General features: G+C 42.8%; 3 protein-coding genes across 3 annotated transcripts; 2 read left to right on the top strand and 1 right to left on the bottom strand.

The window, feature by feature from the left end:
- Positions 1-9,103: 9,103 nt before the first annotated feature.
- Positions 9,104-87,604, top strand: LOC106599720 (tensin-3). Its single transcript, XM_014191019.2, has 26 exons — positions 9,104-9,518; positions 27,320-27,490; positions 27,904-27,954; positions 29,314-29,436; positions 32,287-32,351; positions 38,315-38,398; positions 38,995-39,107; positions 40,114-40,174; positions 41,751-41,826; positions 42,017-42,146; positions 42,367-42,432; positions 42,959-43,060; positions 51,732-52,982; positions 63,926-64,083; positions 64,290-64,419; positions 64,552-64,635; positions 73,095-73,236; positions 74,714-75,282; positions 77,130-77,216; positions 77,408-77,539; positions 80,737-80,829; positions 81,064-81,141; positions 81,555-81,635; positions 82,120-82,288; positions 84,735-84,803; positions 84,932-87,604. Exons 2-26 carry the CDS (start codon positions 27,341-27,343, stop codon positions 85,104-85,106), a joined length of 4,239 nt encoding a protein of 1,412 aa, XP_014046494.2. The 5' UTR covers positions 9,104-9,518; positions 27,320-27,340; the 3' UTR covers positions 85,107-87,604.
- A 17,191-nt stretch (positions 87,605-104,795) lies between these two features.
- On the top strand, positions 104,796-116,438 carry igfbp-3b2 (insulin-like growth factor binding protein 3 paralog B2). The gene is given in 5 exon segments (NM_001279170.1): positions 104,796-105,159; positions 106,628-106,732; positions 106,734-106,885; positions 108,250-108,369; positions 116,313-116,438. Coding segments are annotated over 5 exon segments (867 nt in total).
- A 7,367-nt stretch (positions 116,439-123,805) lies between these two features.
- igfbp-1b2 (insulin-like growth factor binding protein 1 paralog B2) lies at positions 123,806-125,672 on the bottom strand. Its single transcript, NM_001279165.1, is given in 4 exon segments — positions 123,806-123,931; positions 124,159-124,287; positions 124,840-124,979; positions 125,324-125,672. Coding segments are annotated over 4 exon segments (744 nt in total).
- Positions 125,673-129,376: the final 3,704 nt, after the last annotated feature.

Here is a 129,376-nt window from a genome sequence, read left to right on the forward strand (position 1 = left end):
TTAAAGAAAGGTGAAATAAAATAAATACAAATAAAAATGTTGTGCACAACATTTTAGTGAATGGTAGGAGAACATTTCAAGGATATTTAATTTAAAACATTTCTGAATGTAGACATGTTATCATCCTAATGTTAGATAAAACCCTAACTATAACTTAATGGCAATCTTAGCTAGAGATGTTAGAGTATGTGTGTGTGTCATTGTACATGTGTATAAACAGAAAAATAGTGTATCTGCGCGAAAACACAACCTCACACAGATGCAGTTTTGCCAAATGGTGTAGGTTTGTGATTTCTCTCATGACCCACATGACCCACCTACCCATCTCTGGAAGTGTACTTCCCATCTCGTTCATGTCACCTCTCTCCCTTAGACCCAGCACTGTACTTGTCCTCTTCACTTTGGCCCTCATTGTTCTCCAGTGAGACGAGGTGGCGATACTGGGGAGCTGCCCTTGGTCTCATTGGACAAACAGACTGCAAGCACTTCTCATTGGCCAGACAGACTTCAAATACATCCCGCTGCCGGAAGTCATCCGGAGGCTCCCCTTCAGAGAAACACTGAGTGTGAGAGACTGGGGAGAGAGGGGTGGAGAAAGAGGGGAAGGCAAAGGGGATAGATGGGAAAGAGTGAAAATTGACATGATTTTATCAGTAAGGTATACCAGTATCAATACAGGTATTCCGGCTGGAAATGGGGTGCTTGTCGAGGCAAATAATGCATTACTAAACCTTTTAAAAAGAGATTGATTGAGGAGCTGATACTCACATGTACATGAAAAGGCTGAAATCATACATTAGGTGGACTCCTTGTTGAACATTCATTGATATTCCAGCGATTCGACGGACAGCGAGAGAGACATGCGAATGGTGATTAGTGAGTGTGCTTCTCCTGGGGTGTATTTCTTAATGCACACTGTGGCAAACAGATGCAATTAGGCACAAAGCGCTTTGCAACGGAAATGTTTACCAACTAAATTGAATTTCTATTAGACAAATGCAGGTACTGTAGGTTCCTCCCCATTTGTTTACGTTGACTTCCGTTTGGTTTCTAGCGAATACACCCTTGGTGTGTGTCTCACCGTGTGTGTTAACTTACCTGTGATGGTTGACATGGTGTGGGTGATGGGGATGTACACCAACATGCTGTCACACTCTGATCTGTTTCACCTGTCTTTGTGATTATCTCCACCCCCCTCCAGGTGTCGACCAATCTTCTCCAGTATCCCCTGTGTATTTATACCTGTGTTCTCTGTTGGTCTGTTGCCAGTTCGTCTTATTTGTCAAGTCACCAGCGTTTTTGTGTCTCAGTTCCTGCTTTTCCCAGTCTCTCTTTTTCTCGCCCTCCTGTTTTTGACCTTTGCCTGTCCTGACTCTGAGCCCGCCTGCCTGACCACTCTGCCTGACCCTGAGCTTGCCTGCCGACCTGTACCTTTGCCCCACCTCTGGATTATTGACCTCTGCCTACCCTGACCCTGAATCTGCCTGCCGTCTGGTAGCGTTGCCCCACCTCTGGTTTACTGACCATTTGCCTGCCTTGACCTGTCTATTCCCTGCCCCTGTTGGATTATTAAACCATTGTTTATTTGATGTTGTCTGCATCTGGGTCTTACCTTCATACCTGATAGAACGAACTGGCCATGACTGACCCAGCAGACCTGGGCCAGATGCGCAACGCCATCTCCTCCCAAGGAGCCTCCATTGGTAGGCACGAGGAATTGCTTCGGGGTCTTATGGAGGGGGTCCAAACGTTGTCACCGAAGATGGCCGAGGCATTGTTTCCTGAGCCTATGCAACTAGGCAGAGCTGGGCTGTCGCCAACGGAATGGCAACACAGGATCAACACAAGGAGCTGTCTGTATTGCAATACTTTTGGTCATTTTGTGTCCTCTTGCCCGGTAAAAGACCAGGCTCACCGGTAGGAGCGAGTACTCTGGTGGGCCATATGGAGAACTTTTCTGCTTCCCTGACTCGCACCACTTTTCATGTCATTCTGCTGTGGGGAAATCAGTCCAAATCTCTCCGGGTCCTCATTGACTCTGGGGCCGATGAGAGCTTTTTGGACAACACACTGGCTTCCGAGCTGAACATCCCCACTCAGCCCCTCTCCATTCCCATGGATATTAGAGCACTGGAAGGGCACTCTATAGATCGGGTCACCCATAACACCACTCCCATCAACCTACGTGTGTCAGGGAATCACAGCGACAACATTCAATTCCTGCTCATTAAGTCCCCCCAGATTCCCGTGGTTTTGGGATTCTCCTGGCTCCAACGACACAATCCCCTCATCAACTGGCCTACGGGTGCTATCATGGGCTGGAGTCCGTTCTGCATTTGCCCATTGTCAGAAGTCGGCGCAACCTGCCCCGGGACGTCTTCCTGGGGACTCGGAAGTTGCTCCGGACCTCTCTGCCATTCCCGCCATTCCCGCCATTCCCGAGTACCAGGACCTCTGGGAGGTGTTCAGAATGTCCCGGGCCACTTCCCTTCCGCTCCACCGCCCCTATGACTGCGGGATTTACATTCTTCCTAGCACCACGCCACCCCGGGGATGTCTGTACTCTCTGCTGGGACCAGAGACGAAGGCTATGGAGACCTACGTTGGGGACTCCCTAGCTACAGGATTTATCCGTCCCGCTTCCTCTCCCGCTGGCGCAGGTTTCTTCTTCATAGAGAAAAAGGACAAGACCCTGCGCCCGTGCATTGACTACCGAGGACTCAATGACGTTACTGTGAAGAACCGTTATCTGCTACCACTAATTTCCTCGGCCTTCAAGACACTCCAGGGGGCCACTGTTTTCTCCAAGCTGGATCTACAACACACCTACCACCTGGTGTGGTTACGAGAGGGGGACGAGTGGAAGACCGCCTTCAACACGGCCAACAGCCACTACGAATATCTGGTCATGCCCTTTGGCCTCACCAACGCCCCTGCCATGTTCCAGGGTCTGGTGAATGATGTTCTCCGCGACATGCTGAACCGGTTTGTCTTCATCTACATTGATGACATCCTCATCTTCTCCCGCTCCCCCCAAGAACACGTGCACCACGCCCACAGGTTCTTCAGCGCCTTCTGGAGAACCAGTTGTTTGTTAAGGTGGAAAAGTGCGAGTTCCATCGCTCCACCATTCCCTTTCTGTGCTACATCATCTCTGCTGGGAGTGTCCAGATGGATCCCGAGAAGGTGAAAGCGGTGGTGGATTGGCCTCAACCTACATCCAGGAAGCAGCTGCAACGCTTCCTGGGGTTTGCCAACTTTTATCGCCGCTTTATCCGGGGTTACAGCACCCTGGCCTCCCCCTGTCTGTAGCTAGATATTATGCAAATCAAGGCCTCTTAGAAATAGAAAGTCAACTCAGGTGCCTGGTTACAGCTAACGTTAACGTAAGACAACATGCTAGGATTCTTACCAGCTGAATGTCTCTCTGGTTGATAATGTTGGCTAAGTAGGTCAAAGCAATGTATAGCAAGGTACGTCCAAAAAATTGCTAAATAACTGGCTAGCTAGCTAATGTTTCAACCCTTAATGTTAGCTAATGTTCAGTTAGTTAACGTTCGGTGACGTGCTAGCAGGAAGAAGTGAGGCTAACTAGCAAGCCTACAGTTGTTAATGATGTCCATGTTACGTCAATCTAACGTAGCAGGCGTAAAATAAATGCCTGAAGCTACCTGAACCACATCCTGGTCATGACGAGAAAAAAATAAACTGTCAGGGGAGGTTCTCTTCTGCACTATTCAACCACTTCAGTAAATGTGAAGGAGGAGTTAAGACGGAGGGTCGCCTTGTTAATATGCGGATGGAAACTTCAGACAGCAAGCTTGCAAATGTGCCATAGCTAACTGCTATATGTTTCACTGTAAACATCGAGAGACCCTGTCGTTCACAGGGTCTCTTCCTTTTCCCCTGAAAACCAGCTTTTGCCGATGGCTCTGAGGGTGGTGTTATGTTGACCGATACGTCACCACCATCTTTGCCGAAGGTCACAAGGATGTGTAGCTAGCTAGCCAGCTAACTAGCTAGCTAGCTTACTAATGGTACAGTGTCCACTACATATACCAAGTTAAGGTAGCTACAACATTACACAATAGATGAAAGGGAAATACACCCAGGGTCCTCATTGCGCTTTGCTGATTGCTCTTATTGTGGGCTGTTATCTGTGGAAAGTCTGTCTCACTCCCACATACTGTACGTAAAGAACATACATAACACTGTAAACAGTTGTCAGTTTATATTCTATCGCAGTAAAATGGGTGCCACAATTACACTGTCGTTCCTGTTATCACAGCTTCCCTGGTAATTAATTTTAAACTACATTTTAAGTGAAAGATTTAGTTTATGTCTGAAGCCGAAAAAGACAAGAAATTCCAAAACTAATTTGACCTAGGTTTTTCAGCATACGCAGCTTCACAACTTGTTAGTGCATAGGTCAAATTATCTTTTGAATTTCCTGTCTTTTTCTGCTTCAGACAAAGCTAAATATTTCAGGTGACATACACTAAACAGAAAACAACTACCTACAAAAACCCAGGAAGAAAAACCCCTACTTAAATATGATCACCAATCAGAGGCAACGAGGATCAGCTGCCTCCAATTGGAGATCAACCCAAACAACCCCAACATAGAAATAGAAAAACTAGAACTAAAACATAGAAATAGAAAACATAGATAAACCCAAAACACCCCCTGTCACGCCCTGACCTACTCTACTATAGAAAATGACATCTTACTAGGGTCAGGACGTGACATTGTGTCTGTTGGAAAGCAGACTGAACCAGATTTTCCTGTAGGATTTTGCCTGCGCTTAGCTCTATTCCGTTTATTTTTATCCCCCAAAAAACTCCTGACTCTTTGCCAATGACAAGCATACCCATAACATGATGCAGCCACCACCTTGTTGAAAATATGAAGAGTGGTACTCAGTGATGTGTTGTGTTGGTTTTTCCCCAAGCATAACATTTTTTATTTAGGACATAAAGTAAAAAAAAATGCCACATTTTTTGCAGTTTTACTTTAGTGCCTTATTGCAAACAGGATGAAGGTTTTGGTATATTTTTTATTGTACACAGGCATCCTTTTTTTCACTCTGTCATTTAGGTTAGCATTGTGGAGTAACTACAATGGTGTTGTTCCGTCCTCAATGTTCTCCAATCACAGCCATTAATCTCAGGCCATGCAACTTATTATGTGACTTATTAAAAAAAAATCTAAAAACATAATTCAACTTTTTATTTACTTATTTATTTCACCTTTATTTATCCAGGTAGGCCAGTTGAGAACAAGTTCTCATTTACAACTGCGACCTGGCCAAGATAAATGTAAGGCTTGGGCGTAGTGGAGGAGGAATCAGACGCAGGAAGCAGCAATAAGGGTTATAGCTTTTAATGCTCGACAAGCAAAACACCAGCCAACCCAAAATGCGAACTGAGCGCACACAAAAATCAAAGTGCCCCAAACACAGGGGACAAAACACAGTGAGCGCAAAACCATGCACTAGCACAAATTAATTACAGCGCGTACCAAAGCAACACACAGAGAAACAATCCCGCACAAAGAGCAGGCGGGCCAACTAGCTAATATAGCCCCACTAATCAACCCAACTAAGGACAGGTGCAAACAATAACAGAAAGGGGGGAAAACAAAAGGAATCAGTGGCAGCTAGTAGGCCGGTGACGACGACCGCCGAGCGCCACCCGAGCAGGAGGGGGCGCCACCTTCAGTGGGAGTCGTGACAATAAAGCAAAGCAGTGCGACAAAAACAACAACACAGAGTTACACATGGGATAGACAAACGTACAGTCAATAACACAATGGAAAAATCTATATACAGTGTGTGCAAATGGAGTACGATTAGGGAAGTAAGGCAATAAATAGGCTATAGTGGCAAAATAATTACAATTTAGCATTAACACGGGAGTGATAGATGTGCAGATGATGATGTGCGAGTAGAGATACTGGTGTGCATTAGAGCAACAACAAAAAATAACAGTATGGGGATGAGGTAGTTTGGTGGGCTATTTACAGATGGGCTGTGTACAGGAGCAGTGATCGCTAAGCTGCTCTGACAGTTGATGCTTATAGTTAGTGAGGGAGATATAAGTCTCCAGCTTCAGTGACTTTTGCAATTTGTTCCAGTCATTGGCAGCAGAGAACTGGAAGGAAAGGCGGCCAAAGGAGGTGTTGGCTTTCGGGATTACCAGGGAAATGTACCTGCTGGAGCGCATGCTATGGTGACCAGTGAGCTGATATAAGGCGGGGCTTTACCTAGCAAAGACTTATAGATGACCTGGAGCCAGTGGGTTTGGGACGGATATGTAGCGAGGGCCAGCCAACGAGAGCATATAGGTCGCAGAGGTGGCACTTTGACATTCGGGCTGTAACACAACAAATGTGGAAAAAGTAAAGGGGTGTGAGTACTTTCTGAAGCCACTGTATACATACGTATTATGTTCATTACGCACATGCCACATTGTGGTAGTGGATACATTACAAAACATGGCTATACAAAAACCCTTATAAGCATATTCAATAATCAGAGAGGTACATGTAGGCATCAAGGATTAAATTCATATATACAAATCGGGCCAGATTGGATCCTAGACAACAGTAAGAGAATATTACGTTGAAAACTGTTACAATAGCTGGCCCCCAGGTTTAAACCATATAAAAAATTGCCCTCTCTCTCTCTCTCTCTCTCTCTCTGGTTAATATATATTTTTAAATGTTTAGTATAATGTGCTTCCCTGTTCCTTGCCCCCTCCACCCATCCCCCTCTATAACTGTGTGTGTTTGTGTCCACTTGCCAGGTCTGACAAAAACTGAAGCAGACATGGAGCCAGCATGAGAATGTGTGTGTGTGTGTGTGTGTGTATATCAGTGGCGTAAAGTACTACTTATGTAGTTTTTTAGGTATCTGTACTTTACTTTACTGTTTTATATTTTTGCCAACTTTTACATTTACTTCACTACATTCCGAAATAAAATTATGTACTTTTTACTCCATACATTTTCCCTGACACCCAAAAGTACTCTTTACATTTTGACAGGAAAATGGTCAAATTCACACACTTATCAAGAGAATATCACTGGTCATCCCTACTGCCTCTGGTATGGCAGACTCACTAAACACAAATGCTTTGTTTCTAAATTATGTCTGGCCCCTGGCTATGCTTAAAAAAAACAACTAAAAAAACAATTGTTTTGTCTGTCTGGTTTGCTTAATATAAGGAATTTGAAATTGTTTAGACTTTTACTTTTGATACTTAAGTACATTTGAGCAATTCCATTTACTTTTGATACTTAAGTACACTAGAGGTCAAAAGTTTTAGAACACCTACTCATTCAAGGGTTTTTCTTTATTTTTAATATTTTCTACATTGTAGAATAATAGTGAAGACATCAACACCATGAAATAACACATATAGAATCATGTAGTAACCAAAAAAGTGTTAAACAAATCAAAATATGTTTGATATTCTTCAAAAAGCCACCCCTTGCCTGGATGACAGCTTTGCACACTCTTGGCATTCTCTCAACCAGCTTCACCTGGAATGCTTTTCAACAGTCTTGAAGGAGTTCCCACATATGCTGAGCACTCGTTGGCTACTTTTCCTTCACTCTGCAGTCTGACTCATCCCAAACCATCTCAATTTGGTTGAGGTCGGGGGATTGTGGAGGCCAGGTCATCTGATGCAGCACTCCATCACTCTCCTTCACTGTCCTGTTGAAAAACAAATTATAGTCCCACTAAGCCAAAACCAGATGGGATGGTGTATTGCTGCAGAATGCTGTCGTAGCCATGCTGGTTTAGTGTGAATTGAATTCTAAATAAATCACACACAGTGTCACCAGCAAAGCACCCCCACACCATCACACCTTCTCCTCCATGCTTTACAGTTGGAAATACACATTTGGAGATCATCCGTTCACCCACACCGTGTCTCACAAAGAGAGGGAGTTTGAACCAAAAATCTCAAATTTGTCAAAAATGTCAATTGCTCGTGTTTCTTGGCCTAAGCAAGTCTCTTCTTTGCAGCAATTCGACCATGACAGCCTGATTCACACAGTCTCCTCTGAACAGTTGATGTTGAGATGTGTCTGTTACTTGAACTCTGTGAAGCATTTATTTGGGCTGCAATTTCTGAGGCTGGTAACTCCAATGAACATATCCTCTGCTGCAGAGGTAACTCTAGGTCTTCCTTTCCTGTGGCGGTCCTCATGAGAACAAATTTCATTATAGCGCTTGAAGAAACTTTTAAAGTTCTTGTAATTTCCCGCATTGACTGACCTTCATGTCTTTAAGTAATGATGGACTGTCATTTCTCTTTGCTTATTTGAGCTGTTCTTGCCGTAATATGGACTTGGTGAAATGGATTTTTACCAAATAGGGCTATCTTCTGTATACCGCCCTACCTTGTCACAACACAACTGATTGGCTCAAACGCATTAAGAAGGAAAGAAATTCCACAAATTAACTTTTAAGAAGGTACACCTGTTAATTGAAATGCATTCCAGGTGACTATCTCATGAAGCTGATTGAGAGAATGCCAAGAGTGTGCAAACCTGTCATGAAGGCAAGGGTGGCTATTTGAAGAATCTCAAATATAAAATGTGTTTTGATTGTTGAACACTTGATTCCATATATGTTATTTCACAGTTTTGATGTCTTCAATATTATTTTACAATGTAGAAACTAGTCAAAATAAAGAAAAACCCTTGAATGAGTAGGTGTTCTAAAAAGTTTTTTGTTGTTGTTGATAAAAACAAATACTTTTAGACTTTTACTCAAGTAGTATTTTACTTGGTGACTTTCACTTTTACTTCAGTCATTTTCTATTAAGGTATCTTTACTTTTACTAAAGTATGACTATTTAGTACTTTTTCCACCACTGGTGTATATGTCTGTCTGTGTGTCTGTGTGTGTGTGTGTGTGTGTGTGTGTGTGTGTGTGTGTGTGTGTGTGTGTGTGTGTGTGTGTGTGTGTGTGTGTGTGTGTGTGTGTGTGTGTGTGTGTGTGTGTGTGTGTGGAAAGGGAGGCGGGAGGGAAAGTGGAGGAGGGAGGGATCAGGGAGGGAGGCAGCAACACAGTGGGAGGACTATCCCATGCCAGAACTTGTGGCGGCTGCAGCGGCTAGCAGCCTCGACTGACTGGAGGAAGTGTGTTGAGGGTTGATGGGAGCAGAGCAGCAGTTCAGGCACTGAGCAGAGCTTCCATTTTAACACGGCCAGCAGCAGCCAACAGCCAGTAGTAGGAGCCAGCAGCAACAGCCTGGGAGGGAGCAGCAGTGGGGGCAGCAGAGCCGGAACAAAGTGAGCTCACAGAAGAAGTGCCTCTAATCACCGCATTCCAGCAGCGGAGAGCCAGTCAACTTCCTCTAAGCCTGTGTGACGGGCTGAGAGCTATTTTACTCGTCTTCACCTGGACTGGACTTTACCCACCTCTCCCTAGCAGTGTCTGACTGACGAAGGATTTTAAAGAAAGAAGGAAAATAAAACTAACTTTCTTTGGTTTTAAAACGGTAAGGTTTGGTGTTTTGAAGTTGTTTGTAGTGCTATACTTGCAGGGGAGCTGGTTTTAGTGTTGTGCTAGTACATCAAAGTAGTTCTGGAGTAGTTTCATGGAGTCTGGGGAAGTTTTAACCTGTGGTTCAGGCACATTTCGTTTAGGGGAATTGATTCAAAATACCAGGCGGAATTCAGAATAGAGAGAAGTGGGTCATTACCGGTGTCATTCAAACTACAAGCAGTGTGGTTGTGATTTGTTTGAATTCGACAGTGAGTGTCGTTCATTAAAAACCATGATCTCCTCATCAAGCTTTGGCTGCAGCTTTTCACACAGTGAGAGAATTGCACAACTGTAAATGTCCAATTTGTTGAGCCGTCTTTTGCATTGGTTTGGGTCTCCATGCTTTTTGGGGCTTTGCTGTGCCGGAGACCTTTATAATGTGAAACATTAGGTAGCATAGTCCTCACATAGCTCTATGAGTCTTGCATTTAAAAACACCTTTTTTTTAACCTCTTTTGTTGAATGGCTGGTCTGCTGGGGAAAGAAAAATATGGAGAGAGACAGAGAGAGAGTGAAAGAGAGAAAAAAAACTACTTAAACTCTTCAAGCCACAGCTGCTGCTTGGTATTCGTGGCCTCAGGCCCATTGTTGATGACATGTACAAGAGTCCCTCTTACCTCACATAGGCTACACCCTCCCTCCTTACCGGTGTCTAGATCCCTCCCCTTTATCTCCTTAAAGTCTGGATCCAGACACACACACACCTGCATTTACACCTTCGTCTCTATAAAACAATCAGAAGAAAAGCTCTAATTCATCATGAACACACATTAGAACACACACATCAAGATGATTTTCGACTATCAGGTGTGAAATGAGAAACGAGTGTAGAAGGAAGTCAGAAAACACAGGAGTTCTCTTATCTTCTCTGTCTCTCTCTCCTTTGATAAAAAGGCGGCAATTACAAAAACGGATTAGTAGGACCACGTGGTTTGGACAGGTGGGTTGGCAAAGGGCTGGTGTGTGTGTGTGTACAGCAAGCTAAGCAGAACAAGGCATTCTGTTCTTCTCACGGCCCAGACTGACTGTAGGTCTGAGGGCTGCTGGGGCAGTATAGTGTGTCACAGAAATGAAAGCTATCTCTTTTGTAGCCACACAGCACACATATGTAAGCCATTAGCTAGAGTGAAGAGAAGGAGAGAGAGAAAGAGAGAAAGTAAGTGAAAGAGAGGGATAGAGAGAGAGAGAGAAATAGAGGGAGGAGAGATAAAGTGGGAGTGTAATTCATTTTGGAACGCATTCCTCTATGGCCTTGGAAACGAAGGCGGTAATTAGGTGGTGCTTTAGGTGCCTGGTGGGTGCTGCTGTCACACACAGATTCACCCAGAGGCAGGGAAGCAACTCGCTTTTATTTCCCTTCAAAAAATCCTGTGAAGTTGAGAGACAACTACAGTATATGTTTAATTCCAGAGTCACAAAAGAAACAGTCTAAAAATATCGTCTCTTCTCCGGTCCCCCCTCCCACAGCTTTTTCCCCAACAGATTCTACCGAATTATTTATTTAGGTTCGTCTGTGTTTTTTTTCATATATATATTTTTTTATTGTTATGTTAATTAACCCCTATCTTAAATGGGTTTTTTTTGTTGCTTTTTTGCTACATATACATACTCTTTTAGCATATAGATTTTACATAGTCTTTTAGCATATACATTTTACATTTACATTACATTTTAGTCATTTAGCAAACGCTCTTATCCAGAGCGACTTACAGTAGTGAATGCATACATTTCATACATTTCCCCCCCCCCCCCCCCCATACATGATACTGTTATATATAACAATAATACATTACCAAACAAAATCTTTAATCCCAACCCTCAGCCACTCTCAGCCCATCCCACCTATCACCATAGACCACCCTTGTTTGGTTTCCATGTGCCATATATTTTTCAATTGTGCTGTGATGTTTTACAACATTTTTGAATCTTTCTAATCGCATACTATCCACAGATTGTGAGCTAAAGAAGAAAACCTTTTCTACGAGTATTATTATATTATTTATTGACTGACTATGGCTTTCCAAATCGCCCAACACTGCTATTTGGAAGGTTAATTTTAAGTGCATGTTGTGATTTTTTAACCATTCCTGAACCTGTGACCAGAAACAAGCTACATAGGGGCAATACCAGAATAAATAACCTATTGATTCTGTCTCTTCACAGCAAAACCTACAGAGCTGAGATTGTTGTATGCTCCATATGTATATAGCATTCTGTTGGTGGCAAGAATTGTATATCATAATTTATATTGAAAAACTCTAATTGTTGAGTCAAGTGTAGGTTTTTGTACCAGTTCATAAACCATGTGCAATGGAATTGGTACATCAAAAATCTCATCCAATTTACTTTGCAACTTGTATGGCGTAGCTGTCAACATTTTTGTCCTCAGATGAAACTGGTATATTTTTCTATTTATGCCAGTTCCTTTCAGACAATTTGTCTTTAATCTTTAATATATGGCAGGATAACAAGTTCCCTACCTTCTCCCTTTTCTACTTGCCTCCTCCATTTTTGTGGTAGTGCTGCAATCAGTTGATTGTAAATTTGGATTGAGCAGATATTCCCATATATTTTCCATAACTGCATATGTGACGTAACTGCTCCATTTCTATTCATAATGTCATTAATAAATATAATACAATTTTTTAACGTTTTTTCCATAAAGATTTTTTTTAAATTAATCAATATATTTGAGTTTAACCATAACATTTGTTGTAATATTTGTTCTATCTTTTCTTTTCTGGTTCTTCTGTGTTGAATGAGGGTCAAAGCCACAGTGCAGCTTTTTTTGCAACAGATTCCTCGGTTTTGTTTATTTCGGTTCTTCGGTGTTGAATGGGCATCAAAGCCACAATGTAAACCTATCGAGCGAGACAGGAAACGGGCAGAACAAACTGTGGCCTATTCTCTTCTCCCCAAAGCTACTTCATCCACCCAGCCTGTCATGTCATGGTGGGAGATGTTATCCCTTCTACTGTTTGAAGCGTGCTGCTGCTTTCTATCCATGCCAAGTTGTCTGAGTGACTGATGGGAATCAGAGTGGGTTATTAGATGGCGTCCAGATTTGAATGCTAAATACCTTCAGGAGCCCACAGTCTCTGCAAACTAGCCGAAGGAAGGATAATTGATATATTGCACCACAAGCAAAGAACATGCAGTGCTGAGTTGAAAAGCTGAACTACTGAACCCCCCCCCCACACACACAACACACACACACACACACACACACACACACACACACACACACCTACACACCTACACACCTTAACAATATCCCGGTAGGCAGCTAGACTTCCTGAAGCGTTTACGACACGTTTGGTGTGGCTGATGGTCGAAGACAAACAGCTTAGAAGATCATTCATGTGTACCTGGCTGCCGGGCCAAGCTCACTGACTCCCAGAGAGACAGTAGGCTCCGTGTGGCTGGTTTATGCATTGGTCCACAACATGGCCAAGTCCTCCCATGCTGAGCTGTACTGAGTCATATCCCCCCTGCAGAAATATCACATTAGTTTCCTTATTTATTTTTTAAATAAAACTATGGCATGTTTGACTCATTCATTATATACTAACCTTAGGCCATGGTGGAAAGGCTGACTTTGTACTTTATTGACTATAGATTTGGCTTTTGTCAATGTTTGGTTAAGAGAGAACTGGGAGGTTTCTTTTTTGGAGTGTTGCTTACATTGACTGCTCTCCTTTTCACCACTGGAACATATTTTTGGTTTAATGTGACCTTGCATTGCCACAAACTACCCTTACAAAAAATATTGCAGTCAGAGTGCAGTATAACTGCAGTTCAACTGCAGTACACTGCAGTTATTTTGCAAATTTTGCATTCAAAATAACACCGTTTTTTTTACTGCAGTTATTCTGCAATTACTGCATCCGAAATACCACAGTCGACTGCAGCTACTGCACTTTTACTGCAGTTTCAAAACTGCAATATTTTTTTGTTAGGGTGTCAATCATGAACCAAGACCATCCAATAAGAACAATTCTCAGTTTGATGTTTTGAGTCAAGGAAAGGGGGGAAGTTGTTGGCCATCACGTTGCCAGGGCGGACTGGGACAAGAATTCAGCCCTGGCATTTTATCCACACCAGCCCACATCGCAGCGTGCCGCCAACTCACACACACCCAATACACCCTACACAGGCAGTAGCACTGACACATAACATTGGCAGTACAGTACACCATTTCTGAACCATTTCTGTACCAGTGACTGGTGAGTCATGGTCCTCCTCTTTTTTTAACCAGCTGATATTTAAAACAAATACAATAAATAAAAACACCACTGGAGATACAACTCACCACTATAACTGTTCCTCTGGAGACACAACTCACCACTATAACTGTTCCTCTGTCTGGAGATACAACTCACCACTTTAACTGTTCCTCTGTCTGGAGATACAACTCACCACTATAACTGTTCCTCTGTCTGGAGATACAACTCACCACTGTAACTGTTCCTCTGTCTGGAGATACAACTCACCACTATAACTGTTCCTGTGTCTGGAGATACAACTCACCACTATAACTGTTCCTCTGGAGATACAACTCACCACTGTAACTGTTCCTCTGTCTGGAGATACAACTCACCACTATGACTGTTCCTCTGTCTGGAGATACAACTCACCACTATAACTGTTCCTCTGTCTGGAGATACAACTCACCACTATAACTGTTCCTCTGGAGATACAACTCACCACTGTAACTGTTCCTCTGTCTGGAGATACAACTCACCACTGTAACTGTTCCTCTGGAGATACAACTCACCACTATAACTGTTCCTCTGGAGACACAACTCACCACTATAACTGTTCCTCTGTCTGGAGATACAACTCACCACTATAACTGTTCCTCTGTCTGGAGATACAACTCACCACTATAACTGTTCCTCTGGAGATACAACTCACCACTGTAACTGTTCCTCTGTCTGGAGATACAACTCACCATTATAACTGTTCCTCTGTCTGGAGATACAACTCACCACTGTAACTGTTCCTCTGTCTGGAGATACAACTCACCACTATAACTGTTCCTCTGTCTGGAGATACAACTCACCACAATAACTGTTCCTCTGGAGATACAACTCACCACTATATCTGTTCCTCTGTCTGGAGATACAACTCACCACTGTAACTGTTCCTCTGGAGATACAACTCACCACTATAACTGTTCCTCTGGAGATACAACTCACCACTATAACTGTTCCTCTGGAGATACAACTCACCACTATAACTGTTCCTCTGTCTGGAGATACAACTCACCACTATAACTGTTCCTCTGTCTGGAGATACAACTCACCACTTTAACTGTTCCTCTGTCTGGAGATACAACTCACCACTGTAACTGTTCCTCTGGAGATACAACTCACCACTGTAACTGTTCCTCTGTCTGGAGATACAACTCACCACTATAACTGTTCCTCTGTCTGGAGATACAACTCACCACTGTAACTGTTCCTCTGTCTGGAGATACAACTCACCACTATAACTGTTCCTCTGTCTGGAGATACAACTCACCACTGTAACTGTTCCTCTGTCTGGAGATACAACTCACCACTATAACTGTTCCTCTGTCTGGAGATACAACTCACCACTATAACTGTTCCTCTGTCTGGAGATACAACTCACCACTATAACTGTTCCTCTGTCTGGAGATACAACTCACCACTATAACTGTTCCTCTTCTGGAGATACAACTCACCACTATAACTGTTCCTCGTCTGGAGATACAACTCACCACTATAACTGTTCCTCTGTCTGGAGATACAACTCACCACTATAACTGTTCCTCTGTCTGGAGATACAACTCACCACTATAACTGTTCCTCTGTCTGGAGATACAACTCACCACTGTAACTGTTCCTCTGTCTGGAGATACAACTCACCACTGTAACTGTTCCTCTGTCTGGAGATACAACTCACCACTATAACTGTTCCTCTGTCTGGAGATACAACTCACCACTGTAACTGTTCCTCTGTCTGGATGTACAACTCACCACTATAACTGTTCCTCTGTCTGGAGATACAACTCACCACTATAACTGTTCCTCTGTCTGGAGATACAACTCACCACTATAACTGTTCCTCTGGAGATACAACTCACCACTATAACTGTTCCTCTGTCTGGAGATACAACTCACCACTGTAACTGTACCTCTGGAGATACAACTCACCACTATAACTGTTCCTCTGGAGATACAACTCACCACTATAACTGTTCCTCTGGAGATACAACTCACCACTATAACTGTTCCTCTGTCTGGAGATACAACTCACCACTATAACTGTTCCTCTGTCTGGAGATACAACTCACCACTTTAACTGTTCCTCTGTCTGGAGATACAACTCACCACTGTAACTGTTCCTCTGGAGATACAACTCACCACTGTAACTGTTCCTCTGTCTGGAGATACAACTCACCACTATAACTGTTCCTCTGTCTGGAGATACAACTCACCACTGTAACTGTTCCTCTGTCTGGAGATACAACTCACCACTATAACTGTTCCTCTGTCTGGAGATACAACTCACCACTGTAACTGTTCCTCTGTCTGGAGATACAACTCACCACTATAACTGTTCCTCTGTCTGGAGATACAACTCACCACTATAACTGTTCCTCTGTCTGGAGATACAACTCACCACTATAACTGTTCCTCTGGAGATACAACTCACCACTATAACTGTTCCTCTGTCTGGAGATACAACTCACCACTGTAACTGTTCCTCTGGAGATACAACTCACCACTATAACTGTTCCTCTGGAGATACAACTCACCACTATAACTGTTCCTCTGGAGATACAACTCACCACTATAACTGTTCCTCTGTCTGGAGATACAACTCACCACTATAACTGTTCCTCTGTCTGGAGATACAACTCACCACTTTAACTGTTCCTCTGTCTGGAGATACAACTCACCACTGTAACTGTTCCTCTGGAGATACAACTCACCACTGTAACTGTTCCTCTGTCTGGAGATACAACTCACCACTATAACTGTTCCTCTGTCTGGAGATACAACTCACCACTGTAACTGTTCCTCTGTCTGGAGATACAACTCACCACTATAACTGTTCCTCTGTCTGGAGATACAACTCACCACTGTAACTGTTCCTCTGTCTGGAGATACAACTCACCACTATAACTGTTCCTCTGTCTGGAGATACAACTCACCACTATAACTGTTCCTCTGTCTGGAGATACAACTCACCACTATAACTGTTCCTCTGGAGATACAACTCACCACTATAACTGTTCCTCTGTCTGGAGATACAACTCACCACTGTAACTGTTCCTCTGGAGATACAACTCACCACTATAACTGTTCCTCTGTCTGGAGATACAACTCACCACTTTAACTGTTCCTTCTGGAGATACAACTCACCACTATAACTGTTCCCTGTCTGGAGATACAACTCACCACTGTAACTGTTCCTCTGTCTGGAGATACAACTCACCACTATAACTGTTCCTCTGTCTGGAGATACAACTCACCACTGTAACTGTTCCTCTGTCTGGAGATACAACTCACCACTGTAACTGTTCCTCTGTCTGGAGATACAACTCACCACTGTAACTGTTCCTCTGTCTGGAGATACAACTCACCACTGTAACTGTTCCTCTGTCTGGAGATACAACTCACCACTATAACTGTTCCTCTGTCTGGAGATACAACTCACCACTGTAACTGTACCTCTGTCTGGAGATAAAACTCACCACTATAACTGTTCCTCTGTCTGGAGATACAACTCACCACTATAACTGTTCCTCTGTCTGGAGATATAACTCACCACTATAACTGTTCCTCTGGAGATACAACTCACCACTATAACTGTTCCTCTGTCTGGAGATACAACTCACCACTATAACTGTTCCTCTGTCTGGAGATACAACTCACCACTATAACTGTTCCTCTGTCTGGAGATACAACTCACCACTTTAACTGTTGCTCTGTCTGGAGATACAACTCACCACTACAACTGTTCGTCTGTCTGGAGATACAACTCACCACTTCCTCTGTCTGGAGATACAACTCACCACTATAACTGTTCCTCTGTCTGGAAATACAACTCACCACTATAACTGTTCCTCTGTCTGGAGATACAACTCACCACTTTAACTGTTCCTCTGCTCTAGCCATTTTGTTTCCCTCCCTGTTGTGCTGTCTATCTGTCTCAGCATCTTCTCTGCTGTCACTCTGTGCTTCTTTTTTTCCCTGTTTAGCTGTTATTATAAAAGTCAAGCTAATGACGTAGGCTATATTGCATATGTGTTCCCCTGCATCAACAGCTAACCTAAGTATTATTAATATTACATAGCTCCAGATGAACATTTTCCCCTGGTGTCACTGGTGCCAATAACCTTTACACCAGCCCATGATTTTCCTCTAACACGTCCAAGCAGGAATGCAAGATTCAATATATTTTGATGTGCAACCTAATCCAGTGATTATCAGGAATTGTGGGTTGACAATAAGACGATACAGTAGTTGCTATATTTTACTGTCAAAATAGAACTCCAGAATTTCCAGATTGTTTTGGTTCAATAGAGATGAATTACATACAGTTCATCTTTACGCACACTAACGTGGGGTTCAACGCCTGAGGAAGTGGAAACTCAAAGCAGATCGCTAACTCTACATATAATACCTACTGCTAGCAGCCATGTATTTATCCAACAGTAAAGGTAATGTCCTAAAAAAAACATTGCTATTTTAGGTTACTACCCATGAGCCCTATAGGCCTGTTTCCTCACAATGGCAGGTGTGCATCAAACATCCTCTCTTCGACAGGGACAAGAGGACAAAGCTACCAAAGCTGTGTTTTTCCCGCAATTGCATTTTGAAATGTTATATGATCACAATGCATTTTTCTCTCGAGTGCATGGGGGAGAAGAGAGTAGCTCACTTATCACAGTGGCAGGCTCCAGTGAGTGCACAAGCACAGGGACAGGGCTGACACCTTCATATAGGAATCATGAGCATAATGCACATTACTATTTGACCAAATCATGGTTTTAACCGTCTAATGGAATGCTTTGAAGTGAAGTGACAATGTAGAGTGTGCTCACAAAAATGTGTGTGTCAATTTCGACCAACCCACCCAACAAAAAAATGATCCAGCCCATCTGGCATTTACCAGAATTGGCAGATAGTCAATCCGCCCCTGCATGTGGCCAATATAACCTAATAAATGAATGTTGGGCGACCCCGGTGCAGTCAAATTATTTAGTAGAACGGGGCCTATTTGATGCCAACTACTTTCCCAGTGATCTTTGAATCATGTACTTTGTTCACTACATTCCCTCCAAGTATCAAACTTTCCCCTATCTATTAACTGATCTACTGATTCATTGAAATCTGCCTCAATGCATGACATGGACTATTATGGCAGTTATTGTAATGGTTTCTGGCCAGACAGTGCTGTTGAAATGGTGCTTGCTTGGTAAGTCAGGATATATGACATTAACCAATAAAAATATTATTAGAACTTCTAAAGATGGTTATCTGTGGAAGTAAAGACATGAGTTTATGGCTGCATAGTGAGTTAAATCCCCTCTGTGTGGTTTTAGACACTGGCTTTAAAGGATTATACTGCTTCTCTCACCTTAAGCTGTTTCATGTGCTGCTCATTTTCCCTCTAAACACAGGACTCCCTCTCTTTTTCCCTTCCCTTTACCATTCATATTTCTTGCTTGTTTCACTTCTCTTGAGTTTTATCCACATCTCAGCTTCTCGTCTATTTCTATCCATATATATCTTGTTTTTAAATGTATCTCTCCTACTGTCAAAAATACGCACAAACATAAATCTCCATCACGATCACCACAATGTGTTCTTTATGGAAAATGCAACCAAATAATATACAAACAAAATGTGGACATCGTAATTGGACTCAGTTGCTGTGGTCCAACCCTCCAATACGATTAGGGAACCTTCGAAAGCACTCGAGGTGTCATAAAAAAAATGCACACCCCCCTCCACAACATAAAAAATATTTTCACATGACCGTCCCCACTCATTAAATTAACTCAAAATAATGATTACGACCACAAATAACAATATCTGTAGCGACCCAAAAATCTAAGTTAAAGAATAGGACTAAATTCAAACTTTATTTTAATGGTATTTTCTGTTTCTTAGATTTTTGGGTGAGATGGAGATGTGAATCCAACATATCAATTATTAATTTGTAGACCAGCTGGAATTAAAGCCAGACTAAGTCAGTGGCACAGATTAAACTACCCAAGCAGTAGATACATCACATTTAAATATTGATATTTGGTTGCAGTGTCAACCAAACACAATTCAATATTACACTACCGTTCAAAAGCTTGGGGTCACTTTTTGAAAGAAAAGTACATTTTTTGTCCATTAAAATAACATGAAATGGATCAGAAATACAGTGTATAGACATTGTTAATGTTGTAAATGACTATTGTAGCTAAAAATGGCAGATTTTTTTATGGAATATCTACATAGGCGTACAGAGGCCCATTATCAGCAACCATCACTCCTGTGTTCCAATGGCACGTTGTGTTAGCTAATCCAAGTTTATAATTTTAAAAGGCTAATTGGTCATTAGAAAACCCTTTTACAATTATGTTAGCACAACTGGAAACTGTTGTCCTGGTTAAAGAAGCAATAAAACTGGCCTTTTTTAGACAAGTTGAGTATCTGGAGCATCAAAATTTGTGGGTTTGATTACAGGCTCAAAATTGCCAGAAACAAAGAACTTTCTTCTGAAACTCGTCAGGGTATTCTTGTTCTGAGAAATTAAGGCTATTCCATGCGAGAAATTGCCAAGAAACCGAAGATCTTGTACAACGCTGTGTACGACTCCCTTCACAGAACAGAGCAAACTGGCTCTAACCAGAATAGAAAGAGGAGTGGGAGGCCCCGGTGCACAACTGAGCAAGAGGACAAGTACATGAGAGTGTCTAGTTTGAGAAACAGACACCTCACAAGTCCTCAACTGGCAGCTTCATTAAATAGTACCCGCAAAACACCAGTCTCAACGTCAACAGTGAAGAGGCGACTCTGGGATGCTGGTGTTCTAGGCAGAGTTCCCCTGTCCAGTGTCTGTGTTCTTTTGCCCATCTTAATCTTTTCATTTTATTGGCCATTCTGAGATATGGCTTTTTCTTTGCAACTCTGCCTAGAAGAGCGAGCGAAACAGAGCCCCTCTATCTTAGTATGTGTAGCCCATGTATCTGATGCTGTCTGGACATGTCATATTATTTTTGGCCCGACAGCATCAGATACATGGGCTACAAATACTAAGACAGAGTGCCACTGTTTGCCTTGCCCGGATGCTTTCTTTGGTGAAATAGATTCAATTACGAAACATGGATAGACATGAATGAGAAATTATTTTAGAAGTTTGTTTCTTTTGTGTTATTGTATATATTTTTTAAGGAATACACACCACTTTGTAGGCTGAATGTCATTACACTTAGGGTGTTTGTAATAGATGTCCCTTTCCATTCAAATTGCGGGTGCACAGTACACTGTCCATAAAGCCAGCCATACAAATAGCCTTCCCTTCCAAGGGCCAGATGTCCCTATGGTCTTAAAGTCAGCCCTTTCATACCGCTAAACTGCATTTGCCTTTTAGTAGAGATTGGAATGATTTTAGTAGCCTAGTGGTTAAGCACATTGGGCCAGTAACCGAACGGTCACTGGTTCAAAACCATAGGTGAAACATTTGTTGATGTGCCCTTGAGCAATGCACTTAACTGTAAGTCGCTCTGGATAAGAGTGTATGCTAAATGACTAAAATGTATTTTAAATTGTTGGTGTTAAGCTAGCCTGCCCTATCCAATTGATGTCCCTGAAGCAAACACTGTAACAAGACTTTTGGAATTGATTGATGATTTATTTGAACAGGGAAATATACCAAACCTAAGCTGAAGCATTTAATATGTTGAACCATCATAATTCTATTGAAAAAAATACACCTTCCAACGATTAAGGTTCAAAATGTTATGGCCCCCCTAAACTGGGTCTGTGCCCCACCTTGGCCACCCCATTCAAAATGTTCTGTACACGCCACTGGTGGTGTGCCCAAGTGGGAGATCTCTCTTTCCATTAATCAAATGGGGGGTGTACAGTGCCCTGTTGGAATTGCAGTATATTAGTGGATAAACTAATAGGTAGCCTACAGGAGACTTTTGAAGTAGCCTATATCCAGATTAAAACATTGTGACTTGCTGTGTTCATGCCACACATAAAATGTAATACACTTTAAAATTAAAAGTGAAATGACAAATATTAAGGCTATATTGAAGAATTAGGTTCTAGGTGCACGAGGGAAAGCCGCTCAGATCAAATAGGAGGCAGAGAGCGTGTTAAGGTTTCCTGAATAACTGGCCCTGCTGGGAGCATATGTGGCCATTATTATAGGACAATTTAGGAGATTGATGATCCACTAAAGAATGCATCTAGCCTAGGCAACCATTTGTATCAGTTGTGGGTCTACTGTCAACAGTTTATAAGGTCTAGGAAGGCACAGTAGCCAGCGTTTCTGGATGTATTGTTACTTCTGATAATGAGATGTGCTTTCTTTAGTGGATTTTCTTTTGAACCTTTATTTAACTAGGCAAGTCAGTTAAGAACAAATTCTTATTTTCAATGACAGCCTAGGAACAGTGGGTTAACTGCCTTGTTCAGGGGCAGAATGACAGATTTTTACCTTGTCAGCTCGGGGATTCAATCTTGCAACCTTTTGCAACCTTACAGTACCAGTCAAAAGTTTGGACACACCTACTCATTCAAGGGTAGATTTTAGATTCTTCAAAGTAGCCAACCTTTGCCTTGATGACAGCTTTGCACACTTTTGGCATTCTCTCAACCAGCTTCACCTGGAATACTTTTACAACAGTCTTGAAGAAGTTTCCACATATGCTGAGCACTTGTTGGCTGCTTTTCCTTCACTCTGCGGTCCAACTCATCCCAAACCATCTCAATTGGGTTAAGGTTGGGTGATTGTGGAGGCCACGTCATCTGATGCAGCACACCATCACTCTCCTTCTTTGTCAAATAGCCCTTACACAGCCTAGAGATGTGTTGGGCCATTGTCCCATTGAAAAACAAATGATAGTCCCATAAAGCGCAAACCAGATGGGATTGTGTATCGCTGCAGAATGATGTGGTAGCCATGCTGGTTAAGTGTGCCTTGAATTCTAAATAAATCACCGACAGTGTCACCAGCAAAGCCCCCCCCCCCACACCATCACACCTCCTCCTCCATGCTTCACTGTGGGAACCACACATGCGGACATAATCCGTTCACCTACTCCGCGTCTCACAAAGACACTGCGGTTGGAACCAAAAATAAAAAATTTGGACTCATCAGGCCAAAGGACAGATTTCCACCAGTCTAATATCGGTTGCTCATGTTTCTTGGCCCAAGCAAGTCCCTTCTTCTTATTGGTGTCCTTTAGTAGTGGTTTCTTTGCAACAATTATACCATAAAGGCCTGATTCACTCAGTCTCCTTTGAACAGTTGATGTTGATATGTGTCTGTTACTTGAACTCTGTGAAGTGTTGATTTGGGCTGAAATCTGAGGTGCAGTTAATTGCCAATTTCTGAGGCTGGTAACTCTAATGAACGTATCCTCTGCAGCAGAGGTAACTCGTTGTCTTCCTTTCCTGTGGCGGTCCTCATGAGAGTCAGTTTCATCCTAGTGCTTGATGGTTTTAGCGACTGAACTTGAAGAAACTTTCAAAGTTCTTGAAATTTCCTGCATTGACTGACCTTCATGTCTTAAAGTAATGATGGACTGTCCTTTTTCTTTGCTTATTTGAGCTGTTCTTACCATAATATGGACTTGGTCTTTTACCAAATAGGGCTATCTTCTGAATACCAAACCTACCTTGTCACAACACAACTAATTGGCTCAAATGCAATTATAAGAAAATAAATCCCACAAATGTACTTTTAACAAGGCACACCTGTTAATTGAAATGCATTCCAGGTGACTGCGTCATGAAGCTGGTTGAGAGAATGCCAAGAGTGTGCAAGCTGTCATTAAGGCAAAGAGTCGCTACTTTGAAGAATCTCAAATGTAAAATATATTTTGATTTGTTTAACACTTTATTGGTTACTACATTATTCTATATGTGTTATTTCATAGCTTTGATGTCTTCACTGTTGTTCTACAATGTAGAAAATAGAAAAAAATTAAGAAAAACCCTTGAATGAGTAAGTGTGTCCAAACTTTTGACTGGTACTGTATATTGAACATGTTGGTGCAGCTTTGAATGATTTGATGTGTGGTATGATTGCTAGTTAGCCTATTGCAGATCTGGACAAACAATCCACTTACCACTATTTTCACTATGAATGGTGAATAGAGGGCAGGATAGACAGTAAGACTGGTAGACTATATTGACTTGTGGTATAGTTAGCTCGCGGAAAAGCGTAGTGCGTAAGGGAAGCACCAAAACACCTTGATTAGGGAGGCACATGCAAGCAGATGAGGAAATGTGACTAGGATGGAAGAAATTAGGCCTATATAGTAAAACCTGCAAAATACTGAATGTAAACCTTGGGTAAATGCACTACCCTCCCCTGTGCCCAATAAAAAAGACATACAACCCTCCCCAAAGCAAAATAAAAAGTTACACCCACTCTTCTATTTTGGACCCCACCCCCCCAAGTAATTTTTGAACAGTCCCTTAGATTACTTTATTATTTGTGACGGTCCAGAATGCTGGGTTTTTGGCAAACGTTGTCACCACAATGTGATCAAAAATGTAAACAACCATTATATCAATGTTCACATGATTGGACCATGCTTCAATTCTCAGAGGCTGACCGACATTGATTACCAGTGGGTGGATTTTATCCCAAGCTTGTCAACAGCGCTCAGTGTTTCTTCTGTTGCCTCCTCTGCAGTTTGTGATGGGAGATTCCATGCCGTGTCAGCTACAACCTGGTGAGGGGTGTGGTTCCCAGGAGAGATCAGGGCTGTGTGTCAATACTCTGAGGTGGCACCTCTCTTTACCTCCATCCTCTCCTTCAGGATGGCTGAAAGAAATGAAGCCATTGGAGACTTTTGAGATGCAGTCTCAGGTCTCAGTGCTGAGTGCTCTATGCTTATCTCAGTCCTGCTGACAGCGCCCACGCACCACAGCCCAGCCCAGCTTTACCCATACCCCCAGGGCTGTGTCAGCCAGGGAATCCAGAGTAACACCTAAATCCCTAGCATCCTAACCGAGCAGACCTGTTTCAGCTTGTTCTCTATGGAGTCTGCTGGCAACCTACTTTTTCAAACAACACATAGCTTTGCTCTACTACCCTTCTTCTTCCGCAGTCAACTGTCTACTCCCAGTCATTGTGCCATGGGTGGGCTGTGGGCTGAACTTTGCGATCCTTGGCACGGCTGCCTTGGTCGGTTGTTGTGTTGTGCTGTTGTGGCCGAGCACCATGCCCCGAACCAGGAACAAAAGCACTCCGTGTAAATTAAAGAGCAATTATCTGTAGTGCGTGCTGGGGCAAGTGTCTGCTGTTTGCCTGACTTGAGTGATGAGAGGCAGAATGGGACTATTGGAGAGAGGGGCCTACTTGAAAAGAACTACCGCAGCATAGCATATGTCTGGATGATTTATACTGATATGCGATTGAGTATAAAATTAAGGAGTTTCAGGATGAAATGTAACACAGGAGTGGGTTACCCTAACTTCTTTCACATGTCTGTGCTCACATTGAAATGTACATTTGTCGTCAAGTACACTGACATATGTTTTGATGTATCAAATAGACCTATGTTTTGGAAATTAAAATGTCTCAATTGAATGAAAGTAGGATAGTCTGTTAATAAAGTAATTCAGCTTTACTATAATTTAGGCCTACCCTCCATAGAACATCATGGGATAAGGGAAGACTTTGCGCACATTGATTCTTTCAAATACCTCTGCAAGGGTAGACTATTAAACACAAACAGACCTTTAACTTCAGCGTTTGAATAACTTTATTGAAACGACATTCCATAACACCTTAGAGTCATTCAGAGGTTAAGTAGTGGTGGTTTCCAGGACCCCTCTCCTCTCTCTGTCACCATGCTCAGACACTTTCTAAAACACAGTCCAGTCCAGCCTTCCTCTCACACAGTCCCCTTCGCCACTGAAAACACAACTCTCAAGTGTTGACCGGTCGACCTGTTCATTAATTTCTCATTAGTCAACAGTTTTTCCTGCAGCTCCTGAGGGAAATAGACTAACCCCACTATTAACACCAACTGCAGACCCTCGTGACCGCCCCTTACACACACACACACACACACACACACACGCACGCACACGCACATACACGCACACGCGCACAAATCCTACACACAAACCCTCCACTCCCCCCAGTCCGTTTCCCCTAGCGATGACCCTCTCACTCACACACACACGCACACACAAGCACGCACGCACACACACACAGACACACGCACACACACACACACACACACACACATAGCCCCCTTTTATTCCACTGAGGGGTGGTTTAAGTCCCCTGGGTGCAGTAGGCCGCGGCTCCCTGGTTTACAACCCTGGCCCCTCTTTCCAGAGTCCTTCAAAGTGTTTGACTGTAGCCTGCAGTCACTTCAGACTTAATTAACAGGCACATTCCCCAATGGGACAGACCAAGGCCTTTTCACTGTTAATCACAACAAACAAGCAGGTGACTCGACTAGAACACTACAATTTGATTCATTAGCTTTTCTATAGGCCTACATGTGTGTGTGGTGTTGGGCTGTGAACAGAAAATTCCAAGCTGACTATTTGTCGCCATCGTGTTGGTCTAGAATAGATGGAGAACAGGCAGGAAATCGATTTACATGTTGAGAGTTTTGTTGTTTTGTTATTTTATTTTTATAGAGCCATGCCCTGTTGGGGAACTAATTTGAAATAAATACTGTTTGAGAACTTATCTAACGTTACTCAGTTTGATTCCTTAGTTTGATTATTGTTGTTGTCAGTGAGATTGGGAAACTGATAGAATGGCATAGAAATAGAATATGATTCTGATGTAAAAATGATTCCAAGAAGAATTCACACTGAGATTTGTATTGTGGTATTCTTGATGGATTACCTTTGTAGGGATGCCAGAGCGCTAGGCCAGAAGCCTAGAACACAGATTACAATGGATAGGCTAGATAAGAGATGTGTGGGGGAAGCCTCCCTCCCTCTCTCTCTCTCTCTCTCTAGCAGCTACACAGGAAGTTCATGGCCATGAGGTCACAGGAACACGCCATGTTTCAGGGCAACACAGCACACTGCACACGACTGGTTTCATCCGGAATTCTTACAGTCTTCAGAAGTTTTTTTTGCTTCATTGTTGCGGTCTGTCTTGTTTTTACTGTGTCAACTTGAGCATGATCAGTTGGTGACAATTTCCTATTCAAAAGCAGTTACTTTTTACATGGAGTTAATAGAAATTAGGAATACACTTAAAAGTAAACATAATAGTGGAAATATTGTTTCATCAACATCTCCATGAGGCATAATGGCAGTCAGTGTGGCACCTGTGCAGACAGAGAGTTGAATGTAAACAGGCGTCCTTCTTTGTCATACAACCTACAGTAGGCCTGTGTTCCTATTCTAAAGGTATCAGTGGGGTAGCCGGTCACAATTTCTGACACCAAGGACTTTGCTCATCAAACACTGACTACAGTAAAACAAAATATGCATACTGCTAATGGGCAGAGGAAATTGCATCACAGCATCTCTCTTTCTCTCTCCCCAAAAGGAAGAAGACCCAGATGTGAAGATGGAGGAGGGATACGAACTTGACCTGACTTACGTGACGGAGCGCATCATCGCTGTGTCCTTCCCCCGGGCATGCTCAGAGGAGATCTACTTTCACAACCTGAAGGATGTCACACGGATGCTCAAGTCCAAGCATGCTGATAACTACCTGGTCAGTTACCACTAGTCACGTCCATGTGTCTCACACCATCCTTCATCTCACTGATACCTAGTCCTTTCAAGCTTAAAAGCCTAGTCCTCTATTACTGGGTTGTTTGTTTTCTTGATTTGGAAAAGTTGAAATTGTGACTGTTACTGACCAAGTGATTCTGTATCATTGACACATTTGGGGGGGTTTTAGAGAAGGGATGATAACAGGAAAATAGCCTACTCTAACCTCAGCACAACCATCTTTTAGTGTGGTGTAGTGTGAAGCACAGAAGCCTTTTTTAGTTCATATTGGAAAGAGTGAAAACGGTTGAAATAGTTAAATTTTAATAAGACAGTAATATAAAGGCATAGAATTAAATAGCAAAATAAATGAATGTATTCATGCATACATACCTGTATACTTTTTCTTTCTAGATTATCAACCTGTCGGAGAAGAGACATGATCTCTCTAAAATGAACCCTAAGGTAAAGCAACCATACTGTATTTTTCCGAATGTAGAGCATAAACAAATCATAGGGCAGGACACGAAGACATATAGGTATCTGCAAGCCGCAGATCGACTAAGCTGTATTTGCCATTAATCAATGGATATCAATGGCAACAAGGATCTCAACCGTATCCGGGTCGTTCCACCAATTTGGTACCTTTTGAGATGTATAACTTGGTTTGATTTCACCTAATTTTCAAGATTCTGTCATAAAGAGCACGTTTGACTTCATAAAAACATGTTTTCAAATCTCAAAAGGTTAAATAAAAAAAATTACTATAGTAAGTGCCTATTAAGTGCCAAATAAAGTAACAGGGTTGACGATTTCATCTTAAGTCAGCCATAAATCCCCTTTTGACGGGGGAAATGGAAGCTTGTTGTATGCGACAGGAAGTGGCAATTGAATGCGACTCCCTGTTACCCCTAGATACACCTATCTATGGGTAACAGGGTTGATGTGTTATGCTCAACCCGCTCAGTTTTCCACCACCAAATCTTCCTGGTAGTCACAGAGGGATGTCAAAATGCAGATATTAAAAATATAAAAAATCGGATTAAATTCTCCATGTGACGCACAGTACCAGTCAAAAGTTTGGACACACCTACTCATTACCGGATTTTTCATTATATTTACTATTTTCTACATTGTAGAATAATAGTGAAGACATCAACATGGTGAAATAACACATATGGAATCGTGTAGTAACCAAAAAAGTGTTAAATGCATTAAGAAGGAAAGAAATTCCACAAATTAACTTTTAACAAGGCAAACCTGTTAATTGAAATCATTCCAGGTGACTACCTCGTGAAGCCGGTTGAGAGATCGCCAAGAGTGTGCAAAGCTGTCATCAAGGCAAAGGGTGGCTACATTGAATAATCTAAAATCAAAAATATATTTTGATTTGTTTAACACTTTTTTGGTTACTACATGATTCCATGTGTTATTTCACAGTTTTGAAGTCTTCACTATCATTCTACAATGTAGAAAATAGTCAAAATAAAGAAAAACCCATGAACGAGTAGGTGTGGCCAAACTTTTGACTGGTACTTGCATTAAAGGGCATTTCATTGAATAACAGGCTTTTAAAATGTAATGTTGGTGCACAATTTCTACCTAAAATATCAAAGGGATGCAAAAGGCACTCATTTCGTGGATGACCGATCCATTTGAACAAATGTATCACTAGATAACCCTTTAATTCAGAAAGGCTATCTCTAGGATTCTCTGCACATGCTAATTAGATAACATATACATTGTATAGAGGTTGAATAGATGAGCATGATCTGTTACAAAGTGCGTATGTGTATGTGTGACTTACCTTGTGTGTGTTTGCAGACTCTGGACACGGGCTGGCCTGACCTGCATGCTCCTCCTCTGGATAAGATCTGTACCATCTGTAAGGCCATGGAAAACTGGCTCAATGCTGACCCTCTACATGTGGTGGTCATACACTGCAGGGTGAGCAGCATCCTCATCACTCTGTCATCGTCACCATTTCATTATCTCTCATTCTTCTTCTGGCCTCATTTGTTTCACTTTACATTGACTTATCTATTCAAAGCTGATTTTTGGAACATAGCCATCAAGACAGTGCAGGAGGGAGCACTGTAGTGAAGATGATCGCATGGGGATAGCTGGCTAGCAGCAAAGATGGTTGCCTCTTCCTTTCTGCTATCAGCTAGCCGGGAAGTAACCCAATGACTGTGTATATGACTGGACAAAACAATCGATCAAGTGACACTATTCATTCCTATGTGAAGACTCAACAGCACATTGAAGCCAAATTAAGTCGTTTAAGATGGCGTCTCATGGAGACATAACATGCTCAGTTTGAGCTACTCCAGAAAGTGACTGCAGGCCAGCTCAGTGCTGCCCCCTCTCATTTAGTAACTGAAGTTGAAGGCCAACCGGGATACTGCAGGCTGCCATTAGTAACTTAATTGTCCTTATAACTACTTCTTGTGTGTGCAATTTGAAATTAATCAGTTAAAGGACATACATCTGGAGTATTAAAGCAATTATTGGTATCATGATTGTCTTTGATTTATGAACTTTTTACACAAGGATTACCACGAAGATTGCCATTTTTCCATTCACTATAATGGGGGATCCTGTTTTCTGCTAACAATGCCTGCAGTACCACGGTCGGCCTTAAACTTCCATGACTTCCATGAGAGGGGGCAGTCGTTCTCCCCTGAAGAAACCTCGTCCCCATGCTCTTGCGCTCAGCACGTTTGGGTGGAATTGTCTCGGAACGAGATTAGACGGGAAGTAGCGAGGTGAAGCTAGTGTTTACTCTGCCCAAGAAAATAATTTCTGTATGGGGGTCAATGAGAGAGTGTCAAATTTGGTAAAACAAGTAAGTCTAATTTGCTACTTGAGGATTATTTAATCTAATAACAGTTTCGTAATAGTAGGTTGTTACGGATACACTGATATAAGTTGCTGAAATGGCAAAAAATATACTTTATATTGGAGTTGTTCACATGTGTATCTGCCCTTTCATTGGCTTAAATGGTCTCACCTGATCTCGCCTCCTCCCACCTGCCTTCCATCTTTGCGGACATGTGTTTCCAATGTTAGAGCGGACACTCGACTATCTTGTCAATATACAGTTGAAGTCGGAAGTTTACATACCCCTTAGCCAAATTCATTTAAACTCAGTTTTCACAATTCCTGACATTTAATCCTAGTAAAAATTCCCTGTCTTAGATCAGTTAGGATCACCACTTTATTTTAAGAATGTGAAATGTCAGAATAATAGTAGAGAATGATTTATTTCAGCTTTTATTTATTTAATCACATTCCCAATGGTTCAGAAGTTTACATACACTCAATTAGTATTTGGTAGCATTGCCTTTAAATTATTTAACTTCGTTCAAACATTTCGGGTAGCCTTCCGCAATTTTCCCACAATAAGTTGGGTGAATTTTGGCCCATTCCTCCTGACAGCTGGTGTAACTGAGTCAGGTTTGTAGGCCTCCTTGCTCGAGCACACTTTTTCAGTTCTGCTCACACATTTTCTATAGGATTGAGGTCAAGTCTTTGTGATGGCCACTCCAATACCTTGACTTTGTTGTACTTAAACCCTTTTGCCACAACATTGGAAGTATGCTTGGTGTCATTGTCCACTTGGAAGACCCATTTGCGACCAAGTTTTAACTTCCTGACTGATGTCTTGAGATGTTTCTTCAATATATCCACATAATTTCCCTTCCTCATGATGCCATCTATTTTGTGAAGCGCACCAGTCCCTCCTGCAGCAAAGCACCCCACAACATGATGCTGCCACCCCCGTGCTTCACAGTCCGGATGGTGTTCTTCAGCTTGCAAGCATCCCCCTTTTTCCTCCAAACATAATGATGGTCATTATGGCCAAACAGTTCTATTTTTGATTCATCAGACCAGAGGACATTTTTTCCAAAAAGTACAATCTTTATCCCCATGTGCAGTACAGTTTTTTTGTGAGGTCTTGGCTGATTTCTTTAGATTTTCCCATGATGCCAAGCAAAGAGGCACTGAGTTTGAAGGTAGGCCTTGAAATACATCCACAGGTACACCCCCAATTGACTCAAATGATGTCAATTAGCCTATCAGAAGCTTCTAAAGCCATGACATCATTTTCTGGAATTTTCCAAGCTGTTAAAAGGCTCAGTCAACTTAGTGTATGTAAACTTCTGACCCACTGGAATAGTGATACAGTGAATTATAAATGAAATAATCTGTCTGTAAACAATTGTTGGAAAAATTACTTGTGTCATGCACAAAGTAGATGTCCTAACCGACTTGCCAAAACTATAGTTTGTTAACAAGAAATGTGTGGAGTGGTTGAAAAACGAGTTTTAATGACTCCAACCTAACTGTATGTAAACTTCCGACTTCAACTGTAATAGAACATCTTTGCGGGAAGTGATCTTGTTAGCAACTTAGCCAACAGGTTAGCTTTCCCTGCTAATGTTTTACCATTGATTCACATGTTCATTGAAGTACCTTGTTTAACCTAACATTGTGAAATGCAGTGAAATGTGTCTAGGGTTCGAAGGCCTTTCCACCGTGGTGGCGCAAATTTGTTTCAGTTTTAGCGGGAGCTACTTCCGTTTTGCGACGGAGTTCATGATTAATGGTTCCGGGGAGTTCAAAAACTATTGCTATTTGTTTGCTGAATAAACATTAGCTGCTTATTCAGAATGTAAGGCTTTTAAAAATGATTACGTAGTGGCAAAATATGACTTATCTTGTTACATTCTCAAAGTAAAATAGGCTAATGCTCTCCATCTTTCTTTCTCCTCTCTCTGTCTTGTATTTCAGGGTGGGAAAGGCCGAATTGGAGTGGTCATCTCATCATTTGTGCATTTCACCGACATATCTGCCAGGTAGGCTAATGGCTGCAAACAATGGCAGCTCCCGTGGCTTTTCCTTCAATTCATTTACCGTTGTGAAATGTGACTTTGCTCAAACCAGAAGTTCTGGTAAAGCGTGAGTAGCACTTCTTGAGTGTTGGTTTACAAACCCATATCCTTATTCACTACAACCACGTCTCAGATAAATATAGACATAAGTATAGTCTTTCTCAGTGCCTGACCACTACTACTCAGCCCTTTCACTGTGTCAGAGCGTGAGTCAAACAATAGTTATGGATGTGGGATCAAAGGAAAGCCATAAGTCATGAGTAACGCTTACAGTATTACACACTCTAAATCAACATAAACATACTAGACATTAATGATAACAGAGTGTAACAGCATTTGTCATTTAGAACAAAGGTCAATGTAATTTTTCCTGAATGGACCTGGAAATGAATTTAGTATAAAATGAGTTTCAGTAATGCACTTGAGTTCAAAATAAGTTCCCCTCAAGGACATGCAGTTCTTCAAATTGGATTAAGCTACACAAACAGAGATGAACGATATTAACACATGGTAATTTCCAGTCTGAAAGACTATTCAGAGCAGCTGCAGCTAGGGTAATCCCTAAAGTCATCAATTGACAGCACACATTAAGGCAGAAAGTGGTTTATAAGGTAAAGGGAAGTGTTGTGTGTGTTTGTGTGTGTTTGTGTGTGTCTTGTCTTATGCGCTTATGGCTATCCATTCTGCACACAAACCCTGTGTGATATAGGGTACACATTGGTCGAGGCCGCGTTGTGTTTTGCCAATCAACGTCCCCCCCGCTGTTCTGCTCCCACTGGGAGAGACTATTCACATAGTGACAGGGTCAGAGAGAGAAAGTGGGTAGTGAGAGAAAAAGAGAATGATGAAGAAGAGAGGGAAAAGGGAGAGAGAGAGAGTGTGTGTGTGTGTGTGTGTGTGCATGCTTGCATATGTGTGTGCTTTCGTGTCAGAGAGAAACAGAATATAAATTCAGGTCCAAAATTACTGGCACTCTTGATAAAGAGGAGCAAAAGAGACAGTATAAATTAAATAATACAAATACTGAGCTATATTGATTGCAAAAAAATGGGCAAATTATATTATGTTATACTAATACAATTGATCAGAGAAAGACATTGGGTTTAACAAGTAATAAAAAAATCCAAAAAAGGATAGGGGTAAAAATAATTGGCACCCCTGTTTTCAATAATTGATTACCCTCCCAATGTGAGGATAATGACAATGAGCTTTTTTCTAAAATGTTTTATGAGAGAACATATTTGGAGGGATCTTAGACCATTCCTCCATACAGAATCCTTCCAGATTCTGTGCTTATGGACTGCCCTCTTCAATTCAAACCATAGCTTTTCAATGGGGTTCAAGCCCGGAGACTGAGATGGCCATTGATTTTTTTTACATTTTGTGGTCAATGAACCATTTCTTTGTGGATTTGATGTGTGCTTGGGGTTATTGTCTTGCTGGAAGATCCACTTGCGGCCAAGTTTCAGCCTCCTGGCAGAGGTAACCAGGTTTTTGGCTAAAATGTCCCGGTAATTAGGTAAAGTTCATGACCTTAACAAGGGCCCCAGAACCAGTGGAAGCAAAATAGCCCTGTAACTTCAAAGATCCACCACTATATTTAACAGTAAGTATGAGAAACTTTTCTACATATGCTTCCGTTTTTGACGCCACTGGTGTGCATGGCCAAAGAGCTATATTTTCATGTCATCAGACCGTAGCACCGCCTACAGTTTGCTAAATGGCGTAAAGTCTGATAAATTATGTAAAGTCTGATGGGGAGAAAGGGGGAGAATGGGTGAGTTGATCATCAAAATCGAACAATGTACATTTATGTAATCCCCAACTGTGAATGAAGAACAGGACAGGCCATTCTATTGTTTTGATCCATTCCAATTCTAATCTTAAAATGTAATGTACCCTGTATCAGTCTACAGAATCAAAGTTAGGCTACTCTGGCCTACTTGGAATAGGCTACACAGTGAGAGCGTGCGTAATTGTACATGCTGAACAGCTTTTAATGTCTGGGAAAATATCCACATTGGGCAGAAGGTGAGCGAGTTTCGGAGAATGTGGTGATGAGGCTTGCGCAACCTTTCGTTGGCAAGGGGAGAAATGTCACCATGGACAATTTATTCACTTCACTGTCATTGGCGAACAAGTTGCTTGAAAAGAAAACAAGTCTGGCCGGCACCATGAACAAAATGAGACGGGAGCTCCCTCTGTGCAAAATAAGGCACCTGCACAGCCATCATGCAACAGGGCTGAAGAATGAAAAAAAGACAGGACACAATAAAGAGAAAACTGGAGACTATTACACACTACAACCAAACAAAGGTACACTCTTAGAAAAAAAGGTGCTATCTAGAACCTAAAAGGGTTCTATTGCTGTCCCCATAGGAGATCCCTTTGAAGAACCGTTTTTGGTTCCAGATGGAATCCTTTTGGGTTCCATATAGAACCCTTTCCACAGAGGGTTCTACATGGAACCTTAAAGGGTTATCCTATGGGGACAGCCAAATAACCCTTTTGGAACCATTTTTTCTAAGAGTGTATGTCAAAGTGTGTCAAGCAAGTGAAAGTTTCGAAAATGGTGTCTTCTGTTAGGACAAGGGATAACAGCTAAATGAAATCCATTGCGTGAAGATGCACACAAGCAAAAGCTGACAATAATTTACTCTTTTTGAATACTGTTGCCGTGGAAATTCATACACAGGGACACTCAAAGTCAATCTTAAATGAATCATTGTTTATTAACAGTTAACTGGAGAGATTCCAACAAAATGCATGTGCCATAGTGAACGTCTGTCAGGAGCTCTAACAGGGCAGTCCCGTTAGTTCCCTTATATATTGACAAGCTATATTTGCATGATTTAGCTTATTCATCATTCATAATTAATGTTTGCTTCATACATGTAACGACCAATACTGGGTCATGTACAGTCTGTGACAGATCAATACATCACAAGGCTTCCTCTCTCTAAGCTGAGACCATGAAACTGAGATATCCCTTTCTCTAAACAAGGTTCTGGACGTACTGCCAAATTGGAGATACTGATATTGAGGACTTGTTCAATCAGTCACTTGCATGAACACATACATTGGTTTATAGAGAAGCACGAACAGAACACAGAAATTGGTTAATAGAAAAGCACAAACGTAAACATTTCCATAACACTGTCATATCGACACTTTTATCGACACCCGTACACTTTTTCCACATTTAAATACTTTACAGCCTTATTCTAAAATGTATTAAATTGGTGTTTTTTCCCCTCATCAATCTATACACAATACCCCATAATGACAAAGAACATTTTTTTTTTTAAATTTTACAAAAATAAGTAAATAAGTATTCAGACCATTTGTTGAAGTACTTTTTTGAAGCACCTTTGGCAGCAATTACAGCCTCGAGTCTTCTTGGGTATGACTCTACACGCTTGGCACACCTGTATTTGGGGAGTTTCTCCCATTCTTCTCTGCAGATCCTCTCAAGCTCTGTCAGGTTGGATGGGGAGCATCGCTACACAGCTATTTTCAGGTCTCTCCAGAGATGTTCGATTGGGTTCAAGTCCGGGCTCTGGCTCGGCAACTCAAGGACATTCAGAGACTTGTCCCAAAGCCACTCCTGCATTGACTTGGCTGTGTTCTAAGGGTCGTTGCCCTGTTGGAAGGTGAACCTTCGCCCCCTGTCTGAGGTCTTGAGCGTTCTGGAGCAAGTTTTCATCAAGGATCTCTCTGTACTTTGCTCTGTTCATTTTTCCCTCAATTCTGACTAGTCTCCCTGTCCCTGCCGCTAAAAAACATCCCCACAGCATGATGCTGCCACCACCATGCCTCACCATAGGGATGGTATTGGCCAGGTGATGAGTGGTGCCTGGTTTCCTCCAGACGTTATGCTTGGCATTCAGGCCAAAGAGTTCAATCTTGGTTTCGTCAGACCAGAGAATCTTTGCCTTTTGGCAAACTCCAAGCAGTTGTCTTGTGCCTTTTACTGAGGAGTGGCTACTTTCTTTCCACTCTAGCATAAAGACCTGATTGGTGGAGTGCTGCAGGGATGGTTGTCCTTCTGGAAGGTTCTTCCATCTCCACAGAGGAACTCTGGAGCTCTGTCAGAGTGACCATCGGGTTCTTGGTTACCTCCCTGACCAAGGCCCTTCTCCCCGATTGCTTAGTTTGGCCGGGTGGCCAACTCTAGGAAGAGTCTTGGCGGTTTCAAACTTCTTCCATTTGAGAATGATGGAGGTCACTCTGTCCTTGGGGACCTTCAATGCTGCAGAATTTTTTTTGTATCCTTCCCCAGATCTGTGCCTTGACACAATCCTGTCTTGGAGCTCTACCGACAATTCCTTCGACCTTATGGCTTGGTTTTTGCTCTGACATGCACAGTCATCTGTGGAACCTTATATAGACAGGTGTGCGCCTTTCCAATTCATGTCCAATCAATTGAATTTAACACAGGTGGACTCCAATCAAGTTGTAGAAGAATCTCATGGATGATCAATGGAAACAGGATGCAGTTCAATTTCGAGTTTCATAGCAAAGGGTCTGAATGCTTATGTAAATAAGGTATTTCTGTTTTTTAATTTTAATACATTTGCAAAAAAAATCTAAAAACCTGCTTTTGCTTTGTCATTATGGGTTAGTGTGTGTAGATTGATGGGAAATATATATATTTTATCCATTTTAGAATAAGGCTGTAACGTTAAAAAAATGTGGAAAAGGTGAAGGGGTCTGAATACTTTCTGAATGCATCATTGCTTTTGTGCTGAGATTTACTATTCATCAAGGCCACTTCTAATAATGTTTAGGCTACTGATGTTGTCATTATTTGAACGTGGGTCTTTTATTTTTTTAGGCTGGGGTATTCTTTTTTTGTTGTTATAAAAAATAGCTGTTACCATGTTTCAAAACATATGTTTCTGTTTCATAGTTGTAGCAAAGGCAATTCATGAAAGAAATGTATTGGAAACATTTTTGTGTTTTTTATGTTTTTGCATATAGCGTAGAATAACATTAACTAATGAAAATGCTCATTTGCTATTTAAAACAATTGTATTAAAATGCATTCTTAAACACAACCAAATTGTTATTTTTGCAATAGTATATATGAAATGTATTAATTACACTGCTAGAATGTTGCAGTCAGAATGACTTGAAGGGGGTTCCATTCGAGGCCCAGCGGTTCTAGTGCTAAAAAAACGACAAAATTATTATAATAAAACATTTGTTTGTTTTTATCTCTGTAGTACTACTAGCCTCAATTTATGAAGTTGGCTCTAGCTAGCCCAAATAGGTTCCCAATCTCCCACCCTCATAACTAGCTAAACTATTTCAGGCTATCAATCAAGTTGGAGTAGTTAGCTTGATGATGCAGAGATGCAGGTATTATTAGAGGTATTATTAGAGATTCTTTTTACATAGAGTTAAGCACAATGATTATGGCTCTAGATTGTAGTAAAAGCTGTATCAGGTGTTTGAAAAAGTATAAATTCTCCAACTTATGGACGGGTGCCTAGCCCTCCTATGGACCAACCCCTAGCCATCCTCATGTACTTTGTGCCCCCTCAGATTTTTGGGGTGCATGACGCCCTGATTAGAAACCTGTGGTTTGAATTGAAGAGGGCAGTCCATAGGGGTAGACGAAGGATATCAAGAATCTGGAAAGATTCTCTAAGGAGGAACGGTCTAAGATCCCTTTTAATGTGTTGAATATTTGCAAATGTTTGTTTACAGTGTGTCACTCCACTCAGTCAGCCAGGAGTGTTTCTGGTAATAGTCAGATGACTTACGCTCACTTCAGTTTAATTCACTCTTATTTAAAACTAAAGCTCTTATCTACAGCTTACTTACCATGATTGTCATGCTTACCCTGTCAGTGTTTAAGCCCAAACAGGAGGGTAACTTGGTGTTTAAGCCTAAATCATGTCTGTGTCTGTCTCGCGTAGTGCTGATCAGGCCCTGGACCGCTTTGCAATGAGGAAGTACTACGACGACAAGGTCTCAGCATTAATGACACCCTCTCAGAAAAGGTAAGACCTCTTCTCAGGCATAATATGAATCTACTCTTTTAGTATTGAGAGAATGCCCATTGTGTGATAAGGATGGTGAGGTAAAGGTGTTTTCCCACACCCAACACACACACCCACACACATATCCCTCTCCGCCCACCTTAGGGCAAGTTCAGGTCCCTGTTCCACCTGAGCCAATAGGAAACCTTTTGCGTGTCTTGGTCTTGTTAATTCATTCCCATAGAAAAGGGCCCGTGATAGTCATGCCATTGTGAGTAATTGAAACAGAATGGGATCCCGTGGTGACCTGGTGTAATCTTATCCTGCTGCATCACACTGAATCACTGTGACTAAGTCATACAGTGGGCGCCTTAGTAAGAATGTCCCCATCACAAACACACAACCTCAATGGATCTTCAGAAAAGTAATATTCCCATGTGTGCTACAGTATCTCTGTTATACTTGTCATGGTTGGAACCAGCCATTGATGTAATTGTTGTAAGTGATCTGTTGTTGTCTACTTTAACATACAGTATATGCAGAGGGGTTTAGCTAGTGAGGATCCTCTTGCTAGCTATTGTGTGGATTACTGTATCTCTACTATTCTGCCATGCCAGGTACGTTTGGATCCTGAACAGTCTCCTGAGTGGGTCGATGAAAATCAACGCCTCTCCACTGTTCCTGCATTGCATCATTCTACATGGGATACCAAACTTTGACACTGCAGGAGGTAACTTACTTCCTGCTTTCGTTCACATATCGGCCCACTAGGATAAAAAAAAACATTCCACTCAGTCAATAGAAGCTAGAAGTCTGACAAATAACTACCAATAAAATCCCTATGTGCTTATCTGAAACCGCCTTTCCCTCGGACTGACACACGTGTATGCATGCGCATGCACATACATAAACACACACCACAGAATAACAAAAAAAAAATTGTCTGCAAATAACATGGAGAATTTTTTGGTTGATTTCACGTTGAATTTACATTAGTTGACAATTCAACCAAATGTAAATAAAAACTAGACGTTGAAATGACTTTTTTGCCCAGTGGGTGTTTTTTTGCAAGGTGGCAAATAAAACAACCAAATAAAACAACCTCTGATTTCTTGTCATTGAGCTGGAGAAATTTGTGAAGGGCAGCTACGCTAGCTGGTCACCGGGTCTGATTGGTAAATAAAGCTGTGTGTCACCCGCAAAGCAGTGAAACTGAATGTTATATCTGTTTGGGCTTCTGGCAGTCAATTTGCAGTCTATAAATTATTTTTTAATAACGTTCCTGCCCCCCGACCATCCGCTCAACAAAAAAATTGGCACTTGGCTGATTTAAGTTGATACCTGCCATAGTAAATAGGTGCTGGGGAAGATACTGAACCACCAATGCTTACTGAGAAACGTACGCCACATAGATATGACCTGAACAAGGATGTTGTGATCAACAGTATCAAACGCGGCACTGAGATCCAAAATATCTAGAATGGAGCGTTCACCATTCATCTGTAATAGCCCACAAGAAGCTTGAGGGAAAGTTTTTTTGCCATTTTGTTAGCACGTATTGTCAATTGATACCAACATGAATCAATGCTTGATAATACACGAATGTTATGATGCAGTTTATTGATATGAATAACATTCTAAGAATTTTTGTTCCTCACTTTTGCCACAACAAAATTGATCTCGTGTGAATTATAGTACTGTATTTCTCTCCTCATAATACAATCATTTTTTTCCAGTGTGTCGGCCATACCTGAAAGTCTACCAAGGAATGCAAGCTGTCTACTCCTCAGGGGTCTAGTAAGCATTCATTTAAGTTTTCAATTTTGTTTGACAGTAAGTGATACATTTTCTTTTAATGACAATCTGTTGTTCTAATTTGCCGCTCTCTGTGAGTGTCACCGAGGGAGTTAGATTATGGCTATAGGATGTCACTTTTGCCCATGATTTGTGACTGGGCTAAAGTGGAGATGGAGGAGTAGACTGCATAAATTGAGCAGTACTCTACGCCGCCTGGTCATGTTGGGTGCGTTCCTCTGCCCAGGTGTTTCTGACGCATTCCAGATCTTACAACGCCTGGATAGATATTTTAAGTATCAGCTAACCACATCATATGTTATAGAAATCTGGTGCCTGACGGCACAGTCGATGACGTGGCACGCAACCATTGGTTTATGCATGCAACGTCTGAGCAGGGGAAGGCAACCAATGTCAACAAGGCAGCATGGTGCATCATTCAGAAATACACGTCTTTTCCATAAGATGTGCACACATTTTTATAATAGTTTTCCTTTGGAATGCAGCAGATAAAGCACATATGCGTTTTTATCAAGACTAAACACAACTTTGGCGTATGAAAACTCAGAATACGAAGTCAGTACTCCAGGTGCTTGATATACGTCAGTTTGGATTGAGCCGACTTTGGCTTTGAACGGGGCAGCCCTGTTTCAAAACAAAGGCAATCACTTTTCACCAGGCCCCCAGTGTCCGGTCTGGAGTGTGGAGTCAGGAGCTCTGCTGATCGTTTACTACGTAGCAACCACAGGAGGTTGGTGGCACCTTAATTGGGGAGGATGGGCTCGTGGTAATGACTGGAGCAGAATCAGTGGAATGGTATCAAATACATTAAACACATGGTTTCCATGTGTTTGATGCCATTCCATTCGCTCCGTTCCAGCCATTATTATGAGCTGTCCTCCCCTCAGCAGCCTCCACTGGTAGCAATCTAGTGGTGCCAAAAGCCCTGGTCTGCCCTAGATAGACTACAGTATGTAGCAAATTACGATCGCAAGAACGGCCAACATCAAAAAATGTAGACAGCTGTTTTGGGCTCTAAAATGTGTTTATTATGATCAAGTTCGAGCCCCACAGTGAATTATTTCAAAGTTCGCTACAAATCAAGATATATTTAATTAAATAGTGATCCTTTCTGACTACTATATTTGTCATCACACAGGACCACATGCTGACATAGACCAATCACTCATGCACACACTTCTTGACTGTTTATGTCCAAGTCTTCCGGTATTGATGCCAACGTCACCTAGCAGTGTTGGGTTAACTCTCTCAGGCAGGATGAAAATGACTATATTGTTGATCCTTTGCTAGTTACGGCCACTTTCAACATGATCCTTAGCAATTTCTGGGTGCCATTCGGCCTCATTCAACAATATGGCGAGCTTCAAATTCAAATACTTCAGCCTTCATGAGCCATTGGGAGTTTTCCATAGGAATACGTGGATAACGTCAGCGCTATCACTATCTACCGGCTTTAATGTCTATGGTGCAAACACTGTCCACCCGGGCCATCTGCCCACCAGGGCAACCTGGCCATCATCATGTTCTCTCTGATTGGTTGTTTGTCTCTATTACCCAGTCACATTGGGCCTGGACACAGAGACAGGATATGTATCAGTCTGGAACCTGCTCAGATGTTAAAGGGAGACATCATGGTAAGAATAACGTCTCATAGCATCACATCACATATCCTACAGAATGTACTGGGTATACCATACAAGAAGAAAGATGCAAGTTATGACCGATTACTTACACACATAAAATAGTGAGAACGTTTTTTATAAGGTCACATGAATACACACACAAACAGCTGTTACAGCAGCCAGTCTTTCCATGTTCCTGCAGGTGAAGTGTTACCATAAGAGTGATGTCACTTTGGAGCGTGAGGTGATCTTCCGGCTCCAGTTCCACACAGGAGCAGTGCAGGGCTACAACCTGGTGTTCGAGAAGGAAGACATGGAGACTGCCAATAAAGGTCTACACACATTGCATACACATTGCCGTCACAGGATAAAAAAACACTGGACTTCATTTGGGTTTGGCTCATCCATTAATAAACACCAATCATGTGTTCCCATAGACTGTAATGTATTATGGCTTCCTGGGGGAATCTCAGTCATAGGCAGCATCATTCATCTTTCCGTGGCATTCCAATGCAGCCACACTCACTCCATTCCTTTGTGTTTCCTCTGCAGATCGCAGATTTCTGGATTACGGGAAAGTGGAGCTGGTGTTCTCTGAGGGCCCGGAGAAAATCCCAGGTATTTTTCTAAACTCCTATAACTCCTTAGCTGTAACTCAGTTAGAAAAGCAGGAGGGTTTGAAAACCCCCTGACACATGGTCCTTTCACCACCCAGCTTCCCCCCTCAATCCGCCCTCTTTTCCCCTCTACCCCCTGCTGAGACGAGGATGTGGAAATCCGTAGAGGGGAAATGTAGTGTGAAGTGTGTGCTGACAGAGAGGTAAAGGAGCACAGCATGCCCTTCCTCCCAGCCCCACAGGAGGGAGCGTGTGTGTTGTGTGTGTTTTTGCGTGCATACATGTGCTCTAAACAACTCAGAATATGTAACATTCCTTCAACTCTTAGTTGCAAGATGAAAACACTCTGGCCACAAATCACTTACAGAAAATAAACAAAAATGGCTTCTGTCCACAGAAAGTTGTGTCCCACTGATCCCTTGTTGTTGATTGAACCTTACAAGAATGTCCCACGTATTTATTGGTGTTGATTGGACCAAATAAGAGCGTCACACAATGATTCCTTGCTTTTAAATGGTCTCCTGTAGGTGCAGAGCGCTGGCAGAACGGGGCAGACGTAAGTGTGGACTACAACACAGCCGACCCTCTGACACGATGGGACTCTTACCAGAACATAATTGACGCTGAAGGTAACAGCATTCACTTGGACTTACTTCTCCTCATTACAATGTGAAACATAAAGCTTCCAGTCACTCTGCATTAATATCATATTGTCCACCATAACTAACAACCAAGTTCATCAAGATAAACCAAGCAATATCTGTGGATCATTCACTTACATTGACCAATAGTGGCAGGAGTTTTTATCTGACCGCATTACTTGATGAGTAAAATCTCTGGGCCATATCTAGGCTATCCCTGTCAGGAACAACTCTTGATCCTAGCTACATTTTTAACAACACAGGTACACGTACACCCAGTAAAACCAACCAAATCTGGGTCAGTCAATGTCTGCTTTCTAAATGAATGGAGATCCTTCCTTAGAGGGCCAAGTGACAACTGCAGTATTTTTTTCAAGCGAGACAGATCTCTCAGCAACCCTATAAACCTCATGCTAGTCTCAGTACTGCAGAGCATGACAGATTTAGGGATACGTTTGTAAATTCCCTCTGGCCATCTACTCCGATTCAGAGCACTCTCGTCTGTGTGCCAGAGCGCAGAATAACTTTACGATCGCTCAACACCCGTTGAATATGGGCGATGTCGGCAAACATCGGCAAGAAAGCGTAATTAAATTGTTGCCAGCAGCACAGTTACAGTCACCAATGCTCTGGATAAAATGAAAACTGCCTAATCAGCTTTGCAAGGGTGAGTAAAATGTTCAGAGTGAGCTGTTATCTCATTTGTGTCTGTAAGTAGGTAGCAAGCTTGCCAACGTTAGCCAGTTAGCTTGGGTGCTTGACTGCCCGTTGTTAGGGGTGTGTTCGTAAATTCAATTTGGAGTGCCAGAGTGCGCTCTGAGTGCGCTCTGGGTGTTTGTAAATTCAGAGCGTTGTCAGATTGTCCGTTTGTAAATTCAGAGAGCGCACACTGTTGAGCGTTGGTAAATTCATCAGTTATTCTGCACTCTGGCACATTCAGACGAGAATGCTCTGAAATCGGAGTAGATAGCCAGAGTGAATTTATGCTCGGATCAACCCTACTCCTAGTCCTCGGCCAGAGCGTCCAGTGTGCGCTCTCAACGCTCCGAGAGCGAAAAACGCTGAATTTACGAACAGACAATCTGACAACGCTCTGAATTTACGAACACCCAGAGTGTACTCTGGCACTCCAGATTGAATTTATGAACACACCCTTAGAGTCCTCTGCTCTGGTTAGCCAGGCCCGCTCTGTACCGTATCATATAGGGACCACAGCGTAAAACCATTAACTTAAACAGTCAGTCTCCACCGGCTTGGTTTATGTGGCTTTACTTGTACCAGGGCAATTCCTATGGAAACATTCTTTATTTACAATGGTAAACAGAGGAAATGAAAGATAGCATCTTCCCCTTGGTGTACCAAATGCAGAAGATTTGAATCAAACTTTATTTGTCATATGCTCCGAATACAACAGGTGTAGACCTTACCGTGAAATGTTTAACCCTCCTGCTGTGTTCTGGTCAAATTGGACCAATTTACAAAACATTGTTAATTTAATCTGATTGTCATAAGGTTCCATGACTTTGTCCACACAGGGCATCTGAACACACAAAATACATTTTGATGATTTTCATAACATTTTGGGTGTTTTATTTAACCTGTGGTGTTCCCGGTCAAAATTGACTGGTCATTAGAAATTAATGGGTGACACTACAATTAGTGTATAAAATTGAGTTCAGGCACATGCCCATTCATCAAATGGACACACTTCCTCTCCCAGACCCCCACATGCATGCGTGTTTGAGCACACACACACACACACACACACACACACACACACACACACACACACACACACACACACACACACACACACACACACACACACACACACACATCTCACTCCCCTTGTTGGCTTCCATGGCAACCCCCATGGGAACCTTTCCCCAATATAATCTTTCCCCCACGGGAGCCACACCTGTTGGCATTCTCAGAAAAAATCGCAACATTGTTTCAATAATATATAGAACTTTTCTCACAGCTCTGATATATAAAGCTTTTTTGAAGCCTTGCTCACAATTAATTCTGTGGCAGCACAATGACCTAACGATATACTGTATGTGAGGCTCTTGATCATATCTTTGATCATGACACTGGTGAGGAGGAGAACTTTGACACAAAGTAGTCTGTGATAAATAGCACAATATGTTTCATAGGAGTATTTGTTATAGTCAAAATAATCCATACATTGTGCTTTTTTTACTCAATAACAAGTTGTGTGAACTCAGGTCAATGAGGCCTACAGGCCATAAAAAGCAAATAGAAGTTCAAAACATGTAATGTTCACAAGAACTTAAGTTGATAAAAAGATCTAACACAACATTAGGTGATAATATATGTATTATTATGGATTTATAATCAGCTATAATGGGGCGGTCATTTTGGATCGGGAACACAGAATTAATTAACATGAAACGAACACAACAGGAGGGTTAATTACAAGCCTCTAACCTACAGTGCAGTTCAAGAAAGAGTTAAGAAAATATTTACCAACTAAAATAATAAAAAGTAACACAATAAAATAACAATAACGAGGCTATATACAGGGGGTACCGAGTCAATGTACGGGGTTACAGGTTAGTCGAGGTAATTTGTACATGTAGGTAGGGGTGAAGTGACCGTGGGGGGGTGTCAATGTAAATAGTCCGGGTGGCAATTTGATTAATTGTTCAGCAGTCTTATGGCTTGGGGGTAGAAGCTGTTAAGGAGCCTTTTGGTCCTAGACTTAGTGCTCCAGTACCGCTTGCCGTGCGGTAGCAGAGAGAACAGTCATGACTTGGGTGACTGGAGTCTTTAACATTTTTTGGGGCTTTCCTCTGACACCGCCTAGTATATAGGTCCTGGATGGCAGGAAGCTTGGCCCCAGTGATGTACTGGGCCGTACGCACTACCTTCTGTAGCACCTTCCGGTCAGATGACGAGCAGTTGCCATACCAGGCTGTGATGCAACCGGTCAGGATGCTCTGGATGGTGCAGCTGAATAACTTTTTGAGGATCTGGGGACCCATGCCAAATCTTCTCAGTCTCCTGAGGGGGAAAAGGTGCTGTCATGCCCTCTTCACAACTGTCTTGGTGTGTTTGGACCATGATAGTTCGTTGGTGATGTGGACACCAAGGAACTTGACACTCTCGACCCACTCCACTAAAGCACCGGCAATGTTAATGGGGGCCTGTTCGGCCGCCTTTTCCTGTAGTCCACGATCAGCTCCTTTGTCTTGCTCATATTGAGGGAGAGGTTGTTGTCCTGGCACCATACTGCCAGGTCTCTGACCTCCTCCCTATAGGCTGTCTCATTGTTGTTGGGGATCAGGCCAACCACTGTTGTGTCGTCAGCAAACTTAATGATGGTGTTGGAGTCGTGTTTGGCCACACAGTCATGGGTGAACAAGAAGTACAGGAGGGAACTAAGCACATACCCCTGAGGGGCCCCTATTTATTTTACCTTTATTTAACCAGGCAAGTCAGTTAAGAACAAATTCTTATTTTCAATGACAGCCTAGGAACAGTGGGTTAACTGCCTTGTTCAGGGGCAGAACAACAGATTTGTACCTTGTCAGCTCGGGGATTTGAACTTGCAACCTTTCGGTTACTAGCCCAACGCTCTTACCACTAGGGCTACCCTGCCGCCCCATGTTGAGGATCAGCGTGGCAGATGTTACCACCTGGGGGCAGCCTGTCAGGAAGTCCAGGATCCAGTTGCAGAGGGAGGTGTTCAATCCCAGGGTCCTTAGCTTAGTGATGAGCTTTGCGGGCCCTATGGTATTGAATGCTGAGCTGTAGTCAATGAACAGCATTCTCACATGTGTTCCTTTTGTCCAGGTGGGAAAGGGCAGTGTGGAGTGCGATTGAGATTGAGTCATTTGTGGATCTTTTGGGGCGGTATGCGAATTGGAGTGGGTCAAGGGTATACGGGAGGATGCTGTTGATGTGAGCCATGACCAGCCTTTCAAAGCACTTCATGGCTACAGACGTGAGTGCTAAGGGGCGGTAATCATTTAGGCAGGTTACCTTCGCTTCCTTGAAACATGTAGGTATTACAGACTCGGTCAGGGAGAGGTTAAAAATGTCAGTGAAGACACTAACCAGTTGGTCCGCGGATGATTTGAGTACACGTCCTGGAATATCTAACTACGAATTCTCAGAAGGCAGTCCGACCTCTGCCCCCTTTTTCTCCATCTTTTTCTTCACGCAAATGACGTGGATTTTGGCCTGTTCCTGAGAAAGCAGTATATCCTTCACGTCGGACTCGTTAAAGAAAAAAATCTTTGTCCAGTTCGTGGTTCGTAATCGCTGTTCTGATGTCTAGAAGTTATTTTCATAAGAGACGGTAGCGGCAACATTATGTACAAAATACGTAAAAACATAAGTTAGAAACAACACGAAAAAACTAACAAAATAGCACAGTTGGTTAGGAGCACGTAAAACGGCAGCCTTCCCTTCCGGCGCCATTATTAACATGTTAGTAGCGCTAAGTTTGGTCATGTCAATCAGCTCGGGTTAAGGTTAGGTAATATCTAGTGCCTGTTTGTTGGTAGTTTCTGGATGCTCTTTACAGTGTTAGTACCATAGGGAATACAGAAGCACTGGGGTCAGAGAGAGAAAAGTCGTTCCCTAGAGATTATTATAATTGTTTAATCAAATGAATGGGCGTGCTTCAACCAACCCAGTTACACAGACTCGGGCGTGATCTCTCTCACACACACACACACACACACACACACACACACACAGTCAGGGCATCCCTTGCTGCTCTGCCAACTTACCAGAATAGAGAAATATGGTGACATTAAAACATGAATCCACACCCAGGCCTGTTATACAATAAGCATTTTATATACAATACCAATTTAAACCATTTGATAATAAAGACAACTAGTTTAGTTGCTTTATTTGAGAAACTCTACTACACAATCATGAAGTGAGGTTAACTTTTATGTTGGAAGTGCTAGATCGAGAGTCTCTGGGCATGTAATGAAAGAGCAAACATTGGAAATGAAAAGATTAATTAAAGGCAAACAACAGCCTAAAAAACGATTTTTCACTTTCTCCTTTTCATTGAGTCAATGAGGCATTCCTTTGGAATATTTACAGCCTTGTTTTCTCATGTAAACTCGAGATTAGAGACGAAAGACTGGGAGCTCTGCTGGAATTCAGCAGCTACTTACCAGTCCATTTGATTTGGCAGCTCCCAGTGTCCCTCTGACTGCCCGTCGATCAGCTTAAAGACAGCTTACCACTTCAGTGTTAGGTATGTGGAAGGACAACATCATTTACTTCAATGGCTTTTTAAATTCCCCTTCCCCCATTCAAAATGTGGGTTTATCCACTAGCGTGAATTAAGTATTGTGTTTGAGTATGGGTTGTTCTTTATTGAGGGATATAATGCTTTACCTCACACAACATCCTGGAAACTGCTCTACTCTTTCCGGGGTCGATTTCCTCCCCATCAATAGAAGAAATCCAGCTAATGTGTTTGTTTTTTTAGAAACACATGTACATGCATCAGAGGATGTCCAAGCAATCAATACCAGGTGTGTGTCAACATCGACATAGCCCCATTTGAGCCAATTAAAAGAGAAAGTCTAGGCCACAATAGGCTTGTCCTGTACCGAGGGCTCCCCTCTCTCTCTCCCTCTGTTCCTGCATCTAGCTCCCAGTAAGAGAGTGAGTCAGACCAGAGTCATGTAACAGGGCCCTGGTTTGACTGCTGGATTAATGAGGAATGTTTTAGCTGAGGGCCGTCTGGCTGGGCCCCAAACGGAAGCCCAAACGGAAGCTAGGCCAAGCCATGCAGGCCAGGAGTGATGAAAATGAGGATGGTGATGATGGTAATTAAGCTTAATGACTCACAGGCCTGGCATACAGTATGAGAGGAGGAGGAGGAGGGATGGTAAATGGTAATAACACTGATGATGAATGGAGAAGGAGTAACAGCAGGGTAATTTCGGAGGTGTAGCAACAACAATCCCTCTGGGGGTTAAGAATAGTTGGGAGTCGGAGTAACCGTTTTGCTGCTACATTCCCATTTGCCTTATGCTTACAGAGTGTCAAGTGTTTTTTAACAACATAATAACCTAAGAAAATTGACAATTTCGAACAAAAAGTTGTTTGATAAATTCCGGCATAAATGTAGATTTAGGATAGATGAAATGGTTCAAAGATGAAGACCACCGGATGGGGCCATACTTGGTTAACCATCTATGGACCTCAGTCTTGCCAATGTGTGTCTTCTGATAGAAAAAAACTGTCAAAACAATTGTTGAACCCCATAATTGAGGTTAGGGCACATCTGTTTCCGTGCTGGTGTTGTACGGACGCCAGGCATGTCATTTCATGATACACGAGAGAGAAAAACAACCTGGCTATACCAGGGGTTTCATAAACCGGCAGAGAGCGCCCAACTAGAAGGTAGGCTTGCTCTAATTAAAAAGTCTGTCTTTACAGTGTGAAAGAAAGAGGGACGGAAGAGAGGGAAAGGAATGTTGTTTTCATTCTCAGATCCTCTCTGCCTCTCTCTCTTTCTCTCTGTGTACCTCTCTTCCTCCCTGCTGGCAGGGTAGTACCCTGATGCAGCCGGGGCATGAGGTCGGATTACAGCTCACCCCAGGGCCCGCCCCCACCCCCTTGCCCCTCCCGACTTGTTTACATTCTTCTGTCCATATTTGGAGAACTCAAGGTCCCCCATTGTGTGGAGTGCAAACACCCTCACCTTCCTTCTCACTGCTAGGAGAGAGGGAGAGTAGAGCTAGTGTTTGTGGTTGGAAGACCTTTGTGGGTTCCTGATCCTGGTCACTATCTGTTAGCTAAACTTCCTACTCTTTATTTCCCCTCCTCCTCTCCATATCATCTCTCTGTTTCTCCATATTGTTATGCGGGAGATGGTGGTTGTCTGGTGCACTTATTTAACTGCAGTCGGTGAAGGAGAAGGTTAGAGCTGTGGCTGCATTACTTTCTTGAAGGAGAAGGTTAGAGCTGTGGCTGCGTTACTTTCTTGAAGGAGAAGGTTAGAGCTGTGGCTGCGTTACTTTCTTGAAGGAGAAGGTTAGAGCTGTGGCTGCGTTACTTTCTTGAAGGAGAAGGTTAGAGCTGTGGCTGCATTACTTTCTTGAAGGAGAAGGTTAGAGCTGTGGCTGCGTTACTTTCTTGAAGGAGAAGGTTAGAGCTGTGGCTGCATTACTTTCTTGAAGGAGAAGGGGGACCGTGAAGGAAGAGTGGGAGGGGGAGAGGGAAGTGGGAGGGTGACATACCGAGGGAGAGAGTGGAGGGATGACATGTGTCTTCAGAAGTGTTACCACCTTGCCAGTTGGAATGTTGTAGAGGGATCTGTTGGAATACTCCTCAGAGTTCTGACCTGGACTGTAGCCTGGTGAGGAGGCCTGAGACATGCTGTAGAGAGCCAGATGTGAGTTCCAGAGAACCGTGTGTGTGTGTGTGTGTGTGTGTGTGTGTGTGTGTGTGTGTGTGTGTGTGTGTGTGTGTGTGTGTGTGTGTGTGTGTGTGTGTGTGTGTGTGTTGAGGGGGAGGGTATAATTGATCATGCGTGTCTAGTATTCGGATCCTACTCCAGCCCTGAGGAAAGGTAAGTAATTCACGCCGCTAGATTGAGACAAAGGCATGTCCTTTGTTGAACTAGAGGAAAGTGACACTGATTATGGAATGGCGCTTTTGACCTCGACTTTACCACAGCTTTTGGTTGCACTTGAAATATGTACATTGAACTCCATTCGGTAAGCACTGACCTGGCTCCTTGTCTTGTTAGCTAACTAGAAGTCTTTTGTTTTTCCCTGAGTAATTTATCAGAGTCATGAGAGTGGGCGCAGGTGGATTTTACTGTGCTGCTTTCCATTTGACCTCTGACTGTAGTTCACTTTTTCTGCTGAGGGTCGAACATATAGCATGTCGCAGGGTCCGTGGGCAGTGGGGATCGGTAGGTAAATCACGCCACGGTGAGGAATGCAGAGGTCAAACATAGTGACTGACTGGCCACGGACTCAAGAGTACCTTGACTGCCGTATATCAGCTCACAGGCAGACAGACAAATGGGTGCTTGGCTTTCATTACCAGTTGGTTATATAACCTGAACACGAGGAACACCTTTCTCTACCGTGCAGCACAAGGTACGAACAAGAGTTACAGTGCTTGATAAGAGTTACAGCGCTATTTTTATGCTTTTATTTCATTAGAATGGTTAGACTCCATTATTCGTTTTGCCGTTTGTGTCGTTTTGGTTTGAGGGGAAACTATTCTGTGGTGCACAGTTCTCTGGGAGAACACTCTTGTTATGTGCAGTGAGAAGTGCTGATCGTTCCCATGCTTTTCTATTCTTACAACCTGTGGTCTACTCATTGGCCATCAGCTCTGTAAATGTGTCATGAGAGAAGAATGTCTCACTTATTTTCATACCTCTGAGTTGATGCGTGTGTTCATTTGTCTTTGTACGTTTGTGTAACCCTGTTTGGTTTTATCAGACAGCTGTACTTGTTGTTCAGTGAACGTATTTGTGTATGTGGAAAAAATTATTGTCTTTTGTGGTCATGTGAGCGTCTTTTTGGTCATCTACCTGTACATATGTGTGTCCATGTGTTTGTGAGTGGTGATGTCTGTGTGTGTCTCCGTACCAGCTGACCACTTGAAGCCACTGCATCTCTTGTTGTTCCAGTGCCCCGCTCTCAGGGACTGGCCCAGGACAAAGTCTCCCCATCCAAAAGGAGCCCTAACGGGGAAGTATCCACCACCCTGACCCTGGGCCGTGGAGCCCACCAAGCCACTTCTACCACCAGCAGCCCCGACCACAGCGACCACGCCCTGTCAGCCAGCAGCGACTCAGGCCTGTCCAGCACCTCTCTGTGGACTGACAAACCCCCAGCCCCCATCACCACAACCACCAGCTCCAGGCCCCAGCAAGGCCCCAGCCGTCAGGAGAAGGCCCAGCTGAAGCGCCTGCTGAGCGGGTTCGGCCTGGAGGAGATGTCTGAGTGCGGAGGAGGAGGGCCAGGAGTGATGACCATACAGAAGCGGGTCCCAGCCCAGGTGCATGGCAACGGGGACCTGCGGCCCCCCAGGGAGAGGGAGACGGACATCCTGGATGATGAGGTCCTCCTGTCGGGTCACGACCTGCGCAGTGTGGACAGCCTCGGGACCCTGTCATCCTCCTGCCACAAGAGTAGCCAGAACTCCCTGCTGTCAGATGGCTTCGGTTGCCCTGGGGGAGAGGAGCACCAGCTCCACCACCACCACCAACCCCAGCACCACCACCCAGCCCCGGCCACAATGGAGGAGTACGAGAGAGCCTATGTAGAGGCCCGGAGGAGCTGCTTTGGCCAGAGGAGTGCCTCAGTCTCCACCCCTGCCAGCGCCGTGCCGATGCCCAAGCAGCAGGTCTACCGGCAGGGCAGCTACTCCACACACACCTGGGTGCGCCAACAGCAGATGGTAGCAGCCCATCAGTACGCCTACCTGCAGGCCGAGGAAGGTGAGGAGAGGGAGAGGTACCCAGGGGACAACAAACCACAAGGGGGAAGCCCACCCAAACCTCCAGCCCCTATAGTGTCACAACAAGGACCCGTGCTGAGTATGAACACTGCTGCCTTGAGAACGGTGGTGGCACCACAGACACACAACGAGCATCCTCCTGCAGTCGTCAACAATAACAACAACAGCCGAGACGAAGAGTTCAACTCTTTGACTGTGGACATTGATAACTCCATCGACCAGCTCAACCAGTTGATCATGGACCTGGACCCTACGTTCGTGCCTGTCCCCACACGCTCCAGCTCGGTCAAGAGGAACGGCGGGGAGCATGTGAATGGCTCAGCCACCACAAATGCCACCTCCACCGGCTGCCCCAACGGAGTCAGTCCCAGAGTCACAGAGAACAGTACAGCCGCAACGCAAAGCACACAGCCGTCAGGTAAGACAGCAAGCTCTGGGTGTGGTGATTGGTGGTGGTGGTGGTGGTGATATGAATGGTGGTGGTTGTAATAATGCTGATGTATTCCAATATTATTGGTGGTAGTGGTGGTGGAAATGTGATCCAACATCTGCACACAGCAGCGCATCATGAAAAATGGTGGTGGTAAGAAATCAATGAGACGATTGAAGATTTGGTAATGTTTCTTTTCAAATCCTCACTTCTCTTACAACACAGTGTTAACCTTTCCCAAACACACCGTTGCTCTCTCCCACCTTGAGAGCTGTTAGCGAGTGTAAATAGCAGGGTTCCTGCCAGCTTTTCAGATGTTTTATGCGTGTTTCTGAGTAATAGCCGTTGTCGAGGCTTGTCTGTGTACAACTGTCTCAGAGAGAGAGAGAGAGAGAGCTGTCATCAGCTCTGTAGATCTAGGCTCACAGCTCTAGGACATTCATACATGTGGCACACTGTACTGCTGACATGGAATGTCTTTGAAGGTTCCTCACACTCTCTCGGGCCTTAGTTGTCAGTTGCTCACTGAAGCCACTTTTATCAGTAGACACCAGCTTGACGTGTCTTGCTTTCAGAAGACAGTATCTTAAAGGGAATATTACAGCTGTTGGAGTCAATGTCAGCAGGTCCCCTTGCATGTTATCCATCTAAAAGAATAGAAAAGTGGAGGAATATTCTAACTTACTTGTATGTTTTGAATATTACAATAGTTTCCCTCTAGTAACCCTTATCTACAGTTCAGCTGCCAAATATTGTATTCCCTCTGGATATTGGTCTGACTGATATTATGCTTTTGGACACAGACTGAAACAATGTGCCAAAGAATCCTGGGAATGTTCAGTACATATCAGTGACTGAAAAGTTGCCTAGGTCTCCCACCAGCTTTGGACCTTAGCCATTCACAGTGTTTTGGTCTGTAAATCTGAAATCAGCTAATTTTACTATCTCACTTTTGTTTGTTTCCCTCTATTAGCAATACGTATCTTACAGCTAGCTATTCAAATGTGCAGATGAACTCTTACACTCTTACTAAAACCACAAATGTTCTGTCTTTTTCATTTCACCAAACTTAGCTGTATCTTAAGTTGTTAAACTTGTGAATGTTGTTGACTCAAGGACGGCAGTGCATTCATTGACTCTGGAACTGTGGTCCACCATTTTGTTTCTACCTGGAATGCGTGAGTGTGGTCTGGCCGTCAGTAGAGTGTGAATAACTTTAAGATATTTACCTGGAGCAGCCAGTGGGAACAGAAAGAGGTGAGCACAGTGCCGGGAGGAGGACCAAGGAATTTCCAAGCGAGGAACAAGTGTGCCTTGAGGCATCGCATTTTCCATCTGATTCCAGATACTTGTACCTGTCTGTGCATATCGGCTACATACTCTAGAAAGCCTAGACTTAACACACAGCACAGTATAGTACAGGAACACACTGTGTTTAGTTTATTTACAAAAATGCAATCTATGATAAATGGCCATATACAGTGCCTTCAGAAAGAATTCACAGCCTTTGACTTTTCCACATTTTGTTGTGTTACAGACAGAATTTTAAATGGATTAAATTCAGATTTTGTTGTCACTGTCCTACACACAATACCCCACCATGTCAAAGGGGAATCATGTTTTTAGACCATTACAAATCAAAAGCTGAAATGTCTCAAGTCATTTCAGAACCCCTTTGTTATGGAAATACACCCAGTCAATTCACCCAGTCACTACAAAGATACAGGTGTCCTTCCTAACTCAGTTGCTGGAGAGGAAGGAAACCACTCAGGGATTTCACCATAAAGCCAATGGTGACTTTAAAACAGTTACAGAGTTTAATGGCTGTGATAGGAAAAAACTGAGGATGGATCAACAACATTGTAGCTACTACACAATACTTACCTAAATGAATAAAGCCTGTACAGAACAAAAATATTCCAAATGATGCATCCTTTCTGCAATTAAGGCATTAAAGTAAAACTGCAAGAAATGTTGCAAAGAAATACACTTTATGTCCTGAATACAAAGTGTTATGTTTGGGGCAAATCCTACACAACACATTACTGAGTACCACTTCATATTTTCAAGCATGATGGTGGCTAAATAATGTTATGGGTATGCATGTCATCTGAGTTTATTAGGATAAAAATAAACAGAATAGAGGTAAGCACAGGCAAAATCCTACAGGAAAACCTGGTTCAGTCTGCTTTTCAACAGACACTGGGAGACAAATGAACTTTTCAGCAGGACAATAACCTAAAGCACAAGGCCAAATATACACTGGAGTTGCTTACCAAGATGACATTGAATGTTCCTGAGTGGCCTAATTGCAGTATTGACTTAAATCTCAATGGCAAGACTTGAAAATGGCTGTCTAACAATGATCAACAACCAACGTGACAAAGCTTGAAGATTTGTTTTTATAACAACGTGCAAATATTGTAAAATCCAGGTGTGTAATGCTTTTAGTGACTTACAGTTAGTGCATTCATCTTAAGATAGCTAGGTGGGACAACCACATATTACAGTTATAGTGAGTACATTTTTCCTCAATAAAATAGCAAAGTCAGAGCTAGTAAGGGGGAAGGGGTCAAGTGTGAGTTTAAGTTTGAAGAGGTAGGGTTTCAGATTTTTTGGGAAGATGGACAGGGACTCTGCTGTCCTGGTTCCACCATTGGGGTGCCAGGTCAGAGAAGAACTCTCCCACCACTTAGGGGTGGGAGGGCTAAGAGACCAGAGGTGGCAGAACAGAATGCTCGGGTTGGGAGTGTAGGGGTTGAGCCTCAAATCAAATGTATTTATAAGGCCCTTTTACATCAGCAGATGTCACAAAGAGCTTATACAGAAACCTAGCCTAAAACCCCAAATAGCAAGCAATGCAGATGTGGCTAGGAAAAACTCACTAGAAAGGCAGGACCTCAGCAGTAAATGTCAGTTGGCTTTTCATTGCCGAGCATTCAGAGGTCGAGACAGCAGGTGACAGAGAGAGAGAGAGATGGGAGAATTAGAGGAAGCATACTTAAGTTCACACAGGACATCAGATAAGACAGTAACATTTCACCAGATAGGTCAGACTGACCCTAGCACCCCGACTATTGAAGCATAGCTACTAGAGGCTGAGACAGGGGTGGTAGGGGGACACTGTAGCCCTGTCCGACGATACACACGGAAAGAGCCAACCAGGCAGGATTAAACCCCACCCACTTTGCCAAAGCACAGCCTCCACACCCCTAGAGGGATATCAACAGACCACCAACTTACTACCCTGAGACAAGACTGAGTATAGCCCACGAAGATCTCCTCCACCGCACGAGCCCGAGGGAGGCGCAAAACCGGACAGGAAGATCACGTCAGTGACTCAACCCACTCAAGTCGAGTATAGCGAAAAAAGCCTGGAAGGACGTGATGGCATGGAAGAGCACTAGTAAGCCAGTGACTCAGCCCCCGTAATAGGGTCAGAGGCAGAAAATCCCAGTGGAGAGAGTGGAGCCGACCAGGCAGAGACAGCAAGGGCGGTTCGTCATTCTAGTGCCTTGCCATTCACCTTTGAACTCCTGGGTCAGACTACACTCAATCATAGGATCTACTGAAGAGATGAGTCTTCAGTAAAGACTTAAAGGTTTAGACCTAGTCTGCATCTCTCACATGGATAAGCAGTCCATTCCATAAAAATTTAGCTCTATAGGTGAAAGCCCTGCCTCCAGCTGTTTGCTTAGAAATTCTAGGGACAATAAGAAGGCCGCGTCTTGTGACCGTAGCGTACGTGTAGGTATGTACGGCAGGACCAAATCGGAGAATCCATGTAATCCTTTATAGGTTAGCAGTAAAGCCTTGAAATCAGCCCTAGACTTAACAGGAAACCATTGTAGAGAGGCTAGCACATAGTATGATAGTATTTTTCGTTCTAGTCAAGATTCTAGCAGCTGTATTAGGCACCAACTGAAGTTTATTTAGTGCTTTATCCGGGTAGCCGGAGAGTAGAGCATTGCAGTAGTCTAATCTAGAAGTGACAAAAGCATGGGTTAGCTTTTATGCATCATTTTGGGACAAAAAGTTACAAAGATGGAAAAAAGCTGGCCTTGAAATATTCTTGATATGTTCGTCAAAACTGAGATCAGGGTCCAGAGTAACACTGAGGTCCTTCACAGTTTTATTTGAGACGACTGTACAACCACCTATATTAATTGTCAGCTCAAACAGCAGATCTCTTTGTTTCTTGGGACATATAATTAGCATCTCTGTTCTGTCTGAGTTTAAAAGTAAAACATTTGCCGCCATCCACTTCCTTATGTCTGAAATACAGGCTTCCAGGGTAGGCAATTTTGAGCCTTCACCATGTTTCATCGAATTGTACAGCTGTGTGTTGTCCGCATAGCAGTGAAAGTTGACATTGTGTGTTCCAAATGACATCACCAAGAGGTAGTATATAGTGAAAACCATGGTAGTTCTAAAACGACGCCTTGAGGAACACCGAAATGTATCATTGATAAACCATCCACAGAGACAAACTGATATCTTTCAGACAGATAAGACCTAAACCAGCCAAGAAATTGTCTGTGTAGACCAAATAGGGTTTCTAATCTCTCCAAAAGAATGAGGTGATCGATAGTGTCAAAAGCAACACTAAGGTCTAGGAGCACGATGACAGATGCAGAGCCTTGGACTGATGCCATTAAAAGGTCATTTAACACCTTCACGAGCGCAGTCTCATTAGTATGATGGGGTCTGAAATCAGACTGTATAAATGATTTGTCTTCAGGAAGTCAGTGAGTTGAAGCGCAACAGCTTTATCCCCAAAAATTGAGAGGAATGGGAGATTCGATATAGACTGATTAGTTGTAAAAAAAAATATCGGTCAAGGTCTGTCTTTTTCAGGAAAGGCTTTATTACTGCCACTTTTACTGAGTTTGGTACAGACCCAGAGAATAGGAGACATTTATTATGTTCAACATAGGAGGGCCAAGCACAGGAAGTAGCTCTTTCAGTAGTTGGAATAGGGTAGGCAGCTGTAAGGTTTAGAGGCCATGAGTATTTCGTGAATGTGTCGAGAGATACAGGATTAAAAAACTTGAGTGTCTCCATTGATCCTCGGTCCTGGCAGTTCTGTGCAGACTTAGGACAACTGAGTTTTGGAGAAATAAGCAGATTCAAATAGGTCTCCGTAATTTCCTTTCTAATGATCAGGACCTTTTTGTCGAAGACGTTAATGAATTCATCACTGCTGAAGTGAAGGCCATCCTCACTTGGGGAATGCGGCTTATTAGCTATCTTTGCGACAGTATCAAAAATACATTTTGGATTGATTTTAATCTCCTCAATTATGTTGGGAAAGTAGGATTCCTTGAGCAGCAGTGAGGGCTCTTCGATATTGTACGGTACTGTCTTTCCAAGATAGTCGGAAGACGCCAATTCCGTTCCAATTTTCTGGAAGCTTGCTTCAGGGCTCTGATATTTTCTGTGGACCAGGGAGCAAATTTCTTGTGACAAATGTTTTTGGCTACTGCATCAGGGGTACAGTATTTCTCAATGTTAAATTTAGTCCCTTAGTGAGGTGGTTAACTGATTTTTGTACTCCGACGTCCTTGGGTAGGTGGAGGGAGTCTGGAAGGACATCTAGGAATCTGAGTTGTCCGAGAATTTATAGTTTGGCTTTTGACAATTCTTTGTTGGAGTCTGATCAGATTATTTGTTGCAATTGCAAACATAATAGTCCAGGATAAAGAGGAAAAACATTTAGATCCACAATATTTATTCCACAGGACAAAACTAGTCACAGGGTATTAATGTGGCAAAGCGTAGGTCCGGAGACATGTTGGACAAAACCCACTGAGTCAAAAATGCCTCCAAAAGCCTTTTGGAGCGGGTCTGTGGACTTTTTTGAAGTTACCAAAAATGTGAATATCTGCCATGATGACGAGATCTTATAGGAATTCAGGGAACTCAGTGAGGAACGCTGTATATGGCCCAGGAGGCCTGTAAACAGTAGCTGTAAAAGGTGATTGAGTAGGCTGCATAGATTTTATGACTAGAAGCTCAAAATACTTTCAAAATATACATACAGTTGAAGTCAGAAGTTTACATACACCTTAGCCAAATACATTTAAACTCAGTTTTTCACAATTCCTGACATTTAATCCTAGTAAAAATTCCCTTTCTTAGGTAAATTAGGAACACCACTTTATTTTAAGAATGTGAAATGTCAGAATAATAGTAGAGAGAATGATTTATTTCAGTTTTTAATATTTTCATCATATTCCCAGTAGGTCAGAAGTTTACATACACTCAATTAATATTTGGTAGCATCGCCTTTAAATTGCTTAACTTGGGTCAAATGTTTCGGGTAGCCTTCCACAAGCTTCCCACAATAAGTTGGGTGAATTTTGGCTCATTTCTCCTGACAGAGCTGGTGTAACTGAGTCAGATTTGTAGGCCTCCATGCTCACACATACTTTTTCAGTTCTGCCCACAAATGTTCTATAGGATTGAGGTCAGGGCTTTGTGATGGCCACCCCAATGCCTTGACTTTGTTGCCCTTAAGCCATTTTTCCACAACTTTGGAACTATGCTTGGGGTCATTGTCCATTTGGAAGACCCATTTGCAACCAAGTTTAACTTCCTGACTGATGTCTTGAGATGTTGCTTCAATATATCCACATATTTTCCTCCTCATGACGCCATCTATTTTGGAAGTGCACCAGTCCCTCCTGCAGCAAAGCATCCCCACAACCTGATGCTGCCACCCCCATGCTTCACGGTTGGGATGGTGTTCTTCGGCTTGCAAGCCTCCCCCTTGTTCCTCCAAACATAACGATGGTCATTATGGCCAAACAGTTCTATTTTTGTTTCATCAGACCAGAGGACATTTCTCAAAAAAGTACGATCTTTGTCCCCATGTGCAGTTGCAAACCATGGTCTGGCTTTTTTTAATGGCAGTTTTGGAGCAGTAGCTTCTTCCTTGCTGAGCGGCCTTTCAGGTTATGTTGATATAGGACTCGTTTAACTGTGAATATATATATTCTTTTGTACCTGTGTCCTCCAGCATCTTCACAAGGTCCTTTGCTGTTGTTCTGGGATTGATTTGCACTTTTTGCACCAAAGTACGCTCATCTCTAGGAGACAGAACGCGTCTCCTTCCTGAGCGGTATGACGGCTGCGTGGTCCCATGGTGTTTATACTTGCATACTATTGTTTTGTACAGATGAATGTGGTACCTTTAGGCGTTTGGAAATTGCTCCCAAGGATGAACCAGACTTGTGGAGGTCTACAATTTTTTTCTGAGGTCTTGGCTGATTTCTTTAGATTTTCCCATGATGTCAAGCAAAGAGGCAGTGAGTTTGAAGGTAGGCCTTGAAATACATCCACAGGTACACCTCCAATTGACTCAAATGATGTCAATTAGCCTATCAGAAGCTTCTGAAACCATGACATAATTTTCTGGAATTTTCCAAGCTGTTTAAAGGCACAGTCAACTTAGTGTATGTAAGCTTCTGACCCACTGGAATTGTGATACAGTGAATTATAAGTGAAATAATCTGTCTGTAAACAATTGTTGGAACAATTACTTGTGTCATGCACAAAGTAGATGTCCTAACCGACGTAGCAAAACTATGTTTTTTCAAGAAATTGGTGGAGTGGTTGAAAAATTAGTTTTAATGACTCCAACCTAAGTGTATGTAAACTTCCGACTTCAAGTGACTCAGTTACACCAGCTCTGTCGGGAGGAATGGGCCAAAATCCACCCAATTTATTGTGGGAAGCTTGTGGAGGGGACGAAAACAGTTTTCAACCAGCGATTGAGTTGTGCGAGTGCGCTGTAGATCTCATCACTCCCCTCTAACTGGGAGGGGGCCAGAGACAATTACTCGATGCCAACATATCTTTCTAGCTAACTTACAAACTGAAGTTATGTTGCGCTTGGTGACGTCTGACTGTTTCATCCTAACATCGTTGGTGCCAACGTGGATAACAATATCCCTATGCTATTTACACTCACCAGTTTTAGCCTCAGCCAGCACCATCTTCAGATGAGCCTTTATGTGGGTAGCCCTGCCCTCTGGTAAACAATGTATGATCGTTGGATGATTCTAATATTGCGGACAATGGAGTCGCCAACGACTAGGGTTTTCAATTTGTCAGAGGTAATGGTGGGAGGCTTCGGAGGCTCAGATCCAGTAACAGGTGGAGGAGAGACCTGAGAAGGCTCGGGCTCTGACTCATTGCTTTGTGTGGAAATCCGCTTGAAAGTTTACAGCGGCTGAATGAGCGACACCGGTTGAACATACCAAAAGCATTTATTTCCAGTAGCCATAAAACAATTGCCCGGGATTAACAATACTACCTGTATTTACTGGTGGCACAGACGCTGTATCATCCTTTCCTACACTTAAATTTTCCTTGCCCAACGATTGCGTCTGAAGCTAAGCTTACAACTCTGCTATCCTCACCACAAGGTGATAGTTCTCCTTTATATTAAGAGTACAGCGACTGCAATGAGAAGGCATAATGTTGCAGTTGTATGGAGTGACGCAGGAGATGAGAAGCAGGTACAGGGAGTGAACGTTTAATAGCTGACGAACAGCGTCTGGACAGGAACACATAACAACAACTAATGCGGACACAGGGAACACCACCGAAGAACAGACCGATATACAGGGGGTAATCAACAACGTCAAGGAGTCCAGGTGAGTCCAATGAGCGCTGCTGGTGTAATGATGGTGACAGGTGCGTGTAAAGAAGGGTAGCCTGGTGCACTCGAGCACCAGGGACGGGGAGCAGGCGTGACAACAGTAGCTTGTTTTAGTCCGGAGGAGGTCCTGCAGATCTATGTCCAGATAAGGCCTCCATGGTGAAAAAGTTGAATTTAACAAAACTAGATCCTTGGTAAACTTGTTAAAAACAGAGTTTGATTAAATAGTTATTAAGAGTAAAAAGCTAAAGGGTTTGGCAGGTAGCCAAGTAGCAACAGTACAGCAGTGCGGAGACAGTCAGCATAGCCTGAAGGTAAAGAGTGGCAGTTCCTCTTGTTGCTCTGTAGGCAAGTACCATTGTCTTGAAGTGGAATGCGAGCGTTGACTGGAAGCGTACAGAGGAGTGGGATACCATGGCAAAAATAGGGAAGGTTGAACATAATGCGGGCTGCAGCATTCTGGATAAGTTGCAGTGGTTTGACAATATGACAGGCAGGCAGGTAGACAGAACAGCTGTAGCCATAGATCCCATGTGTAGAGCAGCTGTATAGAAGACATGCACAAACACTGCCACACTCATAAACACTAAACACTTCACATTAAACATCCTGAGCAATACAAGCAAACTTGCTCAACGACACGCCTTTGACACTGTTGTGTACATGTCAAGCCCAATTATAAATTAATTTCCGGGTTGTGTAGTGTCTCCTTTCCTTCGTGGAAATAGGCTAAGTACTGTTGTACTGTCGTACTTATGTTTGCTGAGTGACTAACATAATCTTGAGGTCTCCCAAAAACAGAAAAAGATAGAAACATCCCAAAAATGACTGTGTTTACAAGCTAAAAGACAATGAAGAGATCCCACCTGAGATCAGGAGTTAGAGAGGTGATAGTGAGAGTCATTGCTGTGTTTGTCTATCACATGGTAATGATATGGCCATTCATTCAGATCCTATTCAATGAGCTCAACTCCCCATGATGACTCCAACCCACAACAGAACTTTTAGTCGAAGCTTGCATCCACTTCAAGACCATGGTACGTGCCTATGGAGCTGCAAGGAGAACTGCCCCTCCTTACCTTCAGGCTATGCTCAAACCCTACACCCCAATCAGAGCACTCCGTTATGTCACCTATGGTCTCTTGGCCCTCCCACCCCTACATGGGTCATCTTCCGCTCAACGTAGTCAAAGCTCTTCTCTGTCCTGGCACCCCAATTTTAGAACAAGCTTCCCCCTAACGTCAAGACAGTGGAGTCCCTGTCCATCTCCCGAAAAGGTCTGAAACTCTACTTCTTCAAAGAGTAGATTAAATAAATCCCACGCCCCCAGAAAAAAACAGCCTGCTCTTGTCTTTTCCTACTAGCACTGACTTTGCTGATAACTTCTTTACTGAAGGAAAATGTACTTACTACAACTGTGATATTTATATACATCTTAAGATGAATGCACAAATTTTAAGTCGCAACAGGAAATGTGAATTATTATGTGCATTATAATCAATGGACATTTTTGTAGGGGTTGAAAACTTTTTTCGTTAGGGTAAATCAAGTCTGACATTTCAAATTACAAACTTTAGAAGCCTTTTTCAAACTCAAATCCACTACAAGTTTGCATTTACTAATTTGCAGTAAAAGCAACAAAAGAGTGATCAAATTAAGATCCTACATCTGTAAATTACTAAAATGTAAATGTTCATGTACAAAGGCACAAGTGTACCTAGCCAGATTGAAACATACTGGTTTCGAAAAAAAACAGACACACACTCAAAAGAAAAGATGCTGACAGAGAAAAACACACACAAATGAAGTCCAAAATAACACGACAGTCACAACAACACACACACACACACACACACACCGGGAGGCCTTAAATTAGCACCCCGTGCCAAGTGGAGGGTCACCCCACGCCAGTCATTCACAATCCTGACCCCCACCTCACATTCCTCTCAGCCCCCGCTGCATTCCTCACCTGTCCACTCACAACGACACAGACACTAGTACTAAGCTCAATATGATCCCAGTTGAAGTTATTGGAGAGGTATAATAACTCCTAGTTGAGATTGTAGTCAAGAAATTAGAGCCAGAAGTCTTTGGTATGCTATTGCTTCACACATTGCATGTCACTAACATGGCTTAACGGGTTCACATTCTTCAGAAGCGTGTATTTCCTACAGATTTGTGGTGGTATGGCTTTCTGGTATGTTCAACATTAATGGCCAGTTCTCACCCTCCTCTCCGTCTCTCTGTATGTGTGTCTGTGCAGCTGCCCCATTGTCCGTTTGTGACGTCAGAGTGGACGCCATACAGAGTCGGCAGGGCAGTGATGTCACAGATCACCCAGGATTCGGTGGCTTACGCTGGGGCGTGCAGGAGGAGTACAAGAGCACACGGACCTACTCACCCTGCGTACCTCACTCCCAGGTACTGGAACATACTGAAACCGTGACTCACTGACTCCCAATGTCTGTCAATACCTTGTCATTATCTTGCTTGTCATGATGTGCCCTATTTTGTGTGTTCGTGCCGTGTTTTGCTGTGTACTGTTTTTGCTGGGTACAATGATGTGATGTTCACACGCATGTTTTTCCTGTGTGTGTGTATTTCCGTCTGTGTGTTTTGTATTACAGCATGGCATGCTGTTCAGGAGTGACAGTGTGGACTACAGAGCTCAGGGTCCAAAGATGGACAGTGGAGTGGAGGCTGGTAGTGACATGACTCCTACTCCTGCCTTCCCTATCTCTCCCCCTACACCTTATGGTAAGAGCCTCCGTTATTGTCCTAGTGTCTTTTCCCAGGGGTTTGTGTGTGTGTGTGTTCATATGGTGGCTCTCGTGATCGTTGCTGAATTACTGAATTTTAAACCTCATCTCTTCTTCTATGCTTCCATAGTGAAAAACATGGCGGAATTCACTCACCTGAGGCAAACTCCATCTCCCAGCATGCAATCCTACGGAGCTTACAGGACGGAGCATGGTAGGTCATTGTGGCAATGTGTACTGTACTTCTGGAGAATGTAGGCTCTAAGCTGTGTGTATCACAGCGCACTGACATTCTCATTCATTCATTCTTCATTCAGATGAAGTGAGATAAATGTTGAAATATATTCTTTAACACAATGGAATACAGCTGTTACTCAAAAAATACTTATATTTTTCGAGTATAGAATCACTCATAGAAATACCACTAGTCTCTAAATAAAGTGAATAGATATATTGAAATGTCAGGCCATTGTGAGGTGAATAGATAATGTGGCACTTGACCATTGACAAAACCATTTGATTGAAGGAGCCAGACCATGGGGCAGTGAAACAATTCATAGTAAATGTTCTATGTAGGGAAGTGGACACGTTGGAAGTGATGGCGTCTATTCCACTCATTCTCCCTCTCATCCCCCTCTCCCTCTTTACTTAATCTCTCACTTAATTAACAACAGAGAGTATAGGTGACAGAGAAAGAGAGTTAGTGAGTGATTGAGTGAGTCAGTGAGTGTTTGAGTGAGTGAGTGAGTGAGTGAGTGAGTGAGTGAGTGAGTGAGTGAGTGAGAGAAGAAGCTCTAGGAGACAGAGAGGGACCCAGTGACAGACAGTACAAGGGTATGAACAGGGATGAGAACCTTTGGGTTTGTTCATTGTTTATCAACTGCTTTAGACTCCTCCTCCGAGACTGTCTCCATCATGAGAACTTCTCTCGGAATGTAATCGACCATAGCCCTGTAAGCTGTACATGATGTTTATGTGTTTATATCTAGTTATTTGTCTTGATGCAATTGTTTTCCTTGTGGTAATGCACCATTGCTGGTCACATTCCATAACAAATGTATGATCCCTGACCTGTAGTTGAGAACATTGTGTTGGTTGGAGGCAGTGCACTAAACAAAGCCACGGACTGCCTCCCTTCCCTGGGGGTTCAATACCAGACTCTCTCCTCCCATGGTTGGTTTGGAGAACGTCTGTGTGGTTTCAGTCCTGAAAAGTTAGTCTTTTATAGCACATTGTGTCAAAGCCTTCAGGTTCTGAAACAGTTCCATTTTTTGTTTGTCCGTAGAAGTTTTGCTGTGGTTTTAGATGTTTTTCAGTGGTGGAACACACCCAGTTATACAGATGTAGGATCTTAATGTGAACCAGTCTGCTTCAGCAGGAAAATAATTCTGCAGCAACAGGAATTGTGAATTATTATGTTGATTATAATGAATGGACATTTTTGTAGGGGTTGATACATTTCAAGTCTGACATTTGTGGAAATTACAAACTTCAGAAGCCTTTTTAAACCTAAAGTATAATACAAGTTTAAAATGTCCTGCATTGCAGAAAAGTTTTCCTGTATAAGGTTGCTCAAATTAAGATCCTTCATCTGTATCAGTGGAGGCTCCTCAGAGGAGAAAGGGGAGGACCATCCTCCTCAGTGAATGAAGCACATTAATCCGCTTTACAACTGGTGTAGAGCCCAACAGTCATACATAGGCGACGCTTGAGTTTCAAGTTTGGGGAAGAGGATTTTCACCATAACAATGCAACTTTAAAATAAAGTATTACATGCATAATCACATTTGCGGTCACTTTTGAGAACAGTGTTTTCCAGCTAATTGATTGCGTTTTGGAACATTTGCGCTTTGAGCATACTGCCGTGTGCGCATTGCTGCGTTTATTACGTGAAGATATAGCCTAATAGTTTATCAACATTTTAAGCTAAACGCTCTGATCTGTTGCATCAGCCTCATTGCTTTAAAACCTTTTTTTGATGCTAGTAGTAGCATTAATTTGGGGTCTATTGCATCCCACAACTGTCCCGAAGAATGTTTGGAATATTTATTTCTTGCACAGAAGGACAAGTTAACCAATAGAAAAGGTCAATGTACTATGTGGGATAGTTGATTGACATAGGCTAGTGTTTTTGCTGTTAGTTAGGCCTACTCATTTTGTTGGCTGACAAAAAGTAGGCTACATGCGGACAGTTCTAAAATCAATATGCGCCTCGGAATTCGATAAGAGGGACGAGCGCATTTGCGTCCCCGATGTATCTGTCATTACTTGTAGCCTACTTCTTAGCGGTGAGAAGGACCAGAGATCAAGTGATGGGCATTGGCTAATAAGAATTGAGATATCTGAGAGAGCCATGTGAGTGAGAGGAGCACGGTAGCTGGGAGAAGGGAATTATAATTACACCGAACAAAAATATAAACGCAAATATAAACGTGTAATAATCTCTACGATTTTACTGAGTAACAGTTCATAAAAGGAAATCAGTCAATTGAAATAAAATAATTAGGCCTGAATCTATGGATTTCACAGGACTAGGAATACAGAAATGCATCTGTTGGTCACAGATACCTTAGGAAAAGGTAGGAGCGTTGATCAGATAACCAGTCAGTATTTAGAGTGAGAACCATTTGCCTTATACAGCGAGATACATCTCCTTCACATAGAGTTGATCAGGCTGTTGATTGTGAACTGTAGAATGTTGTACCACTCGCTTCAATGGCTGTGCAACATTTCTGGATATTGGCTGGAACTGGAACACGCTCTTGTCGATGCAGAGCATCCCAAAAATGCTCAATGGGTGACATGTCTGGTGAGTATGCAGGCCATGGAAGAACTGGGACATTTTCAGCATCCAGGAATTGTGTACAGATCCTTGAGACATTATTATTATAATTATTATTATTATTATTATTATGCTGAAACATGAGGTGATGACGGGCCTCCCGAGTGGCACAGCGATCTAAGGCACTGCATCACAGTGCTAGAGGCGTCAATACAGATCCGGGTTCGATCCAGGGCTGTGTCGCAGCTGGCCGTGACCGGAAGACCCATGAGGCGGCGCACAATTGGCCCAGAGTCGTCCGGGTTAGGGGAGGGTTTTGCCGGCCGGGATGTCCTTTTCCCATCGCGCTCTAGCGACTCCTGTGGCAGGCCTGGCGCATGCACACTGACACGGACGCCAGTTGGACGGTGTTTCCTCCGACACATTGATGCGGCTGGCTTCCGGGTTAAGCGAGCAGTGTGTCAAGAAGAAGTGAGGCTTGGCAGAGTCATGTTTCGGAGGACGCGTGGCTCTTGACCTTCGCCTCTCCTGAGTCTGTATAGGAGTTGCAGTGATGGGACAAGACTTTAACTACCAATTGGATATCATGAAATTGGGGAGAAAATAATAATGCATGAGGTGATGGCTCCGGCTGAATGGCACGACAATGGGCCTCAGGATTTTGTCATGTTATCTCTGTGCATTCAAATTTCCATCGATAAAATGCAATTGTGTTCATGGTCCATAGCTCATACCATAACCCCACTGCCACCAGAGTGCCACCATGGGGCACTCTGTTCACAATGTTGACATCAGCAAACCGCTTGCCAACACGACGCCATACACGCTGTCTGCCATCTACCCAGTACAGTTGAAACTGGGATTTATCCGTGAAGAACATACTTCTCCAACATGCCTGTAGCCATCGAAGGTGAGCATTTGCCCACTGAAGTTTGTTACAATGCTGAACTGCAGTCGGGTTAAGACCCTGGTGAAGACGACGAGCGCGCAGATGAGCTTCCCTGAGAAGGTTTCTGAATGTTTTTGCAGAAATTAAGTCAGTTGATAATATTCTCACCAGGCCTCGAATTTCCCCACCGTAATGTCTTCTAAAAAAGATATGCCTTTTGTGGCCAAAGTGGCCATTGTGCCCTTGGGCTGAATATAATACACTGAACAAAAATATAAATGCAACATGCAAAGTGTTGGTCCCATGTTTCATCAGCTGTCCGTGATTGGGAGTCCCATGGGGCGGCACTCAATTGGCCCATCGTCGTCCAGGTTTGGCCAGGGTAGGCTATCATTGTAAATAAGTATTTGTTCTTAACTGACTTGCCTAGTTAAATAAAGGTTAAATAAAATGTTACATTTTTTTAAAATGTGCTGGGTACAATAAAAGGTCACTCTAAAATGTGGCAACACAATGCCACAGATGTCCCGACTCTCAAGTTTCGAGGGAGAGTGCAATTGGCATGCTGACTGCAGGAATGTCCACCAGAGCTGTTGCCAGAGAATGTAATGTTCATTTCTCTACCATAGGCCACCTCCCACATTGTTTTAAAGAATTTGGAAGTATATCAAATTGACCTCACAACCGCAGACCACGTCTAACCATGCCAGACCAGGACGTCCACATTCGGCGTCTTCACCTGCGGGATCGTCTGAGACCAGCTACCCGACAGCTGATGAAATTGTGTGTTTGCACTACTGAAGAATTTATAATACATTTATAAAACCAAAAGCTTACCTTGACTTGGCATAGTTCCGGTGTTGGATATCCATAGCCAGCTAGCTAACATAGCATCCCTCTCTGTTTGAGTAGGCAAAACTAGCTAGCTGCATTTGCTAGCTTAGTGAAAGTTAAAAAAAAATACAAGCAAATATCTCTCTCTTGCCTCTCCTTGCTTTTGGAAGAAATTAAATTGTTCAAAACTGTTCAACTATTGTATTTTTCTCTTTGAGTAAACCACTCACCACATTTTATGCATGGCAGTGATAGCTGTAGCATATGCTTTCAGTACTAGATTCATTCTATGATCCTTTGATTGGGTGGATAATACGTCACTTCACGCTGCAAGAGCTCTGATAGGTTGGAGGACGTCCTTCAGAAGTTGACATAAATTAGGACTGTGGCGGTCACAGCCGTTGACGGTCAAGCAAATAACTGTCGGTCTCATGGTACTTTACCGTTAATTAACAAACACATTTAGCATATCCTGGCTTCTACACATAGCCTATAATAAGCCACTGATGCAGACCTTTGGAACATCTACATTTTAAAAAGTCTAATAAATCAATTTAATAGAGCCTACCCCATCACATAAGGTCTAAAGAAACATGATATGAAGAAAATGTAGTCTATTTCAGAAGAACAGAACAGCATACTCTGAGTTGTCCTTATGTTAGGCCTTGATATAGCTTGGCCATATGGCTGTGGGCTACACAAATTAATTTATCTTCTTATGGATGGTGGCAGTATTGAGTAGCTTGGATGACTGACGTGCCCAGAGTAAACTGCCTGCTACTCACTCCCAGAAACGAAGATATGCATATTATTAGTATATTTGGATAGAAAACACTCTGAGGTTTCTAAAACTGTTTGAATGATGTCTGTGAGTATAACAGAACTCATATGACAGGCAAAAACCTGAGAAGAAATCCAACAAGAAAGTGACTTGTAGTTTTTCTATCTAATCCTTATTCAAACTACAGTGTCTGTGGTGTCATCTTGCACTTCCTAAGGTTTCCATTGACTGTCAACAGCCTTGAGAAACTTGTTTCATGCTTCTACTGTTACTGGGCAGAGAATAGGAGCTCAGTCAATCAGTGGACTGCCTGGGACCAGTGAGTTGTTTACCTCGCGCACACGAAGGTGTGCCACCCCTTCTTTTTCCTCTGTAATGAATACGCTATTGTCTGGTTGGAATATTATCTAAGATTTATGTTAAAAAGACCCTAAGGATTGATTGTAAACATCATTTGACATGTTTCTACAGACGGTAATGGAACTATTTGACTTTTGTCTCTGGTTTTACGCTCACGCGTTATGCCTTTGGATTAGTGATCTGAACGCGCGAACAAAACGGAGGTATTTGGACATAAATATGGAGTTTTTCGAACAAAAAGAACATTTCTTGTGGAGTGGGAGTCCTGGGAGTGCATTCCGATGAAGATCAGCAAAGGTAAGTGAAGATTTATAATACTAATTCTGAGTTTAGTTGACTCCAGAACTTGGCGGGTAACTGTATAGCTTGCTTTGATGGCTGAGCTCTGTACTCAGAATATTGAAAAATGTGCTTTCGCCATAAAGCTATTTTAAAATCTGACACAGCGGTTGCATTAAGGAGAAGTGTATCTACAATTCTATCAATAACTATTGTAAATTTGATCAACGTTTATGATGAGTATTTTTGTAAATCGTTGTGCTCTTTCACCGGAGGTTTTGGTGGGAATACATTTTCTGAACATCATGCGCCAATGTAAAATGCGGTTTATGGATATAAATATGAACTTTATCGAACAAAACATACATGTATTTTGTAACATTGAGTCCTGGGAGTGTCATCTGATGAAGATCATGAAAGGTTAGTGATTAATTTTAGCTGTATTTCTGTTTTTTGTGACGCCTCTCCTTGCTTGGAAAATGGCTGTGTAGGGTTTTTTTTGTTCAGGCGCTGTCCTAACATAATCTAATGTAAAGCCTTTTTGAAATCGCATACTGTGGTTGGATTAAGTAGAATCTTATCTTTAAAATGGTGTATAATACTTGTATGTTTGAGAAATTTTAGTTATGAGAGTTTTGTTATTTTGAATTTGCCGCCCTGCACTTTCACTGGCTGTCGTCATATCGATCCCGCTAACGGGATCAAGCCATAACAGGTTTTAACAAACCAGATTTGCTTAGAATTCCGTGGTGTTATTTGTAATATTTTATAGTATGAAGAATACAATTAAACAAGGCTGAATAAAAGGCTGAATAAAATAGAAAGTATAGAAATGATTTTTTCTCCAAACGATTTCCAAGAAAGTGTGCACTATTCTGTGTTGAGCGATTTTCAGGCTGGGGTCCTTTTTTCTCAATTTCCTCCTGACTGACGTGCCCAAAGTAAACTGCCTGTTACACAGGCCCAGAAGCCAGGATATGCATATAATTGGTAGCATTGGATAGAAAACATATTGAAATTTGTAGAAATGTTAAAATAATCTATGAGACTATAACACAATTGATATGGTAGGAGAAAATCCAAAGAAAAAACAACCAGATTTTATTTTTTTGAGAGCCCATGCTCTCACAATGGAAAGCAGGCTGCACACACTTCATCAGTCTCTCAATCACAATTTGACATCAACGGCTGATGTTTTGTGTACTGAAGTCCACAAGAGAAGGGAAAAGGTGAGAGGAGGAGAGCATATAGATAGTTGTTCGAAGGAATGATATATACAACGAGCAAAGTGATCATGCTGTTTTTATGTGGCTGCAATGAAAGTGAATTGTTTGCTGATGTAGAGATTTATTATGTACTGGCATTTATCTTAAAGGCACAATCTGCAGATGCTGGATCCATTATTGGACTTTTAAATTACTTGTATATACTGATTAATTATTGGAGAATATAACTAATAATTGCCTCATGAGCATTAATAGTTCAACTTTCGTACTCCATCAGAACCCAAAATATGAGCTTGTTTTACTCCATTTGTAAACAAAGTAAATGTAAACAAACACTGTACAGCCTCAAAACATGGTTAAAACTATAACTTTGACATCATGGATGGTCAGTCCTTGCATCCATAGCTCTGTCTATGAATTTGAGAGTGGTTACATTTCTTCAGCCCCATCTCTGAGCTTTTTACCGAAACAGGGGCAGGGAATTCGCTTTTGCCCCTTTAAACAATAGTTTAGAGTGTAGAGACATAATCAGACATGCCATAAATACCTTCTGTGGTTCCCTTCCTCTGAAAACAGTCATTAATAGGGTTTTTGTTCCAAATTCAGTTGAGTAGTTGGCAGAGTTGTGCCGTCCCGTCGTGACTGTGGGTCATTGGTGAGGAATGGCAGTGATGATGTCTGGGGTTATACTCACACACAGTGACTGTTGTCATAGTGACATAGTGATCTGTGTCAGAGGGGTTGTGAGAGTCACAGCATCCCCAGACTGATCTGTTCCCCCACTGTGCCCACTTTACCCAAGCACGCACTGCATATAGAATCACCGCATTCAGCCGTGCCATGGTTACAGCGGGTCGAGAAATCTGGTGGCCCACCATTTTTTTAACATTTTCTCAGTGAAAGTACTAGTGTCAATAGAAGGGGCGAGGGACAAAAAGATACCAGTCCCCCTCTCTCTCGTCTCCTTGTCTGCCTTGCCCTCCACATTCCCATAGAGATAACTGGTAACCCATGGAAACATCCGTCAGTCACTAAGCTGTGTGGAATATGTGGACTGGAAACATGTGGTTTCAGGTTTTGGGGGCAGGCACCTGTCAGTGCCTCCATATCAGTGATAAAAGATTTATTCAATTATGTCGGGGGGCTCTGCTAGGCAGAGTAATCGGCTCCGTACTGAACAGAGCGATGGATTGCTGCTGTACTGTTGAACCACCAGCAGACTGACTGGAGAATCGTTTAACTCCACTGCTGACTGCTCTCTTCACTATTGGATGTACTCTAATATGTCTCACGTGGGGGGACAGCACTTTTATGTGACTGAAATTCGTAAAGTTATGGTTAACAGATTTCTGCTCTTTTTCTGTTCATGTAATATCCAGATGTTTTGGAGAAACTGGATGAAATGTGATTTATTTTGGAGGGTCTGTCAACAGACAGGTTTAGTGCATTCTATCCCTAGTCCTTGAATGTAATATCCTATATGTGTAATTTGTAATATATATGCCCTCTCACACCCCCACAGAGCCCAGAGGTTACTTAGAGATGATTGGTCATGTTCCCCAGTCGGCAGAAGAGTGCCTGCCAGACTCTTCCCCCAGCTGCCATAGGTCCTTTGGTTACTCTCGCTCGGCGTTCATTAGTGGGATGCCACAACGGACAGACAGGTACAGCCAATCAAATACAACCCTTTCGCACAATTATTAGAGGCCCAGCTCATGTTTATTCAAAATGTACAGTACCAGTCAAAAGTTTGGACACACCTACTCATTCAAGGGTTTTAATTTATTTGTACTATTTTTCACATTGTATAATATGTAGTTAAGACATCAAAACTATGAAATAACACATATGGAATCATGTAGTGAAGAAAAAAGTATTAATCAAATCAAAATATATTTTATGTTTTAGATTCTTCAAAGTAGCCACCCTTTGCCTTGATGACAGCTTTGCACACTCTTGGCATTCTCTCAACCAGCTTCACGAGGAATGCTTTTCCAACAGTCTTGAAGGAGTTCCCACATATGCTGAGCATTTGTTGGATGCTTTCCTTCACTCTGCGGTCCACCTCATTCTAAACCATCTCAATTGGGTTGAGGTCGGGGGATTGTGATTGTGATAGTCATCCGTTCGCCAACTCTGCGTCTCACAAAGACACGGCGGTTGGAAAAAGAAATCTCAAATTTGGACTCATCAGACCAAGGACAGATTTCCACTGGTCTAATGTCCATTGCTCGTGTTTCTTGGCCCAAGCTAGTCTCTTCTTCTTATTGATGTCCTTTAGTAGTGGTTACTTTACCACAATTGGACCATGAAGGCCTAATTCACGCAGTCTCCTCTGAACAGTTGATGTTGAGATGTGTCTGTTACTTGAACTCTGTGAAGCATTTATTTGGGATGCAATTTCTGAGGCTGGTAGCTCTAATGAACTTATCCTCTGCAGCAGAGGTAACTCTGGGTATTCCTTTCCTGTGGCGGTCCTCATGAGAGTTAGTTTCATCATAGCGCTTGATGGTTTTTGCGACTGCACTTAAAGAAACTTTCAAAGTTCATGAAATGTTCCTGATTGACTGACCTTCATGTCTTTAAGTAATGATGGACTGTCATTTCTCTTTGCTTATTTGAGCTGTTCTTGCCATAATATGGACTTAGTCTTTTACCAAATAGGGCTGTATCTTCTGTATACCACCCCTACCTTTTCACAACACAACTGATTGGCTCAAACACATTAAGAATGAACAAATTAACTTCCACAAATTAACTTTTAACAATGCACACCTGTTAATTGAAATCCATTCCACGTGACTACCCCATGAAGCTGGTTGAGAGAATGCCAAGAGTGTGAAAAACTTTCATCAAGGCAAAGAGTGGCTACTTTGAAGAATCTCAAATTGTTTAACACTTTTTTGGTTAGTACATAATTCCATATATGTTATTTCATAGTTTTGATGTCTTCACTATTATTCTACAATGAAGAACATAGTAAAAATATGACTGGTACTGTACATGTACGTTTTACATTTTAGCAGATGCTAATTATGCTTATAGGCTACATGTTCTGAAAATACATAATGGTCATAGAGTTTCATTAGAGAGGTGTTTTTGATGATCTTCTAATTTTTGTGTTCTACCTCCTCTTTCAAGCCCCTCCATGGGTCAGCCCTGGCCAGAGGACAGAGCCCTCCTGCCCCACTCCATGTCCTTGGACTATGGCCACCACTCCCCTCCCATGCACCCCCAACCCCACCCTCACCCTGTGCCCAACGCCCACAGCTCCCCCCGGGGCAGCCAGCAGAGCCACATGGCACACTATGGCCTCACCCACAGCCTTACGCACAGCTTCGATGAGAAAGACAACTTAGGCCTGGGGGGCTATGGCGCAGCCGACTGCCCACCCTCTGCCTTTCCTCTACTGGGGAACGGAGGCATGGAGAGGGGCCTGTCCATTATGGGTTCCATGGATGGGCTGGGCACCATCCGGACCCAGCACCTGCCGCAGCTGCAGCAGATCCAGGCCCAGGGGGCCTTGCCTCCACTGCTGCCTGAGAAGAGGAGGGAGTCGGACGGGGAGCACTCCTTGGGCACAGCCTCCCCAGCCCCTAGCGGATTCTCCAGCCCACATAGCGGAAGCTCCCTCAGTATCCCATTTCCCAACATCCTGCCTGACCTCTCAGCCTCTACACAGATGCCGGGCACCGCTTCACCTCTGCCAGGTAACCCTCTTACTTACACAGATAATAGCCAATCACTTCTTATCTGAGCCAATGGCTTGGGTTGGTACAATACTGTAAAGAAGGTAATCAGTTCTGTTCTACAGTGGCAAGAAAAAGTATGTGAACCCTTTGGAATTGCCTGGATTTCTGCATAAATTGGTCATAAAATTTGATGTGATCTTCATCTAAGTCACAACAATAGACAAACACAGTCTGCTTAAACTAATAACACGCAAACAATTTTACGTTTTCATGTCTTTATTGAACACACCGTATAAACATTCACAGTGCAGGGTGGAAAAGGTATGTGAACCCTTGGATTTAATAACTGTTTGACCCTCCTTTGCCAGCAATAACCTCAACCAAACGTTTTATGTAGTTGCGGATCAGACCTGCACAACGTTCAGGAGGAATTTTGGACCATTCCTCTTTACAAAACTGTTTAAGTTCAGCAATATTCTTGGGATGTCTGGTGTGAACCGCTCTCTTGAGGTCATGCCACAGCATCTCAATCGGGTTGAGGTCAGGACTTTGACTGTGCCACTCCAGAAGGCATATTTTCTTCTGTTGAAGCAGTTCTGTTGTTGATTTACTTCTGTGTTTTTGGTCGTTGTCCTGTTGCATCACCCAACTGCTGTTGAGCTTCAAATGGCGGACAGATAGCCTTACATTCTCATGAAAAATGTCTTGATAAACTTTGGAATTCATTTTTCTGTTCATGATAGCAAGCTGTCCAGGCCCTGAGGCAGCAAAGCAGTCCCAAACCATGACGCTCCCTCCACGATACTTGACAGTTGGGATGAGGTTTTGATGTTGGTGTGCTGTGCCTTTTTCTCTCCACACATAGTGTTGTGTTCCTTCCAAACCAATGAACTTTAGTTTAATCTGTCCGCAGAATATTTTGCCAGTATCACTGTGAAACATCCAGGTGCTCTTTTGCGAACTTCAGACGTGCAGCAATGTTTTTTTTGTTGTCCTCCCATGAACACCATTCTTGTTTAGTGTTTTACGTATCGTAGTCCCGTCAACAGAGATGTTAGCATGTTACAGAGATTTCCGTAAGTCTTTAGCTGACACTCTAAGATTCTTCTTAACCTCATTGAGCATTCTGTGCTGTACTCTTGCAGTCATCTTTGCAGGACGGCCACTCCTAGGGAGAGTAGCAACAGTGCTGAACTTTCTCCATTTATAGACAATTTGTCTAACTGTGAACTGATGAACATCAAGGCTTTTAAAGATACTTTTGTAACCCTTTCCAGCTTTATGCAAGTCAACAATTCTAATCTTAGGTCTTCTGAGATCTTTTGTTCGAGGCATGGTTCACATCAGGCAATGCTTCTAGTGAATAGCAAACTCAAATTTTGTGAGTTTTTTTATAGGGCAGGGCATCTCTAACCAACATCTCCAATCTCATCTCATTGATCGGACTCCAGGTTAGCTGACTGACTCCAATTATCTTTTGGAAAAGATAAGCCTAGGGGTTCGCATATTTTTCAAAAATACACTGTGAATGTTTAAATTATGTATTCAATATGGACAAGAAACATACAATACTTTGTGTGTTATTAGTTTAAGCACACTGTGTTTGTCCATTGTTGTGACTTAGATCAAGATCAGGTCAAATTTGATGAAAAATGTATGCAGAAATCCAGGTAATTCCAAAGGGTTCACATACGTCTTCCTGACACTGTATGTACTGTATCCTTTAGGTACTGCCCTGTGAGTTTTCTGGGTCAATTCGGATTTGCCACATATGGATGTCTTTTGAACTTGGTTACAGTGATTGAATGCCTGAGGTCTTTGTGCATTGGCTAACATCTGGTGTGTTTGTGATACTGTATTTCCAGATGTCCTAGCCAGCAAGCATGTGACTGTAAACTTTGTGCAAGACACATTGAAATTCTGGTACAAGCCTGATATCTCCAGGGACCAAGGTAAAAACATTAGGAAATATGTGTCTTGTCTCCCAGGAGTATTTTGTCTGCCAAATTTACATAATGCTCTTCAACATTTTGACAGTGTTGGGAGATTTTGACAGTTTCCACACTCCTCTGTGACACCGTCACTAAAATGTCTTCCTGTGTCCTTCTCTTCTCCTTTCCTCCTTCTTTCCTCCTCCTCTCAGCTATCTCAGTCCTGAAGGACACGGAGCCCGGATTTTTCATAGTACGGGACAGCCACTCCTTCAAAGGAGCCTATGGGCTGGCCATGAAGGTGGCCACACCCCCTCCCTCAGTCCTGCAGCAGAGCAAGAAAGGTAGGCATTGGCTGAGAGAGATAAGGGGGCAGAGCTTTAGGTTCAGACCGGTTCCTGTTTGATGTGGGACATAGGAGTAGGATGATGATTGATGAAGCCCATATAGGCTACACTCCTCTATGTATTTATTTGGACAGTGAAGCTACAACTTTAAATTTGGCTCTATACTCCAGCATTTTGGATTTGAAATCAAATGTTTTATATGAGATGACAGTACAGAATGTCGCCTTTTATTTGAGGGTATTTTCATACATATCTGTTTTACCGTTTAGGAATGAAAGCACTTTATGTACCTAGTCCCCCCATTTTAAGGTGTCTTTAGTATTTGGCCAAATTCACTTATAGTGTATTAAAGAAGTCAAAAGTTTAGTATTTATTCCCATTTTCCAAGCCTACAATATCAAGCTTTTGACTCTACAAACTTGTTGGATGCATTTGCAGTTTGTTTTGCTTGTGTTTCGGATTATGTTGTGTCCAATAGAAATAAATGGTAAATAATGTATTGTGCCATTTTGGAGTAACTTTTATTGTAAATAAGAATATATGTTTCTGAACACTTCTATATGAATGTGGATGCTACCATGATTACACATAATCATGAATGAATCATGAATAATGTTACAGAAAGTTACAGATGCACAAAGATCATGCCCCCAAAACATGCTAAGCTCTCACCATTACCAATAGAGGGGAGATTAGCATTTTTGGGGTGGGTATGATATTTATGCTTGCGAGGAATATGGGACCAAATGCTAATCTTTTGACTAAATGTAATACACTATAAGTGAATTTGTCCAAATACTTAGATACATAAAGTGTGGTAAAACAGATATGTATGAAAATACCCTTGATTAAAAGATGACACTGTTGCCTCATATAAAATATTTTATCTTAAATCCAAAATGCTGAAGTATAGAGCCAAATTCAAAGTTTTAGCTTCACTGTCCAAATAAATACATAGGGGAGTGTATGCTTATCTAGGGTCAATTTTGTGTTCATCCATGGTCATGGTTAGAATTGTTGGAGGATAAGCTGGTCCTAGATCTGTACATACGGGCAGGTTCCACACATTTCCAGAACCTTTCCATGTTCCAGAGGGCCCCATTAGAACAGGGGTATCATGGAATTGGCTGACTGAGTTGCAGCATCCTGGGAACCAAACAGCTATAAAAGCCCTCTACTGTTACAACTCTCTGAATTCACCTCCATGGAGGGAACATGATAGTCCCCTCTCTGTTTATTCAAAAGCTCCTAGCTTTGGGTCTCTCTTCTGGGCAGCATCGTGATAGAACCAAACAGCCGTGCTCTTTGTTAAGTAGTTTTAGATGTGGCAGCTAGTGCTTTAAAACAAACAATAGAATAAGCAGGCTTTATAAACCTGCACAGATTTCAGGCCTTTCTCCAGGGGTACTTTTTTGCCCTACATACAGTAATGTAACTTTGTGTGATGTTCAGTACAGATTGTTTTATTAAGCACCGTGAAATACTGCCTCAATTCAATTTAGAAATGACCTGGCAAGCAATATATTGCTTTGTTCATGGCATTCCTTGTTATACATTTCAAGTTATGTTTCTCACATGCACAAGTACAGTGAAATGCTTAACTTGCAAGCCCTTCCCAACAGTGCAGTATTCGATATCAAAATAGTATAACTAAAAACTAAACACGAGAAAAAAGAAAGGAAGGAAAAAAACTTGAGAATGTAAGCTACGTATGTGTATACAGTGCAATCGGAAAGAATTCAGACCCCTTGACTTTTTCCACATTTTGTTAAATTACAGCCTTATTCTAAAATTGATTAAATCGTTTTTTTTTCTTCTCATCAATCTACACACAATACCCCATAATGACAAAGCAAAAACTGAAATATCATATTTACATAAGTATTCAGACCCTTTACTCAGTACTTTGTTGAAGCACCTTTGGCAGCGATTACAGCCTTGACTCTTCCTGGGTATGACACTACAAGCTTGGCACACCTGTATTTGGGGAGTTTCTCCCATTGCTCTCTGTCAGGTTGGATGGGGAGCGTCGCTGCACAGCTATTTTCAGGTCGCTCCAGAGATGTTCGATCGGGTTCAAGTCCGGGTTCTGGCTGGGCCACTCAAAGAAATTCAGAGACTTGTCCCGAAGCCACTCCTGCGTTGTCTTGGCTGTGTGCTTAGGGTCGTTGTCCATTTGGAAGGTGAACCTTCGCTCCAGTCTGAGGTCCTGAGAAAAAAACACACTAGAAATAAGAATAGGAAATACGAAATACACAATTGAGTAAGTAATCATAATATATACAGGAAATATATCAAATATTTACAATGTGCAGGGATGGAGGTAAATATGTATGGGGTAAGGTGACTAGGCAACAGGATATAAGATAAACAGAGTAGCAGCAGCTTGTAATTCAGTAGGTGTGCGGGTGTGTAGAGTCCGTATAAATGTATGTGTGAGTGAGCAAAAAATGGAGTGAGGGTTTGTGTTGGAGTGACAGTGTGTGTGAGTGTGTAGAGCCCTGTGATTGTGCATAGAGACTGCAAAGATTGACCATTCTAAGTCTTTAGTGATTTGGACACCGAGGAACTTGAAGCTGTCTACCTGCTCCACTGCCACCCCGTCGATGTGGATGGGGGCGTGCTCCAACCACTCCTCCTCCCCCATAGTCCACAATCATTATTTATTTGGGGAAAGAAATAAAAGGGGTGCTGATGGAAAAAAATGGGTAGGATTCCTGTAAGACACTGGTGTCCCTATGCCCAGCCCAGAGCACAGCCCACTAAGCCCTAACTCCTCCCTTTCTCTTCCACACGGGGTCGGCAGCCCCCTCACTCACAGCAGGCTGGCACCTGTAGGGACATCATGACACAGTCCCTTTCCGAGCATTGTGACTTCTTAAGAGGTTGAAACCCAAGCCAGCTCCAGGAGAAGGCTTTTCTATGGGAGGACATTCCTCAGATACACACTCGTCACGCCCCTCAGAAACACTGTTAAATCATAATAGCGCTAATCTCAGCTCTGATTGGATAAGATGTATGTAACTCTTAGAATTCAGGTTAGGAGTTAACAGGGGTAAGATAACTGAGAATCCGCTAACTCTTAACTTACAGTCAACAGGTATAATGCGTTATAACGTGTTATAGGCATGTATGAGCATTTATAGCATTCTTGTGTATAATAATGTTATCTCTCGCTCACTCTATGATTGAAGGTGATCTGTCCAATGAGCTGGTCCGTCACTTCCTGATTGAGTGTACACAGAAAGGAGTTCGGTTGAAGGGCTGTCCCAATGAGCCCTACTTTGGTGAGTGTGTCTACTGTAGCACATGTTTTATCATACCCTTTTGAGGATAGTGATAACACAATGGTGACCCCTGCTGGTTACTCTCTGTACTGATAAAAAAAAAGCAGAACGTTCCTGTGTGCCCTCTACTGGATAGTGATTGCAAGTCTGCTTCAGCTCTTACGATGATGTTCATAGCTAATATGAAATCCTCTTTGAAGTAATATGATGGTTACAGTTGTTTTTGTTTTACAGGTAGTTTAACTGCGTTGGTATGTCAGCACTCCATTACTCCCATGGCTCTGCCCTGCAAACTCATCATACCTGACAGAGGTAAGGTGCCAAATCTCTACGTCCTTATACACAACATTGTGTTACAGTAACAAGGTAAACATGGTTTAGTTTTATAAAACATAACTGTGTCCTCTGCCAAATCAATTTAATGAACACTAGTCTCTCTCCTCTCTGTGTAACTAAATGTGGCAGGGCTGGAAATTGCAGGGCAGTTTCGAATTATATGATGTGATTTATAAGCCTGTGCATGCAACTCATGTCAACTTAGATGAATTGCCTTTACGTGGTAGCCATAAACCAATGTCATCAGTGACAGAGGGTCGATAGAGAGAGGAAGGGAGAGTTTAATCAGATTTATTTTAATTCAGTTATGTCACTGCCTCCCATTCTTCATTTCAAACATCTTACTTTTACGTCATATACAAAAAATACTTTTTTTTCTATGTTGGTAGATCCTCTTGAAGACGTGGTGGAGAATACTGCTACACAATCTGTCTCCAACTCTGCTGCTGAGCTCCTTAAACAAGGAGCAGGTAGGGCTTAAAGGGACACTTCGGGATTTTGGCAATGTGGTCCTTTATCTACTTCAGTCAGATTAATTTGTGGATACCATTTTTATGTCTCTGTGTGCCGCTTGAAAACGACCTGTAGCTTCCTTCAGACTAGACACAGAGAGATAGAAATGGTATCCACAAGTTCATATGACTGGGGAAGTAGATAAAGGGCCTCATTGCCAAAATCCCAAAGTACCCCTTTAAATCCCTTTACTAACCACATATTTAAGCACATGATTAAACAGGTGTATGACTATTAGGCTAATCATTGGGGAGTATATTAAAGGCTAAATAAGTATTGGGTAAGCCTCAACAACAACTTCTGTTCCTAAGGGATTGTGTATATAACATGTTGTGTTAGCGCCTCTCTCCTGTGTCCTTGCAGTGTGTAATGTGTGGTTCCAGTCTGTGTTCATTGTGTAGTGTGTGTTTGTATCTGTGTGTAACGTGTGTTTCTCTGCAGCATGTAATGTGTGGTTCCTGGGCTCAGTGGAGATGGAGTCTCTGACAGGGTACCAGGCTGTGCAGAAGGCCACCAGTGTAACATTGGGCTCAGACCCCCTGCCCACCTCCACCGTGGTCCACTTGAAAGTCTCCTCACAGGGAATCACCCTCACCGACAACCAGAGGAAGTGAGTCATGGGGAATACACAGACAGACAGACAGACAGACAGACAGACAGACAGACAGACAGACAGACAGACAGACAGACAGACAGACAGACAGACAGACAGACAGACAGACAGACAGACAGACAGACAGACAGACAGACAGACAGACAGTGAGGCACACCTACATGGTCACATTAGTAATGCTTGTATAGCTAATATAAATATATACATTACCAGTCAAAAGTTTGGACACACCAACTCAGTCAAGGGTTTTTCTTTATTGTACTATTTTCTACAAATCAAATATATTTTATGTTTGAGATTTGAGATTCTTCAAAGTAGCCACCCTTTGCCTTGATGACAAATCATTCACTAAACCCTAAACCTGAACTAAATATTGTAATAAATCATGTGGAAATTGAGGAAGTTGAGGTGACTAAACTGCTTGGAGTTACCCTGGATTGTAAACTGTCATAGTCAAAACATATTGATACAACAGTAGCTAAGATGGGGAGAAGACTGTACATGATAAGGCGCTGCTCTACCTTCTTGACAGCACTATCAACAAGGCAGGTCCTACAGGCCCTAGTTTTGTTGCACCTGGACTACTTCAGTCGTGTGGTCAGGTGCCACAAAAAAATAACTTAGGAAAATTGCAATTGGTTCAGAACTGGGCAGCACAGCTGGCCCTTGGATGTTCACAGAGAGCTAATATTAATAATATGCATGTCAATCTCTCCTGGCCCCAAGTGGAGGAGAGATTGATTTCATCACTACTTTTATTTATGAGAGATATTGACATGTTGAATGATCCGAGCTGTCTGACACACATGCATACCCCACAACACATGCCACAAGAGGTCTCTTCACAGTCCCCAAGTCCAGAACAGACTATGGAAGGCGCACAGTACTAAATACAGCCATGTCTACAAGTAACTCATGCAACAGTAAAATTAGATTTAAAAAACAGATAAAACAAACACCTTATGGAACAGCAGGGAGTGTGAAGCAACACAAACATAGGCACAGACATATGCATACACACACACACACACACACGATAACATACACACACACACACACACGTACACATGGATTTTGTATTATATATATATGTGTAGTAGGCGCCTGTGAATATATTGTTATGTTTTTAAAATTGTATAAACTGACTTAATCTTGCTGGACCCCAGTAATGGGGATCTATAATAAAAACAAATTCAGCTTTGCACACTCTTAGCATTCTCTCAACCAGCTTCACCTGGAATGCTTTTCCAACAGTCTTGAAGGAGTCCCCACGTATACTAAGCACTTGTTGGCTGCTTTTCCTTCACTCTGTGGTCCAACTCATCCCAAACCATCTCAATTGGGTTGAGGTCGGGTGATTGTGGAGGCCAGGTCATCTGATGCAGCACTCCATCACTCGCCTTCTTGGTCAAATAGTCCTTATACAGCCTGGAGGTGTGTTGGGTCATTGTCCTGTTGAAAAACAAATGATAGTCTCACTAAGCACAAACCAGATGGGATGGTGTATTCCTGCAGAATGCTGTGGTAGCCATGCTGGTTAAGAGTGCCTTGAATGCTAAATAAATCACTGACAGTGTCACCAGCAAAACACCCCCACACCATCACACCACCTCCTCCATGCTTCACAGTGGGAACCACGCATGAGGAGATCATCCATTCACCTACTCTGTGTCTCACAAAGACACGGCGGTTGGAACCAAAAATCTCAAATTTGGACTCATTAGACTTAAAGACAGATTTCCACCGATCTAATATCTATTGCTCGTGTTTCTTGGCCCAAGCAAGTCTCTTCTTCTTATTGGTGTCCTTTAGTAGTGGTTTCTTTGCAGCAATTTGACCATGAAGGCCTGATTCACACAGTCTCCTTTGAACAGTGATGTTGAGATGTGTCTGTTACTTGAACTCTGTGAAGCATTTATTTGGGCTGCAATTTCTGAGGCTGGTAACTGTAATGAACTTATCCTTACCTTAAGCTGTTCTTGCCATTTAATGGTCTTGGTCTTTTACCAAATAGGGCTATGTTCTGTACCACCCCTACCTTGTCACAACACAACTGATTGTATCAAACACATTAAGAAGGAAAGAAATTCCACAAATTAACTTTTAACAATGCACACCTGTTAATTGAAATGCATTCCAGCTGACTACCTCATGAAGCTGGTGAGAGAACGCCGAGAGTGTGCAAAACTGTCATCGAGGCAAAGGGTGGCTACTTTGAAGAATCTCAAATATAAATATATTTTGATTCAACGCTATTTTGGTCACTACATGATTCCATGTGTGTTATTTCATAGTGTTCATGTCTTCACTATTATTCTACAATGTAGAAAATAAAGAAAAATCCTTGAATGAGTAGGTGTCCAAACTTTTGACTGGTACTGCATATATACACAGTTGTACTATGTATTTCTCTTTTACCCAGGTTCTCTTCTCCTCTTACCAGGTTGTTCTTCAGAAGGCATTATGCAGTGAACACTGTCATCTTCTGTGCATTGGACCCTCAAGATCGGAAGTGAGTAAAATATGCCAGAATTAACATCATTTGAAATAAAGGTACTGTGGTGAAAATGTAATCAGCTTACACTGTCTGTATGATGCCTTGTTTGTTATTTCTGTGTTCTTTTCCCCATCCATTCTTAGGTGGAAAAAAGATGGCTGCACTTCAGCAAAGATCTTTGGCTTTGTGGCGAGGAAGACGGGCAGCGGGCAGGACAACGTGTGCCACCTGTTCGCCGAGCATGACCCCGAGCAGCCCGCCAGCGCCATCGTCAACTTCGTCTCCAAGGTGATGATTGGCTTCCAGAAGACCAAGTAGCCCTGCAACGCTGCTAGCTAATTGGCTAGTGGGGCTGTTTCTAAAACTTAAAACCGTACAACCCTCAACCTGAAGGTTATGAGCCAGGACTTGGACAGGCAGTGGAACAGAGTTCCATCCACAGAACTAGAATGGGTTTTGCGAGATACTATTTCTATGGTTACACTACCTAAGAATGGGATACAATTGATGACAGAATAATCTAGAGGCAAAAGAAACCCACACCTATTTAGGCGAGGTGCTGGCTAGCGGAGTAGAACACTTCAAAAATAAAGGAGAGCCACACACTCTAGGAGCTCAGATGCAAAAATATTTATGTCCAATGTTTCGACAGACAAGCTGTCTTCATCAGGGCAGCACTCCATCACTTGTCTGTCGAAACGTTGGACATAAATATTTTTGCATCTGAGCTCCTAGAGTGTGTGGCTCTCCTTTATACAATTGATAACAAGCATGAAAAGACTTACAAGTTACAACTCCCCAACCTATCCAAGTCATCTCCTGCTTACAACACAGAGGGAACTGTGGACCATCAGCAGGACAGGAGACTCAATGAGATCTTTCATTGAGTCGAATGAAAACTCAAAACTCCTTTGACTTCATTTTCTAACAGACTCTTTCCTTAAGATGATTATTAAGGGTTTGTCTGGAAGGAAAAAGAGAATATACAACAGCTACGTTATAAGATGTGTATTTCATTTTTATGTATCGTTGTAGAACTAATACAGATGTTTGCATTTCTGTCTCAAAAGGGTTTACAGTTTTATGTATCCCAACTCTTTACAAGTTAGTTACATATTCCTATTCTCAACATGCTCTGTGTGTTGTAATAGTATACTATAGGGAAGCATAGAAGCCTGGCATGTAAGGGTTTGTCATGTTGAATATTTAACCAAAAATAAATAAACTATATAAAGCATTATTCAAGCTATTAAAAATGGTACTGAAAAATACTGTAAATCATAACTTCTCCTTATGTTATCAAAAAACTTTATTTTTGTAAATGCATCATATACTATTTGAAAAGTTATATCTATTGACTTTATGTTAGAACAAAAAAAAAATCTAAATATTTTCCCTAAACTGATGTTTCACCATCCCAATCATTTATCTTGAATTTTGATATTGCTCAACTCTGGATATGTATGCGAATTAAAACCACTATCAAAACAATAACTCACAAAAATGTGAAGATCTGGAAGGGGAGCGTTGGAATGAATCAGACCATAGAAAAATATTATATATGTAAACCCTAATATATTCTATGATTTCTTTATATCATTTGTTAATTACATGTACTTTGAACCCATGTACTACTTCGTTCAGTACTGCTTTGTCTGGAAGATTGTTTTAAAATTGATAAATTACTGTTTGTTTTTCCTTTTGGCTAGTCTCAAGTAAGTGTTTAAATTGACTTTTTGGTGGTATATTATTGGCACTAACTATATATTGAAATGTCTCAGTGTTAAAATATATACAGTACACTGAGTGTACCAAACATTAGTATTGATTAATATTAAAATGTAGTTGCACCCCCTTTAGTCCTCAGAACAGCCTGAGTTCTTTGGGGCATGGACTCTACAAGGTGTCGAAAGCATTCCATAGGGATACTGGCCCATGTTGACTCCAATGCTTCCCACAGTTGTGTCAAGTTGGCTGGATGTCCTTTGGGTGGTGGACCATTCTTGATACACACAGGAAACTGTGGAGCGTGATGAACCCAGCAGCGTTGCAGTTCTTGACACAAACTGGTGCGCCTGGCACCTACTTCCACAGCCCGTTCAAAGGCACTTAAATATTTTGTCTTTCCCATTCAACCTCTGAATGGCACAGATACACAATCCATGTCTCAATTGTCTCAAGGCATAAAAAATCCTTCTTTAAACTGTCTCCTCCCCTTCATCTACACGGATTGAAGTGGATTTAACAAGTGACATCAGCTTTCACCTGGTCAGTCTATGTCCATGGAAGGAGCAGGAGTCCTTAATGTTTTTATACTCAGTAGAGGACATTTGTGTTATATATTTCATTTGGAATTATGAAAGAAATATTGTGTTGGAACAATAGGCGATCATTGGGGCTTGATTGAACTCGACGGAAAAGTGCAAAAGTGTCAACACTGCCCACCCAATGCATCGAGCGGGCTCAACGAAGTGCAGATTTTTAATCATATTTTTGTCTAGATGAACTTTTTAATGGTCACATTTATTAATGTCAAATAATCAGGGCAGGGACCACCTAATTCCAATACACTTTGTTGATATACTATACATTCATTGTGTACATTTTAGTTGTATTTTTTTCTCCATTTTGCTCATGATGTACTAATATTATTTACAGTCTGTACCTCATAATACCTTTACTATCTCACATTTGAAAAAATAATTATATTTTTTTATGTTTCATATTGATTTGCAGCAAGTGACATAAAAAGTTCATTTGTATATGAGAAATGGAATTTTCAATGTTGAATGTGAATAAACAAAAGGGCAAAATTATGTCATTGGTCCACTTATTATTATTTTTTCGAGAGAGAATATGATGGAGATTTGTTGAGTTTGACAGTATGCACCATTTATGGTCTATTTTTCAGCCAGGAAACCAGAAGAGGGTGCTAGTAACACACACATCCATGTGTGTAAGATCCTTTGTGACCTAGCTCTATGGTTGTTGTTGTGCTTGCTCTAGGTGATGTGCACCACATTGTCTGGACACATTTTCTACACCAGCATTGGAAGGTGAAGTACAAGTCGGCTAGCAAGTCGGCTAACCTTCACATCAAACAGGTGACAGATTAGGAGAGCAGATGACAGCAGTAGAATGCACACACACTTGCACAAAATCAATATTAAAAGAATGATTGATTAGAAGATGATCTGTGCACTGGATCGATCCTGGATTGTCTTGTGCACTCACTGCACTGTGTCAGTCATGGACTGTTCTATGCACTGTGCCGGTCCTGGATCGTCTGGTGCACCGTGTCGGTCCTGGATCGTCTGGTGCACCGTGTCGGTACTGGATCGTCTGGTGCACTGTGTCGGTCCTGGATCGTCTGGTGCACTGTGTCAGTCCTGGATCGTCTGGTGCATTGTGCCGGTCCTGGATCGTCTTGTGAACTGTACCGGTCCTGGATTGGCATGACTATGACAGCAGATCGTGCAAATGTTGATGATGTCACAACGCAGTCTATTGGTTGATGGACCTTAAAGACAATCCAGGAACATGTCATGTAACACTTGGAGAAATCAGGACATGTTCCTCTGCTCTCTCTGGTTGGTGCAGGTCTGGACAGGTCTTTCTTTGGCTGGTCCGGTGGTGAGACTGAGGCACAAATTGCAGTGTGAGGAGAGTGGAGGAGAGGAGGAGAAGGAACTCCCTCCCCCCTATTGTCCTTGGACAGATGGTGAAAGTGAAGAATTCCCAGGGAGGGAAGAATGCAAGTGTGGGCCCAGGTGTAGCTGTCCCATTTTTCCCTGGCCCACAGAGAAAAGGGAATTTGGGGAAAGTACAGAGAAGCAATACATTTTACGAGAAGCGATTATGAAATTGCAATATTTCAGACAAGTATCAGACAAGTTTCATTTAACAGACAAACATACACAGAGAGAGAGAGATGTTGTATTGAGCATGTTGTCCATACCTTTCCATCACAGGGTTCAATGCGTCACAATTCATTAGATCCAATAGTCTCTTGTACAGGATAACATGCAGCATAACGACAGTAAAGTCTCAGAATAAACTGGAGAGCGAGAGAGAGAGAGAAAGAGAGAGAGACCTCCTAGAATGTATTGAGCATGTTGTCCATAATATATTGGGTTAAATGCATTCAACATACATTCATTAGATACTGTAGTCTCTTGTACAAAAATAATAATAACATGTATCATAATAACTTCTAGGAAAAACTGTCCAAGAAAAATGATTTATTGAAAATAACTTTTCAGAGTACACTGGATACTGACCAGGAATTCCTCAACTACCACCACTATTCTGAAACTACTTTCTGACCCTAAACACAAACCCAATCCCTACTGATGACCCACATTTAAAAAAATACTACAGTTTACTATAGAATACTACAGTACTTACTATAGAGTTCTGTATTAAATTGTAGTATACTTTATAATACTATACTACACACTGTAGTATCCCTTTATCGTGTGTAGTACTTACTATATAATGTTGTATTATCCTGTAGAATACGATAGTAAATACTACAGTATTTAATTTGCATATACACATTCCCCTCCCCTATATCCCAATTTGTGCCACCCATAAGTGAGAAACCTACATGCCATGTATAGACCATATTGTGTTCCATAAAGGTTACATAAAAGAGCATCAGCGCTGAACTAACCGCTGAACTACCTATATAGTATTCACTGCTGTGTTTTTGCGGACTAAAGTATTTATTCCATAATATACCACAGTATTTTTTTCATGTGGGGAGTCTCAACCGGGGCAGGGCATAAACACTGCAACTGTCCGATGTTTTCTGATCTGCTCAAGGGCCCGTAACAGACACTGATTAGGGCTGTCACACGTACAGTAATAATAAACTCAGCTCTGCCAAACAATTTCACAAGTTCACACAAGGCTGTTTTGAGTAGGAGCTCTTCAAGTCTGGATTGGCCGGTGGTGGCCCTTGGCCCGCCACTAGAGTGTCAGGAACAATGTTCGAATGAAAGGCTTCGGCCATCAAAGGCAAGCTTCTCTATAGTACTCTGCTCTTGCCTGCTCCCCTCCCTCCATTCACTTGTTGTTTAATTAGGGAGGAGAGGAGGGGATGAGGAGGGAGGGGAGGGGAGATCCCATTTTGGAGGAAGAACAAAGGTAGGGGCGCAGAAATAGAAAGTTCAATTTTTGGATCGCTGCACAATGCCACGCACTGTTTGATTTTGGGCCGTCTTTGCCACCCAGCGCCTACGTAAATACCTTGGTAGGGTTGCTGGAGGCCATTTACCCTACTCTGCAGCAGCTACAGTATATTAGTAGTAGCCCCATTTATACCTGGTGGTAACTTGCGTCCTTTGTCCTGATATTGTCTGATTATACATGACCCTACATACTAGAGGTTGTATGGATGTAAAAGGGCAGGGTGCAGATCAGAAGCTTTAACTAATCATATACAACCAATAACCATGCCCCCAAAAATGACCTAGATTCCATTTTTACCATTACATATGAAACCCATATGATGTTTCACCAGTACCCTGCCGACCTGCCTACAGAACAACAAGGATCAACAGTTCCAACATATAGCAGGATAGGAAGGAGGGAGGTGGCTGGGATGGTATCTGATGGATTGCGGTCATTTGAAGGTGAGGCACTACAGTTCTGCAGGCCTGCTGCTGTGTAACACTTGACTGTGCTAAAAGTGGAGGAGGTGACCCATTTAGACTGACTGTATGCATGTGTTACAGGCCAGACAACAGAGACTGCTAATCACTACCAGTCTCTCGCTCTAACTCACACGCCACCTCAACAACACTGTTTTTGCGTCCCAGATGGCACCCTATTCCCTTCGTTGCGCACTCATTTCGACCAGGGCCTATAGGGAATAGGGTGCATTTGGGACCAACGCTGTATGGACTTGAGTGACTGCCCTCTGGGTCACAACAAGGCCAGGCCACTATTATATAGACCAGCTCAGCCATGACTGAGCTTACATTAAGTGGACACTGCAGGAATAGCAGAGCAGTGCACTGAAGGGTGTCGGAGTTTGATTGTGTGTGTGTGTGTGTGTGTGTGTGTGTGTGTGTGTGTGTGTGTGTGTGTGTGTGTGTGTGTGTGTGTGTGTGTGTGTGTGTGTGTGTGTGTGTGTGTGTGTGTGTGTGTGTGTGTGTGTGTGTGTGTGTGTGTGTGTCTGTGTACATGCATGTGAATGAGTGTTTGTGTGTGTACGTATGTAAGCGTGTAGAGATTCTAGCTCCCTCCCAAAGGATAGAACTCTCCACTAGTATCAGAGGTAGTTTGGTGGTCGTGCCATTTAACCCGGATGTGCACTCTCTCTGTGTCTTCTGCCTCCCTTTCTAAACTCCAAAGTTTCCTTGGTGTTTAAGCTCCGTCTCCTGACTAAGTTACCGTTCCCTTTCCACAGTAGCTTTAGCAGTTTATGTCACATAACAAAAGCCATACAAAACATGAGCTGGCGCACATCCAGAAAAATGTGTTTGTGTGGAGGTGCTGACGAATGGCGAATAAACTATAAAGTATCAAAATAAAGAGAGTCGCACAATCCACATATAAATTCCCAGTAATGTTCGGCATCACTGTGCATAACAAAAGCCAGTCATAGGAATATTTGATGTGAACAGAGTCCCTATAGAAAATAAGCTCAACAAATTAGCGGATCGCCGAAGCTGTCAAAGGTGACTTTAACTCTCTTTATGAAACTCTCAGCTCCCCACTGAGATTACTCTATAACTCTGGTTCTTTCCTTTCCACGTAGGCAATACACCACATCTCGCAGCCACATACCACCAACACATCTAAAATAAGTGAACCATTGACTGGCCTACGACTGCCAAGTGGAGTTATTCCATCCACCACCTATGATTTGCATGGGGCCTGACATGTCATTGTCCACCAGCAGAGCACTGTCTTTGTGTGTCTGTGTGAAAACTGTACGTGTGTGGTTGCGTGTATTGCAAGTCACCAACAGAACAAAGGCTACGCACATGAAGCTATGAATTCATTTGCATTAGTATGAGTGTGTGTGTGTGTGTGTGTGTGTGTGTGTGTGTGTGTGTGTGTGTGTGTGTGTGTGTGTGTGTGTGTGTGTGTGTGTGTGTGTGTGTGTGTGTGTGTGTGTGTGTGTGTGTGTGTGTGTGTGTGTGTGTGTGTGTGTGTGGTGATTATTCCTGCAAAAATACGTATGTGTGCGCATGAATGTTTGCATACATGCATGCAAAGTACACATACTGTAAGTGTATAAGACATATCTAGGCTACCGTAAGTGTTCAGTGCACGTGTGTGCATACATGGGTGGATGTACAGTACATATGAAGACGGGGCAGCTGGTCGGCACCACTCTCAGCTCACTTCCTTGCAGCTCTGCAATACATCACGTAGGGTCCTGAGAGCTGCTCCCTCTATTCCCCATCTTCCCATATCGCTCACACACACACACACACACACACACACACACACACACACACACACACACACACACACACACACACACACACACACACACACACACACACACGCACACACACACACACACACAAATGCTCTCCTCCATCTTCCCCCATCACTTTGGGCTAATTGAAGCCTTGGGCTGGGCTTCCATCCTGGCCTGGGCCTGGGCTGGCCTCCTAGACGGGCGAACGACTACAACAGACTACTGTAACTACACCAGGACCAGGCAGGCTTGCAGGGTCCCTGTTCCTCGCACGACTCGAATGGACTGCTCCAAAAATGAGACGGGAGGGAAGGGAGAGCCTCCCGAAATAGATGTATGTCGTCTGTCTGTTTGTTTTCCGTCTTCGGACTGGGCTGATGATTGGATATTGTTGCAGCTGGATTGAATATTGAGACTAGTAGTGTGTCTGAGATTGAAATGAAAGGGAATGGTTGGCTGGATGAAAAATCTGCAATGAAATACAGTAACATTATAACATATGATGTAGGAATGTAGGAATCAAGGAAAGAGCCAACACCAACCTAGAATAACAGTTTCTATCTTCTTCTGCAGTTTTGTACTGTACAGTTGTACGAGAGATATACATTTTGTTCACTTAAGAGAGAGAATTTGAAAGGCACTCAGACAGAGTAAATGATCCTATGTCTGAGACTGTCACGAGATTGGTCCGGGGAAAAGAATAACAGAGAGTACCAGACATGTCATGTGATCTACAGTCTCCTTTCTGCAGGACAACCCCCACCCCCCCCACACACACACACACACACACACACACACACACACACACACACACACACACACACACACACACACACACACACACACACACAAACTACCCTTTCCTGGGTAAACTCAGACACGTTTGGCTCAGTCGACCTCTAGCTGATTTAACTATGCGCTTTCCTCTCTGTGAGCTTTGGCGCACCTTGCAAATTCCTGGGATTTTACTGTCTCTGCAGTAATCCCATACAGCACCCAGCACAACACCACACTCGTTCCAAGACTGTCCATATTATATCTTCAGACAAGCAGAGTCAGGCACCTATCAAAGACTCATTGTTTGAATCAAGAATTTATTATGGAAATTGTACGCCTAAGGATGACACTGTTGTTGGTGATGATGATGATGGTACCGACTGACAGCAGTAGTCCTTAGTAGGCTATAGCTGTCTCTCCTACAGCAATAGCAATTTTATTTGTTACATGCTTTGTAAACAACAGGTGCCAGTAATACGAGGTAAATGAGGAAGCTACAGTTGAAGTTGGAAGTTTACATACACCTTAGCCAAATACATTAACTTTGTTGCCCTTAAGCCATTTTGCCATACTTCCAAAGTTGTGGCAAAATGGCTTAAAGACAATAAAGTCAAGGTATTGGAGTGGCCATCACAAAGCCCTGACCTCAATCCCATAGAATATTTGTGGGCAGAACTGAAAAAAGTGTGTGCGAGCAAGGAGCCTTACAAACCTGACTCAGTTACAGCAGCTCTGTCAGGAGGAATGGGACAAAATTCACCCAACTTACTGTGTGAGCTTGTGGAAGGCTAGCTGAAACATTTGACCCAAGTTAAACAATTTAAGGGCAATGCTAGCAAATACTAATTGAGTGTATGTAAACTTCTGATGTGATGAAAGAAATAAAAGCTGAAATAAATAATTCTCTGTACTATTATACTGACATTTCATATTCTTAAAATAAAGTGGTGATCCTAACTGACCTAAGACAGGGAATTCATACTAGGATCAAATGTCAGGAATTGTGAAAAACTGAGTTTAAATGTATTTGGCTAAGGTGTATGTAAACTGGTGTAACTAACATCAACTGTAGGTAGGATTAAAGTAATTAGGGAACAGGATAGATAATAGATAGTAGCAGCAGCAGGTAGTCATTTGATTTGCAATTTAGCAGTCTTGTTTAGCAGTCATGGCTTGGGGGAAGAAGCTGTTCAGGATCCTGTTGGTTCCAGACTTGGTGCACTGGTAGCAGAGAGAACAGTCTCTGGCTTGGGTGGCTGGAGTCTTTGACCATTTTTTGTGCCTTCTTCTGACAACACCTGGTATAGAAGTCCTGAATGGCAGGGAGCACGGCCCTAGTGATGTACTGGGCCGTACCCACCACTCTCTGTAGCGCCTTGCGGTCGGGGGCCTTGCAGTTGCCATGCCAAGCGGTGATGCAGCCAGTCAAGGTGATCTCAATGGGGCTAGTAGTGTGTCTTTTGAGGATCTGAGGGCCCATGTCAAATCTTTTCAGCCTCCTGAGGGGGAAAAGGTGCTGTTGTGCCTCTTCACAACTGTGTGGGTGTGTGTGGATCATGTTAATTCCTTAGTGATGTGGACACTGAGGAACTTCGAGCACTCGACCCGCTCCACTACAGCCCCATCGATGTGTATGGGGGCATGCTCACCCCTTTGTTTCCTGTAGTCCACGATTAGCTCCTTTGTTTTGCTGACAATGAGGGAGAGGTTGTTGTCCTGGCACAACACTGACAGGTCTCTGACCTCCTCTCTGTAGGCTGCCTCATCATCAACAGTGATCAGTCCTACAACCGTTGTGTCATCAGCAAACTTGACGATGGTGTTGGAGTTGTGCGAGGCCACGCAGTCGTGGGTGAACAGGGAGTACAGCAGGGGACTCAGCACACACACTTGAGGGGCCCCCGTGTTGATGATCAGTGTGGCGGTTGTGTTGTTTCTTACCCTCACTGCCTGGGGGCGGCTCGTCAGGAAGTCCAAAATCCCAGTTGCAGAGGGAGGTGTTCAGTCCCAGAGTCTTGAGCTTGGAGGGGACTATGGCGTTGAATGCTGAGCTGTAGTGAATGAACAGCATTCTTACATAGGTTCCTTTTTTCTTACATCATTCCTTTTGGCCAGGTGGGTGAGGGCAGTGTGGAGTGTAATAGAGATTGCGTCATCTGTGGATCTGTTGGGGCGGTATGCAAATTGGAGTGGGTCCAGGGTGTCTGGGATGATGGTGTTGATGTGAGCCATGACCAGCCTTTCAGAGCATTTCATGGCTATAGATGTGTGCTACGGGGCGATAGTCATTAGGCAAGTTACCTTGGTGTTCTTGGGCACGGGTCAGGGATAGGTTGAAAATGTCAGTGAAAACACTTGCCAGCTGGTCAGTGCATGCTTTGAGTACGTGTCCTGGTATTCCATCTAACCCTGTGGCCTTGCGAATGTTAACCTGTTTAAAGACCTTTCTCACATTAGCTACGGAAAGCGAAATCCCACATTCGTCCGGAACGACTGGTGCACTCATGGATGGTTCAGTGTTGAATGCATTGAGGCGAACATTGAAGGCATTAAGCTTGTCTGGTAGGCTAACGTCACTGGGCAGTTCGCGGCTGGATTTCCCTTTGCAATACATGATAGTTTTCAAGCTTGACCACATCCGTAGGGCATCAGAGCCGGCGTAGTAGGATTCGATCTTAGTCCTGTGTTGACACTTTGCTCATTTGATGACTCGCCGGAGATCATAGCGGGATTTCTTATAAGCGCTGAAAGCTGCAACTCTAACCTTTATCTCAGTGCAGATGTTGCCTGTAATCCATGGCTTCTGGTTGGTGTACGTACTGTCACTGTGGGGATGACGTCGTCGATGCACTTATTATTGAAGCCAGTGACTGACGTGGTAAACTCCTCAATGTTATCAGATGAATCCTGGAACATATTCTATTCTGTGCTAGTGAAACAGTCCTGTAACTTAGCATCCACTTCATCGGACCACTTCCGTATTGAACGCGTCACTGGTACTTCCTGTTAGAGTTTTTGCTTGTCAGAAGGAATCAGGAGGATAGAGTTATGGTCTGATTTTCCAAAGGGAAGGTGAGGGAGGGCCTTGTATGCATTTTTGTGTGTGGCATAAAGTTGATCTAGAGCTTTTTCACCTATTGTTGCATAACACAAATGCTGGTAAAAATGAGGTAAAACGGATTTCAGTTTACCCGCATTACAATCACCGGCCATGAGAAACGCCACCTCTGAATGTGCATTTTCTTGTTTGCTTATGGCCCTATACTGCTCGTTGAGTGTGGTTTTAGTGCCATCGTTTGTTGTGGTAAATAGACAGTTACGAAAAATATATCTTGGTTAATAGTATGGTATGCAGCTTATCATCAGGAATTCTAACTCAGGCAAACAAAAACGTGAGACTTCCTTAGCATTAGAGATTGTGCACCAGCTGTTGTTAACAAAGAGACACACCCCTCCTCCCTTTGTCTTACTCAAGTCTGCCGTCCGGTCTTGACGATGCATAGAATAACCAGTGAGATGTATATCCATGTCCTTGTTCAGTCACGTCTCTGAGCAACATAGGATGACAGTTTTTCAGGTCCCATTGATAGGATAGTCTTGAGCAGACTTCATCCAGTTTGTTCTCCAGTGATTGCACGTTCGCCAATAGAACTGAGGGCAATGGCATTCTATTTGCTCGCCGACGTAGTCTTATCAGGATGCCGGCTTGCCTGCCTCTCTTTTGCCACCGCTTGCCCTTTTAGTCCTGAGGAATAGTGCCTGGTCCAGAGTAAGCAGAACATCCAGAGCTGCCGACTCATTGAAGTATACATTTTCGTCCAAATTGAGGTTAGTGATTGCTCTTCTGATGTCCAGAAGCTGTTTTCAATCACAGGAAACTAAGGGGCCTAGCTCGAATCATGAAAAACAGCCCCAGACCATTATTCCCTCCTCCACCAAACTTTACAGTTGGCACTATGCATTTGGGCAGGTAGTGTTCTCCTGGCACCCTCCAAACTCAGATTCGTCCGTCGGACTGCCAGATGGTGAAGTGTGAGTCATCACTCCAGAGAACGGGTTTCCACTGCTCCAGAGTTCAATGGCGGCAAGCTTTACACCACACCAGCTTGGCATTGCGCATGGTGATCTTAGGCTTGCATTTCATGAAGCTCCCAACGAACAGTTCTTGTGCTGACGTTGCTTCCAGTGACAGTTTGAAACTCGGTAGTGAGTGTTGAATCCGAGGACAGACGATTTTTATGCACAACACGCTTCAGCCTACCACTTTGCGGCTGAGCCGTTGTTGCTCCTCTACGTTTCCTCTTCACATTACCAGCACTTACAGTTAACCGGTGCAGATCTAGCAGGGCAGAAATGTGACCAACTGACTTGTTGGAAAAATGGCATCCTATGATGGTGCCATGTTGAAAGTCACTGAGCTTTCCAGTAAGGCCATTCTACTGCCAATGTTTGTCTATGGAGATTGCATGGCTGTGTCCATGATTTTATACACCTGTCAGCAACGGGTGTGGCTGAAATAGCCGAATCCACTAATTTGAAGGGGTGCCCACATACTTTTGTACACATAGGATATAATTATTTTGGACATGTTATCCTTTATCACACTCCAGTATTTGTATCCAATGCATGTAGCTTACATTAGGATGAAGTAGCATAGGCCTTCTTATACTGTAGATTGAATCATATCACCTTTCAATATTAGTTATCAACGAATATAAAACCATGTTATCACGATCATCAGTGTAATTTATGTACGGGCATGAGAGTTGTATAAATTAATCACAATGTAAGGCTACTCATAGAAAAACCATTCAGCTCTTATGCAATATTAGCTTCACAGTAAAACCCAACTATTCTGGATATTAATCATTCTTAAACAGCCTGTAAAATATCTTATTTAGTCATTTCAAAAATGTTTATCCTGTATCATGCATGCAAGGCTTCTTGTCTATCCACATCGATGGAGCTGCAGACCAAGCAACATGCAAGAGGACCGTATACTGTAGGATAATTATTCTGGTCGGTGTCAACTTTATTCATGAACTGGCACTGGGTAGATCGATTCTGTTGCTTGTTAAATTGTTATTTATATCAGATATTTCAATTTTGGGATAGTTGTTCACTGAATTGCTAGCACTAGTTGATCATGCTGCTGCAGTGGCTACAATGTAAACAAATGTCTCCTGCTCGGTGGAATGCATTGTCATGTGATGCTGCCTTCGAATCCCGTCCCAAATGGCAATTACCTACTGTTAAAGTGCTGCCTATTAAGGTAATGTGCCTATGGAGGCAGGTAGGCAGCATGCAGCTGCCTTTGGATTGGGACACATCCATTAAGTGCAGAAAAAGTTAAGATATCAGAATTGGTCAGGAGTCCATTAGATGGCTGCTATCCACTGCAGGGCCATCTTCTGTTGCTAGTAGTGGTTCCAGTAGGAAATGGGGGCAATTCTGCTGTAGGCCTTGTGCTCTAAAAACCATAGCCGGAATCATCCAAATCGTTTTAAAACGGTGGAAAATTGCTTGGGATTAGGATTTGACCGACTGTTGTGGTTGGTAGACACTGCTTCTGAAAGCGGGGTATGTTAAACACATGTACAGTAATATCCTGTGTCGGTAAAAAAGCGCATTCTTCACACGCCATCTTTATTGAGTGGCTGGCTGCGGGACTACATTCCACCGGTAAGCCTCTAACAGCATACTTCCCATGCCCAACGCTCTCCTCCTGTGCTATGCAGACTATGTGCAGGTGCTTGAGAGACCCCCTTCCAAAAAAAACTCAGACCGGCTAAAGAGGAGGAAAATCAGCACTCTTTCTTCAGCATATGAAACAAGTGTTTGGCATTCCACTGCACTGTGCTCTGCTGTAGACTGTCTGTAAACTATTGGTGTGAGGCCACATCTTGTTCGTCATGTTTGTTATTCTCACGGTGTAAGTTCAGTTTGTGGATGTTGATCCACAACACTAGTACCTCATAGTCCAATTTGTGCAACAGGTCTATTTGGAAGTTCTGGAAGCTTGGGTAGAACCTGCCAGGTGTCAAAGCAAACACCTTCTTTTCAAGAAGCACACTTACCGTACTATATAGTTGATGTCCTCAGATCTACTTGAGATTGAGTGTTTTCCAGACTCTGGCTTCATCTCACAGTCTTTATCAAATCGCTGCATGAGGTCTGTCTGCTCTCCAATGGTCCTGCTGATTTTCTGTGCCATGTTAAACTGGAGATTGGCCCCTTGATATTGGATGAGGTCTTTTGTGGGGCGCACATGGTGTGTTCGTTGTTCAAGTCCAACGCTATGTTGTTTCCTGATCCACCCCCTGTATTCACTGTGCGGTTCCACCGGAGTCTAAGAGACACACTGAGGCTTTGTAGGGCTAGATCACTGCACTTTCAGACCCTCCAGGCTGTATTTTGTTCTCCCGGCTTGTCACGAATGTAGCATTTTTGAATTTCCACAGCCTGCAGGTTCTCTCTCCTTCACCCTCATGTATAGAATCTAGAAAGTTCCTTTCCAGGAGTGACACTTTCAGCAGGCCACTGTGATAACTGAAAAGTGCATCAACTGTGTTTTCAGTGTTTCTTTTAAAGCTGGCTTAAATTTTAGCTTGATTATCGACAATTGATATATTGTGTTCTTTTTGCTCGTGGTGACTCAGTTGTTTCTGACTTCGGAAGGCCGGATGGCTACAGCCAGGATAGTGACAGCTCAACGACTGTGGTTGTTTGCCCCGTGTTTGGCTTTTCTCCACTAGGCTGGCGGTGGACATCTCTGGTGTCATCGTTCATGACATAGGTGTCTACTATGGCAAACATCTGAGCATCAACTACTTCTGTTTTCTTTCGGTGGCAGATGTGACATTTTCTGGTGGACTATGTCTGTGTATTGTGTCCTGCACTGAAGCCGTGCCAAAGTAACGGAGTGTAGCTGTGATGATGGAGGCATCTGTTACATCTTTAATAAATTCTGAACATGGCCTGTAACTGTCTCCAACTGCACTTTAGATAACATTTATTCTGTTCACCATGTTCCTTAATTGGTAGAGTTCCCATATTCTCCATTGGATGTTGTCTTGTAGAACTCCCTGTATATAAGCTCAGTAAAGTTCATTGCATAGTGGAAGTCTGCAACAGCAGGCAGTAAGGGCATTTTTCAAATATCCAATTGCCACATCTGCATTTTGTCTTGTCAATTAATCAGCTGTAAATGTCATCTTCACAAGCGGGGTCTGAACAGTCTTACCATCGACTTCTATTGAAAAATATGGGACATAACATTCATTAAGTACTTTGATCGTCCCCATCATGTCTTTTGACTGTCATCCATCTTTATCCAGTAGCCCTAAAATAATGATATCAGATTTCCTTGCCATTATATCAGAGTGAGGTAAGTGCCGTTTAACAAATTGTGGTAAATGTCTCACAACGACACATCCCACAAGCTCTTTGAATTCGTTCCTGAGGTATTGTTTGTCTTCAGTGTTTGGCACAAATATGGACATAGGAAATTCAAGGACTGATCTGGAGACCTGTTGTGGGAGGTGATCTGCACCAACACGTCCTGTGACGCGACCATTATGATCCAGTGGTAGCTCTTTTTTATGTCTGGTGAAATTATGTGAGGTGTTATGCTTCTGTCAAATTTGTCAATTGTAAGTTGATATGGATTTCTCCATGCACAGGCCTATGAAAGGAGCCCAGCAGCAAGTTAATTCATTCAAATGTTGCTTATTCCCTCGAATGCCCAGTATCAGCCTAATCTAGCTGCATTTTACACCCAAAAAGGATAGTTCATGGTTTCGGAAGTTATGTAATTCATACCATTTGATCATTGTTCCATTGAGAGGGTCTCTCCTCGGATCCAGGTGATGGGTTGTCAGGAAGAGCTTCAATCTCTGCTAGCTGGACCTGTTCACTCTCAAACATGCCTTGTGGATTGTAAACAGTTACAGAGGTCATAACAAGTTATACTGTAGGCGATTACGTGGATGCAGCTACCATACACAGCCATATATTTAATATAACAGAAGTATTTAAAGTATTTACTTACAGTGTCATCCATGAACCAAAAATGTAACAAACTGTGTTTAGATTCCGTGTGCAGAAATGGAGGTAGCACAGTTCATTATCAGTTAATTGTCAGTTAATTTTCCACCCCTAGCAGAGCCTCAGCTAAACACCCTCCACAGGCCCTCCCGTTCCATAAAGTTCCCCTGTTGAAATGCATTTCTCCATATCAAGCACCACAAGAAACATACTGATGCTTAAGTGTCATTGTCAAAATGACTACATTGTTGCTAATCATAAAAAAAGGGCATTAAGATTTACATTTGTATGTCAAATCTGATTAGATTTCCATTCTTGTAAACATATTGGGCCTGTATTGCTTTATTACTGTTACAAGCGATTATTACCGTGTGCAAGCTTTATGAGTCAGGCAGGCCCTGCTAATCGGTTGTTGGGGTAGGTAGCAACCAATCAGAGCTGGGGGAGGATGTGGCCAGAGCTGTAGCCACCTAATATATTTTATAAAGGACAGCTACTGTGAGTTGCCATGTACTGTACAACACGAATCCAGGGGATGGGCTCTCAGCAAGAGCTTCAATCCCTGGTAGTTGGACCTGTTCACTCTCAAACATTGGATTATAGATACTGGCAGAGGTCATTACAGGTTCAAATATTAAATTAATACAGCAATACTGACGTTGTGGCTTAGCGGTAACGCACCTGTCACGACTTCCGCCGAAGTCGGCTCCTCTCCTTGTTTGGGCGGCGTTCGGCGGTCGACGTCACCGGCTTTCTAGCCATCGCCGCTCCATTTTTCATGTATCCATTTGTTTTGTCTTGTTCCCTGCACACCTGGTTTTCATTCCCCAATCAATCTACATGTATTTATTCCTCTGTTCCCCATCATGTCTTTGTGTAAGATTGTTTGTGTTACGTGTATTTTGTCTATTGGAAATTTTGTTACGCGCCAGACATTTGTCTATGTTCCGTGTTTTGGGCACGTTGTTTGTGCTTTTGCTATTTTACCGGAATAAAGTGTGCGCCTGTTCACTTCACTCTGCTCTCCTGCACCTGACTTCGCCTACAGTACACATCCAGTGACAGCACTAGATATCAAGGCATGTGCGATTAGCGCTACCCAAGGACCTGTCACTCATTTCCTACTGTTTTGTTAATTGTCAAAAATCCCAATAAAAATAATCGTAAAAATAATAATAAAATGCAAACATATACATGATATCTACAAAAGTATGTGGACACCCCTTGAAATGACTGGATTCGGCTATTTCAGCCACACCCATTGCCAAGGGCGCAACTTGACACAACTGTGAGAAGCATTGGATCCAACATGGGCCAGCATCCCTGTGGAACGCTTTCGACACCTTGAAGAGTCCATGTCCAGACGAATTGAAGCTGTTCTGAGAGCAACTCAATATTAGGAAGGTGTTCTTAACGTTTTGTACACTCAGTGTACAGCCACGTATCATACTCTAGTTTGTTGTTAAAATGGTTGTATATAGAATGAACATAAACCATCAACACATTTCAATAGCTATATACATACCATTCGATCATCGTTGTGTTGTGTTGTCAGGACAAACTACATTCCCTGCAGTCTGGAGCTGGACACACTCCCTATCTCTCTTCCACTGGAGACCTTTCTCATCCCATGACTCGCCAATCTGTTTCAATTTTGTCATTGTACTCTTCCTGGACACACAGACACCGAGCCTGGATAGCTGGTCCAAAGTATCTAATTTTGGCCCTATCATGATTCATGACAAGTGCATTATGAAACATTGGTGCACACTTATATTTTGAACGTGCCCTTAAAAGGGTGGCACCTGCCATGGCCATTGTGCACTACTTAGCACAGTCTGAAGGCCTCTTCTTTGTTCCTGTAGCCACAGTCACACATTGCAAAAATTAAAGAAATCTTGGGACTTTGTCCACTTATTTCCAATTAATACACAATTGTACATGTGTGAAATAGGACAAAAACAAACACCCACCTGTCACGACTTCCTCCGAAGTCGGTCCCTCTCCTTGTTCGGGCGACGTTCGGCGGTCGACGTCTCCAGTCTTCCAGCCATCGCCAATCCACCTTTCATTTTCCATTTGTTTTGTCTTGTCTTCCCACACACCTGGTTTCAATTCCATCAATTACATGTTGTGTATTTAACCCTCTGTTCCCCCCATGTCCTTGTCCGGTATTGTTTATTGTAAGTGTTTGTGCACGTTATGTCTGGTGTGCGTCGGGTTTTGTACCCATTTATTGATTGTTCTGTTTTCCGGTGGTTTTTATTATTAAACTGCGCCGTTGGAAACACAGTTTTTGCTCTCCTGCATCTGACTTCTCTGCTGCCAGTACGCACCCCTTACACCACCAAATTATTAAGTTGGTCACCGATCAGGGTTTTAAAAAACATCAGCAATTTGGTAGCATATGCGCCAAAATATATTGCTGTGTTACTATGAAAAACAGGGGTTTGTTATAGGTTACAGCTTCCCCTGATTACCGTATTAACCCCTCGTGCCATGTGTCTCTCCTCAGGCCGGTGGTGGCTGGCCCACTCCAGGAGTCTGAGGTGCGGGAGGTTCCTCCGCCCCCTCTGGACATCGAAGGGGTCCCGGCGTACTCCGTTCACTCCATACTCCATACTATCCTAGATAATAATTGTTGTAATAATAAGGCTTCACTGTACCGTTGTTTCCAAGTGGCCTAAAGAAACTAACAACCTGGTAACTTTACTAGCATATCCAAACATTTGGAGACACAAGTGCTATCCCATTGGGCACACACTGGTTGAACCAACATGAAATAGACATTGAATTGAAGTGACCAATGGGATCAGACTTTTAGCTCTAACTTTGGAATGCTATGGGCTATCAACTCAGTTCCAACTGCATCAGAAACATCAGACTCTCCATTTGGTATAAACATTAACTGGAAGCTAAATATGTATTTACATTCTTTTTGTTATTAGGGGTTAAACCTCTTCCACTGAGGTTGATTTAGCCACTTTTTATTTGTCTTTCAGGCAAGTGTTCTAGCAATTTCCTTGGCGTAAGGTTTTTTATTGTTGTTAAAACTGGTATTCTATGAAATTCACGTAAAATACCCTGACTGAAATCAAGAGCCCTTAGAACAGCATCAAACATCTTCTTATATTTTGTTATGTTCATCCAATGTAAGTGTGTAGAGATTTCATAACATTAAAATGAAGCTAGTTATTGTGCTGGCATACCTAGAGAAAATCCAAAACAATCTGTTTGAGAATAATTAGCTGTTCAATCACCTCCCTACTCTTCTACATTTGCACACACTGTACATAGATTTTTCTATTTTTCTTTTCTTTTGTGTTATTGACTGTATGTTTGTTTATGTGTAACTCGGTGTTGTTGTTGTTGTCGAACTGCTTTGCTTTATCTTGGCCATGTCGCAGTTGTAAATGAGAACTTGTTTTCAACTGGCCTACCTGGTTAAATAAAGGTGAAATATATATTTTTTTAAATCAGATGGATTGTTTCCTATTTGGATTGCTTATTTAATTAATTATTTTGCACACCCATTTTTTTAAGGACGTTCTTTCAGAAAATATCAGAGTGGAAGTTAAAGCGATCCCTCCAATCCCTCACTTAGGCAACTCAGAGGGGGTGTGACTTTGCAGTGGATGGCTGTATATATTGAGACGTTTAGTCCAAAGTGGCTTCATTTGTATGAAATGCAGAGTTAAATTCAGGATAATACGCACCAAGACCCTTCTGATATCATCACCATGGAGACGTGTTTTCGCAGACTTTGGCTGACAGTTGTTCTGGCATCGATTTTGCGGAGATCAGTCGCGGTAGGGCCGGTTATCCGGTGCGAACCATGTGATGCTGGAGCCCGGCTCCTGTGCAAGCCGTTGCCCAAGGACTGCGCGGAGAGAGTTCGCGAACCGGGCTGCGGGTGCTGCATGACTTGCGCGCTGGCCTTTGGAAAGCCGTGCGGAGTGTACACCGGGAGATGTGGCTCCGGGATGACATGCCAGCACCAGCCCGGCGAGAAGAAACCTCTCCAAGCTCTGCTAGAAGGACGAGGACAGTGTGCAAACGCGACCATTAAAAGAACTGTTGCCACTATAATCAATGAGAGACAAGGTAAATGCCAAGATGATGACGCAGTTTGGAACGTTTTTTAAGAATGCTTTGCCAACTGATTATTACATTATTATGATGATGTGAGCTGTAAAAAGATCGATACTTTTTGTGCTTGTCATCTGAAACATCTGGATGTAAGGCAGCCTAAAGTATAATTTATTACCTTGAGCTATCCGGTAGGTTTAAGCCAGTCTGCGCGTAATATGTCCAATATTTACACAATCGAATTGACAAACAATTATACTGTGTAACCCATTATCTGGCTGATATTGATGTTTGACCTTGTAATTTAACTGTATCACTGCTGTTTAGACTATTATAATTGTCACTTTGTGGAATTGTAAAACTGTGATACAAGGGTTTCATGGAGATTATTGATGGGATGAGTCTTATTTGACAGATGTCAATATTTATTTCAACCATCTATATTGTAGTTTCTAATTGTAAATCCAAACTGCTTTTCAATTTTGTAATCTTTAAAGGATATCTGACCATCAAACTCTCCTCTCTACCCTCCTTTCTTCATCAGTAATTAATGTGCAACTACACTGAACAAAAATATAAATGCAACATGTAAAGTGTTGGTCCCATGTTTCATGAGTTTAAATAAAATATCCCAGAAATGTTCCATATTCACAAAAAGCTTATTTCTCTCATATTTTGTGCACAAATTTGTTACATCCCTGTTAGTGAGCATTTCTCCTTTGCCAAGATAATCCATCTACCTAAAAGGCCACTCTAAAATGTGCAGTTTTATCACACAACACAATGCCACAGATGTCTCAAGTTTTGAGGAAGCGTGCAAGTGGTATGCTGGCTGTAGGAATGTCCACCAGAGCTGTTGCCAGAGAATTGAATGTTCATTTCTCTACCATAAGCCCCCTCCCCGTGGTGGGGTTATGGTATGGGCAGGCATAAGCTACGGACAACAAACACAATGGCATTTTATCGATGGCAATTTGAATGCACAGAAATACTGTCACGAGGTCCTGAGGCCCATTGTGAAGCCGTTTGAATGTTTTATATATATCTTTTCTTAAGGTATCTGTGAACTACAAATGCATATCTGTATTCTCAGTCATGTTTAATCCATAGATTAGGGCCTAATGAATTTATTTCAACTGACTGATTTCCTGTAAAATCTTTGAAATTGTTACGTGTGTGTTTATATTTTTGTTCAGTATATTATTAGCTTGGATGAACATCAAGGGATTGTCCAAAAAATGTCTGAACCAGCACATCTAGACCATTCACATGATTCTTGTGGTCCATTAGAATTATTATATATGAATAATTTACTGTATGTTTTTTTTTACATTTCTTAAGGACTCTTGGAAGATGAGCCCTTGGTGGGCTAAACAAAATACAAACATTTGAATAAAAAAATATTAAGTATTGGGAATGCTTCCAAATATGCCACAACATAAACTCACAAACAAAATAATCCCCCCCTCTCTGTTTTTGGCAGAAAATGATGGTGGTATTCAGGAGGAGGAGCGAAACACCACCGCCCCAGTGCTCCAAGCCTCCTTCAGCACCAGCAGACCTCCTGTAGGCCCCCCCAGAATCCCCCCATCACCCCCCTCTCCTCCACCCTGTCAAGGCAGAGGTCATCCGCAGGGAGCAGCTGAAGAGGGCCCAGAGTTACAAGATGGAGGAAGTACCTGGAGCACTCAGCACAGACCAACAGAACTTCTCCCTGGAAGCCAAGCAGGACCCAGAGTATGTAAGTGCCAGGTCCACTGTTTTCGTTTCTAGGAACATTCTGTTAGGGAATGTTCTCCTCCTCTTTCTCCTTTGCTCTGTGTTATGTTTTCATCCTCATTTGCTCTGTGTTTTGGTGTTTTTCTCCCCCTTTCTCATCCTTTCTCCCTCTTTCTTCCCCCTTTCCTCAGTGTTTTGGTGTTTTTCTCCATCCGTCTGCAGGTGATAATGTTCTGGTTATGCTGACTGCTGGCGGGGGCGCATTGGTGGTGGCGGGAGATTGGCGTGGCGCAAATTTGGACATGGTAGCTCTGCCTCTGCAGCTGACTTCGGGTCAGGCTGTTTCGCCGCAAGGCGTCCGCGTGCCGCCCAGGGGCACGGAGGGGAGCATTGGCGGGCTGGAGGGGAGCGCAGAGCCTCAGAACAAGCTGATGATGGATTGGGCCTCTGCGTGTGCCTGTTTGGACCCTCCCTCCCTCTTTCTATTTGTTATCCTGCCTTTGACCCGGCGGCAGGAAAACAAGTGCAGCACGAGGAATGAGCTTTGCTTTGCCTTGCTTTGATCAGCGACTGGAGCTGGACTTGAGGACAAGACCTGTCGGTTCCTTTCTATGACCTCTTTGATTGCGCGGTTATCCCCTGGCCTATCCCTTTGTGTAAAGTATTAGAGTTTTTAAGCGGCTTACAGCAAAGCGTAAGCCCTCACAAGGTGGTCAGATGAATTAATTTCCTATTAGTTGCCTCTTTTTTTCTTATCTCTAGTACCACCAGTGTTTGCGTACTACTGAAGGGTAGTGCTGTAGGCTACAGATGGAGCTTGGTGTTGCCTTATACCAACAATAGCATCCCTGTCTATGTTCCTAGAGCATTCTGATTGAATTACAGTACCATGTAAGCACACTGTTGGGGTTTGTGTTAGCACACTGTTTGAATTGGATAGAGTAATGCCATTAGATAACTACTTTTGGTATTTTATTAGGGTGCCCATTAGCTGTTGCAAAAACAGCAGCTACTCTTCCTGGGGTCCACACAATACATGAAACATGACATAATACAGAAGATTAATAGAAAACAGCTCAAGGACAGAACTACATAAATACATTGTTTACAAAAGGCACAAGTAGCCTACTTATCAATACATACATACAAACTATCTAGGTCAAATAGGTGAGAGGTGTTGTGCCGTGAGGTGTTGCTTTATCTGTTTTCTGAAACCAGGTTTGCTGTTCACGTGAGCAATATGAGATGGAACGGAGTTACATGCAGTAATGGCTCTATAATTATCTGACATAATGACATAATTATCTGAGCTGTAGTGGGCAGAGTGCTTTGGAAGGAGTAATACGGGTCATTATAGTCTGTGCTTGTGTCGTCTTGTGTGTTTAGGGTCCCTGTCGAAGAGAGATGGAGAGTATCCTCAATGGACTGAAGATCACAGACATCCTCAACCCCAGAGGCTTCCGCATCCCAAACTGTGACAAGAAGGGCTTCTACAAGAAAAAACAGGTATGGAAATCATACAAACACACTGTAGGGAAAACTATGCAATTTTATGAGTCAGCCACCCCAGGCTACTTCGCATTACTGAATGTGTCACAATCATGCTTTCACCAAGGAAGACCAGCCCAGATACCAGACCCACCTATTTGAACAGTGTTACAAAGGCCAGGACGATCACCCCCATTAGAACATTGTAACTACTATAATTTCTGATCATCTTGCCACTTAGTCTTTCTTCATCAATGAAGACTCCAAAATCAGTGACTGACTCATCATGCATACAATATTCATATCTGGAGTGGATCCGTTCCTCTAGCGCTGCTGCAGTCGTCTTTCACTAGTTATTAGAGCCTCATCACTGCTCAGCCACACCAGTTGGGGTATACCATAGAGACAGACGGTTGGCGCTGTAGACCTGGAACCACAGACCCCTAAACCACAGCAAGCGCCCTGCACGGCTCAAAAGACGGCCATTTAACGTGAACCCTCCCAGGGAGACAGGCGTCAAGGTGGCCGCCGGCACCCGCCACTACCCGCCGCTCGCTCCCCATAATTGTCAGACTTTTTAAAAAGCAGTGCAGAAAATAGAAGCTTCAGCCATTTCCCACATTTGCGTGGTCCTGGTCCGCCCACAATCTGTTTATAATAAATGAGTGTCCCTGACGCATTCATATGGAGGCACTTAGTCCACTAGCGCCATCATGGCATCCACCAAAAGCAAAGCAACATTTATATTACACACCACGGCACTGAGTCTCATACCTAAAGGACATGCCTCCATTTGACAGTCATCTCGTAACCAGCTTTACCAAAATGCCAGGCTCATTGTCTTTATTTAAAATGTACGTATGTGTATCGTCAGAGATGGCAGGCAGGGAGGGAGTGGCAGACATTCCCATGAGTCTCAGACCCAACATTTCTTATTAACTATAAATGTATACATAGTTTGAAGGATTAAGTAACTTATTTTTTAACTTGTTTTGTGCATAATGTTGCTGCTACTCTCTCTTATGACCGAAAAGAACTCACCTCGAACTGGAAGAAGCTTTTTCATTTAACGAGTCCGACGTGAAGGATATACTGCTTTCCCGAGAACAGACCCAAATCCCGTAATTTGCATGAAGAAAAGACGGAGAAAGAGGGGGGCGGCGGTTGGGCTGCCTTCTGAGAATTCGTAGGCGAGCAAGTAATCTCCCACTGCCATCCATTCTATTTGTCAACGTACAATCATTGGAAAATAAAATCGATAACCTAGGATCAAGATTTTTCTACCAACGAGACATTAAAAACTGTAATACCTTATGTTTCCCCAAGTCGTGGCTGAACGGCAGAACAGAGAAGCTACGTCTGGTAAGACGAGTGTCTATTTGTCAATAACCTCCCTGGGCAAGGTGGGACGTTTGTGTCCCACCTAGTCAACAGCCAGTGGAATCGCGTCGCGCGAAATACAAATACCTCATAAATGCTATAACTTCAATTTCTCAAACATATGACTATTTTACACCATTTTATAGATACACTTCTCCTGAATCGAACCACGTTGTCCGATTTCAAAAAGGCTTTACAGCGAAAGCAAAACATTAGATTATCTTAGGAGAGTACCCTGCCAAAAATAATCACACAGCCATTTTCAAAGCAACTAGCATGCATCACAAATACCCAAAACAGAGCTAAATGCAGCACTAACCTTTGACGATCTTCATCAGATGACACTCCTAGGACATCATGTTACACAATACATGCATTTTTTGTTCGATAAAATTCATATTTATATATAAAAACAGCATTTTACATCAGCGCGTGACATTCCAAAAATATTTTCCCTCAAATACTTCCGGTGGATCAGCGCCACAATTTACAAAAATACTTGTCATAAACATTGATAGAAAATTAAACTATCATTCAAAGAATTATAGTTGAACATCTCCTTTATGCAAACGCTATGAAAGATTTCAAAAAAGCTTCACGAGGAAAGCCCTCTTTGCAATAATCTGAGTACTGAGCTCAGAAAAATACACTAGGCTATACAGATGGCCACCATCTTGGAGTCATCTAAAATCAAACATTGCATTACAAATATTCCCTTACCTTTGATCATCTTCATCAGAAGGCACTTCCAGGAATCCCAGGTCCACAACAAATGTTGTTTTGTTTGATAAAGTCCATAATTTATGTCCAAATAACTCCTTGTTGTTCGTGCGTCCAGTAAGCTACTCCAAGTGTAGAAAGCGCGTGGACGATGTCGCGACAAAGTTTAAAAAAAGTTGTATTTACGTTCGTTCAAACATGTCAAACGTTGTAAAACATCAATCTTTAGGGCCTTCAGAATGTGAAGATTCAATAATATTTCAACCGGACGGTTCCTGTGTCTTGAAAAAGGTTTTGGAACGGGAGGATCCACCCTCGTGAACGCGCCCCAAGAAGAGATGTCACCCCCTGCCTCAACAACTTCCCCTCCTTCTCATTCGGTCTCTGTTCATCGTAGAAGCTTCAAACAACTTTGTACCCCCTCCCCAGCGCATCCGGACGCTAATAAGAAATCCCGCTATGCCACCAAACAAGCAAAGCGTCAATACAGGATTAAGATCGAATCCTACTACACCGGCTCTGACGCTCGTCGGATGTGGCAAGGCTTGAAAACCATTACGGACTACAAAGGGAAACCCAGACGCGAGCTGCCCAGTGACGTGAGCCTACCAGATGAGCTAAATGCCTTTTATGCTTGCTTCAAGGCAAGCAACACTGAAGCATGCACAAGAGCACCAGCTGTTCTGGACAACTGTCTGATAACGCTCTCGGTAGCCGATGTGAGCAAGACCTTTAAACAGGTCAACATTCACAAAGACGCGGGGCCAAACGGATTACCAGGATGTGTACTAAAAGCATGCATGGACCAACTGACACGTGTCTTCACTGACATTTTCAACCTCTTCCTAACCGAGTCTGTAATACCTACATGTTTCAAGCAGACCACCATAGTCCCTGTGCCCAAGGAAGTGAAGGTAACCTGCCTAAATGATTACCGCCCCGTTGCACTCACGTCAGTAGCCATTAAGTGCTTTGAAAGGCTGGTCATGGCTCACATCAACAGCATCCTCCCGGATACCCTAGACCCACTTCAATTTGCATAATGCCCCAACAGATCCACAGATGATGCAATCACAATTGCGCGACACTGCCCGTTACCACCTGTACAAAAGGAACACCAGAATGCTGTTCATTGACAGTGCTCAACACCATAGTGCCCATGAAGCTCATTACTGGGGTGGCAAGTAGCCTAGTGGTTAGAGCGTTGGACTAGTAACCAAAAGGTTGCAAGATCAAATCCCCGAGCTGAGAAGGTAAAAATCTGTCACTCTGCCCCTGAACAAGGCAGTTAACCCACTGTTCCTAGGCTATCATTGAAAATAAGAATTTGTTCTTAACTGGCTTTCCTAGTTAAATAAAGGTATAAAAAATCACTAAGGATCCTGGGACTAAACACCTCCCTCTGCAACTAGATCCTGGACTTCTTGATGGGCTGCCCCCAGGTGGTAAGGGTAGGCAACAACAGGTCTGCCATGCTGATCCTCAACACTGGGGCCCCTCAGAGGTGTGTACTTAGTCCCCTCCTGTACTCCCTGTTCACCCATGCTGCATGGACAAACATGACTCCAACACCATCATTAAGTTTGCTGATGACAATGATGAGCCTATAGGGAGGAGGTCAAAGACCTGGCAGTGTGGTGCCAGGACAACAACCTCTCCCTCAGTGTGAGCAAGACAAAGGAGCTGATCGTGGACTACAGGAAAAGGTGGGCCGAACAGGCCCGCAAAACAACAGTGCAGTGCAGTATCCGGGATGATGCTAACATCGACGGAGCTGGTTGAGAGTTTCAAGTTCCTTGGTGTCCACATTACCAATGAACTATCATGGTGCAAACACACCAAGACAGTCTTGAAGAGGGCCCGACAACACCTTTTCCCCCTCAGGAGACTGAAAAAGTTCTACAGCTGCACCATCGAGGGCATCCTGACCAGTTGCATCACCGCCTGGTATGGCAACTGCTTGTCATCTGACCGTAACGCACAATGGAGGGTACTGCATACGGCCCAGGCCAAGCCATCCAGGACCTATATAATAGGCCAAGTCATAGACTGTTTTTTCTGCTACCGCACGACAAGCGGTACCGGAGCGCCAAGTCTAAGACCAAAAGGCTCCTTAACTGCTTCTACCCCCACGCCATATGACTGATGAACAATTAATCAAATGGCCACCGGACTATTTCCATTGACCCCCCCCCCCCCTCTATGTATAGTCACTTCACCCCTACCTACATGTACAAATTACCTTGACTAACTTGTATCCCCGCAAATTGACTCGGTACCGGTACCCCCTGTATATAGTCTTGTTATTGTTCTTTTATTGTCTTACTTTTTATTATTTTTTGCTTAGTTTATTTGGTAAATATTTTCTTAACTCTTCTTGAACTGCACTGTTGTTTAAGGGCTTGTAAGTAAGCATTCCTCGGTCTACACTTGTATTCAGCACACGTGACAAATAAAGTTGGATTTGAGTTTATGTGCAGCCTTTGAAGCTAGATGACAGAAATGGCAAAGTGATTATGTATGAGAGGTGCTGTTAAAGCAGCTTTTTAAATGCATTTTTTTCTGGCTTTTGTCTTCTTTTTATTACTTTTATTACATTCCAAGCTACTGTTAATTAAGTGGAGTCATTCTTTGACTCCAAGTCCATCTTTTGAATTACTCTGCCTTGAAAATATAAATTTTTTACCTTTTTATTTAACGAGGCAAGTCAGTTAAGAACAAATTCTTATTTTCAATGACGGCCTAGGAACAGTGGGTTAACTGTCTTGTTCAGGGGCAGAGCGACAGATTTTTACCTTGTCAGCTCGGGGATTCGATCTTGCTATCGGTTACTAGTCCGCTCTAAACACTAACACCTGCCGCCCCGTAGTACCCATAAATAATATGACCGCACCTCTCAGCATGTGGAGTTGACTAAAATTATATTACTTGATGGTTTGTATTTGTTTTAGTCCAATACATACACTTTACTGTACCCTGTCACTCTTACAGGGTTGAGATTAACTTATGGTCTCTGGGGTCAAATACCAAGGCAAATGTAATATCAAGCTGAGAAAGGGTTGACTTCCATTCTGATCTACTCTTTTACAGAGTGATGCCGTTTGTTCTCCTGCCTTTCAAATGAATTCCTGCATGTTTTACTAGAGAGGACTGTGACCTTCAGTAAAATTGGCAGTAAAATAACAGCACTTGGGTTGCTCCAGAGACTCTGTAAGTCATGTGTAGTACCCATAATTTGGAGCTGTGGGGTATAATCAGCAACAGATGATTTGTACTGGCCACCGGCTCACTGAAAATAGATCTTGGGTCTCAGTTGTTCACAAACGGGCCTAAGCAAATATTTGACCAGGTTTCTGTTTACCTTAAAGCTCTCTATATGTGTGTGGAACTGGAGGTAGACCGTAAAAGCAGCTGAAAATACCACCAGCATGCGTCCCATGGCCAAGTCTCCTCTGCTCCTCTGCTCCTCAGCACAAAATGGACATTAATGTCCTTAACCATTTATTGTCCCACTTCCTTTGCGTCCTTTTTTTATTGCCATTGTGCTAGATCAGTGGTTCCCAAACTTTTTATAGTCCATTACCCCTTCAAACATTCAACCTCCAGCTGCGTACCCCCTCTAGCACCAGGGTCAGCGCACTCTCAAATGTTGTTATTTGCCATCATTGTAAGCATGCCACACACACACACTATACAATACATTTATTAAACATAAGAATGAGTGAGTTTTTGTCACAACCCGGCTCGTGGGAAGTGACAAAGAGCTCTTATAGGACCAGGGCACAAATAATAATATAATAATCAATAATTTTGCTCTTTATTTAACCATCTTACATATAAAACCTTATTTGTTAATCGAAAGCTGTGAATAACTCACCACAGGTTAATGAGAAGGGTGTGCTTGAAAGGATGCTCATAACTCTGCAATGTTGGGTTGTATTGGAGAGAGTCTCAGTCTTAAATCATTTTCCACACACAATCTGTGCCTGTATTTAATTTTCATTCTAGTGAGGGCCGAGAATCCACTCTCACATAGGTATGTGGTTGCAAAGGGCATCAGTCTTAACAGCGTGATTTGCCAAGGCAGGATACTCTGAGCGCAGCCCAAACCAGAAATCTGTCAGTGGCTTCTGATTAAATTCAATTTTCACAGAAACGCTTGGTGCAATTTCGATGAGGCTCTCTTGTTCAGATATCAGTAAGTGGACTGGAGGCAGGGCATGAAAGGGATAATGAATCCAGTTGTTTGTGTCATCCGTTTCAGGAAAGTACCTGCGTAATTGCGCACCCAACTCACTCAGGTGCCTCGCTATATCACATTTGACATTGTCCATAAGCTTGAGTTAATTTGCACACAAGAAATCATACAATGATGGAAAGATCTGTGTGTTTTCCTTGTTAACACAGACAGAGAAGAGCTCCAACTTCTTAATCCTAACCTCAATTTTGTCCAGCACATTGAATATAGTTGCGGAGAGCCCTGTAATCCTAGATTCAGATCATTCAGGTGACAAAAACATCACCCAGATGGGCCAGTCGTGTGAGAAACTCGTCATCACGCAAGCGGTCAGACTAGTGAAAATTATGGTCAGTAAAGACAACTTTAAGCTCGTCTCTCAATAAAAAAAAAACGTGTCAATACTTTGCCCCTTGATAACCAGCGCATTTCTGTATATTGTAAAAGCGTTACATGGTCGCTGCCCATATCATTGCATAGTGCAGAAAATACACGAGAGTTCAGGGACCTTGCTTTAACAAAGTTAACCATTTTCACTGTCGTGTCAAAAACATCTTTCAAGTTGTCAGGCATTCCCTTGGCAGCAAGAGCCTCTCGGTGGATGCTGCATTGTACCCAAGTGGCATCAAGAGCAACTGCTTGCACGTGTGTTACCACTCCACTATGTCTCCCTGTCATGGCTTTTGCGCCATCAGTACAGATACCAACACATCTTGACCACCAAAGTCCATTTGATGTCACAAAGCTGTCCAGTTCTTTAAAAATATCCTCTCCTGTTGTCCTGGTTTCCAGTGGATTGCAGAAGAGGTCTTCCTTAATTGACCATAAACGTAACGGACATATACCAGTAGCTGTGCCAGGCTCACCACGTCTGTTGACTCATCCAGCTGTAATGCATAGAATTAATTGGCTTGTATGCGAAGCATAAAACATCTCCTGCCATGTACCTGTGTCGTGAAACAGTGTTGTTTGATGAAGATATTGTCTGTATAGTTTTTTTTTTGCCTTTTCGCCAGCATTATCCCAGCCATATCTGCGACAGCAGGAAGAACTAAGTCCTCCACAATAGTATGGGGCTTGCCTGTCCTAGCCACTCGGTAGCTCACCATATAAGACGCTTCTAGCCCCTTCTTATTAATGGTATCTGTTTCTTTTATACATGTCTTACTCAAAAGTTGTCTTAATTCTCGCTCAAAAACTCCCGTGGCTTATTTTTCAAATTGGCATGTTTTGTTTCTAAATGTCTGCTCAAGAGTGACGGTTTCATCAAGTTGTGAGATAGTACTTTTGCACATATAATACACTGTGGCTGAGGAAAGGCACTACTGACAATATAAGTGAACCCCAAATCAATGTAGTTCTCATATTTGCACCTCTTCGATGGTCCAATGTACCTGTCTGATGTTCGGTGCTTTCCCGGGTAAGGGGGCAGTAGATCTTTGGCTGCATCAGATTCACAACTGTCAGTGTCCATGCTAGCTGTTTTTTAAATGTGAATAACATTTTTATTTGGCATACCCCCGACGGCGTTGGGAATACCTGGAGATGATCTCCGGTGTCTATTTAATAGTCTAAATCTTTTTCTAATATGTTCTCTCCCTGTATGTCTCTCTTTCTCACACAGTGCCGTCCATCCAAGGGCAGAAAGCGAGGCTTTTGCTGGTGTGTCGATAAGTATGGGCAGCCATTGCCAGGTTTTGATGGGAAGGAGAGAGGAGATGCTCAGTGCTACAACTCAGAGAGCCAATAAGACAAGAGCAGCGAGAAAGAGAGAGAGAGAGAGGGTGAGAGAAAGAAAAAGGACCCATGAATACACAGAGAAACTGAAGATATCGGGATTCAAAAGATTCCAAAATGGCTGGGCCTGGACATGTGTTGGCTGGCATTGATGACTCTTTGGCCCATGGGACCTTATGGAGGGCAGAGCAGGGGGAGTGGCTTGAGAAGAAGACAGGACTCATCCAATCACACTCCTTGTGTCCAGCAAACTCCCCCTTATGCAATGTGCTGCTCCTATGTACTGTAAACAGTGTGTGGATGGATTCTCCATAGACTGAAAGGGCAGACCAGACTTGGTATATGTAACTCTAAGGACACATGAGATGTAATCATTCATTCCATAGCACAGGGCTAGCTTTGATGATTACAGACTTGACGACAGAGGATCATATACAGTGCTCGTCTCGACCCTCAATGAGAGGCGTACACCAACGCACAGCTAGGTGGCACTATACTCGTGTGTGCGTGTTTGTATGGCTGCATGATATGATTATATTTGTATGTGTGTTGTTCTGTATGTTTGATATGTTACTGTATGTATTTGTTTAAATGTGTGTGTTTGTATGTGTCTGTGTGTACAGTACAATTGTCTATCCATGTAACCGTATGCTATGGGGTGCTGGTGTGCGACCAACCTGTGGCACAGTACAATGTCATAAAATGCTTTCCCACTTTGTGCCGGAGGGTACATAACTCAGATTTTAGTCCATTCAGTATCTCCCTGTAGGATCACTGTCCTCTCCTCAGGACCCTTTAAGGGAGTTGACTATAAAGCTTGGATGTTGTTCTCATCTTTCCTTTGCAACTCATATACACTGTGTACAAAACTTTAGGAATACCTGCTCGTCCCATGATGTGGACTGACCAGGTGAATCCAGGTGAAAGCTATGATCCGTTATTGATGTTACTTCCATCAGTGTAGATGAAGGGGAGGAGATGGGTTAAAGAAGGATTTTGTAGTCTTGAGACAATAAAATAAACTATATTAGTCACATGCGCCGAATACAGCAGTGAAATGCTTACTTACGAGCCCTAACCAACAATGCAGTTTAAAAAAAAGAATAAGAAATAAAAGTAACAAGTAATTAAAGAGCAGCAGTAAAATAACAATAGTGACACTATATACAGTGGGGTACCGGTACAGTGTCTATGTGCGGTGAGGCAATATGTACATGTAGGTAGAGTTATTAAAGTGACTATGCATAGATTATAACAACAGAGAGAAGCAGCGGTGTAAAAGGGGGGGCAATGCAAATAGTCTTGGTGGCCATTTTATTAGATGTTCAGGAGTCTTATGGCTAGGGGGTAGAACTTGTTTAGAAGCCTCTTTGACAATTTTTAGGGCCTTCCTCTGACACCGCCAGGTATAGAGGTCCTGAATGGCAGGAAGCTTGGCCCCAGTGATGTGCAGGGCCATACGCACTACCCTCTGTAGAGACCTGCGGTTGGAGGCTGAGCAGTTGCCATACCAGGCAGTGACTCAACCAGTCAGGATGCTCTCGATGGTGCAGCTGTAGAACCTTTTGAGGATCTGAGTACCCATTTCAAATCTTTTCAGTCTCCTGAGGGGGAATAGGTTTTGTCGTGCCCTCTTCACGTCTGTTTTGGGTTGCTTGGACCATGTTAGTTTATTGGTGATGTGGACACCAAGGAACTTGAAGCTCTGAACCTGCTCCACTACAGCCCAGTCGATGAGAATGGGGGCGTGTTCGGCCCGCCTTTTCCTGTAGTCCACGATCAGCTCCTTTGTCTTGCTCACATTGAGGGAGAGGTTGTTGTCCTGGCACCACACGGCCAGGTCTCTGACCTCCTCCCTATAGGCTGTCTTGTCGGTGATCATGCCTACAACTGTTGTGTCATCTGCAAACTTAATGATGGTGTTGGAGTCATGCCTGGCCGTGCAGTCATGAGTGAACAGGGAGTACAGGAGGGGACTGAGCACGCACCCCTAAGGGGCCCCTGCATTGAGGATAAGTGTGGCGGGTGTGTTGTTACCTACCCTTACCACCTGGGGGGCACGTCAGGAAGACCAGGATCCAGTTGCAGAGGGAGGTGTTTAGTCCCAGGGTCCTTATCTTATTGATGAGCTTTGAGGGCACTATGGTGTTGAACGCTGAGCTGTAGTCAATGAATAGCATTCTCACATAGGCGTTCCTTTTGTCCAGGTGGGAAAGGGCGGTGTGGAGTCCAATAGAGATCATCTGTGGATCTGTTAGGGCAGTATGCAAGTTGGAGTGGGTCTAGGGTTTCTAGATAATGGTGTTGATTTGAGCCATGACCAGCCTTTCAAAGCACTTCATGGCTACAGATGTGAGTGCTACGGGTTGGTAATCATTTAGGCAGGTTACCTTAGTTTACTTGGGCACAAGGACTATGGTGGTCTGCTTAAAACATGTTGCTATTACAAACTCGGACAGGGAGAGGTTGAAAATGTCAGTGAAGACACTTGCCAGTTGGTCAGCGCATGCTCGCAGTACACGTCCTGGTAATCTGTCTGGCCCTGCAGCCTTATGAATGTTGACCTGTTTAAAGGTCTTACTCACATTGGCTGCGGATGCTCACACAGTCTTCCGGAACAGCTGGTATTCCCATGCATGTTTAGTGTTATTTGCCTCGAAGTGAGCATAGAAGTAGTGTAGCTCGTCTGGTAGGCTGTGTCACTGGGCAGCTCTCGGCTGTGCTTCCCTTTGTAGTCTGTAATGGTTTGCAAGCCCTGCCACATCCGACGAGTGTCAGAGCCGGTGTAGTACGATTCGATCTTAGTCCTGTATTGACGCTTTGCCTGTTTGATGGTTCGTCGGAGGGCATAGCGGGATTTCTTATAAGCTTCCGGGTTAGAGTCCCGCTCCTTAAAAATGGCAGCTTTAGCCTTAAGCTCAGTGTGGATGTTGCCTGTAATCCAAGACTTCTGGTCGTGGTATGTACGGTCAGTCACTGTGGGGACGACATCATCGATGCACTTATTGATGAAGCCAATGATTGATGTGGTGTACTCCTCAATGCCATCGGAGGAATCCCAGAACATATTCCAGTCTGTACTAGAAAAACAGTCCTGTAGCTTAGCATCTGCTTCATCTGATCACTTTTTTATAGATCGAGTCACTGGTGCTTCCTGCTTGAATATTTGCTTGTAAACAGGAATCAGGAGGATAGAATTATGTTCAGATTTGTCGAATGGAGGGTGATAGAGAGCTTTGTATGTGTCTTTGTGTGTGGAGTAAAGGTGGTCCAGAGTATTTTTCCCTCTGGTTGCACATTTAACATGCTGATAGAAATTTGGTAAGACGGATTTAAGTTTGCCTGCATTAAATTTCCTGTTTACTTATGGCGAAATACATCTCATTTGGTGCGGTCTTAGTGCCAGCATCAGTCTGTGGTGGTATGTAGACAGCTACGAAAAATACAGATGAAAACTCTCTAGGTAGATAGTGTAGTCTACAGCTTATCATGAGATACTCTACTACAGGCGAGCAATACCTAGAGACTTCCTTAGATATCGTGCACCAGCTGTTATTTACAAAAAATCATAGTCCGCCGCCCCTTGTCTTACCAGACACCGCTGTTCTATCCTGTCGATACAGCGTATAGCCATGATAATGTCGTCGTTCAGCCACGACTCCGTGAAGCATAAGATATTACAGTTTTGAATGTCCCGTTGGTAGTTTAATTTTCCGCATAGGTCGCCAATTTTATTTTCCAAAGATTGCAGGCTGTTCTGAGGGCAAAAGGTGGTGCAACTCAATATTAGGAAGGTGTTCCCAATGTTTAGTACACAATCTAAGTACATTCCCTACACATCTACCAGAATAACATATTTCTGCTGGATTTCAATGTACAGAGAGAGGGGAGGGGCATTCCCCACAGTCAATGGTGTGGTCGTTCTTCCTCCTCTCTGTCAGTTTGCATAAGCTGGTTACTGGGATAAAGTCTTTCACGACTGTGTGCATGTGTATTTGTGTGTGTGCCCACATGTTTTTGAGCCTGTTCTTCTGTTTTTAAGAGATACATTTTCACCATTTAGCTGTGTCTAGGTTCAAGGCCAATATGCTGTATACAAATAAATGCATTAAAGCTGACACCAGCTTCAATTGCTATGTGATTTATATTTGTGTGTTGTCTGAATTTCTAAATGTCCATGATTGTTATTAATGAAGCTGAGATTCTGAATAGTTTTTTTACAAACTAACTTGATGATAACCCTCAATTTTGCCACTAGAGATTCTGTTGAGGGTGAATGTCTTTGTTAGAGGAAGTTGGAGATATTAGCATGTTGCTAGCTCTGGAAGTGTTTTGGGTTCAAACAAGGGATCTGTCAATTTTTACCCTATTCAGTATGCAGTGTTCCACTTTTGACCAGGTCTATAGTAGCACACTATAGATAATATGGTACTATTCTAGACTCAGGATCTTGTAAGTTTTTTATAATAATTTGTTGAGAAACAACTGTTCTCCTTGCCTTGGGGTTAAAGCCAGGGGATATATAAGGACCTCTGGTATGGGGTAGAGGGATTTTGTACATTTCCTCACTTCAAATAAATACTTAATTTTATGAAGCTATTGGCATTGGTGTCTTCATTCAACTCTCTCCACATTTGCCGTATCCTTACATGTCCTATGTTACCGAAACATGTACACAATAACCATTGAGGTTAACATGTTTAATGAAAGCACAGAATTACAACAGAGTAACTAACATAGCCCTTACAAAAAATATATTGCAGTTTTGAAACTGCAGTAAAAGTGCAGTAACTGCAGACGGCTGTGGTATTTTGGATGAAGTAATTGCAAAATGACTGCAGTGTACTGCACTTTAACTGCAGTTACACTGCAAACTTACTGCAATCATTTTTCGTAAGGGAGGCTATACATGATTTGTAAAAAAGCAAACAAAGTATTAGCAGCATATCTCGTAACATAAACTCAGCAAAAAAAGAAACGTCCTTTTTCAGGAACCTGTCTTTCAAAGATAATTCGTAAAAATCCAAATACTTCACAGATCTTCATTGTAAAGGGTTTAAACACTGTTTCCCACGCTTGTTCAACGAACCATAAACAATTCATGAACATGCACCTGTGGAACGGTCGTTAAGACACTAACAGCTTACAGACGGTAGGCAATTAAGGTCACAGTTATGAAAACATAGGACACTAATGAGGCCTTTCTACTGACTCTGCTAAACACCAAAACAAAGATGCCCAGGGTCCCTGCTCATCTGCGTGAGCGTGCCTTAAGCATGCTGCAAGGAGGCATGAGGACTGCAGATGTGGCCAGGGCAATAAATTGCAATGTCTGCACTGTGAGACGCATAAGACAGCGCTACAGGGAAACAGGATGGAGAGCTGATCATCCTCACAGTGGCAGAACACATGCAACAACACCTGCACAGGATTGGTACATCCGAACAGCACACCTGCGGGACAGGTACAGGATGGCAACAACAACTACAGGAACACCAGGAACGCACAATCCCTCCATCAGTGCTCAGACTGTCCGCAATAGGCTGAGAGAGGCTGGAATGAGGGCTTGTAGGCCTGTTGTAAGGCAGGTCCTCACCAGACATCACCGGCAACAACGTCGCCTATGGGCACAAACCCCCCGTCGCTGGACCAGACAGGACTGGCAAAAAGTGCTCTTCACTGACGAGTCGCGGTTTTGTCTCACCAGGGGTGATGGTCGGGTTCGCGTTTATCGTCGAAGGAATGAGCGTTACACTGAGGCCTGTACTCTGGAGCGGGATCAATTTGAAGGTGAAGGGTCCGTCATGGTCTGGGGCGGTGTGTCACAGCATCATCGGACTAAGCTTGTTGTCATTGCAGGCAATCTCAACGCTGTGCATTACAGGGAAGACATCCTCCTCCCTCATGTGGTACCCTTCCTGCAGGCTCATCCTGACATGACCCTCCAGCATGACAATGCCACCAGCCATACTGCTCGTTCTGTGCGTGATTTCCTGCAAGACAGGAATGTCAGTGTTCTGCCATTGCCAGTGAAGAGCCCGGATCTCAATCCCTTTGAGCACGTCTGGGACCTGTTGGATCGGAGGGTGAGGGCTAGGGCCATTCCCCCCAGAAATGTCCAGGAACTTGCAGGTGCCTTGGTGGAAGAGTGGGGTAACATCGCACAGCAAGAACTGGCAAATTCAGTGCAGTCCATGAAGAGGAGATGCACTGCAGTACTTAACGCAGCTGGTGGCTGCATTACTGCAGATACTGACTGTTACTTTTTTCTGTTAGTCACATGTCTGTGGAACTTGTTCAGTTTTATGTCTCAGTTGTTGCATCTTGTTACGTTCATACAAATATTTACACATGTTAAGTTTGCTGAAAATAATCGCAGTTGAGTGAGAGGACTTTTTTTTTTTTTTGCTGAGTTTATTTCTGACTCACTGTCAGGAACAGGGGCTTGACAGATAATAAATAGACATTTAATCATGGCATCAAATGAAACAAAAGAGATAAGACGTCATTTCAGACAAGCAAAACAATGACTTTACATGAGGAATCTGTGTATGTGCCGACAAGTTTCACAACAAACCTTTGCTAAACCAGAAGACCTGCACAGACCAGTAGAGGTAGATAAAGACTAAACAGGGGCTTGGATGAGCAGTGACATGTTTGTGCCTGGCCAGCAGATGCATACTTGTGGCACTTTAAGTATTTCCCCGATGCCCATTGAGAAAATATCAATGGGAATACATTCCAACACTGTCAACATGTTGACTGAATGAATGGTTGTGTTGTTTCATTTACAGTGCACAAGTCCACCGGGTTGAATGAATCAAAAACAGATTCTGAAGACCCTGAACTGGGTTTGGCAGAGCTGGAGACCTGTGGTCTTCAGAGATGGAGTTATTTAGTCAGAAACACAAATGTATACACTGTTGCCCTATTTACAATCAGAAAATAGACAAACATATAAATAATCTAAAAATTACAAATGGTTCATACTAGTAAGCACAGACACGTTTTGAATAAATAAGGCGTGATACGTCATGTAAATAAATTAAGAGTAATTTCTATTTTTCTTTTTAATAAAATGTTATGTTGTGTGCTCATGTGAATGAGAGTGTTTTTGTACGGATTTGTAGAAAGAAAGTCAGTATATTTGGTGGATGTTGATGTGTGTAGGTATGTGTTAAGTAGTGTTTAAGCTGAGTAAAAAATGACACAGTGTATGTCCATACGCGTGTGTCCATGCGTGCGTACGTGTGTGTGTGCATTCATGGGACTGTGCTTGCGTAGGTGCAGGGGTATGTGAGTGTGAGTGTGTGTTTGTGCAAGTGCTTGTATGTGCCTGATTATATGCATACTGTAAATGTATGTCGGAGCGTCCATGCTTTAGTGAGTGAGCTCCTGCTGACACTCTGAGTCCCCTAGTAGGTCATTTGACCCCGGGATCTTCTTCCCATTCCAGGAGGATACACACCAACACCTGGCAGGGGGTCCCACCAGAGACGACTCACACTAAAACAAAACAGAAGAGGGGGGGAAAAGAGAGAGAAAGATGTTAAACGACATGGATCAACTTAACTGCGTTGCTATTTTTGATTGAACTCTCAACTAGGAACCAGAGTCTTCCTGATCAGATCACCTGGTTCTACTATCAACCACTAATGAGGAAATGCTATTGCTAAACACACCAACCCCTCTCTATTGAGGCAGCTCCAGAAGTAGACGCATAGGCTGCTTACCTGCTTAGCCTTGTGGAAGCCATGTTTGTCACAGTTGGGGAGGTAGAAGGTGGTGAACTTCTCTCCTAGTTCCTGCTGAGAGCTGGCTATCCTGTCGAGGGCTGCATGCAGCTCAATGTGGCAGGGCCCCTAGCGGTAGAACAGAGAGAGGGCAATGAACATCTAACACATATAATACACACAGAAATATGGACACAGAATACATATGAAATAAGTAGTTATATCTGACTGAAACAGATTAAATCACCACGTGATTAAATTCAAAGCAAATTTAATCTCAAGGCAATAACACTTTCTCACTGAGGCTTGGTGGTTTTTGTTAAAATGGCAACAGCTTCCTCTGGTGGCTAGGAGCTAAATTGACCTGAACTGTAAATCAGGTTTTAGAGGCCCTTTGCTGCATTAAGCTAAAAGGTAAAGATGAAGAAAGTAAGTCAGGGCCGTATAAAGCATCTGATTTAGGATCAGTTCAGGCTTTTAGATCACAATTAATAATATTACATGGAGAGGGGGAGACCTCATCCTAGATCAAAACTCCTACTCTGAGAAGCTTTATACAATAGTCCCCAGTGGTATGTTGTCCCCACCTGTTCCACCATTACAGCCCGGTTACCTAGCTACCTAACTCTAACAGTAAGTCACCTAACTAACTCGAAAAGTCAGATTGAATACTGTGCGTACCTGTTTCACCAGTTTCTTGCGGATGGCATTGACCTTGGCATTGATGCTCTCCTCATCCCCCTCATCTCTGGGGTCAAAGGGAGTGTTAAGTCCCAGGAGGTCGGGCAGGGAGCTGTGGTCTGTAAACCACTCTACTTCCTCTGTGGATTAGAGAGAGAACTGAGTGGGTAAGTATAGAATTTGTAGCATTAGTTGACATGATATATTTTGTATTACGTTGTCAAAAAGGTTGAATTTGTGAGTTGGAAAGAAGGAAGGAAGTTATTGTTACTCATTGTGTATTTATTCCTTGTGTTATTAACTTTCTATTATTTTTTCCATTTTTCTCTCTGAATTGTTGGGAAGGGCCCGTAAGTAAGCATTTCACTGTTAGTCTACACCTGTTGTTTATGAAGCATGTGACAAATATATATATATTTTGTATCAATTCATCAATGAATGAATTATTTAGAAACTAAACACAACAACAAAAAGCTGAGTCTACCTTGTCCCTCGTCCTCGGTGCAGATAGCCTGTCCCCTGGTGAGAGAGTAGAGAGGTCTGGGGTCTCCAGATCTAGGGCTGCATTTTAACCCCTCAGCACAGTGGGCCGTGTACACCCCACAGGAGGCCCCCTTCGCCAGGGCACATGCTAAGCAGCAGCCACATCCCGGCTCCCTTAGAACCTGCTTACAGTCTGGGGAGATGACCGGGCATTCATCCAGTTTCTCCTGGGTACAGGAGGCACAGCGGATAGGCTCTGGACCCACCACGGGGGAAGACAGGGCCAGAGAGGCCAGGAGGGACAATGACACTGTTGCCAGCAGGGTCAACTTCTCAAATAATCCAAGCATCTTGAATCTGAAATCTTCAAGTGTAGGAAGAATCTTCAAGTATAGTTCTTGCTTAGTTTTCGAGTTCTTTTTGACTAGCACGATGTACTGTAGATAGGTAGTTTTAGGTTTCCTTCTATCCTTCTGCGCTGAATTCTCCAAACAGAAGAGCTGCAGTATTTATACAGAACTCTGACCCTCAGGGAGGTTAATGTTTGAACCAGTCACTCCAGATATTAAATATTTTGGACAGACAGAGCAGCAGCAGCAGCAGCAGCTGTATTGGGTTGGAGGGTGGATGGATGGGTGGTTTGACCTCTGGTAGAGTGCGTAGATCTGAACTGAGGTTCACTGGAGCTGCCTGCCTGCCCTGTCGTCAATATTTACTCTAGGACAAGGAGTACAGTAATTGTACAAGGTGATGTTGGAAAACATTTGTGTGTGTGTGTGTGTGTGTGTTTTGACCCCTAGACGGTTATTTGTGGTCTTATCTTATGACCTGTATCATAATGAAGATGCAAGAATATATTTAAGAAGGGTATCTATTGAAATGTAATGACAAATACATACCGTATGATGTGGTAGACAAACTAATGAGGGATTGATGATGTTGTGCATTGAGATTCATTCTTCGGTACATGATAGGGTCAGAAGTTATAGGTGAGTCATGAACTGGCTATGACTTGATTCTTAAACATATTTGTTGGTCAGTCCATGTGGTTGAAATCGGGGTCATCTGTGGGTCACATAAACACGATCATCCCCTCAATTGCATAACCATGCAACCATAACATGTTTGTCTGGAGAAAGCCTTTTGTAAATGGTCATTTCCTGGTGAAGTATTAGTTCATCACACTTTATCTAAGGTAAACACTGAACACCTCTACACCCCTTCCCCATACACACATGCACACACACATGCACACACACTTTGTCTCTCTCTCTCCCTCTGTGCCTCTATGAGATACCCCATGCTTTTCATCACGTAATGAAGCATTGTGACTTTGTGTAATTACTGAACTATTGGTCAGTGTGTCACGTCACACCAACTGAAGCTACCATGTCATATGTAGACGTTGACAAACACAATAGGTTGGTTAGAAGTGTCACCTGCTCTCAGTGTCCTAGTTCATGGTCATGAATCATCATTGTTCATTGTGTATTAGTGACACAGTCTTTTTTGTCTTGCAATGTTGCAATGTACCCTTTTCAAATCTACTCAACAACCAGCTCATATGTTGTAGCCTCCTCAATGCATAAGATTCGCCAGACGGATCATCCTAGGAAGATACATTGAAAAAAGTATCATGGACAGATTTTCAAAATATGTGTTTGATCACTATAATTGAATTATTCAATCTCTATAAACACATTTACTGTCTGGAGGGAAATGTACATTTGATATATTTTGTTTGTCCAGACCATCATGACTACAGGCTTATTATTGGTACTTACTGCAGTTGGTACCTTTCTCTGTCCTCTAGCCCCTCTTTTCTTCTGTGGTGGCGGTAGCTCGTCCTTCCCTCTCCTCTTCTGTGGTCGTTGTGGTGTAGTTGGTTGCTCTTCATCTGACGATCTGACGATGACCAGGAGAGTCTCCTCCTTGTGCAATGTGTTTTTTTCCCTCTCCTGTTGATGGGTAGCTGAGGCTGGAATAAATTGAAATACTTGCACCGAACGTCGACAAAAAATGTAAAGTGAAAAGAGGGCTGGGGACAGCAGCCTACTTACCTCTACTTCCAGCTGAGCTCCATCCTCTTCCCCATTAGCCTCTCTGTTTCCCAGGGAGGTCCCCTGTTGTCTGGGTAGTAGTTGGATATGGTAGGCCTACCGAGAGATAGTCGATCTCCACTTAGGCAGCACTACTTTGGTCCAGAGAACTGGACTCCCGACAAGGCCTCCGCACCTGAAGACTCTTCCTCTTCATCCTCCTCCTCCTTCCTGGATAGATTCTAGCTGCTGTATCATTAGTTTTTCATGAGCTGATTCATTTTAGCAAATAGATCATGTGAACCGGATTAACTGAACAGGGCAATATATAATATTTAGGATTCTTGTATTATTTGTGATGACTCTGAAGCTAGCAAAATCTCTGATCATTTCAATAGCACACATTATAATGACAAGGCAGCAGCACCAACAGTAGAATTTGCATACTTCCTATTCAAAATCATGGTTTCTGGAGACATTTTTGGTTGGAGATATACCTTTTAACTTACATATTGCTGTCGAGTCTCTATAACATCAATTAACTGAGGATAAGAAGGAAAGTTTGTGCAGTTCAACACCATCTGGTTTATCTTACATTCCCTTTCTTGCTTAATCGTAACCTTAGAGACATTGATTGATTGATGGGGCACACTAAAACGCCATCATAACAACAGCAGCTGGTCAGTTTGGTTTGCCCTTATTTGTGTCAGACAAGTCCGCCTTTGCATAAACTACAGAAAATTGTGCCAGTCATGGTTATGGCAGTACAAACCGTGACACCAATCCTGGTTTGGTAGAGCCAGCATCGGCCCATAGAGACAGATGAGATTATAAAAACATTCTCATTCATAAAATGTTCTAAGTTTGGCTCAATGTTCAATTTTCTAGGACCAGCAAATATTACAATCTCATTATCTTAATGAACCTAAAATAATCTGTTTTGGTTCAAATGTAAAATGTTTGGTCATTTAGCAGACAATCTTATCCAGAGCGACTTACAGGAGCAATTAGGGTTAAATGTCTTGCTCAAGGGCATATCAACAGATTTCACACCTAGTCGGGTTGGGGTTTCAAACCAACAAGCTTTCGGTTACTGGCCCAATGTTCCTAACCGCTAGGCTACCTGCCGCGAATATTCAACATCCACTCTGTCAATGCTACCCAGTTACTTACAGTATGTAGCCAGTGTTTTTACCTTGGGAATCCTACAGGCACAGATCCATACAAGCAGAGGTGTGAGTGACTGACACACAACTGGATTTACTAATGATGTCGATAGTATTATCAACTACGGTTAGAGTAACCCCTGAAAAGGCTAGTCATCCTCCAATATAACAGAACACCACAACAGACTGGGTAAACCAGGGAGTACTGTTGACCAGGCCAACTCTGTATTGACTTAACTGTTATACTGATTGAGCCCCTGGAAAACCACAAAACACTGGGAAAACATTGGAAAGCATTGGCCGCCACTCAACATTTGGGATATTTCTAGGTTTATCTGTGGAAAGTAACACAGACAGACTCAATAAATTTGCCATTGTCAGTGACTTTGGGCAGCTGAAGCTTTGCAGGGAAGTTGTTATTGTAATAACCATGTTGGTTCAGAGGTTAACAAATGGAGCTGGAAAACCCCATTGAACATATACACTGAGTATACAAAACATAAAAACATCTATTTCCATGACATAGACTGACCAGGTGAATCGTGGTGAAAGCTATGATCCCTTATCGATGTCCCTTGTTAAAGCCACTTGAATTAGTGTAGATGGAGGGGAGGAGACAGGTTAAAGAAGCATTTTTAAGCCTTCGGACAATTGAGACATGGAGTGTGTCAGTGGTTGAATGGGCAAGACAAAAGATTTAAGTGCCTTCGAACGGGGTATGGTAGTAGGTTAGACGAAACCGATTTCTGTCAAGAACCTCAACACTGCTGTTTTTTTCACACAGTTTCCCGTATCAAGAATGGTCCACCACCCAAAGGACATCCAGCCAACTTGACACAACTGTGGGAA

Source organism: Salmo salar, chromosome ssa03, assembly GCF_905237065.1.
Source record: "Salmo salar chromosome ssa03, Ssal_v3.1, whole genome shotgun sequence".
Taxonomy (NCBI): Eukaryota; Metazoa; Chordata; class Actinopteri; order Salmoniformes; family Salmonidae; genus Salmo; species Salmo salar.

Coding starts and splice junctions, on each gene's coding strand:
- LOC106599720 (XM_014191019.2), top strand. CDS start 27,341: ATGGAGGAGGGATACGAACTTGACCTGACTTACGTGACGGAGCGCATC. Junction 42,147..42,366: donor CATGGAGACTGCCAATAAAG/GTCTACACACAT, acceptor TTTCCTCTGCAG/ATCGCAGATTTCTGGATTAC. Junction 77,217..77,407: donor TGATATCTCCAGGGACCAAG/GTAAAAACATTA, acceptor TCCTCCTCTCAG/CTATCTCAGTCCTGAAGGAC.